Source organism: Mauremys reevesii, linkage group 23 (assembly GCF_016161935.1).
Source record: "Mauremys reevesii isolate NIE-2019 linkage group 23, ASM1616193v1, whole genome shotgun sequence".
In the NCBI taxonomy this organism is placed as follows: domain Eukaryota; kingdom Metazoa; phylum Chordata; order Testudines; family Geoemydidae; genus Mauremys; species Mauremys reevesii.
In genome coordinates, this window is record NC_052645.1 from 13312132 (window position 1) to 13451572 (window position 139441).

Genomic DNA, 139441 nt, shown 5'->3' on the forward strand with positions numbered 1-139441 from the left:
CAAAATGTGCTTCAGGTGTTACGGCAGCACAAGGGAGGAAAGGTGGTATCTCAGGTAGCTTAGAGGCCCAAATCAAGATCGGGCCCCATTGCACTAGGGGCTGTTCATGGTAACAGTCACTCCTGGTCCCCCAAAGCCTACAATCTATAAATAGACCAGAGAAAGGGCAAGTGGCTTGTCTGAAGTCAAACAGCAGAGTTAACATTTGAAGCCAGGGAGTGTGGGTCTCAAACACTGCTCTGCAATAGTCTTTAGCACTAGCAGGCTCCAACCTACCATCCTGAGCTGGGCTAAGGGCTGTCAGAATAAGGAGCTGATCTCAGACAGCAGACCCCCAGTCCTGGGAGCTGATTGGCAAAATTCTGGGGGCCTTGATTGGTCCACGGCCCCTATTTAAACCCAGCACAGGAAGAGGAAGCTGTCTATGGCAGTGGGATTCACTTTGCCTTGGACTGTGTGTTCCCTGCTCCTCTGGCTTGACTTCCTGGCATCCTGGCCTGATGCTGGTTATTAATCTGTGGTTCTGCTCTTGAGTTTGTCTCCTGGTCACCTGAGCCTTCCTGCCTCCTGACACTCGAGTCTGGCTTGGACTCTGACCTCCTGGTATCTGACCTGGCCTGACTCCTGCTTTGACCACTAGGTCAGACTGCCCATGTCCCCTCGTGACACCAGGTCTCTTGACTCCCAGTGCAGCGGTCTCTCTGTTAGACCGCACCGCCTCTCCATAAGGCAAGGGACCATGTAGAGCAAATGACCCTCTTCAGGTTAGCTCTGCTCTCAGCAGGATCCGTGGGAGATGGCAGACTTCTCCAGAGCATGGCCAGGGCTTTGGGAAGGCCTGGTGCAGACGCAGTGCGGTGCTCAGATACCGCGGTGATGGACCCATCGGAAACCCAGCTACATTCGGTAACAGTGTGAGCTATATCGAGGGTGAGCATTGTACAGTACGGGCTGGGCCCTTCAGGAGATGGCTGGGGGGAGGCACAGCCAGCTAATTGGCCATGACCGGGCTAGGCGTGGCGACGCACTGTCCCTGGCATAGGCTGCGCACACAGAGCTGTCCTGGGAAATCTGGGTCCTTGGCAAATCCATACAAGTGCCACCCCGTTGCTGCAAGGCCCAAAGTTTAGTCTATAACCCCACCTGGGCCCCGCTGCCCCGCCCTGCCCCCTGTGGGAGAGGCCCATCCCCACTGGAGGGGGAGAGAACACGGGGAGGGGGCGCCCGATAGCCCAGACACCCCACAAGGCGGCATTTCTATGTGTCCCTGCTGGGGTGGGAGCCCCATGAGCCAAGGGCCTCCTGCAGCTGCCGCTTTGGCAGCATTCCTGGATCCAGGGCCCAGTGGGGTCTGGACAGAGATGGATGGGGACAATAGGGTCCAGGCATGGTGTGGGCAATATATGCTATTGGGCTATGAAATTATGGCCCGGACCATCCTGGCTTTGCCTGGTCACCATCTAGCCTGGATGTGGGAGAGCATGGAGCTGGGTAAGCCCATGGATGGGTTGGGTTTGGGCACATGGGTGGGCGCAGAATGGACATGCAGGGCATGGGAGCATCTGGGCACATGGCACAGGCATGGAATGGATCCGCAGGGCACGGGAGGGTTTGGGCACATGGCCCGGGCGTGGCATGGATCTGCAGGGCACGGGAGCGTTTGGGCAGGTGGCCCGGGCATGGCATGGATCCACAGGGCATGGGTGGGTTTGGGCACGTGGCCTGGGCGTGGCATGGATCTGCAGGGCATGGGAGGGTTTGGGCACATGGCCCGGGTGTGGCATGGATCCGCAGGGCACGGGAGCATTTGGGCACGTGGCCCGGGCGTGGCATGGATCTGCAGGGCACGGGAGCATTTGGGCACGTGGCCCGGGCATGGCATGAATCCACAGGGCACGGGTGGGTTTGGGCACGTGGCCAGGGTGCAGTATGGCGCTGGACACGCAGGGCACGGACCCCATGGCGGGCTTTGGGCCCAGCATGGTGGGCACAGGGAAGTTTGGGCACGTGGCCCGGGCGTGGCATGGATTCACAGGGCACGGGTGGGTTTGGGCACGTGGCCCGGGCGTGGCATGGATCCGCAGGGCACGGGTGGGTTTGGGCACGTGGCCTGGGCGTGGCACGGACCCCACGGCTGGCTTGGGGCCCAGCGCGGCGGGCACGGGGGAGTTTGGGCAGTGTCCGAGCAGGTCCGGTCCGGGTCCCGGAGCTCGCCGCGGGCTCCGGCGGAGGCAGGGTCGCGGCGGGGCCTGGGATCCCGAGCCCAGGAATGCAGCCGCCGGGCGGGGAGCGGGGGCTGCGCTGCCCCTCCCCAGCCGCCCCTCCTCCGGGGCCGGTCCCGGCCGGGGCTGCAGGTGGAGGAGCCGGCGGCTGCGGCGGGAGCCATGGGAGGTGGCTCGGCTCTGCGGCTGCTGCTGCTGGGCTGCTGGGTGCTGAGCCTGGGGCAGATCCTGCTGCGCTGCGGCCGCCCGGGCGACGGGCCGGGGCCCTTCACCATCATCACCATCCGCGGGGGGCCCGCCCCGGGCAGCGCCGCCCCCCGCCACGAGGGGACGGGAGCCCCGGCCCGGGGGCGCAGCCCGGGCTCCCTGCAGCGCTACCAGGACGAGAACGAGAACCTCGGCCAGCCCGTAAGGAACCGGAGCCCCCCCTGCCCCGCTTCCCCCCTGCGCTCTGCCCGGCAGCCCCTCTCCGGGGTGCCCGGCTCCCTCCCCAGCCAAGTACCGAACTCCGGCTAACCACCCCCTGGTAGAACTCCGGGCTCCCCTCCCCTCCCTCGCTGGCTTTTCCTTCCTCCCTCCCTTCCCTTGATCGCAACGAGCCCTTCTCCTCCCTTCCCCTCCCCGGCACCCTCTGCACTGGGCCCCCTTGAGGAGGTGGGGGGGGGAGACTGCCTGGTTTGGGGGTCGGGGGGTTGCCCTTTCCCCACTAAATCTCCTTCTCTTCTCTCCCTTTGCCTGCTGCTTCTGATGAACGGGATTCAGGGAGACTCGGGCCGAAGGGGCACGTAAGGAACCCGGGGAAGTGGCTGCATTGATGTCTGGAAGGGCCCAAGTAGGGAGACCCGATGTCCCGATTGTATAGGGACAGGCCCAATTTTTGGATCTTTTTCTTATATAGGCTCCTATTACCCCCCACCCCACCCCTGTCTGGTCACCCTAGGCCCAAGCCAAAAGGAGTCAGAGGGCGATGAACGTCCAGCCCCAGGGAGGAGGTTTGTCCAGGGCTGGGCACTGCTCCAGTGACCCTATGGGTTGGCAGCCTTTGCTACTGGTTAATGAGCAGTCGTGAGATTAACCAGCCCAGCCTGGATTCCATACGCCAGTGATCTACTGGCATCTCCCTGGGGATTGCGGGGGGGCCCTGCCCCTCTGTATTATGGCTTTTTTCCCCTCTACTTGGGAGGTGGGTTTAACATGGGGGCAGCCCCCTACTCGTGCAAAGAAGGGTTTGCATGTTCGCCATCAGACTCCTTCCCGAAAAGTGCTGCTCGTTCAGTAAGGTTTGCTGGATGGGAGCCAGGGTGGAGCTTTGCCCATGCGCTGAAATCTTGGCTGGCATTGCAGCCTGCAGGAGCGAACCTCCAGGGTGGAGAGACGTGTTCGGTGCTGTTGTAGTTGCCTTCATGAGGGGTGTCTGTGAACTGTCCTGGTTTGTTGCAATGCCTCCGTCTGCTGAGATTAGGAGCTTTGCTTCCTATTGTAACGTGCAGCTTCTTTATAAGGAGGCTTGTCAGGTTTGCTGCTGGGATTCTGGCTGGGGGGTGGGTAGAGCCAGAGGGGTGACTGCAGGTTTTCCATGAGTCTAACTTTTCGATTCCCTTGGGAACGAAGAAGGAATTTGCCTCCCCCCTGCTTCTCCAGGAATCCCACCCCCTCCACCCTAGAGTGACCAGCCTGATCCCTGTACAGCGGGGAAGGCTGAGAAAAGTTACAGAAGCCCACAAATTGCCCCTAAGGGGAGAAGGGCTCTGAAAGAGGAGTTCCAGCGGGCTCATCAGGGTGGAAATTCACGGGATCACTGCAGGGAGGGCAGAGTTGAAGCGACACAGCTGTCCTGACGCATCCCCCGTCCGCCTGGTCCATGCACCGATCCGCAGGCATCATGTACGCGCACACACAACCTCACAGTGAGTGACGCCTTGCAGCTCTGTTCCTCACATCCAGGAAACCTCTCCCGGAGACCCAGGCAGCGCTGTTCCACGCAGGACAGACGTGCTGTCACAATCCTCTGTTGAAGAGAGTGAGACAGCACTGTTATTACACACACACACACACGAGTCTCGATCAATCACAGTCCCCTATTAAGGGCCCCTGGGCAGCCAGTCTTCTTACACGCAGGGTCCCCCGTTAACAGGGCTAGTCATGGCAGCTATACACACACATAGGCAGCCACTGGTGGCAGGGGCCCCGGTGGGAGCAGAGGGATGAACAGGGAGGTTGCTGTGACTGGAAGGTTGGGGGAGGCTTTTTGTGTGGGTTTTGCAGCCTCTCCATCTGACTGTTCTTGTCTGCGTCATCCAGACATCTAAAACCACCAGCCGTGTCTGTACCAGTGCAGGCGGAGAGCTTCAGGCTAAGTATCCGCGGGTTCAGACTGGTACTGTGTCAACTGCGGCAGAAAGGGGATGGATGGGTTTCCGCTGGTGAAGTGACTGCCTCACCCCACAGCCCCGGCACTAGATGTGATGCCAGTTGAAGGCTTTTATTAAAGATTCCGGTTAAACAAAGCAAGGGAGATTAGACATAAAACCGCATTAAAGCTGCAGACGAGGGCCGACTTCTGCATCAGGGAAGGAATTTAGCATGGAGGCTGCTGTGCCCTAAGAGACACTGCTGTGCCTAGGTGTTACAACCTGTCTGAACATGCTCTTCTGAGACGTTGCACACCCTGGGTACAGGAGAGTGAGTGATAGATACACAAATCCACAATCCCGTAGGACTTTGCAGCTGTCTCTGTGCCACACCTGGGCAACTCAGCACTTTTCAGCAACAGTGGGGATAGAATTCAACTCCTCCTGCTCCTAAAGCCCACTATGATTGGTTCTAAAGGAGAATCTTCATTAGTTGTTACCAGTATAGAGTCCATGACACCCGATGCGTGTTTCTAATTTCAGCCAGAAGAGGGCAGTGAGGAACAAACATGATAGCCAGTTCGTTATGTGTAATCCTAATAGATGCTGGCTGAGATTTTCAAAGCTGCCTCGGAGTTCTGGCCACCCGATTCTCATTAAAATTACTGGCTTTGAAAATCACAGTCATTACTCCTACCTAGCCATCCTTTGAAGTTACCACGTATAATCACCTGGCATGTGCTAGATCAGACCTGTGATCCACCAGATCTGGCACCTTGATTCAACAGCAGATGTGGCCTGAAAGGTTTTGAGATTTTCCTTCCCTTCTCACTGATTTCACTGGGAGTGTTGCCTGAGTGAGGTCAAAGTAGGAAGTTAGCGATGGATTTCAGGATCGGCTCATTCTCCAGAGCTTTCCAGCTGAGGATCAAAATGCCCTGTGCCAACAGCCTGGAGAATTCCCATTCCTGTTTTATGGATGGGGAAACTGAGGCACAGAGAGGGAGTGGGGAAATACCTGGTCCACAGATGGGCATTGACTGAATCTCCTGACAGCCAGACCACTGCTTGTAGCCATGACACCATCCGGCCCCTGTTACTAGCCATAAAGCTGTCCTCCTTGTGCACCCCCCTCTGAAGTCTTTGACTCTGTCACCCCCTGTGGCAGCGCTTCCTGTGGGCTGAGTGTGTGTTGCTAGCGGAAGCCTTTCCCTTTGTTTGTTTTTAAATCTCCCAACCAGAATGGCTTCCCAGCGAGATTTTCAGAGAGGAGGAAGTGTCCCGGTATCTGGGAGGGAGTTCCTGAGAGATGGCGCGATGTCGTGACCTCTCCTGAGCCTTCTGACTGATAGGCTAGGGGCCATGTGCACACGGGGGTGCATGCGCCTCTGTAAATTACACGGGGACAACATCAGGTTTTTCCAACCCTCGTGCTGCGCGCAGCACCCTTCCCACATTGCAAGGGGGAGAATTGTCCCTGCAGCTGCAATGCCAAACCTCCCCTGCTTTTCCCAGGGGTTCACCCATCCCCAGCAGCACACGCTTCTCACTAATGCCAGAGTGCCACACCCAGGAGCCCCAAAACCTTGGCCTCAGGACTGGAGGCTGGCAGCCAGGCCTCCCAGCTCTGATTGAGGGGGGCGTGGGAGGGTGTTAGGAGGTACCTGCTTCCCCCGTAGAAACTGGGCTAAGGCCCAGCAAACTCATTTCACGTACCAGTGAAGAGGACAGTGACATTCACTCACTACTGCCTTTGGCTGGAATTGAACCAGCAACTTCCATGGCCTATTACTGTTCCTCTGAGCCATTTAAGCCCCTTCCTGCTCTGACTTTGACGGGATATTAAGCAATCACAGCCCGGTGCCCTTTGAACGAATGGGGGCCGAATTGCCAAAGCCCTGCCTCGCTTTGTAAACGCGCAAGCACCCTTTGCCTGCGTGTGCACCCTGGGCATCTGGTTTGCAAGAGCAGATGAGCATGTGTGCCAAGGTAGTGATGGTGGTGGAGGGAGGAGCGGGTTGCAGTCGCTCTGATGCTGCATTTGGCACTGCTCATCCTTTGTGTGGGGCTTCAGAAACGTGGCCCTCGCTGTCATGTTTTGAGCATGTGGGGGAGGGAAACCAAAAGCCGACCCAGCTAGGGGCAGCTTGCAAAGGTCTCCACTCTCCAGTAATTTTGAAAGCTGTTTTGGAGACGGGAGGAGCTGAGATCAGCAAAGCATGGGGAAAGGAGAGCCAGAGAATCAAAGCAAAGGTTGTTTTATGTAGGGGGCAGGGGGTGGGATTTACTTGCTGTGTGTGTTGCTCAGTGTTGTCCACAACAACTGTCTAAAACAAAATCCAGGCACTAGAACTGATAGGGAGGGAAGCAGTCAGGACACCTGGGTTCTATTCCTGGCTTTAGGCAGGAGTGTGATTTGGAGATTCGAGTAGGGGAGTGGTGGGAGTCGGGTTCCTGAGTTTTTGTCCTGGCTCTGGGAGGGAGCGTGATGTAGTGAGGAGATGAGCGGACTGGCATTCTGTTCTTCTTGGCTCTGGGGCGGATGGGACCCAAAGGGGCTTCGAATCAGGGCTTGTGTGTGTAGCAGAGGGGCCTGCGTGTGTTGCTGCGTGGTGGCGCCCGGCCGGGCTGACTCCAGGGTACGGCCCTGCCAGGCTGTAGGCAGTGACTCCCGCTGAACTGAACGCCACGCAGCCTGTCTCGCCAGCAGAAGCCAGGGACATCTGGGAGCGGGTAGGCGAAAGTGACATGTCAGTGGGCAGTCAGGGCCCTGCCACGGTACTGGTAAATATCCTCCTGGCTTTGATTCCAGGCAGCCTTGGCAGGACCTAGCCCGAGGTAGGAAGGAGTGAAGAATGCGTGGGTGATGGAGGGGCTGGGGGGTGAGTGGGGAGAGGGGCCTCAGTGAATCCTCAGAGAGGGGAGAGCAGAGCTCTTCAGCTGGGGGGCACTCATTCATTTTCCATGGGCCCAGATTGCCGGAGTTATCAGCGGTGGCAGAAGCTCTGCGCTTCCTGGCTCTGCGCGGAATGCAGGCTCCTAGGGGAAGGGATTAAGGGGATTATATTATTATTTGTTATCGCGGAGGGGGGAGAAAAAAGAAGAAACCTCCCTCGCTGGGAATTCGGCCTAATCAGAGTGGAGATTAGCCTCTCCCCCCCGCCCAGTTCATTTGGCAGCCTGGGTCGGCTCCAGCGGGCAGCGCGGGCTGTCCAGCCTCCAGCACCCTCCTTCTGGCTGGAAGGGAGAGGTTCCAGCAGGCGTGATGGGTCCCCACTCGCTCGCCCTCGCATCTCCTGCTCTTTGATCCCACACGCTGCTGATCTTGGCTGGGCCCAGCCCCTTTGTGTCTAGGATAATTAAGAGGAGATATTAGCACCATGAATCACAGCCCCCTCCCCTCCCAATAGGGGACCCGGGTCCCATCCTGCCCCTCATGCCTGTGAACTGCACGGGACGCAGGGAGCTCGCAGGCTTCAGCTGGGTCCAGAAGTAGCTGCGGTTCCAGGCCAGATCTCTGCTGCTGCTCCCTCCCCTCATCAGTCCCCCAAGCGGTGCCCCCACCTCCACCTCCGCTACCTCCCCCCATCAGCCCCCAGTGGTGTCCCCACCTCTCCTCTGCTACCCCCCCCATCAGCCCTCAGCAGTGCTCCCATTCCCCCACCACCTCCCCCCATCAGCCCCCTGCGGTGCCCCCACCCCCACCTCTGCTACCTCCCCATCAGCCGCCAGCGGTGCCCCCACCTCTCCTCTGCTATCTCCCCACATCAACCCCCACCTCACCTCCGCTACCTTCCCCATCAGCCCCAGTGGTGCCCCCATCCCCACCTCCACTACCTCCCCAGCAGAGCCCCCACCCACCAACTCTCCTCCATCACCTCCCCCCATCAGCCCCACCAGTTCCCCTCACCTCTCCACTCTCTTACCCCTGAGCATTCAGCCTCTCCTCCACCACCCCACCAGTACCCACCTCTCTCCCAGTCCCTCCCCACCAGTACCCCACCCCCTATCCCCCGCACCTTGCCACCTCACACCTCCTTACCACCACCAGCCCCTCACCACCGCTCCCCCCAGGCCTCTCCATACATGCCACCCCCCACCATTCACCACCTCCCTTGTTCCCGCCTCTGTCTCCATGGCCCCCAAGGGGTAGGGTCTGCAGATTGGTGTCACCCCTAAGCATTGGGGAACATGTGGGTGATGAGGCCAAGAATGTGGCAGCTCCAGGAGGGGAGGCAGGGTCGCCCGGGGGGGGCAAGTGGGTCAATTTTCCCCGGGCCCCACAGGGGCCCCGCGAGCCCTGGCCTGGCAGTGGTCTGGGTCTTCAGTGGCATTTCGGCGGCAGGAGGCCCTTCAGTGCTGCCGAAGACGCAGAGCGACTGAAGGGCCCCCCGCCGCCGAAGACCCAGACCGCCGCCGGGGGAGTACAAGCGCTGCAGCTCCCCCGCTTTGCCCTAGGCCCCCTGAATCCTCTGGGCGGCCCTGAGGGGAGGACCTTGGGCTAGGCTGGGGTAGTTTAGCTAGGATACATATGTGCTGGTCCAGTGTCCCCTGTGCCTCATGGCAGCGGGCCGCAGTGCAGGAGGGGTTTGGCTCGCCCTGGATTTAAAGGTTTCAGGTGTTAGTCTGTATCAGCAAAAACAACGAGGAGCCCTCGGGGCACCTTAGAGACTAACAAATGTAAAGCTTATGCCCAAATGAATGTGTTCGTCTCTAAGGTGCCGCAAGGACTCCTCATTGTTTCCCCTGGATTTAAAGGCATCTGTGCAAGCCCTGGGAGGCCTGGCTGGGTCGGGTGTTGTGTAGGTGCACAGGGAGCAGGCAGTGAAAACCCAGCCATGGGCTCTGAGTGTGAGGAGGACGCCGGCCCCCGTGTGAGGCGGGCCAGGGAGGCGGTTGTCACAGAGCCATCGTGAAGACCAGCTTTTCGTTTCATAAAGCCCTGACCTGCTGAGGCTCCACCACTTTGTCTCCCCGCTCTGAGCTCTGATCCTGCTGCGGGAACGGGGCCCGGCAGGGAGCTGGCTCTGCTGATCCTAGCTGTGCAGAGGGAGGCTGGGCCAGCCTGTGAGCTGGAGGAAGCTTCCCTGGGACGTGGGGCCCTAGATGGTCATTAGTTTGCTTATGCTTAAGGCTGGCTCTGGCCATAATTAACGACCTGCCGGTCCAGGAGCTGCAGCAGGAGGCTCTGGGCTGTTTGCAGGCCTATTGCTGATCGTGGTGATAAGGCAGAGCAGATACAGAGCCATTTTCCTGCTGTAGCTGACTTTCCCTTTGTACTCAAAGCCTCCTGCCTGCGCCAAGGGGCCTTTGTCTCCCACGTTGCCCCTTCTCCACCCATGCTGGAAGGGAGGGAGTTTCTGTTTCCTCCTCCTGATCCACATTACTGGGAACTGTCCGTGTAGTGTCTCGTTCAGGAGACAGCATTCCCTAGGAGTTAGAACACAGGGTCAAGCGCTGGGACTACTGGGGTCTGTGCTGGGATCTGCCACTGACTTGCAAAGTGGCCTTGGACAAGTTACTCCCCCTCTCTGTGCCTCAGTTTCTCCACTTGGAAAATGGTGATAATGGGACCTCGCTGGCGCTGGGGGTGGGGGGGGAGCGAGTTGTGAGACATGGTTAAGTAGTGTTTGTAAAGAGCATGGCACCCCTCAGGTGAGAGGCACTAGAAATGCAAAGTCTCCTGCATTAGCTGGTCAGCCCTTCAGCCCCTTTTTGCCTCAGCAGCTCTGGGGAGACAGAGCCGACAGGAGCTCACCAGTGCAGTGGGGGACCCTGGTCAGCGGCAGCAATGCTTCCTGACACTCCACCCCCCTCCTCTTCTCCAGTGTGGATCGGTTCCTGATGGTGCTGGTACTGCTGTTAACTCCACAGCTGAAACTGCAGGGAGAATTTTAGGCAGGCAAAGTGCAATTACCTGCGTTGGAATATGGCCAGGACACTGGGCTTAGCACCCCTACTCTGTGAAATGTGTCGGAAGAGCTTATAGTGGCTAGGAGCGATCAGGGCCTCAGGTTCACACCTCAGTCAAAAGAAATTTCCACTCCAGCAGCACAGTGCCGGGTCATTGGGTTCAGGCCTGACTCAGAGGAGAAAGCACCCCCTAATGCTTTACCTACTCATTGCGCCCTGCAGCATGGCGCCCCCTAGCACTGCGCTGGGGCATTGGGGTCAGGCCTGACTCAGAGGAGAGAGCGCCCCCTAATGCATTACCTACCCATTGCTCCCTGCAGCACGGCGCCCCCTAGCACTCCGCCGGGGCATTGGGGTCAGGCCTGACTCAGAGGAGAGAGCGCCCCCTAATGCTTTACCTACCCATTGCTCCCTGCAGCACGGCGCCCCCTAGCACTGCGCTGGGGCATTGGGGTCAGGCCTGACTCAGAGGAGAGAGCGCCCCCTAATGCTTTACCTACCCATTGCTCCCTGCAGCACGGCGCCCCCTAGCACTGCGCTGGGGCATTGGGGCCAGCAGTGGCTGGGAGGAGAGGAGCACTGAGGCACACGGCTCCCTGCAGCACCTGCGCTGTCCTTAGAAGTTTCCCATCCAAGTGCTGCCCAGCCCCGCGGAGCTGATAAAAGCACAGCCTGGAGCGCTAGCACTGCAGCCAAGGACGTCCCCTGGCTGTTCAGGCACTGGGGTGCTGCCATGCTGAGCCTGTGTTTCTGGGTTATTAAACCCTTCAGTGCCTTGGCAGGTTCCTCCGCCACGTCAGAATCCTTTTAGACACTCAGGGGCCGAGGCTGGTTCATTTCCCAGCGTGCCCCAGCGCTCCCAGCGCTTGACTCACTGCGCATTTTATCTCCGTGACCTTAGAAAACCCAGCAGGAGGTGGCCCTGCAGCCCTGGGCCGATGGCAGCAAGTCCCTCCAAAGTGAAGCCGAGCGGTTCCTTACGTACATCAGCACCCCCCAGGTAGGTCACACAGCATGGCTCCCCCTCCCCACGCCAGCCCCCAGCTACACAACATGGCCCAGAGGTGGGTATAAGAGCTCTGGGGGGCACCCCGCCTGGGAGGGAGCCTGGATTCCAGCTGGATAAGACTTGCCTGGAGAGGCAGTGACCTTCATTTGGGGTTCTGCCTCTCCCCTGATTACTCCCCCACCCATCCTCCGGTGGCTGCTCTGCTCTCTCCTCTTCTGCCCTCATTGCTGGCACCCACCTCTCGCATATCAGAGGAGCGGCCTGGTGGTTTGCAGAAGGGCAGGATCTGGGGGTGATAAAATCCCAGTCCCTGACCAGTGCTGTAGAAAGCTCCTTGGGGTCTGTGGTGGAGACGAGACAGCCACGCAGAGTCCCATCCCTTGGGGGCCATGATGGCATGGGGAGGTCTCTAGATAGGAAGGAGGCCCAGGGCAGGGGGAAAGGGGACATTTCTGTGGGGCCATTAGGGATCGGGAGGGCAAGGGGCATTGGTGGACCTGGGCTGGAGGATCCTGAGCTGAAGTGAGCTCTCCTGGAGAGGGATGGTGCTGGCTTGTTGACATGGAAGCGAAGAGCCATATGGTGCAGGAGGAGAACTGCCTCGTACACTGGCTGATGAGAACTGGCCACCACTGGGCTCAGGCAGGGGATGGCTGCTGAGCCGTGATGCAAACAGAGCTTCCAAGGGCCAAGCACCTCCCAAGCCCCGGGTTATGAACCCAATCCAGTCCCCAGCTAAAGGGCTGATTTGGTTCTCCCTTCTCCTTCAGCTGCCCTGCTCCCGAGCTCTGAGCCAGGCTGGGCTCCAGGATTTCACAGCCAGCACTGCCGGGGCATGGCGAGTTTGCCTAGATCACATGCCCACTGGGTCGCTGAAGCTGCAGCAGGAGAGGTGCCTGGTTTATACCTTCAGGTGAGCACCGTGGACGGGCACCCGAAATTTGGAGGGACAGAGGCAGGGAGAGCTGCTGAGGAAGGATGGATTCGGGGGATCGGGACTGATACTTACTCGACAGGAGGGCTGTCATTGTCTTTTGGATTTTGATTTTTTCAATGACATTTTTCATGGAAAATTCAAATTTCATCCAGACAAAACTCTTTGTTTTTTTCCAGCCGACACTTTTCACTGTTTGAAAACTGTCATCCAAGTTCTGAAAAAAACAGTAAAAAATGTTCAGAATGGGTTCTCGGGGGTTTGGGGCTGCTTTTTCCAACCAGTTCTGCTGTGTGACCTCATGTCCTTCCATCAGGTATAATCCTGGGACCTTCAGGACGGAGGCCTCCTGAGCAAACCTTCCGTCTTAGGGTGTGTTTTCTAGACTGAAGTGCTGGTTAAAAGCAATAGTTTTATGAGCCCTAGCCAGCACAGGTCCCTGGCATCACAGAACAGGGACAGCACAGCTGGCAGTCAGGCCAGCTCCCCCGTACATGCTACCCACCAATGTGCTCACCCCAGCTCTGGATGGACTCTTCTCTAGGGGTGGGAGAGTCATTGGGTCTCGTTGGCCAGCTCAGCCCCAGCCTGCAGACAGCCAGCAGAAGGGCTGATGGTGGGGGGGATTTTGTGTGTGCTGGAAACTTGCCCATTAGGATTTGCCAGGCCAGATTGGACCGATGGTCACCTAATCCAGCATCCCATCTCCAGTAGTGGCCAGAACCAGAGACATCAGAGGAATGTGCAACTCCCACGATACACACCAAAAAGGATCAGCATCCCATTTCACACAGGCCACCACCTGGCCTGCAGACAGTGACTTTTCAGTTGCTAGTGACATGGGACTGGCCACCAAGAGGTTAATATCGCCACGTCCCATCACCAGTCCTGGGAGCCATCCACTTCCCTGTCTGCGAGTCTGTTACACACGCGTGAGTCAGCTGCTGCGGTGAACACCATCCACTCTTGGGTACATTCTGGCAGCCTGAGTCATGACTAGCCACAGTGACTGGAGCCAAAACCGTGCCCCAAAGGCCTGTGTGAAACTCCGGGCCTCTAACCAGGCTTCGTTCTTGTACTTGCTCAGCTCGGACTGGTTGCAGGTGCAGATGGAGAAGAAGCCGCTCTTAATCCATGTGACAGCTGCTGGCTTGGAGATTCCAGGCCTGCTGGGATCCCTTTTGAGCTGGTCTCTGAGCCTGTGGACTCCAGAACAGAGGTTCTGCACCAGCAGCACACAGACCAGTGTCATGATAGTCGGTGCTCCGGGCTTCCCTTCCCTCCCTTAACTGGGCCCGGGTATAAGCTCTGATATAACCGGTTTTTCCTTTCTCTTGCTCTCCAGTCTGCCCCGATGCTTGGGCTGTAAACCTGGGGCTCAGGGCCGCCAGACCTCCAAGGCACGTTCGAGGTGCGTCACTGCGATATGTGCAGACCAGGGCGGGAGCTGCAGAGAGTCCATATGATCTGATGTCTCCAGCGAATCCCTTTGCTTCTTCAGATCTGTCCCCCTGGCAGTCCCTTTAGCTGCCCTGTTATCAGTGGGCTTCGCAGGGACAGGTTGCATCTGAAAAGCAACCTGAAGGGTAAAGAAAACGTGCCTGCTTGGAACCTCAGCTGCAGGGCTGGATCAAAGTCAGCCAGGGTGTCTTTGCCTCAGTTTGCATAACATTACCCATCACGCTTTGCCTTGCACCCGCATATTCTGCAGGTCAGCCTAACTTTGCAGAGCCTGAAAGTGCCTCTCTCCCTTTCTTCATTTGTAGCATGGTCAAAAGGGGTTTTGAGTTCAGCCAGCGGATGAGCGAAATGCAGTGCCAGGTGCACAGCTTTGGCCTGACCCCCTACAAGCAGACCGACCTCTGGCAGAAAGGACAGGTGCAGCACCATGCGCTGTGGCTGGACTGGCACGAGCGACGCCCAGTCACCTCCTTGCAGAGACGGAGGAGCCCTTCCAAGAGGCTAAATCAGATCATGCAGGACTTTGGCCACAAGAAGGTAATGGCATCTGATAACATCGTCCCCCCTGCCCCATCACTATCCACCCGTTAGATGTCATAGACAGAGAAGCCTAAAGTCCAGTTCCCTCTCTGCATCTCAGGCGGCTAGTTCACGTCTTCCTTGTTGTAAATTCAACCACAAACCAATCTGAGGAAGACACCAAAACTGGAAGGGCAGCGAATATGCGAGAGGACAGAACTGATGTGCAAGGTGACCTGGAGAGGTCAGAGCTAGAATTTTCAAAGGTGTCTAAGAATCCGGCACCCAACTCCCATTGGATTTTAATGGGGTTTGGGAACCCAGCTCCTTTGAAAATTCCATCCTAGAGCAACAGGGCTGCTTCCGTGGATTTCAGTGGAAGTTAGGAGCCTAAATACCTTTGTGGATCTGGGCCTTTGTTCCCAATAAATGCCCCGGCCTGATCCCAGAGAGCGGAAATCCACAGCACAGGGACGAAATAGGGGGAATGCAACCAAAAAGCCCACCCCTGCCACATTTAGCTGAGTTTACTTCCATCTCATCCTCTTGCTACCCACGGGGGTTCCTGGGCTCTCTGGCTGCCATCAGGAAAGCGAAGGGTCCACATGGGAGGCTGTGAGGAGAGGTGCCTACAAGTAGAACTTGCTTTTAAGGGTCATGTGAAGCAGACTGAGCCCCTCTGGTCTAATCCATCCCTCGGCCAGTCCCCAGCTGGAGGGCATCTCCGCTATTGCGAACAGAACTGCACGCGGGGGCTGAGCCGAAGCCAATGGGAGCTTTTCCATTGACTTCACTAGACTTTGGATCAGGCTGCAAACATCAATGGACAGCTCCCGTTCTGCTAACTCCTCGGCTCTCAGAAACAGCCTTAAACAAGGATGTTGGCGGAGCTTGGCTAAGAGCAGTAGGGATCATTTTTTCCCCACTCCCAGGTGTCTCATTTTCAGACTTCTCTTGGCCTGCTGCAGCCTAGTCCCCCTCCCGTGATGGCGCCAGTCCCTGGGCAGCGCAGACTAGAGGAGCTGAGTTTGCTTGTTCTTTCTCCCTGGGATAGATCGACGTGTTGGAGGCAGACTTGGCCAGCGCCGAGTGGAAGATTTTGGAGAGTATCCTTGTGGATGGCACCGTGGCTGCAGTGCACCAGCTGATCCTCGCCATCCACCTCCACTGGCCCGGCTTTGAGGTCAGTGGGAGCGAGGCAGCCGTGGTGCGGTACTGGTACAGCCTGCTGAAGGCACTAGAGGCCAGAGGGTTTCGCCTGTTCCATAGCTTCAAAGACCTGCAGAAGCCACAGCTCTTCCTGCACAAAGAACTCTTCAATGCCAGCAGCTCCTACACCCTGAGCTGGGTCAACACCTACTGGATGTACTGAAAGGGGGCACACCATGGGCATTTGTGAGGGTGGGGCTGGGTATTTTCAAACCTGGCTCCTGGCTGAGCTCGGAATGGGTGTGCTTGTTAGGTCCCGGCTGGCCACAACGCACCACGGGCGGAATTTGTATTTCTGCTGCATTCCAGGGACGGGTGAGGCAGCCAAAGGGGTTCTGGAGATGAATCCAGGAAACGCTGACAGAGGTCTAAGGCCTGTGACTCTGACAGCAAAAGCCACTCAGATGGACGCTTCAACGGGGACTGAAAACCAGCTTAAGAGACTCAAAGGTGCCGAGGTTCCAAATACCTCCTCCCACAAGACCATCTAACCACTGCTCTGGCCTTGAGCACATGTAAGAGCCTGAGTGTCCAGCTCACGTCCTTCCTGATGACGCAAGGAGCGTGCCGGGGCACCGAGACCTGGCAGCCCAGACGATAAGAAGCCGAGCTGATGGCTCGTGGGAGAAGGTACAGCAATGCTTCTGGCTGCTGTTTGCATTGGCCCCCCACTTCCAAAAGCCACCGAAACGGCCACAGCAGACCTGGGAAGGAAGTTGCCAGTGCTCTGTTGTTGGGGGAGCCATTCTAACCGGGATGCATCAACGAGTGCGTTTGCCAAATGGAAGCAATAGTTGCGGGGACCGGCAGCCTGTTGGCCTGATGCTGTTAAGATCAGCTGAGATTTTCAGAGGAGGCTAAAGGAGGCTGGTGCCCAGTTCACACTTGGATTCAGTTAGACCTGGACACCTAACTCCTGTTGGCACCTTTCAGACTTCCAGCCAACGTCTATATTGAACGACACAGATTGTTCCACGAAGGCTCATCTGACCCTGGGAGCACTGCTGCACCCACATGCTGTCTACAAAGTGGGCTGGAGATCCCACGAGAGCTGGCTCTCTCTTCAGACACCAGCTCCTACCACTTGGGTTAGGCTGTCCTGACGCCTTGCCCGTCTCATTGTATTTCAACTCATCTATTTCTGTCCAGAACCAGGGAGTGCAAATTTGTAAATGACTTTTAAAAACAAGGTTGGGAAAAGGCCATTCACATTTTTGGAATCGCCAAAGTAAAGTTCAAGTTTGAATTTTGGGCGAAGGTTTGGGTCCATTTGCGTCCAATTATTTTGCTTCACCCCTCCCGAGGCTCCGACCACTAGCACCGAATGGTGCTATCAAATGTCATTAGAGCTGGTTCTGCCCACATCCTTTCTTGGTGGACAGCACTATTTTCTTTAGTCTTCTATTTACACTCTATTGCTCTTGGGGTTTTTTTTGCAACTGCAAACTCTGCTGGAGTGCACAAAACCCTTTAGATCTCGGCTGGCAGTAGAGATATGCCTAATCATAGTCATTATCTGGTAGCAGGTAATGGGCATCTTTCCCATGTTAATTTCAGAACAGAATGGATGAGAGCAGGGCACTTCTGGGAAGGGAGCATGCTCCTGGCCTCCCCTGCGGTGGGAATTCACTGCATTTGTCCCAGGAAGTTGTGTACAGCTTTGTGCTCTGACTTTCCTGCTGCCCTAGCAGGCCCCGCAGTCATGTCAGTATTAAATACATGAGGATTTTTTTGAGTATGTGCGACTATAACTTCAGGAAACCCAGGCGTCTGGGTCACCATAACCTATCGGGCTGCTCGGCTGATTTCGTCGGCACCAACCCCGAAATCTGCTGTTAAATAATCAAGCCCGGGTGACCCTCAGGGCTGGATGATTGTGTGTGTCAGCTGCAGGAAGGAGGAGGGAACGACATCCACCAGAGAGCCATGAACGGCACAAATTTTGCCCTGCCTAGCAATGTAGAACCCTGCCAAGGACACCATTGTACGCTATGGACAGAGACCCTTATCACTGCTGTCTAGGGTGACCAGACAGCAAGTGTGAAAAATCGGGACGGGCGTGGGGGGTAATAGGAGCCTATATAAGAAAAAGACCCAAAAATCAGGACTGTCCCTATAAAACTGGGACATCTGGTCACCCTATGATACAAAAAAAAAAAACCCTTGAATATGTTTTCTTGGTGGGTCTTTGGAGAATAAGATGATCTCTCCATCCATAAAACTGTTGTAAGGCTCCATCATAACTTGCAGGACTATCCCCCCACCTATATCACACAAGCAGGGCCAAATTCTGCTTGCCTCTTTATTAGCAATGCAAACAGGGACACCTTCCTCCCCAGCTTCGGAAACAAATTGTCCTGCAGGAAAGAGACAGGTTTTCCTGCAGTGGACAAGTTCCCATTTCCTCCAGGTGTGCGGGAGAGGGCATTGGGAGGAAGGGTGGCGTCTGTTCCCAGATACCATTAACTAGTGAGCAAAGGTTGCAGTGTCTCCATGGAGACAAGACAGCGAGCGAGACTGTGTGTGTGTGGATCTCAGGTTAGAGCTGATTAGTAAATGTCAGCTGCACCACTGCGTTCCTGTAACTGCCCTCCACCAGCACCGGCTCGGTCCCCGTTGGGAGAAAAAACACAGCCAGCCGTGGGGGGAGGGGACAGGAAGAAATACAAAGAAAGGGCTGCTCCAGAGCTTAGTGCTTAAGGTGTTAGCAAGTTTTCTCTTTAATTCTTAACTGTGAGGTCGTTATTGCTCCTCCGTACTCTTAGGTGTCCAGGTCAGGTCTTAAGACCCAGGGATCTTCATGGATTTCATCTGAACCTTGATTCAATGGAAGCGCCAGCCGGTTCACACCCATACTCTTACAGGAACAGGGTGGAATGACTTGTTGACATTCAGAGGGCCTGCTCCTTTGCTTTGAGCACTGGGATGTTGCCAGAACCTCCCTCCCCTCCTGCTTAGTCTGTACTGTAATAACAACACTCTACCCTTCTAAGATATTTAGGCTCTTAACTTCCATTCAGTGGAAGTCAGGAGCCTAAATACCTGTGAGGATCTGGGACTCAGTGCTGGAATAAACTCCAGGTCCTCTTGGTTGCCAGGTCCATGCCTTAATCATGAGCAGATCCTTCCTCCTGGCAAGTATCGCTGAGTATCCTGCAAGAATCAGCCCCTGGGCTTAGCCCATTTTAAAGGCTGAACAATGTTCATTGTCTGAGAGTGCTCCCAGCGACACTAGCACGCTCCTTAGAAACATGCCCTGCAATTGAGAACAAGAAACAGAAGCAGAATCCTTCCAGGCACTCTGCACAAGTGTACCCCCAAATCCAAGCTCTCTAAGCTTTGTTCTTTGTAATGTTTCCTATTTTCCCCCCGCCCCCCAAAACCCACAGAGTGCTGAACCACTGCTCTTTCTTCACGGACAAGGTCAACCTACTTGTTGGCTGGGGTTACTTGACACTGTGGCCATATCCCTTCAGTTTTGTTCCAGGTCAGCACTGTGTCTGGGATCTTTTTCTCCTTGCCAGGAGCATTAATAATTCACCAATGCAAGCATCAGCCTGCATGTAAGAGAGGCGTGAACCCATGATATCAGTAGTTGCAGAACCAAACCACAGTTGCAAGGTATCTCGGCTCTGAGCTCAGCCGTGTGGGTTCACGCCTGGGTTCAGGTTCCTTTGACAGTGTGGGGCAGAGACCGTGTCTTACTCTGTTCTGTACAGTTCAACCACGTAGTCAGTGCTTCACAAATATAGTGGCAGAGGGCGTTTTAATGGTGCAGTGAGTTAGTGCACTAGCGTTCTCTTGCCGAGACCTGAGTTAGGTCACAAGGGATGATGTGTCCTGGTTTCATCCAAGCTCTGTTAGTCCAAGGATCTTAGTGGACAGAAGACACCATTTGGACAAGGGTCCCCTAGTCCCCTTCAATGGTTCCCAAAGACATTAGCAGACACAACACACGGGTTTAATGTAGCATGATAGTCTGTGCTCAGGAAGGGTCAAGGTGTGCAATAAAAAGGGCCCTACAAGTCAGTCTGAAGCTCATCCATAGACGGCCTGTTGTGGAAAAGCCTGTAATACATCTTCCCATGGCATCGGCTGGCGTTCTCAGCCTCTTGTATGAGCATTAGATCCCCTCATTGTAAAAAAAGACGGCACAAGCAAAATAGCTGAAAAGATGCCTGGTCACAGCTCCGGCTGGCGTGGGCAGGGCTGTTCTTCTGGTCACGTTGGCCGTCTGTATGGCAGTTGAGCCAGAGAATGATTTACATTCAGAAAATACAGGAAGGCAATTGGCAGGCGACCACATCTCTTATAGAGAAACAAGTGTCGGGGGGTATCAGTCACTTTTGGTTTGGATATTGCAGTTCAGGAGATATTATTCTGGGGTTATAAAAAAGAGACTCTCTTAGGCAGCCCAGCAATCAAGGTTGCAGGGCAGTTACCGATTACAGGATTCCCTTGGGGCTGTGATGACACCTATCAATGGAGGCAAATCCTCTTCAAGGGAATGGCTGACAGGCAGCATAGAAAACCTGGAGGTGATAACCCTCCAATGCCTTCCTATAGGAGATGGGGCCGAGGTCCATGCCGTAGAGCTGTGCAAGCTTGTTACCACAGGAGAGAGGTGGAGGGGTGTTGGCAAGGGGTGGAGCGTGCCTAATGATTTCAAGGGTGGTTTCTCCAGGAGAGGGGTGGAGCTGTTTGAACAGTCAAAGAGGGAGGAAGGGGTGGAGCCAGGTTGCAAGGGTTGACTATTTAAAGGCATAGGAAAGTGGGTTCCGTGCAGGCCCAGGGGTGCTAGCTATGGGGGTCAGGTGGCACTGGTGCAGCATTCAGTATCAGGCGCTGATGGCGACAGGTGAGATCTTGAGTGATGAGAACGCTTGTCTGTTTGCCCCAGTTGCTGCAGCATTCAGCCACTGATCGATCCACTGTTGGCCTTTGCTGCTGCTGGCTTGTCTTTCCAAGGTGCTGCACACTAGGAGGGGAAGAATGGACAGGATGGGCGAGAAATGCATAGAAATATTAATGTATCATACATGTCCTATGTGCCATGGGTCCATATAGAAACAAGGGGCGAGGGGGCAACAGGGTACATTCTCTCTCCAGCTACATACCCTTTTCAGGGCCGGCTTTATGAATGGCAGGGCCCGATTTGAATACCCAGCGGCGGTCTGGGGCTTCGGTGGCACTTCGGCGGTGGGGGGTCCACTCCAGGTCTCCCACGGCACCAAAGGACCCCCTGCCACCGAAATGGCTCCGAAGCCCCGGAGCGGACCGCCCCCCCACCCTCCCCGCCGCCGCCAAAATGCTGCTGAAGCCCCAGAGCGGACCCCCCCTGCCACCGGGTGAGTAAAAAAAAAAAAATTAAAAAGACACCTAAGGCGCGGGGCCCGATTCTGGGGAATTGGGGGAATTGGCTTAAAGCCAGCCCTGACCCTTTGTACTGCTCCTACAGTGCAAAGGGAATGGAGATTGGCTGCATCCCCCTAGCTTGGTATGGAGGAGTCCCAAGTGGGTGCAGAGCCGGCACAATCAGCTCCAATGCTATCCTCCCTGCAGGGGCAAGGAAGAGCATGTAGGAACAGGGGCTGGACTGTGATCACTCCAGCTACTCTGAACTAGTGAATGGTTTCTTGCCAAGCTAGCACTAGTTAGAGCACTCCCCAGGTTGCTCTAACCTGCACCAGGGCCAACAGAGAATCAGGAAATGCACCCAGTTTGCAAAGCATAATCTCTGCAAACCAGAAAATCTGGCCCAAGGACGGCACTTGCACTCAGTAACGACTGCACTGATGTCAGCATGTTGTACTGTGTTATCAATAACATTTTGCAAATGATACAAATCAGCACCAAAGCAACACTAAACTGAAAAAAACCCCAATCAGGAAGCTAGAGGATAGCGTTTAGTGATTTGGTACCTGTAGTTTATTTTAAAATCTGATCACTTTATTAACTCTGAATGGATGAGTATGCACGTCTTATTCACTGTTAATTGGGTGCATCTGTCCATTACTCCTTCCAGCTAGTTGTGTATTTTAAGTGTAAACCTTGAGTCTACAAGCAGTCAGTGAAGAAAATAAAATTGTACGCCAGGAAAAAAATTGCAACGAGTGAATGGGCAGAAGAGTTAAGTACCGTACTATGGTGCATCTATTGTGTATATTTTAAATTCTGATCCAACTATTCACACTTGCAGTTTGTGACATGGCTGGAAGCTGTTGGTTCCCATTTCTTCTCTGCCCTTTGAGGATGCCATATCTGAACGGAGAAGGGGATATCCGTGTTTCAAGTAGCGATGCACATCTTCACGCACTATTACTGCCTCCTTCAAAAAGTGCTTTGCCAACGCTCCTCCAAAGTGCTTTGCCAACGCCATCAGTATCGTTGTCCTTATTGGACAGATGTGGGGGTGGGGAGGGGGAGGCACAGGGAGAAGCAGTGACTTGCTCAAGGCCTCCCAACAGGCCAGTGGCAGCATGGGAATAGAATCCCAGGCCTCCTGCATCCCAGTCCGGTGGTTCCTCCACTCAGACCTCGATTCTTCAATGACTTATGCCCATTGGTTCTACTGGGACTGCTCATGTGTGAAAAGATGACCATGCGTAAGTCTTTGCAGGGTTGGGGCCCGTGAACATATCTGCTTCTGTAAGGTTTACAGTTTACTTATGTTTTCTACTTCCTTTCCGTTCTTATATTAGTAACACTTTACTGTATAAATTGTTTTATTCCCAACCCCCAGATTATATTATAATCAGGTGATTCATTTAGTTCTTTCCAGAGGATGCCAAACTTGACATTGCTGCCTCTGCCACTAGCGGAGTATTACAAATGAATTCCTGGGCCTTAGTGGAGAGAGAAAATCTCCTGACACCAATGAAATAGAAACTGCTAGAAGCTGAGACTAAGCCCCCAATCCTGCTATCAGATGCACACAGACAGACCTCTGTGCCTGCAAGCAAATTGGCTTGAAGTCAACATGGCTTCATCCACATGGATCAGCCTGCAGGACCGGGGCCAAAAGCTGGACTAGATCACATATTTCACGTTTCTTAGCACAATCCAAATACTACAGGATTTGGGTCTGTCAAGCTGGGGTCTCCAAACTGGTTTAACCAAAAGTCTTGCCTTGCACCCCAAAAAGAAATGCCAATAATTCAGCATTGAGAGAGCTCCCCAAACACCTGGTCGCTGTGAATACGGGATGCACCATGCCACCCGGATACAAGGATGTCATTTTAAAAATGGCTTCCTTCCCTCTACAAAATATTTCTATTTCCTGACATTTTTTCTGTTTAGTAGCAACACAACCTAAACTCTCTCTAACTCCATATCCCTGCTCTCCCACAGCACAGCCCCATGGGAGGGAGCTGGAGCAAGCTCCCCTGGGGGAGGGTGATGGAGGAGGCAGATGGCCACCAAACTAAAGCTGTCACCTCCTTCCCAGCCTTCCCCGTGACTATCTCAGCTCTCCCAAAATCCTGCAGGCTCCTCTCTATCTTTGCCATGGCCTGTCCCATCATCACCAGGCCTCCTCCTTTATGGCATTCCCTGCATTCCCCCTTCCACCAGGGTTCCCTCTAATTCTTGTAACTCCTTCCCTGCCACCCCCTAGGGTGACCAGATGTCCTGATTTTATAGGGACAGTCCCGATTTTTGGGTCTTTTTCTTATATAGGCTCCTATTACCCCCCACCTCCATCCTGATTTTTCACATTTGCTGTCTGGTCACCCTACCACCCCCACACTCCCTGGAGGGCCATCTCCATTTGTGCCAGAGGCAAGCTCCTTTCCCTCTCTTGTATGGCCATCCCTATTACCGCCACATCTGTCTTCTCCTAAACCCTCTCTAGCTCCCGCAGGTCCTCCTCCATTGTTTGGAGGGCCTGCCCCCCAACGCTTCCTGCTTCCTCGCCACCTATTGCAGGGCCCTCCCCATCTCTGCCACGGCCACCTCCTGATCCATCATCTCTGCCAGCCCCTTCCCCATTGCTACTTCTGCCCAGGATCTCCTCATCACGACAGTCTCCCTTCTCCTCCCCATCTCCGACTGGGCCCTATCTCAGCCCGGGCCTTCGCTCTCTCCATCTGCAGGGCCCTCACCAGGCCGTGGGCAGAAGGGAGGCTCCCACACAGGACAGCAGCCATTCCCAGCCTTTGCCATCCTCCGTCTGTCCCTGTCCTCCCCATCGGTGGTGCAGTGTGAAAAAAATGAAGTGGGTAAACTAACCTAACCTAAATATTCCCCCAATGAGACGCGGCCTCAGTTTACCCACTGCTACACTCCTGCCCTCCCCCTCCAACCCTCCCTCCTCTGCCCTCTCTAAGTTCCTGCCCCTGCTGGAATCTCCTACTGCCCCCCCCCCTTTCTATTTCTCAAATGGGCTAGTCATGCTGGTGTGACACCCCCCCCGCCGGTGGAACCTTCCTTGGAGGGCCTCACACCATAGAGAAGAAGGGCAAAGACCAAGTGCAGTCATAGGAGGAGGAGTCCAGGAAGGGGAGGGCCAAGCGTTTCGCACAATGATCCGGAAGCCCAGTCATTTCCGACCGCTCTTAATCACCGTGAAATATCTTTAAAGTATCGTATTCATTCAAAACATTTGATTGACCTTCAGGAAATCTTGTTCAGTTTAAATCCAATGATGTGTGTGTCCCCCCCCCCAGCGCTCATATGGCACGTTCCACCTTGTTGACTCTCTTTGCGGGGCTTGCTTGGGTGGGGTCCTTCTACTGCGTTGGGAGCGTACGCAAATTGCGTAGCATGTTTGACGGGCGCGGCGGGAGAACCAATCAGCTGCCGGAGGGCCGGGGTGGGGAGCCAATTGGGCCGCGGACCGGCGGTTGGGGAGGCGGGGCGAGTTTCAGTCAGGGCCTGGGGGGGGAGTTGTGGAATGGCGGACGGACGGTAGGGGCGGCCCGCCCCGGTGGTGCTGAGTGGAAGGAGCCGGCGAAGAAAGCGAGGCCGCCTAGCGGGGTGAGTGAGCGGGCGCGTAGGCAGCGACGACCATCTCCCCAGCTGGCCCTTTTGCCTGGGGGCAGCAGCCAGGCCCCTGCCAAATAGGGAGCCGCGCGGGTGGGGCGGCCCCTGCTTCCTGCCACATAGTGAGCCCCGGGTGCCGCTGCCCAGCCGGAGCCTCCCCAGGGCCCCTTCTCCCCCCCCCCACCCCTCGGCCTGGGCTGGGGGTGCGGGCGCGGCCTGCCCGCTCCGAGGGGGGAGCCTGGCTGCCCCCCCCCCGCCTTGGGGCGACACTTTCACAGAGTCTCCCTGAGAGGGGCTGCCACTCATGGGCGCCTATGGGGGGCCGCCCTGTGCTGGGGGGGCGGCGCCCAGCTGCCAAACTTTTAAAGGGCTTTGCTGTCTTCCCCTATAACCAGGGAAGGGCACAGAGTAGAAGCCCCCATGAAGCCCATTAGGGTCCCTGCTATGTAGATCTGATTTGCATGGGAAGTGCCTAGATAATGAGGTGGTGGGTTTTACGTAGCACCGTAAAGTAGATAGAAGGTCTGGGAACGGATTTGGGGTTTTGTTTTCATGGCTTGGGTGGAAGTTTTTTTTTCTTTCTTTTCTTTACAGGGTTGTGCTGTGCTTTGCTGCTGGGTTTTCAAAGAGCCCCCTTAAAGGTGCTCGCAAAATTTGTGAATGTGCCTGCTTGCTTGTGTGAAAAGTTTGCCTGTTTGTGCAAATGGCTGTTTTTGTTGGTGCGAGTTTTTTGTGAGTGGAATTGTGGAGCATTGGTATGAAACTATCTGCCTGATTTGCTGCCTTCTCACCCCAGAGGTGGCTGCATTTTGGTGGTGGAAGAATTGATTCTTCTCCCCTCTTTCCCTATCACCCACACATGCGTGGGTGTGAGACTGTGTACAAATATACTCCCAATTAGTGGTGTACTGTGTGATATACACCTACTGCTTGAAACAGATTGGGGTGTGACCCTGTGTTTGCTGCAATGCATGTTGGAAAATGTCTTCAATACTGATTCCTCAGGGCCCCTATGAGAGGAGACTTAGGAGGATGTAGCTGACTAGCTGTAACCTCTGTACAGTTTAGTTCCCCTTTCCAGGGGAACAGAGTGCCTGGGGATATTCTTCAGGTCGTTCTGAATTAGCATGTAGGCCTGCACTAAAGCTGCTGCTTCAGGATATGAACAGTATTTTACCTTTTGGAGCATGGCAATTGCAACAGTTCCCCATACTAGTCACAATTTGGCCTAAAGGCCCTGTCTAAAATAGGGACATTTTCTAAAAGTTTTCATGGGTGCCAACACTGATTCAATTCCCCTCTGCGTTAGCAACACTGGAAGTCCTAGCACAGATGGGGCAATCGGCATTCTTAATATCATGTTGTATAATTGTAAGAGCAGGTCTGATCAATGTGGTGTTAAAAATGTTGCCAGCCTGTCTACTTTAAAAAACAACAAAAAACAAACAAACAAAAAACACGAGGAGTCTTTGTGGCACCTTAGAGACTAACAAATTTATTTGAGCATAAGCTTTCGTGGGCTAGAACCCACTTCATCAGATGTACATAAGACAACGAAAACTTATATCCAAATAAATTTGTTAGCCTCTAAGGTGCCACAAGGACTCTTTTTGTGTTTTTGTTGTTGTTGTTTTTTGCTGGTACAGACTAACATGGCTAGCACTGAAACCTGTCTACTTTATGGCATCCAACACTGCAAACATGAGTGGAGCAGAACTGATACTGTCAATGGTGGGGAACTCTTAGAAAACATGCCTGGTGTAGATGGTGCTGTAGTTTTTAAATCCCCTGTGATCCTTATATTTGTAAAGCACCTGGAAGAGTGGGCAGTTCTGTGAGAAGAAAAAGTTGAAAGTGAAAAAGATGGGAGTCCAGCAGAAAATGAGGGTGGCACGTTGCAGTAGAACTGAGACAAGCTGTGTTGCTTTATGGGGAACAGAGTGCACCCACATGCAAACCAATTGTCTAATGAGGAAGGTAAAAAAATAGTCATGGATTTCTTGCACCAGCTCTACATGGTTGCAGAGCTGGTTGCTATTAAAAGCCACTGGAAGGAAAATGCCCATTGTTGTGACTTACTTTCAGTAGAATTTCTGTATCAATTTCTTTTATTTTGACTCTTGTGTGGGTTTTTGTCTTATATTTTGGTTAAACTTTATATCATGCCTCTTGTAAAAATGTATTGCTAAAATCTTTTACAGACTTACATAATATTTACAAATTTTAAAAATAGACAATAATAGCATGACTTTGAAAATCCATTCACTGACTCATGAGTAAGTGCAAAGCTGTATGTGGCTGGTGAAGGTAGGTCAGACACAGCTGCAGAATTGATGCTTTTACATTTTTTTTAAGTTAAAAATATAAAACCCTGATTTGGGGAAGCTCCTCCCAAGCTTTACAAGAAGTTCACCCAGTTCAAATCCTCATGCAAACCATCACTTGCAATGCCACTCCCCTGGGTGGGTTGTCAGCAGCAGGGATTGACCTCTGGATCTTAAAACGTGAGCCTCTACTACTTGAGCTAAAAGACCCTCTAAGCCAAAGCTGTAGCAGGATCATCAGCCTCAATATGTAGCCCAGCCAGCGCTTGATGGGGACAGAGTGCCACACTGAATGGAGGTGAGTTCCAAGAAGATAACCTTCCAAGGATGAACTGAGTGTCAACGTTTTTATTGTCCACTTCCTGAGTTTGCAAACAGATGGTTCTAGTACAGGGATAGGCAATCTGACACGTGTGTCAAAGGCGGCACGCGAGCTGATTTTCAGTGGTATTCACGCTGCCCCGGGTCCTGGCCACTGGTCCGGGGGGACTCTGCATTTTAATTTAATTTTAAATGAAGCTTCTTAAACATTTTAAAAACCTTATTTACTTTATATACAACAATAGTTTAATTATATATTATAGACTTGTAAAAAGAGACCTTCTAAAAATGTTAAAATGTATTACTGGCACGCGAAACCTTAAATTAGAGTGAATAAATGAAGACTCAGCACACCACTTCTGAAAGATTGCCGACCTCTGTTCTAGTACTTCTTAACAAGACCATGGTTGGTTTCACTATTTTTCTTTAGAATCCTGTGAGCAGCAGTGAAACCTACAACTCAGCTGTTGTTTGGGAAATCTGTGTTGTCCATTTACCAGCCTGGTGGATCTCCACCAGCCTTTCATTTTGGTTTTGCCTAGTAGATTTCTCGTGAATTTTTCAAGCCCTGATTTCTAGGTGTGTATAATACAACCCATAATAACGGAAAGAGATGAGAGAATAAGAATTAAAGACAGCTGGAATAAGGCAGGGTATGGGCCAGGGGTGGGCAAACTTTTTGGCCCAAGGGCCACATCTGAATATGGAATTGTATGGCGGGCCATGAATGCTTACAAAATTGGGGGTTGGGGTGTGGGAGGGGGTGAGGGCTCCAGCTGGCAGTGTGGGAGGGGGCTTTGGAGTGGGGCAGGAGGTTGGGACATGGGAGGGGGTCAGGGGTGCAGGCTCCGGATGCACTTACCTCAAGAAGCTCCCAGAAGCAGCAGATGTGCCCTCTCCGTCTCCTATGTGGAGGCATGGCCAAGTGGCTCTGTGCGCTGCCCTGTCCGCAGGCGCCGCCCCTGCAGCTCCGGCCAATGGGAGCTGCGGAGGTGGTGCTTGGGGCAGGGGCAGTGTGCAGAGCCCCCTGGCTGCCCCTACATGTAGGAGCAGGAGGGGGGACATGCCGCTGCTTCCGGAAGCTGTGTGGGGTCACAAGCCCTGGAGCTCACTCCTCGCTGGGAGCTCAAGGGCCATACTAAAACGTCTGAAGGGCCGGATGTGGCCCCTGGGCCGTAGTTTGCCCACCTCTGCTATAGGCAGTAGAATTAATACAAAATGCGCTACTTTATCTGGAATGCCACATTTAAAAATAAAACAAACTAGTGACTGCCGAGTTGTATTATGGGATAGCTACCCACAGTGCACTGCTCTCTACAGTGATGCAATCGCTGCTAGTGAGGACGCACTCCACTGTCACAAGGAGCATGTGGACATGCACAACCGACTTAATTACTATGGGGGCTGTATGTTGACTTTACACTACAAACTTAAGTCAATTTAAGTTTGTAGTGTAGACTTGTCCTTAGTAAGGGAAAGAGACATGGAACTGTCAAGAGATGCAGAGCTGTCACTATTGGAGACTGTAGAAATGAGTTACTGATAACATTCTGTTAAGCAGAATGTTATACCAACTTCACTAGGAATTGTATTGCATACCAAATAGATAAACAGTGTAGTTTTAAGCTTACAGTTCAGAACACTTCTTGTGATCAATGATTCATTTGTTGACAAATATCATTTAAAAAAAATCTTATGTATAAATACTAAACCAGGTTTCTGGCATATTTTAAATGTGACTGATTCTTCAGGGCTTGGTTTAGATGGAATTCATCCATTCATTCAAAGCTTAGGTAGATGTGTGGTGTGAGTCAGTGAGTAGGTTAAGTCGTCTGAAGTTTGCACTGTTTAAATCCAGTTATGTCGGTGAGTCCAGCTCTGTTGACCCCTCACCCAAATCCCAGGGAGAAAAACAGGGGAAATCCATTGGAGTTAGTCCTGCCACAAAAGTTAGGTAAGGTTTTGATTGACAGCTTCTTGTACAGTAGGCAGATTTACAACATAAAAGGTTTGACTTTAATCATTCTACTACCCTTTTCAAATAGGCCTTTTGGACTCAGTTTCGTATCTTATTCTTTCAAACTAAGGTTTCTGTTGTGTTTTTAATTAGACGTAACACAGGTACTGAGGACTGGGCAAAATACAGTGGAACACTAGGTAAGGAACAGTCCTTCACAGACCAGAAAGTGAATGGACTAGAAAGATCTTATAAGTGTTTTCCTGTCTCTTGTTTGCATGGTTCAGGTTAAAGTTTTTACACTTTCTGGTGTCTCTGTATGTAAGAGTGCTAAAAGTGAAGGTATTTTCTTGAGGGCTAAAACTGGCCAAAGATATGCTCTGGCCAAAGGCTCAGCATTTATTTTGTGTCTTGTGTAGTGCCTGTAAGAATGCTCTAGGTGTGCAAAACACACAATAGAAAAACTAGAGGTAAAATCTGTAGCTTGTCCCTCAAATAGCAAGTCTGAGAACTACACCTAACTTTTTTTGGGGATGGGGGTAGGGGGGGAGAATAGCATGACACACCAAAGGCCTAATATTGTTGCCCTTTGCATGTAACATCTGTAAAAGTCTTTGGCCCCTTCATTGCCTTAAATCTTTAGTTATACGGACAAAATGCAACTGTTCTCCAGGAGAGTAGGTGCTTAGGGCATGGTACTTACTACTTTGAGCAATACCCTTTTTTTAAGTAGTGCTTAGTACTGTGAGCAATACCATGCCTAATAATAAATATTTGCAGGATCAGTGTCTTAGACACCACAGCATGCACTTTATAAGTGCCTAGATAGATATTTTGGTGAAAACTGAATAGTAAAAGTTCTGTGTAGGAGCTGTTGATGGTTCATAAGCAAATGAGTGCTCAGAACAGAACTACCCTAGTGAAGTTCACTTCCTCTCACTGCAACTCCGTGTGATTAAAAAAAAAAATATTGCATACTGTATTTTCTCTTTTTTGGGAGTGGCTATATCGAGTCTCCTACGTATGATAGCATATGGGGAGACTCATAAGGGCTTTGTCTAGATGTTTACAGGATGGTGGCCTCACCCAGATTTAGACAAGATTTTTATTTCTTTGGGAACTTTATAGTTTTTTCATTGGCGGGCGGAGTAGAGAGTGAAAGAGTACTCTCCCTTTTTTCTCCTCCCAGAAAAGCTGAAATATGAGCTTGGGCTGTGTTTTGTTCAGATGCACAGTCCATAGGCTGCACATAGTGTTAATCACACGCAAATGCAAAACTCACATTGTAGTAATAAAGCTAAAAAATAGTTCCAAGGTCCCACCTCTAATTCTTGAAATTGTAGTGAAGCCCATTGATTGAGGCATTGGAGCACAGACTTTTCCCGTGCATGTCCTAACTGAGGAATTTGCTGAGGGGGTTTTCTGTAAGAGACTCTGGAGTCTTTGCTAATATTAGGGTAGGTAACAGAAACTGGTATTTGCAGATATGCAAGATGAACCTAATAACACCTAGTTCTTTGTATATAGTGCTTTTCATCAGTAGATCTCGAAGTGCTTTACAAAGGAGATCATTATCATAATTGCCTTTTTTACAAATGGAGAAACTGAGGCACAGGGCAGCGGAGTGACTTTCCCAGGTTCATCCAGCATGTCAGTGCAAAATCCAGGAATAGATCCCAGGTCTCCTGAGCCCAATCCAGTATTCTCTACACTAGGCCACACTTCCCACACCTAGACTCCTCCTGGTCTGGAAGGTACTTCTAACTTGGCTTTGACATCTGCGAGTGTCCTGGAATTTCCCTCCCTGATCGATAGCATCTCGCCCATTTTCAGAGGAGGCCTGGTGCATACCCTTACAGGAAGAGGATGCTTTGGGGTTGGATGCAGTGAGTCCTGGAGGACAGAGAGAGCAGACAACAGACATTGACTCACAAAATCTTTTGCTCTTCTTGACATTTTTTTTCTTGTGCTTGGTAGTCTGTTATCCCTGCTTTCTGATTGGCTGTGGTTGAGCATATTCAATGACATCACATCTCTTACATAGGGGATTTAGATCCAAGTGATTTGTTAACTCTCCACTCGGGTGGCCTGGGTGGTTCTGTGCTACACCCTCCGTCTCCACTTGCATTGCTGCTTCTGCAAATAAGATGGGGTGTAACCTATACCATTCCTCTCAGGAATTCTGTGCAGTCCTTCCTGCTATTCTGTGCAGTCTTATTTTTAACCCAAAATCCTTGAACCTGTGTTCAAGATTAGTAGTGACTTACATAGCCTTGTAAAGCTCTTGGAGATAAACAGATAAAAGGTGCTTATAAATGATTGCTTCATTATTGAAGGCCTACATTGTTCTGCCCCTTCTGTATGTGAGATCTGCCCAGAGGCCACCTACTAGACTGTTGCTCTGAGATCATGTGTGACCTGTTATTTTGAAGGTTATCCACTATCGCTCTTCGAGATAGCACACAATAGAGAATGGGATGGAACATGTATAAAGGAGTTTCTTGCTAAAGTGAATCAATTCTTAAAGTTGCTGTAAGAATATAAATGAGCTCTGGTTTATTTGATTTTCATTGGAAAACATTTAGCTATAGCTGCTCTTTTCCTTCTATTTTATGCTGTTTGATATAGATAGATACTTTTCTTGAAAAGGCCTGTTTTAGTGTGGGAATACATGTTATTTCCCTGCTGGATTGCAGTGTATCTGTTTGAACAATTCCTTCATGAAATGAAGACCTTCCTTTTTTTTCCAGTACAAATTGACTTGTGGTGGAAAGGTGCTTATTTCAGGACAGATGGCTAGGGCATAGGCCTGGAACCAAGGTTCTGTGTGCCGCTCAGCCACTAACACTCCATATGATTCAGACAAGTCATGTAACTGTTCTGCGCCCCAGTTTCCCCTTCTGTAGAGGTGGACGAATGGTTCTTACCTTCCTTTTTGTAAAGCAAGATGAGAAAGATTGTTATGGGAAGGATGAGCTGTGCCTCTTTGTGATGCCTAAAAAAGCTCCATTGGTGAAGGTGACTTAGGTGAGCATGCTCCGAGTACCTAGATAGAAGGCATGGGCTGGAGGGAGAACAGTATTCCCTGCCCCCATCCTATCCTGCTAAGATACTGTGTAGTGGAAAAACACAATAGTATTTTGGTCCTGACTCCTCCATGACTGGACTGTTTAGAATTTCTAATAGGAATATGTGACAGCAAGTGGGTTGATGTCACTTTTTTTCACAGCAGGTTTGCATTATTTGTTCACATGCAGTATAGTTTTGCTAAGCATTTGTTGGCCTATTATATTACCAGAACAGGACAGAGTGTGTTTCATTTCTCCTGTTTCCTCTTTCAGAGCCTTCCTTTTTTCTTCTTTTTTTAGAGTCTTGCTTCAGTCTCTGTGTAGCGAAGTTCTTTTCTTTTGCTTGGAGGAATGAGTGATGCTTTGCTTTCAACCAGGTCTTCACCGGGAGGCTTTAAGTGGCATTCAGAGGAGGCTATCAGCCACAATGTCTGATGGATTGGTATTGCTGCAATTCATGCATGGAGTGCAAAAAATAGGACTTAATTGGTAGGGAGGGGAAATGGCAACCCGGGTTGAATGAATGGGTGAAAGTTCCACGACTACCCCTAGATGAGCAAATAGTGTTGTGAGTTGCTGGCGCTGCCAGAGCAGAAGTGAGTCCCCTTTGCATGCACCCTGCTTTTGTGCACAGTAAAGGGAAAACCCACATTCTTTATGCCTTTGGTCTTACAGCTGCAAATAGAAGAGAGAACTACACCCCTGCCTCCCAAATCCTGTCCTTTCAATACCAGCAGCATCTGGTCTGAGCCTCTGCTGGAGGAAGACACTGTAACTATAAATACAGCTTTATCTTCTGTCTCGGACATCATAAAAGAACTGACCACTTCCCCTTTAGAGGCTAAATGATAAAACATGTAATCAACCGATTTGTACAAAGTCGTATTTTGGTCTCTATTGAGAATTCAGTCTTGTGTCAAGGATGTTGCTTCTAGGGTCTGGCTTTACACGAGAGGTTTTCATAAAGGAGCTTTAAATGCTGGAACATGTGGTGAGCCGTGAGCATCTTGTATCTAAAGACTTGGATCAGTAATAGCCCGAATACAATCTATTCTCTCTTCCTCATGAAAATATCAGTTCTGTGAAATCATGGTTTCAAACACTTTACCCCTTAAGAGTCCGAACTATTTTTTGAATGGTGCAGAACTCAGGGCCGAGGGCTGCGCTTTATTTAAATATCTTAAGTGTCCAAGTTGACAGTTTCAGCACATGCAGAAATTAAATTACAGTTAAAACAAACAAAAAATTGCCCCATTGCCTGCAGACGATTCCACAGTCATCTACCACTGAATCCTAATCAACACTTGCCCATCTTCCCAAATCAAGAAAGCCTGGTTAAAACAACTGGGGTCTTGCTAGCATGCTCTAAATTCCATTAAATCTGGCCTCTGGAAGGCCAAGGGAGAAAATGAATTCCGGACTCAAGGTCTCTCTTCATTGAGAATACCCTGCCAGCAGCTTAACCAGGGGACTGCTCTCTCCTGCTTCAGGCCTTGCCTTCCCTACAGAAAAAGGTGTGCTCTTAACTCAAGGGAAGACAAACCAGTTCGTAGTTGGTGAGGTTGAATTAGAGACTACTCAACTTGACTTGCAAAATCATGTGAAAACTACAAACTGCTTTGCCTTGGATTTTGACTTGAGTGAACTTTTTAATGTAATGAGAATAAGGCCTCAGTCTGGCTGCTGCTGAATCGTACAAAGTCTGTAGGCACTGTTGTCCAGTGGAGAAGGGGTTAAATCCTGGTTTCTTCTAGCATTCTCTTCTGGCTGCTAAAGAGATTAGGCTCTTTACAAAAAGAGTAAAGAAACCTTTACCCTGGTATCCTGCCCAGCATCCCATCACTGCCTTTCACAATAAGCAGTTCTGATGTCCAGGCTTGAGAGTGAGATTACTGAGCACATTATGGTTGCTGCACTGTCACTAGGCTTGGGAAGATTAGATTTTTATTGGTGAATGTCAATCAATATCAGTTTCACCATACACAAACGCATGAAGAAATATTTCCATGGATGATCATCGAAATTTGCAGATAGGCAAAGTAAGAAAAATGCTGCCTGATGACTTATTAGAGGCTGATTTAAGGATATTTACTTGACATGTGATGTTATAAAACTTTTACATTCCAATGGCCACTGTCACTAAATAACTCTGACCTCCAATTTCCTGCAACTGTAAAAATTTAAATGGATACATTTAAAAATGCTTAAAAATAAACATAGGTATCTGTCAAAATTAAAAATTGAATTCTGCCAAACCTATTACTAATTTATTGCTTTCTAAATCTCTTTGGGTTGTCTGAATATGAAAGTCTCCTTATAATTGTGATCTAATCTAAATGTGCCCAGTGTATTTGAGAGACAAGGTGAGTGAGGTAATAACTTTTATTGGACCAACTTCTGTTGGTGAGAGAGACGAGCTTTTGACCTTAAGGAGCTCTTCTACAGTGCATTTCATTATTTTAAACTAGCTGTCACTGGTGGGTGACTAACTCCACTTCTCCCCCCATTCTGAAGATACTGTTCTAATATATAAATCAGTGAGGTTGATAACTACTTAGCCCTCCTATAGATGAGGAAAGAACAAAACAAAGCTTGACCAGGTATTAAGGATTGAGCATCTGAAAAGTGTGAACGCCAAGGTGAGGGAAGAATGGTCTGGCATGGTGCAGTGGGTAGGAGTAGGAATGAGAATAAACAAAGGACAGGTTGGGCTGGGTGCTGGTACAAAACGTAAGCTAGAACTCCCTGCTGGGGGAGATTTTCACTTAGAGAATAGTCTCCAAGGGTGGTGATGGTACCCCTGTTATTTACTGGCCTGGTTCAAGTTGTAAACTCACCCAGTTAGAGTCCCTTACCCCGTGTGTACTGTTAGCCTGGAGAAAGATTCAGTGGGACTCCTTGCATTAGTAAACATAAGCAGGTGCATGTTTTCAGGATCGGGGCCCTACTGCAGAGTAACAAAATGCTGGGTTTTTGAATGGCTCCCTTTACAGTTCTTTTCCATCTGACTTTTGACTTCTCTGAGGCAATAAAACACGTTTTATTGCCTCAAACACCATATCCTGTTCCTTTTGTAATTGCAAGGGGATCTACATCTTATTTTGACTCTATGTAGAAATCATTAGCTCTTTCCTCTAAAATTGCTTATGACTGAAATCCCCACAGATATTCATAAAATAACATTTAAGACATCAACTCCCTCACATTTTCTAATGTCAAAGGTTAACTTAAAATATTAATGCTGGAAAGATTAATTTAAGATATTAAATCATTTCAGGCAAGAATACATGTACATATTGTAATGACTTCCTTTTCTTACAATTAAAGTAATTGGATTATATTTAATGAGCTATTTACATTTAATAATTAAGAAAAGACTTATCTTTCTAGTATTCCCCAAGTGTGGCAGAAGGGTGGAGGCACTCTCTGCTGTGATACAGTTATCTAGGCATGAGTTGAAACTGAAAGAGCAGCTAAGCTGTTCAGAAAAGGGTTAGAGCGGCTTCTTTGTTTCACTAATAAAATATAGTTTAGGAACTCTGCTAGAAAGCGTAATGTATATTTAAGGATAGGTGGGAAGGTTTATTGGGCTCAGTTGCAAGTGAGGTATAACAGTTGACAGAAAAAGAGGCTCAAAACGTGCTCCGACTTCAGGAATAAGTCATTTCAAAAACTGCTTACACCCATTACAATGTTCTGCTATATGATGAAAATATACCAGTGTGAGATTTGAGGCTTCATAAGAGCCCGGTGAATGTTTTATTATGGTAGCAAACACACGCCCCCTCTGGTGGCTAGCGGAGGGTAGCATGAGGGAGGGGAAGAAAACATGCTATTCCTGTTAGCCTCAATTTTGGAATGAGGTAGCGAATGGTGCCTGCCTTAGCAGACGTGCACCATTTGCAGAAATTGGCTTGTAGCTTTGGGGAGGCATTCATGGAGCAATGCCGTGAGCCTTGGATGCATATTTTTGGTAATATATGACACAGCTAGGAATGCAGCAGTTATTCAGAAAGCCAATTGAAAATGTGTTGACTGGAAAACATGTATTTTAAGTCAATTTAGTGATGTTAGAAAGTGCTAGATTAAGAGCCCTGGAGGCATCTTGCATTTTATCCATAACTCTGGTTCTTCATGGAAAATGACAGAGCAAGCTTCCTCCACGCTGCCGTGATGCCCAGGTAATGCATCTAAATCCCGATCTGGAGAGGCCTGCTCTTGGGCTCAAAGAGGAATTGTCTCCCTGGCCCATTCAGTCACTGGTCTGTCTCCTGAGATTGCCAAGGATGCTGAATGACGTGGTAATTGTGCTGTGGACTCTCATCTACTGGGAAAGGATTGAGAGCTACTCATTTAACAACTTTCAGATGCTAATGATCTAAGATCCAGATCTGGGCCAAATGGGAATCAAAGACCTAAAGATGAAAGATTGTATCTTGTTACCAGTCCCCTTATCCATCCTTTCCCCATGTGTAATTGTAATATCTGAGAATCCAAGATGATACTTCTGGATTATTTGAATAATCTAAACTTTACCTGCATATATGAAGCTAGCAGCTCTGTGCAGCAGAGTCACTAGTAACCTTGGGTCCTTGCCAAAATTAGTGAACCTTAAAAGCAAAAGTCAAGAGCTCAAGTGAATGTTTCACTGCTTCTAATCCACCTATTTCCCCTGCAGCTGCAACAGCAAAGAGCTTCCAGTATTTAAGTAGCGGATCTCTTTTTTGGTGTACCTCTACATACCAAGAACCTGAAACTTTCTACTGTTGAGCTTTATTTTCTGCAGATAGTGTCAGTAGTTCAGTATTCTGAGACTTAAACATCTGTGACAATTGTTTTAATTGTACTATATTGACTTTATTTTGTCACTACTATTCTAAAATTTTATTTAAATATGTGAGTTCTGTATGTATGCTTAGTCAAGGACCAATAAAGTCTCATACAGATGACCATTTTTGTTTAAAACCTGTTTTTCAGTTAAAACAAATGAAAACATTAGAGTTTTTCTCTAAAAGTGGCTGTGTAGAAAGGCCAGCTTTTCACTCAACCGATTTTCCTGTTTGTATTGGGTCATATCAGCTTGCTTTTAGTTCACTTCCGCACAATTCGATTCCCATTAGCCCTGTAGTGCCAACCCAGCTATGGGAGAACGAGCTGGATTCTTTTCTGGTTTGCTCATCGTCATCAGAACTGATAACTAAGTCCCAAATGAAGATCCAAATTCTGACTCACACCTGTGCAATCCCCTTGAAAGCAGTGAGTGGTGGTGTAGTGATGCATGAACCAGAAAAAAGAACAGCTTGGCTTTCAGATTCCATGATGGGTTTGCAGGGCAGGCAGCTTTAAAAAAAGAAAAACTCGCTTGTAAACTGAGCAAACTAGATAGGGAGTCCTTGAGAGACAATCAGCACAATGCTACTTCTGGACTCACTTTTCTGTTAGAACTGCATTTAAGTTTCTAGGAGCAGATCAATATTTCTAGGGTCTCCAAGGTGTATTCTTACCCCATGTTTTCCTAGACCTACTCCTTCAGCACTGCCTCCCTTTCATAATGCTTCAGGATCCCTCTTATCAACATCCAGATTTGGTGATTGAGGTGGGCCCCAGTGTTTATTGATGTTCGCACATCTTCAGGGCAGTTACCTGATTGGGCAAACCTTCAAATGAGTGTGGATCCAGCTTCAGGGAAGTTTTTTGTGCGATGGCAGGCAAAGGGGAGGACTGGACTGACCTTTCAGTACCTAATGAGCTCTAAGAGATGTTAGGGAATGTTTTTTCCTATGCATGTGGGTTTTAACCACACAAATCCTCTGACTTGTGGGGAGAATAGACCCCTGTGAAAGAAAGTAGTCCGGAACTGCCTTCCACTGCTGACTCTCGTTCAGCTGCTGGCAGGCTTGGAAGCTAATGACAGATGAGCATCTGACATGTTTTTGGGACTGAATACTTGTTACAGCTGGCGGAGTGGAATAGTTTGTGGCATCACATGGCAGTTTGCTCTATAATTTCACTCCCCATTGCTCAGATGCAGTACTGATTGCTAGGTAGGTCTCCTCTCTTGGGGTAGCATGTAACAGCAGCATCTCTGATTACTGCATGCCACTTCTCTGTGGCCACATTGTGCACTTGGATATTGCCATGAGTTCTCAGCAGAACCTTCTGCTGACTTTTCTGTTTTTTTTCCCCCTGTTCTCCCTGTGTGTCTGGCTGCTCTGTCCTCTTTCCCTCCCACTACCCTTTTGAGATTATGCAAAAGCCAGTTTCTCTGGCCATTACAGCTTGATGAGGGAGCAGTTACTGCTGAGAGAAGCTTGAAATTTAAAGCAGAGTTGTCATAGACACTAGAATAAATGGTCAGTCTGCATTGGCAGGCCATTACGTCCCATTTCATACCGATGGGAAATTCATATCTGATTATCTCTTAACTCTCTCATTCGCAAACCTGCTGGTGTGTCTAATACTCCCAGAGACTGCTCTCTGAGGAGCTTAGCTGGAGACCAGTTCCTCTTTGCTATGCTCTTTGTGTTTGGGAGGATTATTTGTAGCAATCAATACTGCAGAAACGTTAATTTGATTGCTGGGGAAGGGTTATCAGTGACCTGAACACACTTGAAAATGCAGATATAAAAAAATATGCTATGTCCATCTCAGGTGCTGTTTCACCAGACATTGTGGCAGATATTACTTCTGGTGATAAAATTTACTCACAGACTGTTTCTAATGTAAGAAGTCACTTCTTGCACTAACTGTAGGGAATTATATTGGTAATTCCCTTTAATGCACTGCTAGTCATTCAAATACCAGTGAGAAAATAGCTCCCAAAATCTTGTAAGCAAAGTTGGTGAAGCATGTGACCTTTGTTTTTAGACTCTCTTCTTTCTCCTCACCACCATGATGACCGTGGTACCTGAGCACTTTACAAGAAAAGAAAACAAATAATTGGTTGCCAGTTGGTGGTTTTCTTCCCCACCCCAACTCCGCAATAGGGAAGCTTCTGGTCTTAATTTCAGTGATTTCTTCTCATTGACAGAATTCATGTAGGAAAGCAGATAGTCTTTGTCAAGTATAAAGAAGCAACACAGTGACGTCCCAGGATTAACTATCTCCCTTATTATTCATAGCAGTGGTTTCGTCTCATGGGGTTTGCTGTTCCAGCCATGTTTTTCAGAATGGTGAATACAGGTGCAGCTCTGTCCAGACGGCTTGTAGACTGGCAAGAGCTGTTTCAAATAAACCAATTCTACTTGAATTCAATCCAGAACTCTGATTCCTGTAGGCTCCACTGTAGCAGTGCCCAGTTTGCGGGATTTGAGTACCATAGTCAACTAATCCAATATAGTTGTAATATCCAACTGACCAGAAGCCTTAGTGGTGGGATGTTCCCCGCAAGTTAAACTTTGTTCCATGTGGTGGATAAGCAGAGACCAGCATTAGGAGTTGCATTTCTCCATGTACAGTCTTCTGTCCTATTAATTAGTTAATTTACCTTATCTTTTTGTAGTATCCTCGATGCAAGTTTTGGGTTGAATAATTTTGTGCTAAAGAGAGAAACAGATTCAAGGAGAAGTCCTGATTGCTTAGGGTTTAGAGTTCTAGATAGGCCTGTCTCCATGAGCAACAGGGAGGCACCTCTCCAGCTGTGGAGAAACAGGAGGCTGTTAAGACCAGAGGGTGTGGAGTAAGAAAACAAGGGGGAGGTAACATGAGGGATAATCTGGAGCAAGTGCATAGTGAGTTTTGAAAATGAGAGGGTGCTGCTGGGTGGAAGACTGCTAGGAATCTAGGAGTGGTGGTATGAGCTTCCCGGAGATGAGCACTCAGAAAAGCATAAATAGACATGTCAGCAAGGAGTAAGAAAATGACACATTCTGGCAATGTTTGGTTGGAAGTGATAGAACTTACAGCTATGGGAGAGGCAGGAGGAGAGCAGGCTGGCCATTGGGCAGTTCAGCCTGTAGTCTCCTCAGAGTTTGGGGTGAGGAGGAGAGACTTCTATTGTTAATTCTGAAATTGTGTTTCCAAGTTATCCCAGTCATGTGGCCTCTTCCAGGGCTTGAAAATAATACAGTTGTCAAGTGGGAAGTTCTCGTGAAAGGGACTAAGTCATCAGTTTCTAAAGAATCTCAGTTTTCATATGAAAAAGTTGTTAATTGTGGTTGTGAAGATAACCCTGAAACTGATAGTGTTGTCTGCCTGAGTCTGCAGAGAAATAGCTCCAGTGCTTCTGCTTACAGATTTCCCAACCAAGCAGCCGTGTGAAACTGCCAAGTCATGCTGTTGCTTGGGTCAGCAATGAGTAGCAGCTTGGGCACTGGCCTTTGGGTCCTTGACCTGGGTGGTACTGTCCTTCTGTGTGGTTTGTCTTTCCCTATCCAGTATTCTGTATCAGTCTCTGACTTGAAAGTGTTGCCTCTCTGTGGAGGTGACAGGCCACCCTTTGAATGCTTAGCCACACCCCATGTCACAACAGGAAGTGTGTGGGTGCATTAGATCCATAAAGTATTCTTATGGTGGTATACAGTACTGTATATACTGACAACTGCAGCGTTTAAACATAGCCAAGCCTAAACTTTCAACAACAAATCCATATGACTGCTCTCCAAGGATGCTATCACATCTCCGCTTCACAACTCATTTGATTTGATTTGAGAGGAAATATCTAAATCCATATATCACACACAGCTTGAAACATGTACCTGAGACCTACTAGTCTGATGACTAGTGGTACTAGCCAGGTTGGAAAATAGTTGTTCTGTCATGTTCCTACAACTTAAAAGAATAAAGTAGTTGTATACTGTCCTTTGTGTCCTGTATTTATTTGTAGCATATTGTGAATCAGCTCTCTTTAATAAATTTTTTTAAAGAATAAAACTTACTAGCAGGCTCCTACTTTTACTAGACCTTTTCCTTCCTGACTTCACTGACTACTTTTCTTTTTTCTCCTAGATCATGGTGCATTTGTCCTTGTGTTGTCTAAGTATGGCTACACTGCTCTGCACTTTGAACTATGGGCGCACAAAGAGCAATGCTCACCGAAGTGCTGCGCTGTAACTCTCCTGTGTGGAGCTGTGGGGAGTTAAAGAGGACTACGTTAAGCAAACTGGGCACCTTTTAGTTCACGCCCACAGCGTTCACAGGGGGATGTTACAGAGCGTCACTTAGGTGCGTGCTGCTGTTCACGCTTGCATTGTCTGAACTACTCTAATGTCTAGTTTCTTTCTTCCTTTCTCAGCATTGTTTTCTGTCTCCTTCCCCTCATCTTTTCTCTCTCTGCTTATATGTCCCCCAAAATCTCTTTCAAATTCAGGACACTGTTCTTTGTGTCTAATCAGTTGCATGATTCTCGTCTTTCCATCCACTTATTCATAGGGCTTGGAAATGTTACAAGATATGTAATAAGTGGAGGGATAAACCTCCTACCCAGAGACTGATCTTACAAGATGTCGGGGGCCTTGATGTCCAAATGCAGTGGCCTGTGGAGAAGCCACCCCACCCCAACAGCTGCTGGGAAAAGGGAGAGGGCTCAGCCATTACTAAAAGCTACTGTCAGTGGACCCTACTCAGAAGCCCCAAGTATCATGTCTGCCTTGTCTCTGGCTAGTAATTTTCTGATACAGCTGAAGCCCTGAATCCTCTGTCCCTGCTGAAAGGGAGAAGGAGAATTCTTCTTTAACTGCCTCCCTCCCCAGAACCTTCCAGCTACTGCGAGGGCAGTTGGGTGGCTCTCCGCCACATCCCCTGTGCTCTGACCCTTGGGTGCCCCAACATGACACCTGGGGCCTGTGAGTGACAGCTGTACCCTCTCCCTTTTCCCAGCCCTCCAGCATAGGTGGACTGCACCAGTGTAAACAGTGACTTTTGCCAGATGTTTGCTGTTTGCCTTAGTTTCAAACAAAGCAGTGTAAGCAACACCGTGTAGACACGTCCTTATTTCCTGGGGGCCATAGCCAACATAGTTCTAAGCCAGTGGTTCCTAAGAGGAGTGTGCCCTCCCCCCCACATTAGATTGGCAGTAGTGTGCCCCCGCCCCCCCATGTCCCTCCTGTGTCATAACTAGAGTCCTACCAAATTCAAGGTCCATTTTGGTCAATTTCACAGTCATAGGATTTTTAAAATAATAAATATCATTATTTCAGCTATTTGGGGGGTGGGGTGGGGGGCTTTCATTTTCTTTCCTGTCCTCTTTGGTCTCCTTTTCAGTATCTTTCCCATGTTTTTAATTTTTTCTTTCTCTCCAATGGCTTCCCCACTCCCCAGAAGGTTACTCCCTGCTCTAGGTTGGTGGTGTGATGGGTTGGATCACAGAAACCCCCTGGGAGCTGCCACCTGATGTGTCAAGACTACTTCTGCCCCCTGCTTTCCCTGCCAACTCAGGACTCCAGCACCCTGTCTTGCTGAGCCAGACACTCCCATCTGCTCCAACAAAGACCCAGGGTCTGAATTACTTGCCCCAAAGCTGCAGGTTTACCTGAAAACCGCTCACAGAAGTGTGCTTGTCTTTAACACCCAACTCCCAATGGGGTCTAAACCCAAATGCAGGGTAAACTGATGGAGAGAGATGCCCAGTTGTTTGCTCCCCCAGGTATTAATACATACTCTGAGTTAATTAATAAGTAAAAAGTGATTTTATTAAATACAGAAAGTCGGATTTAAGTGGTTCCAAGTAGTAACAGACAGAACAAAGTAAGTCACCAAGCAAAATAAAATAAAATGCGCAAATCTATGTCTAATCAAACTGAAGACAGATAATCTCACCCTCAGAGATGCCTCAGTAAGTTTTTTCCTCAGACTGGACCCCTTCCAGGCCTGGGCACAATTCTTTCCCCTGGTACAGCTCTTGTGCCAGCTCGGGTGGTAGCTAGGGGATTCCTCATGATGGCTCCTCTCCTCTCTCCCCTTTGTTCCGTTCCACCCCTCAATATATCTTTTGCGTAGGGCAGGAATCCTTTTTCCCTTCTCGGGTTCCCACCCCCTCCTCCTCAATGGAAAGACACCAGGTTAAAGATGGTTTCCAGTTCAGGTGACATGATCACATGACATAAATTCACATGACAAGATTTCATTGCCCACTTGCCAGCACACACCTATACAGGAAGACTTACTGGTAAAACACACCCATCTGCAGACAATTGTCCTGGCTAATGGGAGTCATCAAGATTCCAGACCACCATTAATGGCCCACACTTTGCGTAATTACAATAGGCCCTCAGAGTTATAGTTCATATTTCTAGTTTCAGATACAAGAGTGGTACATTTATACACATAGGATGATCACACTCAGTAGATTATAAGCTTTGTAATGACACCTTACAAGAGACCTGCATGAAGCATATTCCAGTTACGTTATATTCGCTCATTAGCATATTTTTATAAAACCATATAGACCTCGGTGTCACAGGTGGGATGCCCACAGATAGTTCTGTGGGGCCAAGCAACATATGCTTGTATGAGTCAGTGCCAGAGAACCAGGAGAAGCCTGAGCAAGTTAGCTACTACCTAAGCTTACAGCCCCATATATGTGAGCTGCGGGTGTGGCTGGTGTTATGGGGTGCTGCCAGGAGAAGCAGGGAAACACTGGCTTAGCTAAAGCACAAAAACCTAACATGACAAAAGAATTTAGAAGGGTTTGACTTTAGTCCATAAAATGCAGGGAATTTAGAATTAATGGTGGAAGTCCTTCCTTAGCTCACTTTGTCCTTAGCTGTCTGATGGGCTTTACACCAGTGGTTCTCAAAGCCGGTCCGCCGCTTGTTCAGGGAAAGCCCCTGGCGGGCTGGGCCGGTTTATTTACCTGCTGCGTCCGCAGGTTCGGCTGATCGCGGCTTACGCTGGCCACGGTTCGCCGCGCCAGGCCAATGGGGGCTGCGGGAAGGGCGGCCAGCACATCCTTTGCCCTGCGCCGCTTTCCACAGCCCCCATTGGCCTGGAGCGGCAAACTGCGGCCAGTGGGAGCCGCGATCGGCCGAACCTGCGGACGCGGCAGGTGAACAAACTGGCCCAGCCCGCCGGGGGCTTTCCCTGAAAAAGCAGCAGACCGGCTTTGAGAACCACTGCTTTACACTACCCAGCCACAGTGAGGTCCAAGGGAGAGATTTCAGCCCTGTTAGATTTTCCTGCTTTTCTTGGTTTTTAGATTTGGCTCATCAACATGGCTTTAATTAGGTTTTTTGGTCTTTTGGAACCTTCTGTTTCACAGTGACAAGTGAACTAAATGACTGGTTTATAATGGAGTTTGGTGGCAATGTAACATAGCATCCTTATACCTGGCATACCCTGCAGTGCTCCAGACCTTCAACTCCTCTGCATAACCAAATTTGGAAATTCAGAATCTGTTTTGTGAGGTAATTGGTGAGATAATACCCACTCCTTCTTTTTAACATCCTGGTAAAAAAGCATCCAGGAAGGACTCCTGGACCTCAAAGATAAGCTGCCAGCTGCCCGGACTATCAAAGGGTGGCTCAGAGTCAAGTGCAAACAGCTGATTTTTTTGATTTTTTTTTTTTATGGTTCTTGGTTTGTTGCTGTGGGTGACAGGAAGCGATGTTCCCCAAGCTGTTAGCTTCCTGTTTTATTTTTACACCCATCCTGAGCAGATCAGCTCGTCCATCGCAAGGGGAGGCGTCTGTTTCTATAGCATTGTTTCTCATCCGACCTACAAGAGACTGTTTTCCTTCTTAAATTAATCAAGAAGTTGGGATATATTTGCTGTCGTGTTAGAAATTTTGGAGATGTATCGAACTGCTTGTGCTGTGCTCCATTATTCAGGAGTTGAAGTTTTGTTTCTCTTTTGCAGGTAGGTGGTATAAGAGAATTAATTGGTTTCTTCAACAGTTAGGCATGTTAGCAGTGGAGATTTTGCTGTTATAAAGTACTGGGCAGGAAACAGACACACATGCAACCATTTTCTGAAGAATAACTTTCAGAAGCTTTTGTGTTCCGTAAATTTTAGAAGAACTGGAAGTTGGGGTTGGAAGTTCCATCTCGCTGCGTGTAGTAAAATCAATTTTGATGTCTTTCAGCATTGGGCTCTACCCCCCCCCCCCAAATCCTTATAAAGCTACCAATGTGATAAACTATTAACTCTAAAACAATGGATCCGTAGAAACTAGACCACGTGGGAATTTCCCTCAAGGGAAGGGCACAGCCTGCAGGATGAGAAACAGTCACCAGAAAGTTTCCTGGTCAGCTGCAAGAACTTCCTGTTCTCATGTGAGCCCTCTCTGTCTGTGCTGTTGGTGAGGAGGGCTGGAGTGTACATGTCCGTGTGTCAGACATAACAGACGTGCTAACTTCATGGTTAGAAAATGGACATGTTAAAATGTTCCTATGGAAAGGTTCACAGTAGCTGTCGTTAGATGTTCTGCAATATTTGGTGAAGGAATGAGACTGTTCAGTGCAGATGCATCAGAGGGAAGGGTGGTGCAGGAACAGCAGTAATGTAAACAGTCCCTTGCTCAGCTAAGATGGGTAGTTTTCCTTTGCTGCCTGTACACCTGAGCCAACAGGTTGTCTTCTCCACTGCAAGCTGTAGAACAGTAGGATCTTTATTTTCAAAGAACCAGTTTTATAAGGGTGTGGAGGGAAAAAGATGCCTTATACATAAAGCTGTTTCAGAGCAGGAAAATGACCATCGGGGCTCTGGTGTGCCTGGAATTTGTGGGTGAGTAATCCTTTCCTGTTTCTTTTTTGGGTTGTTTTTCATCTTTCAGAACACTGCCTGAAGCAGGTCCACCATGCCGTTAGTAACGAGGAACATTGAGCCAAGGCACCTGTGCCGTCAGACGTTGCCTAGCGTTAGAAGTGAGCTGGAATGCATGACCAACATCACCCTGGCAAATGTCATTCGACAGCTGGGCAGCCTGAGTGAGTACCACTGCGAGCCTGCATGCTGCCCTCAGGAGTCGTTAGTGCTCTTTATTTAGCTCCCTTTCTGTTCTTGTATTCCTATTTCTCCCCCATCTGCCTTCCCTGGGTAATGCTAAAATATTTTCCCAAAGAAATCTCTAATGCTCATTTCCTGTCCTCCTTCTCCCACCTCCTCCTCAACAAAAAGAAAATTGGAGAGGAGGGGAATGGAAGAGCTGCAGCAAAATTGTAGATGGAAGGATGCAGCATAATTCAGGGCTGTAAAATGGGAGGCTCGCAGAGTGGCCAGTACCTTGTCAGAGAAAGCACCTGCAATTGCATGCACTATTAATTGTAGCTCAACTGTGTTTAAATCTACGAGTGATAATTTTTAAGGAAAGGTAATCAGAATGCACACACAGATTCTGGCCTGTTTGCCCCCGCTACATTTATTGCATTGCAAGCCTGAAAGTCCCCAATTCAGGCTAAAAATTGCCTCTGGGATATTGGAGTTTGCAGGCTGCATGCTGGTACAGCGGCACAAATGGTTACCACTGGTGGTTCGGCTCTCCAGTGAATTGGCAGACAGCGTTATGAGGGGCAAAGTGAAAACATGGGCCCAAGCTTTATAACAAGAATAAATGGTAAGAATTGCCCTTTTTTCTCCATTAAAATGTTCTGGATTCAGATTAACCCCCTTTGCTCATTGGCCTTGAAATGACCTGCAAATGCTTTGATAAATGGATTCATACTTATAGGTCCTAGAGTGAAATTAAACAATGTATCTCTGTTTCCTTCACAAGATAGACCCTTTCTCTTGTGCAGTGTGAACATGGGTGAGAGGATTCCAGGCACAATTTTTCCTGTTTCTCCAGTAGTGAAAGCACATTGCTGTCACTAACACCCCTTTGCTGCCTCCAGGTTCTCATCTGATACCAACAAGCCTTGCATTAAGTCTGTTGCTAAAAATATCAATGTGCAGTAATGGATAAGACCAGTCTACCCATCCATTGTCAATTGCCCCTCTCGGTTCCATAGTTAGATGTGATTCCTGAGATGGTCACATAGCATAAGGGTTCTCTTAAAATCCATCCTGTGTGCATGAAATGAGGACGGTAAAGCTCTTTAAATCCCGAATACAGCGAGTAAGCTGATCCAGATCCAAAAGGCATGCTGTGGGTTAGTGTGGCAGAGCACCAGCAATATCCCTCAGGCTTAGACCTTCTTTGTGCATTTCACTATATTCAAAGCACCTCTGCTTATCCCTCAGAACAGAGAGTGAAGTGCTGGAAGCCAAATCCCAGCCTGGTTCCTTTATCAGGAGGGTACCAAGGGAGCCTCGCTCTGGGGTGTGAGGAGGACCAATCACAGACACAACCAGGAGTGCTATTGGGGAAGCTCATGTGAGACAGATTGTTCGTATTGACACTCATGCGCATCACTGTGCATTTGAGGGTAATGGGGAGGGAGGGAAATAAAATTGAGCATCTTCTCCTGTTTGCATCCCCAAGGTTGAAGACAGAATTGTAAGTGCTATGGTCTTTGGGCTAATTACTGCAGAATGTTGAGATCCAAATTAAATGACCAAACTCCTCTCCTAGTTGTCTGTACGTTATTTTGAAAATGGGAATAATGCTATTTCTTCATGTGCTGAATACTGTAGTAATCTGAAGAGAGTTCAGTAAGTGACAGCAGACCTGTCAAGTGAATAATCAGCCATGCCTAGTATACCACAACCTCTTTACAAAGACACAAACATAAAACTTGTGCAGCATTCATATTCCAGTGAGTTTGCCCTTTGTTACTATGACAGCCGGTAGCACTTTGGAGAGGCAGTCTGTGCATTTCTGTTAATTCTGTGGAATCAGAGAAGCTAGAAATGGAAAAGACCTATTAAATCATTCAGTCTGTCTTCCTGCCAGTGCATGATAAAGATAATTTTGATTGTAATTTTTGCTCTTGAAGTAAAATCAATCAAGCAGCTAAATCCCTGAAAACTAATCTCTGCCCCCATCCAAAAATGTGCATGAAATACAAAAGCATATGCTGGATCCTATACAGTAACCATGTGTTGACACGGTTATGCAATTAGAGGAATAAATATACACCCAAACACACAGACCAGTGCACATAACCGTGTTTGTATATTTAAAGTGTACTGCTCAACAACTGTTCAGCTTTTCCCAACATCTGTAGTCTTTTCCTTGTGAAATGCAGAAATGGAAACACATAACAACCTTGTTGTATGAGGTTATTGCTGTGAGGTCTGTCAAATTACATTATAGATGAACCTTCTCCCTCCTTTCATTGTGGCATCCTTTGTAAAATGTGTGAGTTGCTCTTATGGGGAGGTAGAACAGAGAGGATGCTTCATGAAAGCTGGTTACAATGAGATCTGTCTGACTCCTGTGTCTGAGGGAATGAATATCTTCTGATGAGTTAACACAGGGAAGCTGACAAGACGTGTCAGCAGGGCAAAGGTAGTGTCCCTGTATTAAAACCCCATATACCAAGGGAGGCAGAGGGGAGGAGAATCACACTGTGTGCAACCTGCATAGAAAACATAGCCACGGGGCTAGGTTCTAGGACTCAGACACAGAGATTTAGCACCCTGGTATAAAATGACTGCAGGGATAAGGGCTTGAGCTTGGTATTGCTTCAAAGTGCAGACTCTTTACTCATGTTCGTAGATGTCATGGAGACAGCTGCCCTTGAATGATAGCCTAACTTAGATGTTTTTTCCCCTCCTTCCTTCTGGAATCAGCTGTTGGAAATGCAATTTCCATTTTACCCATATGACTTGTGCTAAAAGCCAAGGTTTAAAAAAAAAAAAAAAGACTCTAAAGTTACATCTTTATTTAGGCTCCTGTCTGACTGGGATTTTTCAAAAGTGCCCAGCACTTGACAGCCCCCACTGACTTCAAGGGGAGCTATTGGCTACTTGGTGCTCTTGAAAATCAGGCCACTTATTAGAAGCTTAACTTCAGGTTTCTGTTTTTGACAGTCTTGGCCATAAATGTTTAGATAGGCAGGATTCTGCACAAGACAGCGTAAGGGCAGATTCTGGTGGAGGAATAGTTAGGCGACTGGTATAGTGAGACTGCTGCCTGTTATGGCCAATATTGTCTCATTGTTTCCTTGCGCTCCCCACCTGTCTGAATCCACTTAGATTGCAAGTTCTTCGGGGCAGGATAATCGTTTTATGTTTTTACAATGCCCGGCACAATGATCCATGAGTGGAGGCTCATCGGTGCTACCGCAGTGCAAAGAATTAATAGTAACATCATTTGTCTTGGTGGTTCACCGAGCAGTCTGAGGTTTTACAGAGGGATCATCACATTTAAGAAACTCCAGTGAAAGTAGCAATCGCTATTTATTTATATTTTTGATCTAGATAATCTTGAAAGCATCAGTCTTTCAGGTGCTGCCCTATCTGAAGGAACTCGCAAGTCAGTACCCTTGTCTATGAATGTGGCTATGGCTTTAGGGTCAAGACTGGAATATACCATATAGTTCTAGAATACAATGAACTCTAAAATAGGTGCCAGTTACCCTTGGGGAGGCCTTACTGCAAGGCAGTATAATTTGGGAGCCTTTTGAGGTGCCATACAGCTATAAAATCTAGTTATGTTTGGTTGTTGATAAACAGAACATCATGTAACCCTAAAGGGACTGCAAGCCAATCAGACGTAGACTAATACAGCATGCTGTCAACTTGGCTGGTGTCGACCCGTGTTCGTTACTTTATTCAAGACTTAAGAAGTATGCTTCAATTGTGTTTCATTGTTGTTTAAAGATCCCTTAGAAGAGTGTCATTTAGCTGGAGTGGTGCATCAACTCACCCTCTATGCTAATATCTTGGATGGTATCAACACTGCCAAACTTGAAAATAACAAATCTTGCTTTTGTAAAGGCTAATAAATAGCTTGCTGATGCTAATGTGGAAGAAGCAGCGCGGGGGGCGGGGGGGGGGAGAGATCTGGAGAACTCAAGTATTAAGGGCTGGGTGTGGAAAGTATAATACAGCTCAAAGAGTAATACAGCCCCTTGAATATTCCAGGTAAATTTGCAGAGGACATTTTTGGAGAGCTGTTTACTCAGGCCAACACCTTTGCCTTTCGGGTGAGCTCTCTAGTCGAGAGGGTCGACCGCTTGCAAGTCAAGGTCACTCAGCTGGATCCCAAAGAGGAAGAAGGTAATGGAGTGGAGCACAGCACTTGCAGAACAAGCATCTAAAGAGCCCCATCAAACCAGCAGAGCTCATGGCCTTGAAATGAGTTTGAAGCTGTGTTTCCCCTTCCACTAACAGGGACTCTTTCCCCTAAGGCCTTGAAAAACACTTTGCTAGTGACGTGTGGAGTGGTTCCAAACAAGTCTGTTTCTGCTGGAGTTGGTCACTAGCAAGTCTCCATGTCCAGTAAATAGATTGGCAGCATGATTTTCACACTGTGTTTACGCTGAAATTTGAAACAACCTTAGCACTTTTCTTGAGAGCCATATTGAAACGGTTTCAGATCTCAGTGTAGACAGGGTTGGAGTTTCTTTACTCTTCTCAAGAGCATTGTGGGGAAAAAGGAACCCAGTCATAGAAAGTGCTGAGCATGCTTAGAATGGTAACTGAAATCAAATGTGGCTACTTGGCCGTGTGTCTCAATCACCTGGGTCAAACTGTCCTTCACTTTCTCTTTCCATCGCTTCCCTCCTTCTTAGTGTCCCTACAAGGCATTAATACAAGGAAGGCCTTCAAAAGCTCCACCACTCAGGACCAGAAGCTCTTTGACAGAGACTCTCTCCCGGTGCCTGTCCTTGAAACATACGGCATCTGCAATACTCCACCACCTCTCAACATTCTCTCCCCTTACAGGTAATGCTGTAGCATCTCTTTAGCTCCTTTTTTCCCTTGTTCGGAACGTCTCCTCCACAGTTAACTGAGAGAGGTCCTCACCCAATGGCCAGGGTCACAAATCACTTAATCAAGAAGCACTAGTCCCTAAGGAGAACGGAGTAACCTAATTAGAGTCCCTCGGGCATTCTCTGTTCTTTAGCTGGATTATTTGTAGATTTGCTTCTGGGGTTGCACAAATGAAGGTAGCTGAAAAATTACAGTTATGTTATTGCTTTTGTGATGGTGCCTTAGGGAGACAAGTCTTGAATGGCACTGCATAACATTGCTAGGTGTTTTGTATATGATGTATTTTCTCATGCTTTTCTGTGTGATCTCATGGCCACTTGCCAAGAGCCTTCTTGGAAACTGCAGGACAGAAATTTGCATGTGGCATTGACCCAAATGGGTGCAGCAGACTCCTTTCGATTTTGAGCATTATCTGGTCTATTCCTGGTCAGGTGACTAACTCAGCTTAGACCCTGGCTGTTTAACCAGCATAAAGCCCTTCTCCTTAATGGTCTAGCCATGTTATGTCATCCTGTAGATCAGTGATATTCGGACTGAGGCTCGGGAGCCACAGTTGGCTCTTCAAGTTGTTTCCTACGGCTTTTTCCAGCACATGATATTGGAACACTGTGAGATTTAATTATTAACCAATCAGGATGCTTTTACTATGTTGTTAACCAACTGTAGTTGATAAAATAATAATACGTGGTCAGTCATTTTGCTGTGAGAATACTATATATAAAAACAACTAACTATTTCCTCATCATGCTGTTTAAATATGAATATGTAGCACTATAGTAAATGAAACTATTAATTCACACAACTGTGGCTCTTTTGGGTAGCTCCTGAACCACTGAGCTCTGAGTGTCACTGCTGTCGATAGTTGTAGAGCAGGGGGTCGGAGTATGAATATTTTTTAGCCCACATCCGTAAATGTCTTTTGAACAGGTGAAAAGTAATTACAGATAGCTGGAGGCAGCTGTCTTCTGTGAGATGCAGCGGCACTGCAAAGTAGGAGGGTGTGCGTGTGAATGCACACTCCTGAGTTTCAAGGATGCTGCTGCTCTGACTTGGGGTTCCTGAAGTGGAGAATATTTTTCTGAAAAGACGGGTGGGTGGGGAGGGAAGGAACTTGCCGAAAAGCCCCAGTACATAATTGTGTAATATGTCTTGGAGGAAGTAGCAGGAGCCCGATCTGGTGGGTGGGGGTGGGCAGGATGGGGATTATCGCTGACAAGATCTCTGCTCAGCATTCGGAGGTGCGGGCACTCAAGCCTGTATCCATTGACGTTACTGTGGAGCAGGCTATCTGGAAAAGACAGATGGGGAGAGGAAGGATGGGAAGAGGCATGTGTGGAACGAGAGAGAGGGTGTGTTTGAGAAGAGGGTGCGGGGACAGACATCTGCTGCTGCCTCTGTAATTGTTAGAGTGGCTGCTCAGTGGAGTTCTTGCACCATACTTAAGATACAGAAATCAAAACTATAGATCACCAAACCAGAGGAGAATCGTGGTGCAAGGCTTTGCAAGAGGAGTGGTCAGAGTTCCCCGGAGCCATGGCTCATCAGGCTGATGCAGTTAGGGCACATCAGTGTCATAGCCAGTGGTACACAAGGGAGTGATGTGGCCAGCATCACATCTGACTGCCCTAACCCAATGCATCAGGTACCCATTTTGTAGCTGGGTGAACTGGAGGTGGCCTTTGAGCGTGAGATCAAGTGAGACAGAAACCCGCAACCTTCAAAATTGTAATCAAGCACTTTAACTATGCAGCCACAGCTGAGAAGCGGTGGTGACTTCAAATTAGGTGAGGTGTGGTGATGGTTTTGAATGAGCAGGTGGAGTGGGTGGCTCCTCAAGGGCAGAGAGGCCTCTATTGGAAGGGGACGGAGAAAGAGTACAAAATGTTTGGCCTCTTGTTTCAGATCGATAGATATTGACACCTGGTGGGTGTCTGAAATCTTTGGGCATCAGACAAGCATCTGACTGGCTCCTTGTGTGTGTTTCTATTCCAGGGATGATGGCAAAGAGGCACTCAAATTCTACACAGACCCTTCATACTTCTTTGACCTTTGGAAAGAGAAAATGCTCCAGGACACCAAGGATATCATGAAAGAAAAGCGGAAGCACAGGGTGAGGGGATGGGGCATCGCTGCTACATGCTAGCAAAGAAACTGTAGATAAGACAAGGTAGGAGGAAAAGCCAGAGACTCACAGGAGACAGTTTCTCTTCAAAATCCAAGTTGTCACTTTCACTTGGGTTCTTTAGAGGGGATATGGTCCAGTTTAAAATTATACTTTAAAAAAAAAAATCCTTGTTGCCTGTTACTATTATCCTTGCTTGTTAAAACAGAGAGATTTTAAAAATCTGTTCTTCTGAATTTCACGCAGTTCGAATGGTGACACTAGTTCATTTTGTAGCTTTGTACCATCTGTTTCCTGGCGCTCGATGCATTAGCACAGTAAATGCTGTGTTTTGGGTGACAAGGGCAACCGTAGACCCTCTTCAGTGCTCTTGCAGTATCTTGCAGGCATCTCTGCTCAGTATTAAAGCACCTTTGGTACGCTTTGATGTAACCGGAAGATCATCACCAGTCGCTTTGAAGGAAACAAGGGATTAAGTTTAAAAATCCAGTTACACTTTAACATATGGAAGTGTTTAAGCCATGTAAACTACAAAAACAAAAAACCCCACCACCACACTGGCCCAATTGCTGCACTTGAGTGTCCTTTTAACATTAGTGAATTACAAGGCAAATTGCATTATAAAAAGATTCATTTACTATACCTGCAAGGTTTAGTTTGGGGAAATCTGACTTACATTTTAAATGATTGTAACATCAAATCTCAAAGTAGATCATGACCTTCCAGTCAGAGTATAAGAGAGTTTTGGCCTATTGGAATCTTTGGAATGGGGTTGGTTTTAGCCCAGTTCGTTGTGGCCAGGTTTCCGCCTAACAAAAACCCTACTTACCACTTGCTATTAAATGGCTTCCTTTTGGAAGGAAACAAAGACCAAAGACGCAATAGAGGCTTGTCGACATTGTAAGTTGCTGTGCAGCAAGCCAGGGTGTGACTCGTGCTGCGCAGTAATGTCCCATGTTGATAGTGTGGCACTCCAGGACTTTCATTGCCCTGTAGCATTTTCCACATGGGGCATTACTACAGATGCACACCTTGGCTTGGTGCACAGTAATGTGCCGTTTAGGCAAGCCCTAGGCTTGGGAAACTGGTCTGGCCTTCCGCTCCAGAAGATCTTTCATGGTCATAATTGAGGCACACTGATTGGAGCACAGGGGGGAAGGAGTTCATACCTGTGCTACTACCTGTGCAGTAGCTGTTCTGTAGAGAGAGGCCGTTAGTATCTCAGTCTGAGGGCTTGTCTAGATGAATAGTTAGTGCACCAGTACTAAATTCACTCTATTGCAGCCTCAAAGAATCCCAGGATTTTTTAATCTCTTTAAATGTTAGTTCACCTTATCTCTACTCCTCCCCTCCCAGTGAGCTGAAATAAGGACAGACTAATTCCAAACAAGTTTGAAGTTCTAATGGGTCTTTCTTTCCTTTTCTTCTCTAGAAAGAGAAGAAGGATAATCCCAACCGAGGGAATGTGAATCCGCGGAAAATCAAAACCCGAAAAGAGGAGTGGGAGAAATTGAAAATGGGACAGGAGTTTGTTGAGTTAAAAGACAGACAAGGACCTGCTGGGTAAGTGAATCTGGCTATTTATTCAGCTCTCCATGAAGGGGAAGCAGTCTGGCATTGTTGGTGGTAATGCAATTCACCCTGCTCTGCAGTTTCTCCAGTGCAGTGTGGATCGAAATCACCGCTAATCAGATTCCCTAAAGTAAATCTGTCTGTTGATTTAAAACTTGCAAAATAAATCAAGAATCTAAACAGTTTAAACAAGGTGGCGCAAGTGGTCTCGGAAGCAAATCTACTTCTGCTCTTGGCTCCCCTATCGCACAGATGCAGAAATGTCATGGACTTAGTCCCTTTACCCCATCATCACTCATCCCTTTGCAGCTGGGTCACCAGTTTGTCTGGCCCAGAACAGTATGAGCAAGGGCCAGAAGCAGGGCATTTGAGCACGGGGATATGGTATGGAAGGAGTGCAGACTCCGTGGCGTGCTTCCAAACCCACAGAAGCTCTTCTGAGAATGCTTCATAGGCACCAGGCTTTCCTGGGGTTCAGGGAGGGTTGGCTGCTATCTGCAGAGAGGGGTGTTCCCCACCACGAGAAATCAGCAGGTAGGGTGATGCTGACCCTTCTCTCCCAAGTTTTCACAGCAGCACTCAAGGCGTTAGTGACATAATTTTAGTAGCCTTTGTCTCCTTGTAGTTATGGGCTGAATTAATATAGTAGCCTCTCGTGGTGAGAAAAGCCGGTGAGTAGGGCAGGCAGATGTTCCCAATGTTGCTTTATGTGTCTATTTCTTTTCACACAAGGGCTCTCTTAACCTTTGGTGGCGGGGCACCGTTTCTATTACTGCTTTTTCATAAGCCACGCTTCGTGTTTCAAAATTTAGGATTTTTCTCCTCCAATCCAAGTTTTTTCAGCTACAGATCTCTCTTCAGTGCTTCCTATTCAGGATTTAATTTATCTTTTGACACCTGTCTGGCGGGAAGCAAACTGAATTCCCAAAATGCACTTCCCAGTATGCTCTTCTCTTGCCATTTGTGGCTCTTTTCACTTAAGAAAATCTTTATTTTTTAATCACACATTTTATATTTAAAAGTAAAACCTGCTTTTCTTTTAATAGCCAAGTCAGTTGACTTGAGACCAGGCAGGAGGAATCTGACTGCAGGACAGCAGCTTTTCCTTGCTTTCACTATTTCCCCTACAAATTCTCACATGAATTTTAGTTCGCTGTAGATTCTGATATGATGATTGAACAGTGTTTGTTTTTGTTTCACTGCTTTGGGTGATCTTACTCTACTGTCAAACTTGGGGATGGCCCAAACAAAACACTGCATGTTTCAGCTTTGAATACTTTGAACTTCGCTTATGACTGCATCCACAACGTGCTAGGTGCTTTCCAGACATGCAGGAGGTGATAGCCTTTGCCCTAATGAGCACATGGTTACATTAGGACTTTTATGCTGCCATGGAGAGTATGCGATGTAAATGAGACTTGACAAGTCTGTTTTTTGCCCATAATCCAGCTTTAAGAGCAAGCTTTTACCAACCCTAAAACTAACAGAAATATTTGTTTTGTTTTAAAAAAACACAAATATTTTCTTGCAGTGTTGGCAACCCACGCACTGAATTACTGTGCTGACCCGTAAAAACCTGAAAATAAACTTGTCTAGATACTAGCAATAAACCAAAGTGAGAATAACTAGTCAACTTCCATTGTCCGGACTGAGAGAGACAGAGAATAAACAGCCGTAATGAGTGAAAGTGAATTTTAAATGTCTAAAAATCTAAACAGTTTCTAGTAATCTAAAATGCTTCAAGAAACATAGATCAGGAAACATTTTATGTACAAATCATGATTTGGAGCCACATGGTGTCCCTTTTAAAATTAATGGTTTGTATTACTCTAGCGTATAGAGGCGCAAATTGTGACTAGGGGTCCATTATGCTGGGCTTTTAACAGAATATGAGACGTTCCTGCTAGAAGAGCTTACAGTCTGAATTTTGGAGTGAGGCATTTCAGCGTGAGTCTAATAACTAGGCTATTTGTGATAGAGCAGCCTGCATGGCTGTATTCCTGTTTTTGTTTCCCTGGCACTCCGTGCTGGAAGTGCTCTTTTTGGAGGTGAGGAGGAAATTGGGTATCACTATTCCATTGTTGTTTTTAATTTTAGCTATCCCTCTAATGTGGTGTATCAGAATGGCAGCATTGGCTCAGACGAGAGCATGGAAATGAACTACTATCCACCACCACCGCAGTCAGATTCTATCTCACCACCATCTCCATCCTACCCAGAGGACAGCCTGCCTCCACCACCCTTGGATTTTAGGTAATCCTCCAGGAACCATTCAGCCACAGAGAAATAGTAGGTGGTACAAAGCAATGGAGTTCGCTGGTCTAGTGCGAACATAAATGCTGTATTGAGACCCGAGTGAACCTGTCTGTCAGTAAAGTGTACAAAGCTTGTGACCCCTCCTTAATGTTTAGATTCCGTTAACGTAGTCATAGTGAGAGAACACCCATCAGTATAGAGTTTAAGGCTGGAAGGGACCACCAGATCATCTAGTCTTACCTTGTGTACAATGCAGGCCACTAACACCATCCAGCACTCACACACACAACCCAATAACCAAAACTAAATCCAAGTATTACAGCTCACAGGAGACAACACTCTTACATGCCACAGGCAGAGAATAGGAAGGACCAAGATGCACCAGTGCCCAAGGGCCCCCACCCCCCAACAGCAGGGAATTGATTAAGTGAGCTATACCAAATGATCCTGGCAGCGTGTGTGTGTGGGTTGCTGCAGATGAAGGCAAACCTCCCCCGAAGGTCACTACCAATTTGACCTGAGGGAAAATTCCTTCCCAGTCCCACATATGGTGATCAGTTAGACCCTGAGCATGTGAGTAAGAACCAGCCAGCCAAATACCTTAGAGCGAGAACGCTCACTGCCACCTCAGAACCCTGGCCTTTCCTGTCCAACAACTCATCTCTAGCCATGGCCGTACCTGATGCTTCAGAGGAAGGAGATTAAAAAACACCCCAGAACATGTTTTGGAAGGGGAGGGGAATCCCTTCCTGAACACTGCAGGTGACTGGCTGAAACCCTGAACCATGAGCTTTTAGGAACGTAAGACATAAACTGGAAGCGAGCTCCAGGGCTGTTAAACCCTGCCCCTTACTATCACAAGCAACCCCATCATACAATCACACTCTTAAATTTGTCCAGCTCTCTTAAAATTAATTATGTTAAAGCCCCAAACTTCCCATAATACCCTGTATAACAGGAGAGCATTATCCCACTTTTCTTACTCTGCCATATGTACACTTACTATGCTGAAGCACCCCTCCTCGTAGAATCAGGGTTCCATTAGACAGTCTTGGCCCAGTTTTGGATGCCCAATTGATCTTTCTCCCTCTTCAAATACAAATGCTTGAGAGCATGTGGTCCTGCATCCCCAACAGCACTCTGCACAGAAACAGTCCCTGTTACTGGGTTCTTACGCTATCACCACTTTCCCCTCTGATCTTTGCAAGTGCAAGGTGTAGGTGCTCTGAGACCTCAGAGTTCAAGTTTTTGGGGTCCTATCGTCTCATACACGGTCTAGATCCTCGTATCCCAGAGACATCAATGTTCTGCAGGATCAGGTCCATTACACACCAGTTCCCGAATGGTCTGATATTGGCTCAAGTCACAAAGGTCTAAACTAGAGTATCTTTTAAATAGAGGAACCAGAAAAGTACGGCAAAAGTAAATATATAGAGGGAATAGGTGACTGACAAATGCTATACTACTAGCTTGATTAAACCATATCAAAAGGCAACCTAGCTTGTGAGTCTGAGTTTCCAATACAATCTGTCAGCCTGAGACAGGCACTCCATCCTGCAGCAGCTCTCTAGGTGACAGTGGAGATGGGTGCTTCAGTTAAAACTTGTCCTGGTTTATGCAGTTACTTAAAGGCCTGGCTGCCCCCTGAATCTCTAATTTGAGAAAAAGGGTGGAGGTAAATCGGCCCTTCATTATAAAATGACCAATAGTCTCTATGATGTATCAGATGAACACCATAGGGTGCATGTTACATCTGCTAGGTTTTGAGGTGAAAGCATTCTGTTTGCTAGCATTCAATGTAAGCTTCTTTTTACCAATATGTAAGCTAGTAACACAGCATTTTCTTGGCACCATTGTTTCCTGCCAATGGAAAGTTTATTCAGTCATTTATGAATCCATATTTCCCTTCAGTGTGTATTGGATCCCATTACCCTTTTTTCCCCTAGACAAGAGGTGACAAATCATCACCAGTGCTCCAGTAAAGAACCAGTGAATGGGTCTATACCAGTATGTGTTAATAGCATATGAACTTGCATAGCACAGAAAACAAGAACTAAAGGTTAGCTCGATAGACATCCCTGCTTAGCAGCTGAATGGATACAGAATGACTGGCGTTGCTCTAGAAGGTTCTGAGCTGAGAGGGCAGTCTGGCCTCTGGCAGAGAGAGATTTGGTGGTTGGCTCGTACAGTGTACTGTTACTGTGCTGGCTGATGGGATGTCTGATGGCATTTCTCTCAGCTGCATTGTCAGCTGTCAGTTCTGTTCTCCTAGCCAAGGGTAATGCAGCAGGATAGTCAGCACTAGGACCCTGGAGAACTTCAGTAAAAACTGGGAGTTGGAGGGGATAGCTGGACAAAATCCTCTCTAATCTGACTCAAAGCTAATGGCGTTCTTTCTCTCTCTGCCCCCACCCCCAATATTACTCTTTTCTCCTGCAACAGCTACCCAGTAGACAACCAAAGAGGTTCTGGTTCTGGAGGACAAAAAAGATCCAGCCTGGTCAGTCCAAGCCATCCTCCACCAGCTCCTCCGATTGGATCCCCATCCAGTGCCAGGCCAGGCTTTGCTCCGCCTCCTGCTCCTCCCCCACCACCACCAATGTCAGGAATTCCCCCGCCACCTCCTCCTATAGGATTTCCAAATTCAGGGATGCCGTCGCCACCATCTCCATCCTCCTTCCCTCCTCACCCCGACTTTTCTGCCCCTCCTCCTCCATCACCTCCAGCAGCAGAATACTTCGCTGTGCCTCCACCGCCATCACCTCAGCCAGTAGATGGTGCTCCTCCCCCTCCTCCCCCTCCTCCTCCTCCTGGTCCCCCACCTGTGCCTTCCAGTGGCATGGATGGTGCACCAGCTCCACTTCTGCCTCCAGACTCCTCGGCCTCCAAGCCAAAATCTTCCTTGCCTCCTGTTACTGATGCCAGAAGTGACTTGCTGTCAGCTATCCGTCAAGGTAAGCCCTGGCTGGGATTTTTATGTATCCTCTTTCCCATAAGCCTAGCTATTGCCTCTTCTGAGGGAGGTTCCAGGGCGCGGGAGCCCGGGATCCATCCCATGGGCAGCACTGCTGCTGCCTTGCTCCTTGTGACACACCCCTCCTGTGGATGATCTAACCCAAAGAAAGTCTCAGCACCCCGTTTCACCCCAATGAGGGTGCCCCACAAGAATCAATGCAGCTCCCAAGCTGCAGTCAAACTGCCTTTAGAGCAGCAACACACAGCGCTTGGGCGGAGTGTGGGAAGCCAGCTCCTCCGGCTTCCTCCAGTCACCCGTGCTCCAAACCTATCCAGGCTGGGTCAGTGGTTTGACCTGTATGCCCCCTTCTGTGCAGTCGTCGTGCCAGGCTGGCCCAGTGCAATCCAGGGCTATTCAGAGCACAGCATTGGAGCAACAGTTCTCTGTAGACCCCATGAAATCTCCAGCCGTTGAGTGACCACCTCTCTGCCTTCTTCCCCTTGCCAGGCTTCCAGCTCCGCAAGGTGGAGGAACAGCGGGAACAGGAGAAGCGGGACGTTGGGGGCAATGACGTGGCAACGATCCTTTCTCGCCGCATCGCTGTGGAATACAGCGACTCTGAGGATGATTCTTCGGAGTTTGGCGACGACTGGTCTGATTAACCGTGGTCCTGCTCCCCAGACTCCTCACTAGCCTGACCCCTTTCTTAAAGAGCCAAGTACTTCCTAGGTTGCCAAAGCCTTTTAGCTTTTCCTGTCTCCTCCAGTAACCGAAGATGTACCAAGGGGGTTCAGCAAATCACCATTGGCTTTGGCAAGACTTGCACTCGCCTTTCCAAAAGGTCTCCTGCAAGATGCTGTGGGTTGCAATGTTGTTTTCCAGCAGGAGGGGGAGTGGTGCTTGCTCATTAAAGGAAACTTAAACCACCAGATTTGCAATGCCACAGAACAAAGCACGGTTAAAGATCCTTTGGGATGTGTTTTTTTTTTTTTTTAAGTTAAAAATCGGTGACCCTATTGCAGCCATAGGGCTCTTCAGAAGGGCATTTTCAGCCGGTTTTCTCATTGCAGCAGCATATAGGATATAGTGGACATAACTCTCTCTTCCTCTCCAGTTAATATTGGGAGTAGTGCTAGAAAATTGGCTTAAAATGTCTCTTCTAGGCTACATCCCATTATTAAATAACCCTTGGAACAATCCATTTTTTTTGGTGATGGAAGCATCATTTTTCCAGCATTTCAAAACTAACCTGCCTAAAAAGCTCTCTCAAGCTGTGGGGCGGCAGGGTGCACTACATGGAAACCTGGGGGTTAGGTTTTCTTTAAAAGCTGCCTCTACCCCCTCCAATAGCCTGGTTTGTGCCTCCACCACTGCTGAAGGAGGCTGAACTAAGAGACACCACCTTAGCAAAAGGCTAACCTGGCTGGCTGCCCACTCCGGGGGGTGCAGGGGCATTACCAGGTCAGGACGTTTCCCTGCTGCTACTAGTGTGCTGAGGGAACTAAGCAGTGACAGCTGGGGCTTGCTAGGTTCTGCTGTGCTGGGAAGGTTTTCATCTGTTACCTAGTGAGCTCAGCAGTGTCTCTAGAGCAGGAGATGTAACCAGCGGTATTGGGTGGGAAGAGGCGAGCTCTGAGCACCAAATAGGCCCATTTGGCGTTCAGTGTCTCTACAATTAACTTACCAGCCAGGGCAAGGAGGTGAAGCATCAGTGTCTCATTTGGCCTATTCAGGGCAGCACTTTGGTCAGTTTGAATTCAGGTGCTTTTCATTGAGGTTGATGGTGCACTTTATGCAGGGAATTGAGCAGCAGAAAATGCCAGTATTTAGCCTATGCTGCTGTCTCCTATCCTGGGGGAGAGGGTTACATGTTGCAGGGTCTCTCTGTGGACTGAGTCAGCCATCGGTAACATTATATCTAGCCCATATTAGTGGTTTTCCACTACTTCACATCCACAGTCCAGTAGTTAATTCTCAGAAAAGATTGTATTATCTCCTTTAGCAGACTAAATTTACAAATTCCTGATCTGCTCCCAGGAGATGCATTACAGGTAGGGGTGGAAATGGGGATTTTAGATTAGCTAACTTAGGTTTCATTGTTTTTATTACCTTTTTAAGTTGAGTGCAAGCACCTCCAACCAGATAGATAACAAAGACCTCTGTGTAGCAGGTGCTTGTTTAATATCTTATCTGGGCTTGACTGTCCAAGTCTCAGTCAGTGTGACATCAAAGAGCAACTCCTAAGTTTTTCACAGAGATCACAGCCCATGTGATTCCAACTGGGGGGGAGGGACAATGCAGCTCTGCCTTTACTTTTCTAAAGTATTTTGCCAACATGTGCCTCTCCTTCCCTTCCCTCTATGACTTGCCTTATTACTGCTTTTGTATATCTAAACAAAGATGTCACCAATACATGGGACACCAGATACAGTCAGAGGTTGCCATATTGCCAGAAAAAAAAAAAAAAACCTCTTGGGTTTATTTGGTTTTTTTAGTGTTTAAATTCTCACTTTTCTGGATTCTTGCTATTTTCTTGAATACCTTTCCCTTTGCTAACATTTGAAAGAGACTAAATGAAGTGGCCGAGATCTTCGGTTTCTCTAGAGGTTAGGGGACCACGTTTTTGGGTGCAGGTGTTGTCATGTTCCAGTCTGACTGTAAAGCACCAGTGAAGTTAATTTATTAAACCTCTGCACTGCTATATTTGGCAGCAAGCCAAGTATGTAAGGTAGACTCCTAAGAGGGCATAGGGCTGGTCTTCGTTATGGGGAGATTGATGCTGCAGCAGTCGATGCAGCAGGGGTGGATTTAGCGGGTCTAGTGAAGACCATAAAGATGCTAAATTGACGGCAGAGCACTCTGCAGTTGACCCTGGTACTCCAGGTCTCCGAGAAGAGGAAGGGAAGTCGACCGGAGAGTGTCTCCTGTCGCTGCAGCACAGTGAAGACACCAGGGTAAGTTGACCTAAGCTATGTTGACCTAAGCTTCGTTATTCACATAGCTGGAGTAGCGTAACTTAGATTGATTTTACCCCCATAGTGAAAGACAAGCCCATAGGCAGTGAAACTGACACTGCTTTCTGATGGGACAAGAACATGTGAGCAATGTTAGTTCCAATCCTCCAGCGCCGATAAGCCATAATGTACTACAGGGCACTGGAAATTAGGAACACAAAAATGCCAAACTTGGCTTGTTTTAAAATTGCTTTGGCTCCACCTGGCTCCATTTCATGAGGAGGAAGCTAGTACTCCTTTCATTCAAAGCTTTGAAAGGTGCGATATCCCTTGTGACCTTAAATGGATAATCCATCTGTGTGCAAGCCACCAGTTGGATTGTGGAGAAATAGGGTTGGTGCCAGATGGTTCTGTGACCAGTCTCGTGGCTCTGCCCAGTGTTCTTAACATCTATGCAATAAAGCCTGTCCCTTTGTACTGGGTGGCCATAAAGAAGCAATGCCCACTTATGCTGATCAGCCATTCCATCAATAGAAGGAAAAAAAAATTCTTTATTCAAGTCTAGTTTAAAAACAGTTCTGCTTTTAAAGTCATTGGGGTCCTTAGGAGTGGATCTGAAACATCGGTTCTCAACCTGGGGGGAATAGGAGGCGGGGAAGAAAATAGGCGCCAAGAACAACCTCTCTGCAAGATGGTTGTACCCAAATGGCTCTAACTGTAGGGCTGTGACCCATTCATGCAAGGGGCACGTGCTTGGCTGGACACCTGGCCACTTTGTTGGTTTAACGTGTTCTTAGCCTATTTAGTGTGACCGTAGGTACATTCCAGACAGCACAGTGGAGGGAGCTTCCAGCGTTTAACAAATCTGGGGATGAGAATAAGAGGCTGCTTTTTTGTTTTTTTAATAGGTGTTCAGGCACGCCTTTGTATTTCTGTCCAGTCTAACCCAGGTTACGGGTTATGCAAATCCAGTGCAGCCATCTAGCCAGTGCTTATAGTGGGAGTCATTTGCCATTGGATCTGCTTACTCGCGCTGTCACTTCACAGAGCATGTTTGGACAGGTCGGGTTGTCTTTCCTTTCTGAGCCTGGTTAAGTATTCTCTCTCTCTCTTCTCAGCTGTAGTGCCTGGCTGCTTCTCTCAGCATTCTCCCCTCTCTTCCTCCTCCCCCACCCCCCATGCACACAGAGTATGCCTACTACAGGTTTCCAGGGCTCAGCCTGGGGGCTCATCTGCAGTCAGTGACCTTCATTGGTTCTCCTCTCCTTATCAGTCACAGTGCAGCAGACCAGATCCGGGGAAGAGGCTCTAGGAAGTCCCAAATGGCCAAGGAACTGCGTGTGAAGTATAACTTCGTGCGAGAGAGAATTGCAGTCCATGGACTTCTTAAACATGCCTGCTTTAAAAGTACCTGTCCTGGATGGGTCAAGCCCATCTCATAGTTGCCCTGGGTCAAGTTTTCTGTGTCTCTCTTGTTCTTTTACAAAGCCTTGAAGTGGGATGTGGATCAGATTTTATTACTGTATTAACGTTATTCCTTTTGATTCATTTTAGAAACTAACCAATTTTTTTCCTGTCTAGAATGATGTAGAACTAGAAAAGCCATAATGCTTCGGAAGTGCCTTATTTCCTATATGATATAAATATATTTATAAGAGTAATTATTCCATTTGTAACCTGGGGGTCTACTCTGTGCAAAGGTTGTGTTGGTGGGGAAGAGATGCACCATGTCTTATAAGGAGCCAAATGAGTCTTATGGTGTGAAAGGAAAAGGGGTGTGGGAAAGGATTCTCTGGGTTGTGAGCAGTGGGGATTACTCCCTTTCAGACCAAAGGAACGCAGAGAAGTATCAAAAACGAAACCCTGTTAAAGTCTCACCAGCAAAACACTGTACGTCTTTGGCATCGAGGTTAACAACTTGTTTTACCCCACAGAGTGAACATTGACAGCCGGATTCTGGTTTGTTATGCCAGTGTAAATCAGGAGTAACACCGCTGGCTTCAGTGGAGTAGTTCTGCCTTTACACCGATGTATCTGAATCCAGAATCTGGCCGCCTCTGTTTTTCCTAGTAGTGCCTATTTTCTATTTTCCTCTGTCAGGTGCTGTTTAGCCAAGCTTTCATACTGCTTCTTTATAGTCTGCTTGGTCTCTCCCCCCCCCCTCCCCCGATGAAGATCCTTATCTGCAATTTTTGTAATGTACCTGTAAAAATCTTCCTTTTTTAAAAATGTAAACTTTAAGAAAAATCTTGATAAAACCTTTCTATCCAATCAATACCTGTGTTCATGTCACTTTGGAGAGGTTGGGAATGATGCCTCTGGGTGATAGAGGGTAAAGATCCGACCCTTCCGTTATGGCCTTGAGGATGGCGGTCCCATGAGAGACCGGTTTTGAGAAGCTCTTATTGTGACTGTTTGAGAGGACTTGGGAGTTACCAACAAACTGGCAAAACAAAACTGTGACTACAATTGCCACCAATACTCAGCTGCCGTGACTTGTTTATCTTTACCTAGAAGTTCCCCAGCCCCGGAATAGAACAGGAGTATCAGAACAGGAGTATGAGTGATGCCACGTTAACGCCTCAGGTCTGTATAGCCAAAGTGTCCTGCGATGTGTCCCTTTAAGGCCATTGTATTGTAACCTGAGGAGCCCAGCAGTGCTGGAGCTCTGAGTCTGGAGCCAACTGTGAGAGCTGTGCCAATAAGAGCATTAAACCTGTCTCTGGGTTTACCATCACAAGAGTGTACAGATTCCAGAGCCCTTTGCAAACACTATACGTGCAGAAATCTCTTCCTCCTCCACTGAAATGCAGCCACCTCTGGGGTGGAAAAGTGCCATCTCTGCAGCCAACCTAGTGCTTGCCATGCTGCGTAAGTGTCAGGAAGGGAAATGGCATCCAGGGAGTCAGGCAAACCTCTGCACAGACATAGAGGAATCGGTGGCATTTCTTGCAAGAGCTGAGTTACACAGGGTTTGCTTTTTTTAAAAATGCTGCTGAAAAGGCCCACTTAAAATAAACTCTGTGGTGCACAACTCAGCTAGCACGGATGGAGGACTTGCAGCCTCGCCTCATTGGGTTTGGGATGCTCCCTCATGGACTGTCTTGCAAACGACTTGCTGAGTAAGCCTATTGCATGAATATGTTTGTTGCAGATTGCATGGGAGCAAAAAAAAGCCTGTGTCTCAAACACTGTCCCACTTCTACCACAGACTCCAGGCCTGAATTGCTAGTATGTAGATTTCCCATCGACTTCTGTGTTTACATGCACATGCTGCAGCGTAGTGCCTTTTCCATGCTTTGCGGCTGATACAGTCCCTGCTGCAAATGCTTGTTAGACTAATTTGTGGGTTATTCCTTCCAGCTCCAGAATGAGCTTCCGGCACAGCTACTGCAGAGCTGCTTGTGAGACACTCAAAGGGTTGGGAGAAAGAAGGAAGGGTTGTTTACGATTGGCCCCTACGTGCCAAGCCTGCTAGGCACCTTAGAAGTTCACTGGCTATCGGAAAAGTCCATCTTGGACATAAAAGGTGCAATCTTAGCTATGCCAGCTTGTCCTAGAAGTGGAATCTCAGTGTGCCTCTGGTTTGTCATTAGCAACCAAGGCCAGAGTTAATGTGGTGCTCCTGTTCTCAAGGAGAGCCTGACATACAAAAATTTCATATTCTTGCAGTTTCTAATCCATTCCGAGTTAGCTTTTCATTTTCTAAAGGCTGCTGACCTGCAAACTCACTGATAGCAGCAGTCTCCCCAATCAGTTCCAAAAAATGTGTACAGCCCTGATCAGTGGAAAGCTCCTTATACCAGATTCTCCTCCCTATGGATCCCATCATCTACCCTCTTTGTAGTTGCTGTATATGTTACCTGGAAGGCTGTGTCATTCCTGAACTGGGACAGCCTGGCTACAAGGATAGGAGTCTTGCAAGCTGGATTAGACCCTGTGTATGTGGGAGGAGACGACATGATTTGCCATGTGTGGAATGGGCAGTTCTGGGCAGCTGGATCGTCAGTCTAGGGCTAGTCCTGGTTGCGTCATGCAACACTGCAGCAGAGGCTACACAGACGCGATTGAAATTGGAAGGAAGTGCACCTGCCTTCCAGGAAAACTGCCACCAATTTTTTTTATTTTTGCTAAGCAGTGCAATCAAAATGATCTCTCACCAGTTGCCCCCCATGCTGCGGGTTCAGTTCAGCCTCCCTGCAACCAGTACCGAAGCAGTAAAGGACATAGCGACAAGGTTAATTGTGCACCGGTGCTTTGCATTTCAAAGTTCTCCTTTCCATTAGCAGTGACTTCCTGAGGAGGAACTGCTCGCTGAGGCAGCTGTGAGGGTCTCTTGGGTCTGCCTGTGCCTTGCAACCCTGGCCTTGTCCAAAGCATTTGATGTGTGTATGTCTCTCTTTCCATGGAGTTCAGTGCTAAAGCGCAGCTGGCTGGGATGCTGCTTCACAGGAGCCCTGGTCTCCAAAGACCCATTTAATTTTCTCCTTCAAGGTGGTGTTAGCAGCACCAGGAAGCTGCTTCTGGCTGCCTTGGACAAGTGGGATGTCGGTCCTCTCCACAGCTGACGTCATGTTCTTTCCCTTAATTCCCCCTCTGGGACCAAGGCGAGAGCAGGCACTGCCAGCTCTGATCAGTGTTAACAGCCTGCTCTCCCAATGTGTGGCAGAGCAGAGTGCTGCCAATGTCACCCCCTTTCCAAGGCCAGATTCATTATTTAAGCATCCAGGGGCGGTGGGAGAGAAGTGGAGGGGAGGATTATCTTCTTCTGCATGCGTAGTCCGTCCAAAGCACCCATTTCCTTCTCCCTGCGATCTGGGTGTGCCAGGAATGCTGGAACAGCCCTTAGCAATGGCTGGCTTCTTTTTGCTGTTGCCTATGCAGGTGGGTGGGGAAAGGAAATAAGCTTCTGAGCTGTGTATGGCTTTATCTGTAACTCTTCCATCTGCTCGCAGCAGTGCACAAATAACTACGGGGTGCCTGAGGAATTAGGTATTTGGAGCTAGTGCTTCTGCAGTCTGGCAGCACAGCAGCTCTGCGCAGGGCTCAGATGGTTTAACAAAGGCCAGCTCCTGCATGGGGAGGGCTCAAGGCAGCAGTTGTCAAGCTCGTTTTGTGGAGAGGGCCAAGTCACACTTTTAATTGCCGACTGTGGGCCAGGGCCATGCAAATTCAGCAAACCCCCAATCCTATAACGGCAGCAGCTCTCCCACTGCAACCGACAGGAGGTTGGTATTTGAGCTGGAGTGTGGAACAAGACCCACGGTTGGTACTAGAGAGCTGTTCTTTCAGCAGTGCTGATGTGGGTTCTCTGCACCTCTGAAACCAGGCCCCAGGTTTGTAGTTAGCGTCTCATTCAGCATCACCCCCCCCCCCCCCAAAAAAAAGGCAATCTCTGTTAAAGGACCACACCACTGTCTGCCCTTTGTTTATCTAGCTGTGTGGATGCAGTCACCTGATTTGTGGGCACAATTGTGGCAAGTGTTCAAGTGGAGTGCATCATTGTAACCTGTGTTTGACAATCCAGTGTGCTTAAAGCACTATCATTAGGCTTGAGAGTCAACATCCCATTGAGATGAATAGAAGTATGTCACATTTCTGAGCTGCCGGTTCTGGCTGAGGGCTCCCAACGCCGAGTGCGAATTTGCTTTGTGTCAGTTTAAGCTTTGTTCTCATGTGGAAAGCTTTCTTCACAACACTTATAACCCGCAGCAGTGTCACTCAAACCATCCTGCTGACCCCACCCCCTTCAGGTGTTGGTAATATGCTGGCAGCTGGGGGATGCCTTTTGCTCATCTCCTGCACATCCAGCTCTGCACCATGCCTAGTCTTTCAGCTCTAGGTTGCTAATTCAGATCTGACTCAGACTAGTAATGAGAGCCATTCAAGTGTCCTATGTGATATGAGCTTGTAGTGGGTGAGTTCATGTCTCAAACGAGCAGTACTGTCGGCAGCCAGGGAAGAACCAAGGATTGAACAGGGACATGGAGAATGCCCATTGCTCTCGGCCACGAAAGCTGCCCCTCCAGGAGTGGGTAGAGGTACATTGATTTGGGCGGCCAGCATGGCTGGCACTCAGGCACTCTTCACCAGAGTTTAGGGCACTTGGGGTGGAGGTAATTAAATACAGGGAAGGGGGGAGGGTTTGTGTGCATGTGTGGACACAAAACTCACTTCCTCGTGGTCCATATTGGAGCACTCCTTCTCTATGCCTGTTTTGTGTCAGGAGCAGCTCAGCTCCTGGGCACAGCAAAACCCAGCTTCAGGAGCGTCTGGGCGCCGCCTACTTTGCTGACTGGTTCGGAGCAATGAATGAATCTGCAGCAGACAGGACAGAGGTGTAAGCGTGGCTGACAACCTCCTCCATAAAGGAGGAGAAGCATGGAAAACCCTTTGTCCGTTTTCCTGCACCGGGCTTTGAAATGGTGAGGCTAGTCATTGGGTTGCTAGGGGAAGGCTCTCGCCGAGAAAAGAACAGCCATCGTTTCTCCATGGTTACTTTCAAACGATGTAATCTGCAGCCCTGCCCCTGGTGTTCGCTCCCTAAAAACACAGTGAGTGGAGAGCAGTAAATTCTATCCCTGTACCTCTGGGTGCGTCTACACTGCAGAGAAAGGGGGGGTGTTAGCTCTGGTTAGCCGTTTGAGTTCGAGCCTATAGGGGTGTGTCTACAGTGCAGCTGGGAGCAAGTCTCCCAGCCTGGGTAGACATCTCACATTAGCAGGGCTGAAGGTAGCATGTCAAAACTAGCAATGTGAATGTTCTGCCTTGGGCGGGAGCTAGGCCGACCCCTTAGGCTCGAAAGCCTAAGTTCCAACACATACCCTAGGGGAATCGGGGGTTGAATTCCAGCTGCTAACCCAAGTTAAAAGCCAAGTTGATGTATCTTCACTGATGTTTTAACCTGAGTTAGCTAACGTAAGAACATAAGAAGGGCCATACCGGGTCAGACCAAAGGTCCATCCAGCCCAGTATCCTGTCTACCACCAGTAACCAATGCCAGGTGCCCCAGAGGGAGTGAACCTAACAGGCAATGATCAAGTGATCTCTCTCCTGCCATCCATTTCCACCCTCTGACAAACAGAGGCTTAGGGACACCATTCCTTACCCAGCCTGGCTAATAGCCATCAATGGACTTAACCTCCATGAATTTATCTAGTTCTCTTTTAAACAGTTATAGTCCTAGCCTTCACAGCCTCCTCAGGCAAGGAGTTCCACAGGTTGACTGTGCGCTGTGTGAAGAAGAACTTCCTTTTATTTGTTTTAAACCTGCTGCCCATTAATTTCATTTGGTGGCCCCTAGTTCTTATATTATGGGAACAAGTAAATAACTTTTCCTTATTCACTTTCTCCACATCACACATGATTTTATAGACCTCTATCATATCCCCCCTTAGTCTCCTCTTTTCCAAGCTGAAAAGTCCCAGCCTCTTTAATCTCGCCTCATGTGGGACCCATTCCAAACCCCTAATCATTTTAGTTGCCCTTCTTTGAAACTTTTCTAATGCCTGTATAACTTTTTTGAGATGAGACCACATCGGTACACAGTATTCAAGATGTGGGCATACCATGGATTTATATAAGGGCAATAAGATTTTCTCCATCTTATTCTCTATTCCTTTTTTAATGATTCCTAACATCCTGTTTGCTTTTTTGACTGCCGCTGCACACTGCGTGGACATCTTCAGAGAACTATCCATGATGACTCCAAGATCTCTTTCCTGATTAGCTGTAGCTAAATTAGCGTGTGGGTTACCCATCCATTCAAGGTGTGGTATTGGACTCAGGAAGTCAGGGGTGGGGGCAGACATGAAGTTGGGCAGAGACACTCCACTGATGCAGCAAAGATAATGGCTCGGCTGCTAAAAGAACCAGGATAGCCCTCTCCCTTCCCCCACCCCCTTCAGGAATGGCTTTTGCAGAGCCCTTAGGATCAGGGGAACACTGGGAATCCATCTTGGAAGTTCTCCTCGCTTTAGATCCAGTTCTGCTTCCATCCCACGGGAAGCTGGTGAAGGAAAAACCCATGTACAGCTAACAAAGAAGCAGAGGAAAGATCATGGTCTGCCAGTTCCTGAATTTTCACAAGGGCTCAGCCCACCTGCTCTGAGCAGATAATCCTGCTCCGGAGGAAAGCGAGTGAACCTTGCCAACCTGGCCTCTCCCCTGAGTAACCAGTTCAGAACCCTGCAGCTGCTGTTTTGTTCATACAAAAGCCAGGAACTCTGCAGTGTTTTCTGCTGCCTACAACGATTCTCTCTTGTTTGCCTGAGGTACGTTTGGCTGTGAACCTTGTCCCTAACCGTGGGGAGTGCAAGTTCAACACTGGACTAACCATTTCCATGGCCCTGGGCCGAGACTATGAATATTGTCCTCTGCCTGCTCCACGTAAGGACAGGATATGGAAAACAAGCTGTCTTTAAACCCCCCCCCCCCCAAGCCTTCAAGGCTGGCACTGATTGGGGCAGGCAGGCAGAACTCCAAGCCTATGGAAGGGTGCACTGGGCCCTGCCCAAGTGATTGGAGAGCAGTCAGGGAGCTGTAGTAAAATGACTAGGGGAGACACACAATGAAACCAGCAGTTGTGGATCCGCTTTCTTCATGGCTGCTTGTTCCTTCTTGTTCGCCGACCCCAGGGTGCCGCCAGTCTGGCCCACCAGTCCAATCCGCCACGGAGACCCTTCAAGGGAGCTTCCCCTAAGCAACGTCTAGAATTCATACAAGCTCCAACACTGGTAGTTTAACCCAAAACAGTTGCAGTCGCGATGTTGTTTACTTAGTGCGTTTTTATTTTCACCTATAGATTCTGATCCCTTTTCCTTGAAAGGGTACAAGCTTGCCTCTGACGTGAAGGTGTTTGTCTGTGAGCCGAAGGACTGGAACGGTGCCTGGAACTACTGTGGAATTGCTTCTGGTTTGTGTCCTGTGAAAGCAAACATCAAGGCTGGGGGGGGGGGAGGGGGTCTCGGCGTCTGCTACTTCCCTGCACCGAGCTTGGCCTGATTTTCAGTTCAGGAGGGAAAGGAACGCAGCTTCAGGTAAGAATCACCTGACCCTGTAGGTCTCTCAGCTTCTAAGCGGGAGCAGTTGGGGGCTCACTAGTGCAAAACCAGGGTGAACGGGGGGCATTTCTGACTAGTTTAATAGTGACCTAATGGTATGGAGGACACGGTATTTATTATAGCACCATTAATGCCCATAGGACTTTGCCAGACACTAAGATGGCCAAGTGTTGCCTGTTCTAGCCTGATTTTCACAAGTGCTGAGCACCTGCCATTCCTAACAGCGTCAACAATTAGCATTCCTGGAACAAAATAGGTTGCTAAGTATTTGGGAGTTTTGCCGTGTGATTTGGGGTCCTGTATTCTAGCCCCAGTGGAAGTTTGGAGTATACTTAGTCCACCGTGCTCTCTAGGGATGAAAAGCTATTGACGCTGATGTGAGGCAGCACCCACCTGCCGTGGGACTGACGGAACAGGAAATTAGACGGGAATCAGCCTGGGAGCATATTGGAAATCCACGAAGAGGAGGTGAGGGAGAGTGGACAGGGATTCCTGGGGTGCTCAGTCAGAGGTGAAATTGCTAAGCAAGCTTCAGGCAGCAATTCTGTCTTTGCCAGGGGTTAGGTCATAGGCTCGGTGGTTGGGCACCTGATGGTAATGTACACAGTTAGGGAGGCTGACCGTCTCCTTTGATCTTGATGAGAATTTGGGATTGTCTCTGCCCTTCTGGAAAATTGGGACGATTGGGTATAAAATGGGAGGGAGCAGGGAGAGGAGGAGCGGGAGCTAAACATGGCTCTGGTTTGAGCTCACAAATGTGGGTGTATTGGGTTTGGGATGAGTTTCCTTTCCTGGATGTCTGAAAGCAGCAACACACCAAACTGATAACGAATGTGTGAGAACTAGCAGCCCCAGCCGGCTTCCTTTATAGGAGGTCAGGCTGGGTGATCAGAGTGGTCACTTCTGACCTTATCATGGTCATGGAACTCAGGAGACCCACGTTCTGTTCCTGGCTCTGCCACTGACCCTGCTGTGTGACCTTGGGCAAGTCCTTTTCCCTATCTGGGGCCCTGTTTCCCCTCCCTCCCTCAGTCTGCTTAGATCTGTTTCGGTTTAGGCTGTCTGTTTAGGCTGTCAGCTCTTCGGCGCAAGGACTCTCTCCCTGTGTGTCTGTGCAGCATCCAGCGCAATGGGGCCCGGATCTTGCTTGGGACCTCCAGGCATGACTGTAATACAGCTGATAACATTCTGTTTCTGCAAGAACACTTTGTATTCAGGCGTGGTAGGGCACAGCCCTCTTTGTGGAGGGGGAGGAGGTGCTGAAGGCAGGATGGTGTGTGCCCAGTGGAAATGTGTTCCAGAATATTTCTCTTTAAATTTCAGTGAAACTTTTTTTTTTTAAAGAATTAAACACTTCTCTAGGGTGCTGGAAAGCAAACTCAATAATCTTGCACTAGGTCTGAAGCTCTGGAGTGTGAAACTGATCCAAACAAAGAGAAACTGACCAGCATTTCCACACTGAGGGGGAAAGTAGGGATTTAGGGAGACCTGCGGTTGCATCTTTTCTTAATCAGTCTAATGGTTTTTATTTGGGACGGGCCAAACCTAGAGCCCTAGATCAGAACCTCTTTGAATTTCAGGAGTGCGATCCAGATCCACATCTTCAAGTCTAATTCCTCCCAATTGATTGGGTTGCACAGTGGATCTGAAATCACATGGGGACAAATGGGTCCCCGTTCCAGTTCATTCCAAGTTGGCAGAAATGTCACAAGAAGAGCTACTTGGATGGAGACATAAGCCATTTAGGGCTGAAATCTCATGAGAATAGCCTGCAAAGTTGGTGTGTTATTGAATCCATCCTGATTCATCCTCTAACCCAAACTGGATCAAAATCCAAACTGCTGCATGCTAGTTTTTATGAAATAGATGGTTACAAACTTGTTACAATACAAGAACTTGACGCTAGTCACTGTGCTGCACACCGTAGCCACAAAGGACCCCATGCTGTGAACTCTCAACACCACAATGCCACCCCTCCCACATATTTAATGCAAAAGAGAATCTCTCCCTCCGATGTTAGCAGTGTAGGGCCTATGACATGCCGTGCAGCAGTTCTGATTCCATTCAGAAGAGAGTGGTGTTACGTGATGTGCATTCCTCCTGATTCGTTTCTGCATGGGCTGGGAATAAATACCTTCATTCCCAAAACTGGGCCCTCCTACTAAGGGGAATAAGTGCACTATACCTGTCCTCTAGCTATCAAGAAGGTTTTGGTCTCAGGGCTGCCTATCATCAGCTCTGTATTGACTTAGCATCTGCTGTTCTTGGGCTTCCAGCATGGGATGCTTCTGACTCTCTCTGGAACCTTCACTCTCACCAAGGCCAGCAAGAGAAAGGAAACCACGTTGGGATCAGTGTTCTCAGCACCTGTCGCCTCTCAAGAGCAGCCTTTTAGTTTGCAGTCCCTTTTGCCTTCCCTCCTTCCTCCCCATTGAACAGCTCCAGTGCCGTGCATTGTGGGAGCTGTAGTACGAAGGCAGCTGCTGTTTTCCCTCAATCCAAGGGGGTGTCAGGCCTGTGACTTTCTCCTGGCTCTTCGCGCTCTCGTGACAGTTGCTGAGGCTCGCAGCATTCGAGTGCCAGGCATAATGCATGTAAAGACCAATGATTTATTTGTTGTGGCTGCGATGAGGACAAAGATTAGGTACCCAGAGAGAACAATGTTCCTTTCCCTCCCTCTGTGCCACCATTCCCACCCATTGTGCTTTCAGCCTGGAGTCATTTCCAGCACTAGCTGCATTTAGATTGCCGGAGCCGTTCCTGTAAAGGAAATAAACCCAAACCCACAGTTTGGGAACTGCTTTTCTTTCCCAGGCTTCAGCCACTGCGATTGGTTTCCCTGAAGCGATTTGAAACAGAAGAGTCCCTTTATATTAGAATATAGGAGCCTAAATTACAGAGGAGATGGGCAGCTGGAGCACTGATCTGCTGAACCTAGAGCACATCTGAAACTCACGGGCCCTCTGTACGATAGCCAACCCCCCCCTCCCCCCCAGGAACGTTATTGTACGTGTAGGTACTGACACGGCGCAGTAGTTGAACACCTCGTTCTCTTTAATATGTTTATTCTCACAGCCTCTCTCGGAGGCAGGGCAGGGCTATTGTGTCGCCAACTTACAGCAGGGGATTTGAGACACAGGGAGACTCTCTTGCCATGGGCCACACAAACGGCCTGTGGTGAAACGAGGAACCGAACCTGGGTTTCCCAAGTCTTGGGCCAGTGCGTCGGGCCCGAGCCGATCAGCCATTCTAGGAGCAGCATCCCCTTCCTCTGGGGGCGGCGAGCCTCCCCCAGGATTCTAAAGCCCGTTGCAAACTACAGGCCAAGTGGTGACATGCTGAGTCCTGTTTTACTCCCACCCAACTTGAGCAAAGCGCCTGAGGAAGTCACTTGGGCGCTTCTGCCTGAGTAAAAAGGAAAAATAAATGACTGTGTGGCATTTGGGCTGGTGTCCATGCAGCAGCCCGTCTGCAACGCACCTCCCTCTGGGTTGGAGGGTGGCACCCAACCTGTGCCCAGCATGCTGCATGATAGGCCTATGGAGGAAGTGCTAAATCCTCACTCCTGTGAAGGTGTCATGGCCCTACGGAGCAGGCAGGCCCTGTGTTTTTATAGCCTCATTCAAAAGGACCCCTCAAAGCAGTAAACTGCACAGAACTCAGTCAGAGAAGGATAAAGGTCCGAGTCAGCTTTACTGGGATTTGAACCTGTGACTGCAGCATTTCAAACCTGATGCTCAAACTGCTAAGCCATCCCTTGTGCATGCAAGGCCACAAACTGTCCTGTGATTGAAATGAGGGTGCCCAGAGCTCTTCAGTGTCATGCAGTTTCAGGATGCCTTGCTGTTTGCACTAGGAGAAAATCTCACACTCCAATCTGGTTCTGTTTAACCCCCGTGTTATTCAGGGGTCACAGATGTAAATGACCACCCTGTCTCTATCACCATCCTAGGGACCACGCACCAATCACAGAGAGCGCGCGGTGAATCGGTGTGCAGACTGCTTTTGCCTTCCTTTTCCCCTCTCCCCTCATCATAACTGCTCAGATGAGGGATCATTCGGCTCTCCAGCAGCATGTTTCATCTTCTGAGATACAACACGGTGTTTGCTTTGCCACTCTGGCTCCCAGGAGTTTCATCCTGGGTCCCCCAGAGGGCAGCCATCTCCATGTGTCACAGACGGAGGGGTAGCCTGGTCCCCAGATGATGAGAGCTTTGGAGATTAGAACAAGGACTCTGAATTGGACCCAGACACCCCTGAATAACCTCCTCCCTAACTGAATAAAAGCCACCTATGCTAGGAAGAACTTCCAGCTAAGTTCTCCTCACACCTTCTATGGGTCATCTCAATTATCACTTCAAAGGTTTTTTTCTCCTGCTGATGATAGCTCATCTCAATTGATTAGACTCTTCCTGTTGGTATGCATACTTCCACCTTTCCATGTTCTCTGTCTGTATAAATATCTCCTGTCTGTGTGTTCCAGTCTATGCAGCCGAAGAAGTGAGCTGTAGCTCAGGAAAGCTCATGCTGAAATAAATTTGTTAGTCTCTCAGGTGCCACAAGTCCTCCTGTTCTTTTTCCAACTAACTAGATGCGTTAGGCAACAACGGACGTGTCTCCCAGGAGGGTGGAGGGAAGCACTATTACTTGGGATTTTGTACAAGATTGGCCAAAACTCTAGAAAATGTGCCATAGCGAAGAATCCTGCGTTGGCTCCAGGGAGGTGGGCTGGGGGCTCTGACGCTTCTTTTCAGTTTCTAGAGGGTCTATGATGAAGGTGGAATTAATTGGACCCAACACTTTGTAATTTATTGAGGATGAAGTGGCCTCTTTCCAGTTACTCCCCTCACCCACAGTGATCTTCCAATATCTCCCTCCCACACACATCAAGCAGCAGCCACGTCGTATCACAAATTATCTTTATTTTTCTCTTACGATTGTAAACAAGAATCCAGTACTTTCCAAATCACATGGAACAAGAGTCTGTGCAACAATGCAGTGAGATTTCAAATGTCCAAAGTGCCTCTTACATTCGCTTCCTTTCCAGATTCATGCAACCCTGAAGAACATACAGTACACGGAATAGCTGTCCTCTGAATCTGAATTTGGCCAGTTGAACACGTGCAATCTGTCTCTACTGGGACAGAAACTTTAGTTAATTGAATAGTCTCTAGTGCAATGGTTTAGAAAGCAACTCGGATCATCTGAGCCCTTGGGTTTTTATAGGCACAGTCTAGTATTGCAGCGTTCCCTTTTTCGCTCCAGTTGTCTATATTTGATACAGTTAAAACATTCCATTACCTAATACCACCCAGGGTACTCAACATGCAAAAGGAGCCACCATTAGTTTTTGTATTAAAACATAGTGAACACTAGAGGGCAGCAAACTACAGAGTTCAGAAAAATCTATTGTCTTGAAAAAGCTGGTCATAAATAACAATAAATTAATAAATAATGCATAAATATTTTTTTTTAAAAAAGGTGATTTGGTTCTGGTCCATTGTTACAGGGGAAACAATGGATCTTTGATGTAGAAAATAATATCTGAAGAGCTGAGGTAATTAACCAGGCTGTATAAAAGCCAAAAGAACAAAAAGATATTCTCTCTTTTTAAAAAATGTACCATAAATATTGTGTCAAAGAAAATATTTATGGAGGATCTCTCGCACACTCACAAATATACATATTTATTTATTATGGATAAAAAATAAATATTTTTTCTTCCGTAAATTCTAAAAGTGGAAAAATAAAGGAAGAGAGCAGCTCATGCACACAAGGGAAGGGGAATCATAGAAGACACAGAATCTTTAAGAGCTCTCACAAAATCTCTGTGGTTGTGCAAAAAGGGGAACATTGTGTGCAAATGGGTCTTTGGACCGAGGGCTGATGAGTCAGACGTCGCTTGGAGATCTGGACCTGAAAGGCATTGTGGAAGAGAAGCACCCACAGCACACAGTCCACAGCACTTTCTGGATCTCTTGGTTCCTGAAGGCATAGATAACGGGGTTAATCATGGAGTTGTAGGTAGCAGGGAGGATGGTCATGTAGGTATAGAGGGCTGGGTAGGTGTAATCTCCCAGGAGGCAGTAAATGGCAAAGGGTAGCCAGCAAGAAGCAAAAGTCCCCAAGATGACAGCTAAGGTGGAGATGCCTTTCCTGGTGGTGACGTAGTGTGAGGTGGCCAGGAAGTGCCTCTGCACGGCGATCTGGTGGGCGTGCCTGCAAACGATCTTGCAGATCTGTACGTAGAGCTGCAACATCACCGCAAAGACCATGAAGAAGGAGATGGAGAGGATGATGAGGTTGTTCTTGGTCAGGGGCTTCACGATGCTGCAGGTGGAGACGTCTTTCAAGCAGTTCCAGCCCATGACAGGCAGCAGCCCAAAGCAGATGGAAAATCCCCAGGTCAGGATCAGCATGATGTAAGTCCTGGTGACCGTCCTTTCTGAATAGTAAGTCAGTGCGTTGTAGAGGGAAAGGTAGCGGTCTACGGTGATGGCCAGCAGGCTGGCCACGCTGGCAGTGAATGAGCTCACCAGTAGCCCCACGGTGATGAGGTTCACCACCTGCGACTGGATGCAATAGACAAAGGCAAAGTGGAATATCAGCCCCAGGCCGGCCAGGAAGTCAGCAATGGCAAGACTCCCAATGAGCAGGAACATTGGAGTCCGGAACGCAGGGGTGTAAAATATGACAGCTACCACAATCGCGTTCTCACAGGAGATGATGGTCCCAGATATGCAAAGTACCACATCCCAGGGATTCAGGACAAGAGGCTGCACCACGGAGTCCAGGTTCAAGGAGCTGCTGCTGCCGTTACTGGCTGCAAACCAGCCCTGCTGGCCTTCAGTGGAGTTGTGGGATACGTCCTTGCTCATGACGTCCAGGTGTGACCTGCGAAGGCATAGCACCAACTTCCACTTAGTGTCATTCTGGGCATACAAAGGCTCTGGCATGCAAACTGACTTGTTTTACTCCTGAGCATCTCTGAGCCCTGATCAGTGTCCAGTCTCTCAGTGGCAGATTTTGGGGGGCAGGCTCACCCACCTCGCTTCCCATGGGCTTTCCCAAAAGCTGGCTCTGATCAAGGCTTACACAGTAGGCTACAGTGCAGGTTCGATTGATTTAAGTTACTCAGGTGTGTAGCGTACTCACCATTTGCTCCTACGATGGGGATATTTCTGGTCAGTTTTGCACTTTTTCCTCTCTTTTTTTTTTGAGCAGGCAAAAAGAAAGGGGGGGTGAGGGGGCAGGAAACTCCCTCATCCAGTTGTTTCCTTGCCTGTGTTTGCTTCCACTGAGCTGCATGCAGTGCACAATTGCAGTGGATAAGTACCCCACAGCTGGAACTAAATTTTTTACCTCACAGGGGCTTTTACTAATTTAGCCCTAACTGCTGATGCTGTAAAGCTTAGAAAGCTAAAGCCTCAGTAATGGAAAGAGGAGGCTGGGCATCACGTCCCTGACCATTAGCCTAATTACATATTTTTTTTCTTTTCATGCTACATCCCTTGCTTGGGCTCGGGCAGATCGATACCTGAGAGCTGTCACCCGCCAAACAGCTGCTTTCTCAATCCTGCCATGCATCTGAATTTGCATTGGGATTGCTGAAAACACTTATTTTACTGCTCCTGGCTGTCTGCTGGGTTGGGGGTTGTTTCCCCCCCCGGTGGCCTTTGCATTTTTAATGCAGTTCTCTACCTGGAAAGCTGCACCCTCAGGTCAGTTATAAACCCAGGCTCTAGGTTAACATACGAAGCTTGTCTGCTCCGACGTGCCAGCTAGTGGAGCGAGACTTTGCTTTACATTTAGGGGGGGGGAGAATTAATGACTGTAACACCCCCCCATCCTTCTTTTAAACCTTATTTTGCTCTTCTGCAAGTTCTAACGCTCCCGGGCGTCCAGGGCGTCTGAACTGCAATGGAGGGGGACGCAAAAAAGGGCTCCCCCCCGCCCCCTGCACAGAGAGAGGCGCCTCACCTGGTGCGCTGGGGCAGGGAAGTCCGCCTGGCTCCTTTGCGGCTCCTCTGCGGATGCTCCGGTCCTGCTGGCAGGCTGCAGGCGGAGGCTCCGTTCCATGGGCGGCTGCAGAGAGACGGGGCTGGGGGAGACGCCGCGGAGTTATAGTGAAGTCGCCGCTTTTGGGGGTGACTCACTCCCCCCCCCCTTTTTTTTTTTTTTTTTTGCCGCTGCCTGAGCCTGCGGCTCCTCCTGGCTCGCTGCTGGGTGACGTCAATGAGACGCAGGAGCCAATCACCTGCGGGGCGAGGAGCGGCGCGTGCGGCGCGGCATAGTAATTGGGTTCCCACTGGAGAATTCCATTCATAAAGCGCCCCGCCCCCTCCCCGTCCCCGGGGCTCGCGGGAGCGGTCAGGTGCCCCCCCCCCCGAGTTCCGTCCTTGCAGCGCCCGCTGCTGCGGGGAAAGCGGGGGGCGGTGCGGGGAAGGGGGCGTTGCTCTGCGGTCTCCCCCCCCCATGGGGCCGGTGCCCCCCAGCAGAGGCTGTTCCCCGGAGCGGTGGGTTCCTGGCAAGCGGGGGAGGGGAGCTGCTTGCTGCAAACTTGTACTGAGTGGGGCTCGGCTTCCCGCCCGCGCAGTGGGGCAGGGACCCCCAAAGCCTTCGGGGTGAGCATGGGCGGGGGGCCGGAGCCCCACGCGGGACCGCGTGTCGCAGTGATCCATGGGGGGGCGGGGTTCGTGGGCGCATTCCCCTCGTGGGTTGAATAGCTTCCGGCTCCCACAGCGCTGGGCTTTGAAATCAAGCCTGCAATGCTGCCCCCCCCCACATCCGGGGAGGCTGGGGAGGAGGGAAGCAGCCCCCCCCAGCTTGGCCCCGTGGTCCAGGGGCAGAAGTGATCCTCTACGCCCCCCGCCCCCCCCCGGCTAGGGTTTCACAGGCGAGCGCTGAATAATTCATGGCCCGGAGAATAAGTGATGCCAGCCCAGCAGGGCTGGGAACTGGAGCTCCGGGCAGACAGCCCTTCCCGCCAGGGGCCGGGCCGTGCGTGGAGAGCCGAGAAACGCCACGCTGCTGCGGGGAAGTGCGTCTGGTGCAGGGCCCCGTTAGGTGGCTTTTATGGGGGAGGGGAGAGAAACCCTCTCCCTGTTGTGAGTGTCTTTGGGGAGGGGGAAAAGGCATCAAGCCATTAGGTGGAGTGGGGGGGGGTGTCTTTCACAGGAAGCTCCCCCACACCCCTCCCTCAGAGCACGTGTCAGAGCGGAAGCAGGCTCGAGGTGTGCAGTGTGGGAATTGCACTCCCCGGCTAAGGGGGGGGGGTCCTCCAATCGCTCTCACTGCAGGAGACCTTCACAGGCAGCAGCTGCTGCTGCATCCGCCCATGCCGGTGTCAGCTGGTTTGCTCGGGCTGAGCTACAGCTCCATGGGAACCCGGGGGGGGGGGTGCGGGGCAGGGGGATCAGGTGAATTGATTTCAAGGAGTGGGATCCTGGTTTTGCTTCGCTCTCCCCCCACATGTCATTGTTCAGTGTTCCGGGGTTGTGGCCATGGCAGAGGGCTAGGGCTACCACCAACACACAAACTGAGGCAGGATCCCGGCCTCTCCTGCACTTAAAACTTGGCTATAAAGCCCTGATCCAGAGACCAGTGAGTTTGTTGACCAGCTATGGTGATCAATCCCCACACCCCCCCGCCTCACACCTTTCTACATCCGTGGGTCCTACACACACCTATAACATGTGCTGTACCTCATTCGGTGCACCTGCTGTCCCACCAGCAGCCATGGGGTGCAACCGGACAATCACTGCACTCTCAAATGAATTCAGGCAGAAAAAGGGATAAAAGACAAAAACACCATGTCACCTGTGGGCAAACACTTTTCACCCAGCGACCCCTCCATCTCTGATCGCGTAGTCCTCCTCCTCCAAGGAAACCGGCACCACAGCTTCAAAAGATGAGTCTGAGAACTTAAATTCGTAACTCTGCTCAACACTAAAATCAGGGAGACTGATTTTATGGGCCATTACAACAATTTGTAACACATCCTGCTGCCTACTAACCCTCCATTGTCCTCCCACTTCGGAGATGTTAATTGCCTGCTTCATTTTAAGTGGTTTCCTGCAATTCCTGTGAACCCTTCTGCTTAACAATCTGTCCTGCCTTGTATTTAGCCTGGACACTCTCCAGACCTGAAGGAGAGCTCTGTGCAGCTCAAAAGCTCGTTCCTTCCATCGACATAAGTTGGTGCATTAAAAGATAACGCCTCACCCACCTCGTGTCTCTTAGGCCAGCTCTACGCTACAAATGTACATCGCTCCAGGGCGGATTAACTATGCCAGTGGAAGCGCTCCCATCTGCGTAGTAGCGTCTTCACTGACGCACATAGCTGCACTCAGGGCCGGCTCCAGGCACCAGCGAAGGAAGCAGGTGTTTGGGGTGGCCGATGGAAAGGGGCGGCACGTCCGGGTCTTCGGCGGGAATTCGGCGGCGGGTCCCTCAGTCCCTCTCTTCCTCTTTGAGCTGCCACCGAAGTCCCGCTGAAGAGGAAGAGTGGGAGTCAAGGATCCGCCACCGAACTGCCGCTGAAGAATGGAGCGGAGTGATTGAGCTGCCGCCGAAGAATGGAGCGGAGTGATTGAGCTGCCGCCGAAGAATGGAGCGACGCGACTAAGCTGCCGCCGAAGTGCTGCCGATCAACTTTCTTTTTTTTTCTGCTTCGCCGCTTGGGGTGGCAGAAGAGCTGGAGCCGGCCCTGTCTGTGCTGGTGTGGTGCTGTATGTGTAGACAAGCCCGTAGTGAGCGTTTGGTGTGACTGTTACACCGTGGGCTTTCTCAACGGTCTTTAGGCGCCTAACTCCTGTTGAAATCGATCCGTGAGATTGAAATCAATAGGCCTCACGTCTAAATACCTTAGAGGATCTGGGCTGAAGGGCCTATGTTTTTAAAAGGGACATTAATGATTTTGCTTTTTTACTGTACGTCCTGGGAAGTCGCTTTGGGTAATTTCCTGCTCACAATGGCCCTAGCTCTGAGCTCTGTCATCACTGTCTACATTTCAGCCATCTCCAGGTGCCTCCCTCCAAAGCAGCAGCAGGGCCCCCAAAGCCTTCAGGGTGCGCATGGGCAGGGTCTCCGTAGTTACATTATTTTGCTGCTAAAGGTTTTCCCCCTTGGCTGGCTCCCTCATTTGGCTTTGTAGCTCTGGCTACTAGGGGAAGGGAAGAAGGGGCCACTCCAAGGTGAAGGGGAGTCCAACCGTCTAAGGAGGCACAAGATTCAAAAGCCAAGAAAATGCCCCAATATGTTTAGCCCGGCCGATAGCGTTTGTAGAACACTTGTCTGTGAGGATCTCAAAGCACCTTACAAAGGGTAATGGAGTCTGAAGGATGTGTGCGTAGATAGGCTTGCCAGTGGCTCATTGTGTGTAAATCTGGAAATAGAACCCAGGAATCCTGGCTTCCAGGCCTCAGCACTGCTCACTAGGCTACGCCTCAGGTCATACTGCCTTTTTGTGGTACATTTCTTTTTATTCTCAGGACGGATGTTTGAATTAAATCAAAAGTTTTTATTCCCACTGCAGCGGGCGGGCGGAGAGCAGTTAAATTACAAGAATGTCACATGTGGGGTTTATTTACAGCAAACAAACCAACCAAACCCAGCGGAAATTCGTTGTCTTTTTATACAAAAGGCACTTTCCAAATGCGACGGCCACTAGCCCACTACAATGAACGAAACAGAGGATGTTTGTCCCTCCTTTACGGCTGAAGCTTTCACCAGTGGAATAGCAAGCAGCCAAAGTTATATAATAGCCCAGTGCAAGTCATAGATCTGTAATTAGATCCTAGTGGAGCAAGCAGGCACTGGAAGGAGCCTCTTTGAAGTATTTAGGGGCGAACTCTTGAGTTGCACTGGATGAATAATGGATACTTTTGTCCTGAAATAACAAAAGGGATGCAAATTTGATCCAGCTCTAGGTGCCACCTGCCGGGCTATTTCTGGGCCCAACAAAACAACCTGCTCTTGATCAGTGCTCGGCTCGCGTTACCCCAAGGGGCGTTTGAGCAAGGAGCTGTTGATGGTGCTGAAAAACTCTCTCGAACTCTTGCATTTCAGCAGGTAGAGGCTGCCCGGAGAGCTGCAGGCCCCTGGGAGTTGGGGTCTGGCTTTTCCTCCAGCAGCACTGATTAAACCTCAGCTTGTTGGTGTGGTTGAGTTGCAAATTTCCAAAGAGGCTTTTCAGTGAAAGGCAATGACATGTGGTTGAGATCTGCCCCCTCTCTCTGCGTTGTGGCACAGTCTAGCGATCAAGGCCCGCTGGTGTTCGGAGCTGTACCTTTGCACCATACTAGGCAATCTCTGCTCCCAAGATCTTACCATCTAAACATACGAGTGGTGGATCTGACAAATGAGCTGGGAGGAGAACATGGGCTCAGCGAAAAGCTCCCATGGGCTGTAATAAACAACATGGAGTATAGAAATCACAGCTGTTGATGCCTGTGATCCATACTGACCTAACACAAAGGCACGGTGTAGGGGGTTTATTGGCTAGTTTTATTTGGGAGGGCTGCTTTAGCAACAAGAGGCTATCAGCATTCTCCCTGTGTGTGTATCTTTTCAGGTTCTTATCTTGAGCCCATCACCCCGGTATCTGTGCACCTCCTAATGATGCTCGGAGCAGTGGGATTAGCATTGATGGTTCCTTCTCCTTTTGTCTCTCCACAAGAAAATTGCATGTGTGTGTTTCAGTGATGTCATCTGTGCTTTTATTAGTGAAGGCCGGGCTGAAGAATTGTGCTTCGCACTTGGAAGAACATGTGGTTTGTTTTTCATGGCCCCTGCGATCTGCACTCGGAAAAGAACCTGGTTTGTTTTTCATGGTCCCTGCTCCACGCGAGTTGTTGTGCTGGGTGCCGTTCAGCTGGGGCCACAGCTTCCTTCCCACCCCAGAGCTGGCTGCAGAGAGCTTCACACGCATGTGGTTTGTACAGGCGGAGACTCGCGAGAAGCATCTCGGGACCCACCCAAAAGACAGGCTGGCAGATCCTTAACACCATTGTCTGAAGCTGTAACTGTGCTCAGTGCCTTCTGCATGTGGTTCCCACCATCACTGCGTTACCGGTGCTGCTTTATACGGGCCCAGTGGAGTCCCTGGAGCGGGTAGGGGACCCCCCCCCCCCGTCAAACCAGCTTCTCGATTGCAGCGGAGATTTCAGGCCACGTTGTCCTCTTGATGTGCCTAGGTAACAGCATTGAATGGACATGGCAGATGTGTATGTGAAGGGCAGGGTTGGCAGCCATATGTGTGTCTCTCCCCGGGGAGACGTCAGATAACAGCGCTTAGCGCTTACGCAGCACGGCCCATTTTTCAAAGCATTATACAAAAAGGGAGGTAGCTACATCTCAACATCAATATGGACAGGAAGGTTGGTCTTTGGCAAAAGCCTTGGATTGGACTCAGGAGCTGTCGGTTCAGTTCCCAGCTGTGCCACTGACTCTTGGCCAAGTCACTTCCCCTTCCCGGGCCTCCCAGCCTTTGTCTGGCCAGTTTGGATTGTTACTGCTAAGGGGGCAGGGACTGTCTCACCCCATGTCTGTTCTGAGTTTCTCAGGCAGGAGTAAAGCTTTCCTGCCCGTCAGCATCAATCCCCTACCTGCTGCGGTGTTTTCAGGGCTAAAGGCCCTTGCGATGAGGCTTTTATCTTTCGTTTTGCATGTTCTACGTGGTTTCACAAAATCTCCCCCGGCAGTTGGATGCGCTCTGCATCAGTGTCCTAGCGCCTGGAGGCAGGTGTGTGACTCTCCTACTGCTCCTGGGGCTTGCATGCAGAGGCTGCATCCGGGAGCTGACTGGTGAGGCAGGGCCCAATCCTGGACCGAGCTGAGTGCAGTGGGGGTTCTGTGGAGGTCGAAGGGGTGGGAAATGAATCCTAACTCCTAAACTAGAGCATCCCCATGCAGCCCAACCCCCTGCGCTCAGTAGAGGGTTAGCTGGTTGGGGGTCTGTGTAGCCAGGAGTTTGCTGGCCCCCGTCTTTCCTCCGTCCCCGTCCTCAAACTTGGGCTGCTTTAAGGCAATCTGGTGTCCTAGGCATGCTCTGACCCATGCTATGACACAGCTACCCACCCTGTGACTTCACCTCTGCCCCTGCCCTTGCCAGCACCCACCACTCCAGCAGGGGCCCCCTCCCTTTGGGAGCAGTAGGGGCTCCCCCCCGCAGTAAGGGGCAGCACTTACCCAGCAGCTCACGGAGTTGTGGGTGCTCAGTACCTCTGAATATCAGGTCCAAGGTGTCTCAAGTTGGGCACCCGAGAATGGCGGCCACTTCTGAAAATCTGGGCCTACCTGACTACCCCAAGGTCCTGCAGTAAACCAGGAAGGGAACCCAAGAGTCCTGGCTCGTGGTCTTCTGCTCTGACTAGGGGATGCTCCCATATGTTAATTACCATATGGAGTGTGTGACGTTGTGCAGTCTACGTGGTTTTATAAAATTTTAATAAGGTAACTGGAATATGCTTCATGCAGAAGGTCTCTTGTAAAGTATCATTACAAAGCTTATCTACTGAGTGTGGTCATCCTATGTGTATAAAGGTACCACTCTTGTATCTGAAACTAGAAATATGAACTATAACTCTGAGGGCCTCTTGTAACTATGCAAAGTGTGGGCCATTAATGATGGTTTGGAATCTTGATGACTCCCATTAACTAGGACCATTGTCTGCAGATGGGTGTGTTTTACCAGTAAGTCTTCCTGTTTACCTGTGTGCTGGCAAGTGGGCAATGAAATCTTGTCATGTGAATTTATGTCATGTGATCATGTCACCTGAACTGGAAACCATCTTTAACCTGGTGTCTTTCCATTGAGAAGGAGGGGAGGGACCCCAGAGAGGGACAAAGGATTCCTGCCCTATGCAAAAGATATATAGAGGGGTGGAACAGAACAAAGGGGAGAGAGGAGAGGAGCCAGCATGAGGAATCCTCTAGCCACCACCTGAGCTGGAACAAGAGCTGTACCAGGGGAAAGAATTGTGCCCAGGCCTGGAAGGTTTCCAGTCTGAGGAAAAAACTTACTGAGGCATCTCTGAGGGTGAGATTATCTGTATTCAGTTTGATTAGACATAGATTTGCACATTTTATTTTATTTTGCTTGGTGACTTACTTTGTTCTGTCTGTTACTACTTGGAACCACTTAAATCCGACTTTCTGTATTTAATAAAATCACGTTTTACTTATTAATTAACTCAGAGTATGTATTAATACCTGGGGGAGCAAACAACCGTGCATCTCTCTCTATCAGTGTTATAGAGGGTGAACAATTTATGAGTTTATCCTGCATAAGCTTTATACAGGGTAAAACAGATTCATTTGGGTTTAGACCCCATTGGGAGTTGGGCATCTGAGTGCTAAAGACAGGAACACTTCTGTGAGCTGTTTTCAGGTAAATCTGCAGCTTTGGGGCAAGTAATTCAGACCCTGGGTCTTTGTTGAAGCTGACGGGAGTGTCTGGCTCAGCAAGACAGGGTGCTGGAGTCCTGAGCTGGCAGGGAAGGCAGGGGCAGAGGTAGTCTTGGCACATCAGTTGGCAGCTCCCAAGGGGGTTTCTCTGATCCAACCCGTCAGAGTATTCAGAATTATCTGCCTCTGGTGAGTAGGGGAAATGGTCCTTTGTGTATGTGAAATAAATACACCCTAGTCGGTGGGGATTGACCTCCCCTGTCATCACTAGAGGGGATCCCGGCAGGGCAGGACCAAGATGTGTGGGCAGAGCTGTGTGGGCGAAGGCAGCCCTGCCTCTGTGCTTACCAGGAGGACCTTGATCTCCAGGGCTGCCCATCCGCCGCAGCGCTGTGATCGCCCCCATGCGCGCCTGCCCCGGAGCTGTCGGCACAGGTGTGTTACCCTCTGTGGCACAGATTGGATCTTAAACCAAAGAACCGGAGTCTTATCATCCTACCTTTCGAGTCTCTCCAGGCGATTGAAATGCACTTCCCCCACTGTGGGGAAGTGGGCTGGAAAAGCCTCTGTCTGCGTGTGGGTGTACGTGAGGCATCGCACTGACTTGGGAAGCAGGATTCAATCTGATTGTATTTCTCACTCAATTACCTCAACGCCTCGCCACCCACATGTGCCTGGTGCAGAGACGGTTGGCTTGATTGGCTCTGCTGGGAATTTTGAACGACCCCAGGCTAAGGTTCGTGGCCAAATGGATTGGAAGGGGACACTGCAGTGTGTGTGGCGAGGAAGGCCTGGATCCAGATGCACACACAGAATGAGAAGCTAAACATGCGGCCCATGACAGCAGCACTGAAATGCTGTGTGATGAATCAACCTGCGTAGGATGCACCGGACTGGTGACTCACTTTGCTGCAGAGGCAATCTCCTTCCGACGTGCTTGAGAGCAGAACAGCTTCTACCCTCACAGGCCGTAGTGTTTTCTGCATGGCAGCCCCTCACCCCCACGCACCAAGGGGAGCTGGGGGAGGGGAGATAAAGGCCTCTGCCCCCTGGACAGTCTGACCAGTGGCTATTTGTCCCACCCCAAAGGCTTCAAGGTGGAGTTAGCGCAAACTCTATAGACGTGTGTCAGACATTTGTCAGGAGGGAGAAGATAATTTACAGGCATTACAAAGCAGGGAAGCCGGGACTGGGTAGACTTGAATCGAAAGTATAAGCAGGGCCGTCGCAACTCATAGCCTAGGGCGCTAACATTTGGGGGGCGGCGACCGCGGCGGCTGGGTCTTCGGCTGCCCTGGTCGTCAGCGGTATTTCGGGGGTGGGACCTTCCACCGCCTCTGTCGGGGGCGGCATTTTGGGGGCGGGACCTTCCACCGCCTCTGTCGGGGGCGACATTTCAGGGGCGGGACCTTCCACCACCTAGGGCAGCAAAAAAGCTGGCGGCGCTCCTGAGTATAAGGTATGCATAAATGAACTTTAACACCTATTTAGCCGCAGGGCTGCCCAGAGCGGGGGGCAAGTGGGGCAATTTGCCCCAGGCCCCGCAGGAGCCCTCACGAGAGTTTTTTGGGGGTCCTGGAGTGGGGTCCTTCACTCGCTCCGGGGGCTCTGGAAAACTCTCGCGGGGCCCGGGCCCCCAGAGCTTCTTCCACTCTGGGTCTTCGGCGGCGGGGGGTCCTTCCACTCTGGGACCCGCCGCCGAAGTGCTGGGTCTTTAGTGGCAATTCGGCGGCAGGTGGCCCCCACCGCCGAAGACCCCAGGCCCCCTGAATCCTCTGGGCAGCCCTGTTTAGCCGTCAGAACTCGCTGATACAAGATAATTATTGACAGAAGAAGCTGAGCAGGATTGTTTTAGAAGGGATTGGATGTTAACGTAACGAATAAGAATACCACCCAATGTGACGGTAATGCTGGGATAAACATTGGTATCGGTCCTCATGCTCCAGCCAACCACAGACTGCTAGGGTTAGGGAGAAATTTTTCAGAACTTTGTTACTGCCAGATTGTCTATTTTGGGAGTCTTAAGGCAATGCTGGCTGTGCTCAGAGGCGGGATAGCATGTTAGCTGGAGCCCGTGTTTCCAAGCCATTCACCAAGCACCCTAATACAGTATGTTCCTGCTGCTTGCACTAGCCAAAAAAAGTCCCAAATGTCATAATACAGATCCCGAGGTTCTGGTCAAATTCCAGCTGAGTCATTGCCTTCTGTCTGCCTAAAGGTTCCCCGGGCATTTCCACTGGACACAGTCATGTTTGTTTTTCACTCCCTTCCCTAAGCCATTTAGTGTTGCTTTGTGCTGTTTCCCACCTGCAGCATCCCACCCCAGAAGTGGCTGCATTTCAGTGCTGTGTGGTGCGAAGCACTTCCTGTATCATTTGTACTGGCAGTGTGGGATCTTTGGCCAGAAAGCTCTATGTCAATATTGGTCGCTAACTAACAGGTTGGGAGCATGATCTCGCTGTTAAGGCAAAGGGGTGCGGGTCAGGAGATTTTGCTAATGTGTTGTGAGGCTTTGGCCAAGTCCCTGCCCTTATTCTGACTGGATGCCATGCATTATCCCCCACCACCATGCAAAAAAAGTGGGGAATAGGATTTCTTTAAGCCTTTCTCCTGAGCAGCATGCACTGAATTACAGTCATAAGAGACTGTATTGGACTGCTACCATTAAAGTTGCATCAATCTCACCATTACAAAGTCTATCTGATTTCTCCCACAGGGCTTATAACTTGGCCATAAACATTTATTATGAGATTAATTTGGCACCAAAGGTCTCAGCCTAAAAACAGTATATAGTACCTGGCTGTCTATCTGGATTCTACTACATCTCCCTATCTTCAGAGCAATCAGGTAGGCTGGTTGGAAGCTGGATATTTGTTTGCAGGGGTTTTAAAGACCACTTCCAGGCCTGCGTTTTTCAAGGCAACCAGTGATTTTGGATGCCTCCATTTTGGGGTGCCCAGGGAGAGGCCCCTTTAAGAGGCCCTGGATTTTCAGGAAGCGCTGAGCACCTGCCTGCGGAGAATTGGAATCCCTGACCCTGGCTCAAGATGGGCCCCCAAAATCACCTGTCACTTTTGAAAACATAAGCCCCGAGGTCCCAAACAGGAATTGTCCTGAGCCTGCTGCTTTGCCTTTCTATAGCACTTTTCAGCTGAGGATCCCAAAGCACTTTACAATTATCTTTGTTAATGAGCCTTCACAGTCCTCCTGTGGGGCAGTACTCTCGCCCGTTGGAGAGGTGAAACGGTTCCCCCAAGGCATCACTGCAGTGCTGGACGGGTTAGACGTGCATAGACCAAGAGGGACGCAGAAGGCACAGTAAGTGGCTGAGAGTAGTATGATCGACAGGTGTCTTGGTTAGTTCCAAAGTTTGCCAGGGACGGGGGCGGGGAGTTATATAATTTTAGGCCTTGGGTGCCCAGCTCCTGTTGAGTTTCAATGCCATTTAGGCACCTAACTCCCTTCAGCTGCTTTGGTGCTCCCAGCCTGAATGTTTACATTGTAAAGTGAGCGCGATGAAAAGGGAAGACATAAGCCGAGGCCTGGCCCTGCACGAGCAGGAGCCCACTCAGTTTCACACTGTTTCTCCTCTGCCCTTTCCTCCTCCCTGGAGCTTTCTGCAGCATGGGCAGTTCCCTGTGTGACGGCATGCACCCTGTGTCCACACCTTATACCCTGTTGTAATAATAAGGTAGGTCTTGTGAGGTGTCATTTGAAAACTCATTAATTTACTGGTCAGTATTGTCCTGGTAAAATATGCGTGGCAACATTGTGTGTGAAGTTACAGGATTCCACTGTATGGGGTTCTTAACACATGTTCCAAACTGAGGTTGGCAGAAGGGCCTGTCTCAAACAAAGGAATGTGTGCTCGGCTTAACTTGCAGGAGAGTCATCACGCAGCGAGGGAAAGAAGATGCTCCAACAGGTGAGGAAAAGCAGCAGGGAACATCCTTCCCTATAGACACTGTCTCCTGAATCTCAGCTGGAAATGTTTTCCGGGATGAGGGACAGAAACTATAAAAAGGGGGACCTTCGTCTCTGAGCAGCTCACAGTCTTTAACACGTTTATCCTCACAGCATGTCCATTGTATGGCTGGAGCACTGAGGCCCAGAGAGACTATGTGACTGAACCAAGGTCACAGAAGAGATCTGTGGCAGAGCAGGACATAGAACCATTGAGTTCTCAAGTCCCTGGCACACATGCTAACCGCAGAACCGACCTGCGTCCCTGCCTCTGGGGATATGCCGATTAACACGGCTCCACTGTGCACAACCCTTTGGCTTGCTGTATGCTCGCTCCCCTTGCTTGCTGACGTCACGACCTCCCCATATCACTTGCTCTCAGCCTGTCTCAGAAACAAAGGCTCAGCCATCCAGTGGCTGCCATGCCCAGCACTGGTTTTCATTTGATGCAATAGGAACATGGGAATTTCCACAACGGAACATGCTGCTGTGCTCTGACACCGTGTTGGGTGCATCACGCACGTCAGTCTCATCCATCTCTACTGTCTCGGATTGGCCCTGCTCGGCCTGAAGTTTTACGCCTTTGCCTGGCTTCCTTGTAGCTGGTTTGCACTCTGCTTTGGCAGGGCATTGCTCATCCAGTCTGGGTCAGAGCCATCAATCACCTCTGCAGAGCCCCCCACCCACCCCCCGAGCCCTGAAGCTGCCTGGTTGGTGAAAGCCTCTTTGCCCAGGTCTGATGGGCTGACAAACGTATGTGAGGTCTCATAGCAACCGGGGAAATGGATTGCTGAGGCTGCGGTGTGGGCAGGAGGGGCTGTGTCTGCATCTGCTGGGGGACTCTGCAGGTTGGACTTTTCCTCCCCATGATTGATCCCGAATCCAGGTGCTCAGAGCTGCACTTGGCTGTCCTGCCTGAGCTGCCAGTTCCAATGGCTATGGAGAACTGTTATATGTTAAATACCAAGTGGATGTTAAGGCAGTTATTAAAATGTAACCACCCCCTAATAAGTCTAATTACACAGCCATTCAGCCGCCTCCAACAATGCCTGGCTTTTAATAATAATAATCATTAGGGTTTCACTTTTACACAATGGCTGCTTCCCACCCTGGTGTCTGAGTTCAGCTCTGGTGAAAGGTGCCAGATTGGCAGCTCTGGTAACCGTGGGCCTCTTTGTCTCCAGAGCCCGCCCCCTCCAGCCCTCCACAGCACCGCTGCTGCCTGTCCTGGGGGAGCACCTGTAAGGGTCAGGGGGAGTTCAGCCTCCATGGGGCCTATTCAGTCTTAGGCCTCCATGCTGAGACTGTCGTCACGGGGTGGGGGATTAGCGTCAGCTGTGATGTTGGGTTTTGACAGCACTGGACTGAGACCCAGCAAACTCATTTCACACAGACAGCAGACAGGCCTAATCAAGGGCAGTTAGGCGCCTACATTCCTGTGAGGCTCTGGGCCAAAGGAGCTGGGCGTGATCAGACAGCCTGGCTGGGCAAGGCCATTCCCAATGGCCAATGCAGCCTGGTCCCCAAGACGGATGGATGGAGCGGGAGGAACCCAGGTCACAACCGGAGATCGAGTGTGGTTCGAAGCTCCAATCGTGTCCGTCAGACGCACCATTAAATCTGACTCGAATCCCTCCCCCAGCACCAGTTCTCCCTTCAGGGCACTGACGCTGACCAGCCCATGCTAGAGATATCCAGCGGTGTGGGGTCCCGCTCTCCGGTCCAGCTCCTTTGCTCGGTGTTCACGCGGGCAGTGATCCCATGGGATTGGGGGCTCGGTAGGGACGGATCAAGGCTCGTTTGTCAGAGGTGCTGAGCTCCCAGGAAGGGCGACGGGACCTGCAGGCGCTCAGCTGCACTGAGAATGGGGACCTCAGAATCTGGCCTTTAGTGAATATGGATGTGACGAGCCAAGTGGATAGCCAGGGCCCTGTGAATGGAAGGAGAGACAGGCTGGTCTCAGTGGTCCGTCTGTTTCCTCCTGTCTGTCCTAGCTGTATATGTCCGTCCTCCCTGCAGGGAACTCTGCCGTGCTCTCAACCCCCTCCCACTCCAGTGCTGAGAGTCAAACCAGTGAACCAGTCAAGCCAGTCAAACTCACTCCCCTCAGGAGGCCGACTGAACATGGGGGGATGCGGGGAATCTAGAGTTTCATCTCCATCTCCACATGGCAGTAGCCTACGAAGTGTGAATGGAGGTGTGAGGAGTGGAGGGATGGTCCCTGTATGACATGTTTACTTGTTGTATATTATTCAGCCACTAGGTGTCCCTGTGTGCTGAATAAAATTCCAGGCAGTGGAGAGACCCTGGTAAACAAGGGAGACAAATCAGGGACTCAAGCTGTGTGGGAATCTCTTTGTATGTGTCTGTAATAGTAGCTGCTTTCTTTAATAGATGTCTCCTGTTAAAGGACAGTGGTACTGGGTAACAGCACAGCCCCTTTCCTTAGGGGGGACAGTGTCACACAGGAGGAAGAGGAGGAGGGGGAAAAACCTCACTGTCTCTTTGGAATGAACCAGGCCAGTAGGGGCCACTAATACATTGTCACAATCTGCTGTGCCAGCAGCTGCTCAAACCTGCCCTGAACAAACTGGGTTAGGTAGCAAAATGAAAGGTAAGTGAGGCCAGGATCAGGCTGGGAGAGGCTGCTGCCCCACTCAGGAAGATGAGAGGAGAGGCTTTGAGCGTTTGTCATCCCAAATCCACACACTCTGCGGCTTTTCACTGCACAGACAAAGGGGCAGCGCCTCCAGTGCTCAGACTCCACCAGGGGCCACTTGGGCTCCGAAGCAGCAGGACGTCTGTCCCATTTGGCTCCCAGATCACACCAGAAAATGGACGACACCGTAACTGGCTGAGCCAATCCTGGATGCAACAGCCTTTGCTCTCCAGCCCTGCCTCTCCTGACAGGAGTGTCACTGCCTGGGATTGCTCGGGGTGCATTATCTTATTGAGTCTGCGTGCAGGAGCTGAACAGTCGCGTGGCCTTGCAACATTCGCGCCTCTCTGTCGGGACATTGCGTCGCAGTCACGCTGTGCCCTGCCACCCCTCAGAGCCAGTGCTTATCAGTGCAGCAACCCCACGTGAAGACGCCGCACGCCGCGACGCTGCAGCGAAGCGATGCCTGTGGCCTGGCTCTTCTCACTGTCTCCGGGCTTGGAGGACAGACCCACAGACCGCAGGATTCTCCCAATCGCTGGCAGGGTGGATGCCACAGACTGGCCCCTACTGTGATTCCCCGGGGAGAGGCCCTGAAGGGTTAACAGCCCAGCCTCTGCGCTACACCCCCAAATGCGGATGCATCCGCGTGCACTTCCCTCTCCAGGAGGTGCTGAGCTTGTTAATTTCCAGAGCCCATAAAGAAGAGAGTAAAAATAAATCAATACATGGAGCTTTATTAGGATTCCGGTCACCTCCATGGAGGAGGCAGGAGACACTTGTGCTGTCTGCAGAGATCCCCGTGCAGACAGAGGAGAGCCAGGCACCAGCCAAACCCGCAGCTGACAGCTAGGGCTTCCCAGCTGTGCACCGCTGGACAGTGCAGCGCCGCCTGCTGGGAGAGGAGCCCCGCAGGGACTGAAGCAGCCGGGAGCCAGTATCTGCGGCTGGCGCTCCCCCAGCAGTGCCTGTACCCCACAGCGACTCAGGCTGGGAATGCACAAGCTGACAGCCAGTGTGCCTACGCTCGTCCCCGAAGCTCTCCCTGCTGGGAGACTCCCACACAGCTACTGCAGCCATGCTCCAAGCCCGTGCTGGACTGGAGCAACTCCCCTCGTGCAGCGCCTCCTGCTGGGAGAAGCTGGGACCAGTGAAGCTGGGAGCTGTCCGGCAACCTTAGCTACGGCGGCTTCTGTCGGGAGAGGCCGGGACTGCAGTAGCTGAGCACTTCCTAACACCAACCCTCCTGGGCCGCCCGTGCATTGAGTTCCCCAGTAACTTCCAATCATCTGTCTGCATCTCTCCCCTCCCTGCCCTGTCTCTTTACTCAGCCTCCCCAGTGCGCTGCCCCCTTGGAGGGACAGGGCTGGGATTGGTGCAGGCCCAGCCTGAGGCCAGCTCTGATTAGGATTCCGGGCAGCACCTTCCCTTCCCCTCTGATGATCTATCACAGCTGAGCTAGCCGCCAGGAAGCGTCTGTGCGAGTACCGCTGCAGCAGCGGCTCCTTTCTTCCCGGGACCAGCATCGCCAGGCACAGGTGGAGCTGCCCCTGTGCCATCAGCACTTAACTCCCGGGCTCGCCAGCTAATGGAACGGTTCTTGCTCCAGCTGCCAGCCCAGCATGGCCTGAGGGGGTGGCTGGGCCAAGCCTGCTATGCAGCGCTGTGGTGCTGCCCAGGGGTGAAGAATTCCAGTGCAGCCTGGAGATCTTGATGGAAATACAACAGGGCAGATTCTGCTCTCGGTTCCGCCAGTGTCACCTCCCCCTTGCACCCGTGCACCCCCCCGCCCCCAGCTGCAGTGGGGCCGCTCCAGATTTACAACAGACTCTGGAAGGGCAGGTGCTGCTGTCCTGTGGGATGGCGGCACATGGATCACATTCGTTTCAGCATCAACAATCAACCAAAAGAGCCAAATAAGAGGGTGACGGCTCTCCCCGCCTGAAGCGCTTGATCCCCCACAAGCCCACCCCCATGTGCCCCCCCCCGGAGAGCAGTAGGAGGTGCTCTTTTGCATTTCAGGACTGAGCCAATACCCCAGTACGCCATCGAGACCAGCAGTTCTCAACCCGCTTTGGGCTCAGGACTCGTGAAAACCTTGATGGCCTGTCGTGACCCAGGAAATAGCTTTAGTGCCAAAAACATCTGGCTCATGAAATATTTCGTACCCATGTTATGTAATGTGGACGTTAATGTAACGAGTACACGGTGCGGACCAGAGCAGCAGCTCCCGTGTGGCGCCTGTCCCCAGGGCTGGCTCCCTGCTCTGGGCACTGCCGTCTCTGGGGTCACAGTGCCACTCACGTTTGGACCGGCTCCCCTGATAGGGGGCCAGCTGGGCCAAATTTGTGAGAGTGGTGGTGTGATCTGGCGCATCGGGTCGTAGCGCCACTCCCTCAAATTTGGCCCGGCCAGGCCCCCGTCGTCATGATGGAGGGGCAGCTGGGCCAAAGCCGAGCACCGCTGCAACGCCGTGCACCAGGTCACAATGCCCGAAGGGGGAGCCGAGCCCGGCCAGCCCCCCGGCACCAGATGCAGAGGGAGCGAGGGGTGGGCTTTGCATTACACTCCCTCCCTCTGCGGCAGTGACATGGCGGAGCAGCACTGGGTGCCCAGACAGGTGCCATCAAAGGCTCCGTCTTTTGTGAGCAAGGAGCTGTGCTGCGAGGCTGAGCGGGCTCCACCTGCTGTCCATGGGAAGATGGGTGGTCCAGCATCCCCCTCCCACCTGCCCTGTGCCAGGGTTTAATGAGCCCAGCCATCAGGTGCCAGCTGGGGTGGAGCATATGCCAGCCATCTGGATGCTGGCTGAGCGCTTGCCAGGTGGAGAGGGGCCCTTAACTCCCACACAGGAGCAGCTCCCCTTGGAGGATATGCAGAGGGGCATCTGTATCTCCCAGTGCATGACCAGGCTATGGAACAAGACCAGCGCTGGGCCATAAAGGGGGAAGGCCCCAAGGCACCCACGGGGCTATTGAAATGTACAGGGCTTTGGGGGAAACCAGGGACAGCTGTGAATCCTGGGTTCCCCTCTGCCCCCCATAGCTCTGCCGGTGCCCCTCAGTCCTGGCCTGCAGCCCCCTGCTATCCCTGTTCTGGGCATCTCACGGCCACATTACGCACCAGTTCGGTGCCAGCTGCAGCCTCCAAACTGGTTTTGCTGGGAGCAAAGCAGCAGGAGGCTGGAGAGTGAGAGGCTGGGATCTCCCTGCGATGGCTGCAGGCGCAGTGGCAGGTGCTGCTGGGCGGGACAGAAGGGGACTTGGATTTGGGGGGTGCACGGGATGGGCTGCACCCTGACAACAAGGCTGTCTCCCCGGCAACCTAGCAGGAGCCAATGGAGGGGGAGCATTTGGCCCTGACTTTCAGAGTTGCTCTCAGTCTTTTGGAAGCTGCATCTCCATGGCAACCATCCTTGAGTCTGGCTCCACTCACTGCAGATGGGTTGCCAGGGGCCTTATCAGCTGATCCAGCTGCATTTCTCTCCAGCAGCCTCCAATGTGCCTGGATTACCTGAACAGGCAGCTCGGTCACAATCCCCCACCCCACCCCACCCCCCTGAAGGCAGGTCTGTGCTCCCTGAAACCACAGCCTGGGTGCTGGGCCTGAATCTGTTGTGAGCCTTGGGGAGGGAGGGGGCACTGGGGGCCCATCTCCCTGGCATCAGGGCTGCTCACGGGCAGGAAGCTGCCTCACGTGAGCATTGCGGCAATGCTGGGGTTAGTTGTCTTTGGACCAGCGTTGTACGGCGCCAGACTTAGCCGGGTCAGCTCTGTGTAAACTGGCCTCTCCTCCCCCAGCTCCGCTGAGGCCCCTCAATCCCAACCTGCAGCAACCCCTACTCCTCCAGTCCGGGGCTGCCCCATCACAGCTCGGCCAATGCCCCTCAATCCTGCCCTGCTGGGGCTCTTCTGGGGCTCCCCACACCTACCTCTGCCCAGGCACCTCAGCGCTAGCCTGCAGCCCCCCTCTGCAGCTCATTCCCGATCTGTGGCACCTTTCGCTGTTCCAGCCTTGCAAATCCCCAAGTCTCTCTTGCTCTGTTATTTATTCCAGCGCTGGGCTCTGTCACACGGCTCCGTCACTGCATCTCGGGGCATTTCTAGTGCAAACGCCTATTTTCAGTTGCTTATCACTTTCTCAAAGCATCGACTCATCAGGCTACAATGCCTCCTACTTGAGGAGTCATTTGGAATGGTTGGAGCTGTGTCAGGCCGTGATTTATTATTGTTTGTTTGTTTGTTTGAATGAGCAGAGCAAGGAAATCAGGCGTGGAGGAAATGTGTTCCGAAGGGTTTCAAAGCAAAGTGTTTGGATGACTCAAGAAAACTCTCGCTTTGCTTTCAGAAAATCAGCCTTGGCCCAGATGAGGGCCTGGCTTTGCCCCGGATGCGGGTATTTTTCACTTTGCAACACAGCTAAATGCTGAACATTTGAAAACTATTATTTATTTGTCTTGTGGTAGAGCCGAGGAGAACCAGTCCTGGACCAGAACAAAAAAACGGTCCCTCCCCAGAGAGCTCCCAGGCTGGGCCTCTGATCCGGCAGATCACGTAAGTGTCTTGCTGGGCCGGGGTCCTGCGACTGGCAGCCACCATGCAATCGCCTTCACCTCGTGGCCCATGCTGAAGGATGACGCTCACAGTACTCCCGGGGGGAGGGTGTGTCTGATTGTACAGTCCTGCTCGTGGCAGTGCTAGCAAGCAGGAGAGCCTTCAGGCCCGGATGTCTTAGGAGCGTTCAGCAGGAGAGACGCATGTGCCGCTCCTGCAGGTGTCGTGCAGAATGGGGCCTCACGAGGCTTAGGGTTCGCCCTTCATGGGCAACAGAGCATCCCATATGTGTCCACTGCGGGGTTCTCGTACCTTCTCCTGGAGGAGCTGGTGCTGGCCCCTGGTGGAGACAGGACACCAGGCTACACGGACTTGAGGTCTGGTCCTGGCCAGCAGTTCCTCTATAACCATCTAGACTCTCTAATAGGGGATGAGCAGTGATCAACACTCGCTGTTTCTCCAGCCATAATCTTGAGGGCCCGGCATCAGTCCAGGCTGACCTAGGGCGCCCCCTTGCAGGCGGGCGCGGCATCGCAGGTGAGCCCATACTTGATTTTCCCCTCACTTAGGGTATCAACTAGTCAAGACAGACCCTTAGGTGCTCAAGAGCCTCCCCCTCCCCCCCACCCCCCCGCCGGTGGAGGGTCTTGTTGATTAACAGAAAAGCCAGAGCAGAATGTAAACAAAACTTGCACCCCAACATCTCTGCTGGGTGGCCAGGTCATCCTTAGTCCATCTGTCCCCACCTGAGTCCAGTGCTCGCCTCTTCCCCAGGGGTTCTCTCGGTTCTGGGCATCTTGCCCCTACCGGAGTAAGATCCTTCTCAGGGATCTGGGGAGGTCCATCCACTGTGACCCTTCTCCAGGGACAGCGAGGGATCCTTGCTAGGTTGGGCTTCCAGCCAGTGTCAGGGGAACCCCTGGCTGAGACCAGACCCTTGTGGATGTCAGCTGCCGGCAGACCTCTGTCTAGGAGCACCTCTATTCTGGTGGGTTCCCCAGAGAATTCACCCTCTAAAGCTCCCTGCTCAGACCTCTCCTGGGAGCTCCTCTCCACAGGTGCTTCCTGCATCCCGCTGGAGTTCCCCTCTGACTGAGCTTGGGTCCAGGTGCTTGTAATCAGCTACCGGGGACAGTCAATGACGCCCAGGTGGAGCCGCCTTAAGGCAGTCACAGGCAGCCTGGGCCCTCATGAGTAACGCCCCATAAAGGGGAGCTGCCCTGTCACAAGCCCCCAACTGGATCCAGATGGGCAGACCCCAGTCTGCGGGTGCTGCTGCCCCATTGATTTTGACCGGCACAGACCCAGGTGTAGGCTCAGGGCCTGACTTTTCAACCTGCCTTCTGCACAAGAGTTCAGAGGATTTCCATGCGACTCGACTGCTTTGTCATACGGCCGGGTGGAAAGACGTTAAACTCGCGCGCAGCCACGTTAGGTGGAGCTGGGATGGCAGCCCCGGCAGGGCAGAGCTGAGCTGGTTTGAATGTGGCAGTGGCTATGGGAAGCTACGCCGGCCGAGGCCCGTAAAGTAGCACAAGCAGGCGACTGCCGAGGGGAAAACTGACCCACAACGACACACCAGCCGCTTGCTCAGATAGGACGCTTTGGGTCTGACCTCAGGCCCGTTGAAATGACTGGGAGGCTCCATGGACTCCATCGGGTTTGGATCAGACCCTGCCACAGAGTCTTCTTCAGCTTTGCCTTAGGAACCCCTGGGACGGTTTCTTGCTGGAATGGCTCTGTCCCGGGGAAGGTTAACCCTTCACGTGCCGCTCGCTTACTTGGGTGCTTTCTGATAGTCCAGTGCCCGCCGCGGGAGGTGTCATTATCCCCAGGCGCAGGCACTTGTCATCAGGGCTGGGGCGAGAGCTCAGTCGAAAGCGTCCGCTGAACTCAGTGGGGGCTTGGTGAATGGGAGCCACGTAGCGTGAGGTGGGGCGCTGGAGAACGAGGCCAGGGTTCGAAAGAAGGGACCTCGCTCTGTGACGTGAGGTCCTTGGGAATACAGGCTGCTCGCCCCCAAATGCTAGCCCCACAGCGTGTGCTGCTAGCCACTCTGCACCCTTCATAGAGATCTTTCCTACAGCTCTGCCTGCCTGCTGCGTCACATGGCTCACAAGGTCTGATCCTTGATCACCCACACAATTACCCTTTGACCGACCCTTCCCCTGGTCGCACCCCAAAGAGGAACATTTGGGGGATGGGGTGGGGGGGAATCCATTTGACTGGTGTTGAGCATCAGCCATTCCAATAAAACGAAGTGTGGCTATTGCTTGTTTCTTTGTTTTTTGTACATCCTGACGTATTCAATTGGGATTTACAAAGGGAAATTTAGCAATACCTCTCCCCTGGATTTCAGTGGCTAAATCTCTGAGCCAGCTCTGGCAAATCTCCAGCTTTCATTTTATGTTCTCCCTTTCTGTGTCTTCCGTGATCAAGAAAAGATCAAAGGGAGGGGGGGTGTCTCTGTGTGTGTCTCTGTGTGTGTGTGGTGTGTACACAGAGTGACATCTGAACTGCACAAAACTTAGAGCTTCAGAACAGAAACAGAAGTCAAATAAATTGCTTCACAGTCTTGTGATTAACCAGAGGGCTGTGATAAATTGTAGCGGGGTCAAGGCAACATTGTATCATGGAGAAGCTGCCCCCTTTTATCCGGGCAGCTCTTGAAGTCCTTCTTTGTAAATCAATTATCCTGCGTCCTATTTGCTATTTAAACGGGCCCTTGCCTAGACTCTTACGCTGCAGAGGTGGAATTTGGCATTCCCAGTATTGCCAACCGCACCCAGGCAAAAATTATGAGTCTGGCCTCCAAAAATCATGAGATTAAAAGAAAAAACACAGTGCATTTTGCATCTTTTCTTTGCCTTCTGGGTTTTCAGCCTTTAAGGGTCACATTTTTATGCTTTCCCTGCAACCAGCGGCTAGCGATTTCCCTTTTTTGTTTAACGACAGCTGAGATACTGGCCTCACCCGCAATTCCAGGAGCGGAGGCTTTCGGGAAGACACCAACAGAGGGGAGAGTTGGCAATGCTGCATTCCTGGTTTAGCATCGTGTCACATTGCAATGGGTTGCCCCTGCCCACCCGCTAGGCATGCTCTGAGAAGGGCTGAGGTTATAGAAAGCAAAAAGAAAGTGGGCTGGGGGTGGCTGCTGGTTCTAGGACACAGCCATTGCAAGAGAAGGATCTGCAGCAGAGGGTTGTCGGGGCCTTTAAAAGCCTGTGATCCCTTCTCATTCAGATTCTCCGGCCACTACCGTATAATGAAAGGCCCTATTGGCCCCCTGGGTCTGGAGAAGGGGGCAGGGTTACAGCTGATTTGGAAGCGTTAGGTAAATATTGGGCATTTAAAAAAAAAACTCACCCCTCCTGCTGCATGAAGCGGGGTGTGGGGGAGTTTGGATTGAACGACTGGCTGTAATCTCCAGCTGGCCCAGGAGGCGGCGTTCAGAGCTAAGGTTACACAGAGCCAGTCACAAGGCCCAGGATTTTCAGGGCTCAGTTTTTCCTCCTTCCCTTGTTTTAAACTTTTCTGTGCTGTTCAACAGGAAACTCTGCGCTCTGCGAAGCAGCCCCCCAGGGCCACAGAACTGTGGGGCATGTCCTATGGGTGTGTCGTGGCGACAGCGCCGTGGGCAAACGCGTGTGCCACTCAGCCCTGCCTGAGACAGAAACAGCTGGGGGGGCTTTCCTTCCATGAGTCGTTGTAAGATGGGGGAGAGGGGAGCTTTTCCATCCAACATGCAGTGGCTTCCATTGGACTTGGGTGAAGCCCTTCCGGGACTCCTGGCCATCACGGGTAGCTGCTAATTACAAACTACAAAAAGCACACCCTGGGGAAGCAGTGCTTGGAGTGATCTGAACCAAAGGACGGGTCTGTCATAACCTGGGAGCAGCAGCTTTGGCAAGACAGTGATTAAAGTGTGTGTGACCCTCCATGACCTGGGTTGATCTAAATGTTGAGGGGGGTTGGCCAGGTCTCTGAGGCCTACACACACACTCTCTCTCTCTCTCTAACTAATGGGACAGCAAACACAACTAAGGATGCCGCAGATGTTCCACTGGATCGGGTGTTGGCAAGAGCAAGGCTGAGCAAGCCTGCAGTGCTGGGGAACGGGCACCTCCCACAGAAACGTTCTGAGCGACTTTGGCATTTTCCCCGGAATGAAATGACACACATACGTCGGAGAGAGCAACTGAGCTAAATGAATCTGTCTCTGGTTCTTATCCAGCCCCCTGTTACCGTAGCATCTGAGATCCTCACAGGCTTTGGTGTATTTAGCCTCGCTACGTGAGGCAGGGCAGTGCTGTGACTCCCATTGGGCAGATGGGAAACTGAGGCACAGATAAGCTATGTGAGGTGACCAAGGTCACAGGGGAGGTCTGTGTCAGAGCTGGGAAGTGGACCAGTCTCAAAGGTCCAGGCTAGTGATTTAACCAGTGCGCCATCCTTCCTCTCATCTCCACCATGCCTGGCTGACTAGAACAGAACAGCCCATCACAAGAAGTGAGTTCTGCGGGTGGTCAGCATGGCCAGCTCTTGCAATTTTACTGGAAGTCTTGAGATATTCCAGGGTTTTCTTAGAGCCCCAGCTCCCAGAGTCAGCTGAGAATTTCAGGTTTCATGAAAAGAAATTAAGTTTCTCGCTCTCGTGGGCTGCTGAGAAAAGTGTCAAAATGCTCAAAACCAGAAGGCAAATAAAAAGAATCCAACTTTTATTGTTATTTCAAATCTTATGATTTTTAAGCAAATCTTGTGATTTGGGGGGGCTGACTCAGGATATTTCAATGGCGGGGCTTGGTTGGCAACATGGAGATGGGGAGCCTCAGTTGGGAATGCTGCTTTCTAACCTGAGCATACAAATAGCCGGCCTGTCTTCCGACAGTGGCCAATGCCAGGTGCTTCAGAGGGAACGGACAGGACAGGCAATTATCGAGTGATCCATCCCAGATGAAGATGATACAAAACTACTCAAGACTGCGAAGTCCAAAGCGGACTGCGAAGAGTTAGAAAGGGACCTCACAAAACTGGGTGACTGGGCAACAAAATGGCAGGTGAAATTCAGTGTTGATAAATGCAAAGTAATGCACATTGGAAAACAGAATCCCAACTATACGTATACATTGATGGGGTCTAAGTTTGCTGTTATCCCTCAAGAAAGAGATCTTGGAGTCACTGTGGATAGGCCTCTGAAAACATCCACTCAGTGTGCAGTGACAGTCAAAAAAGTGAACAGAATGTTGGGAATCATTAAAAAAGGGGATCGATAAGACAGAAAATATCATATTTGCCACTATAGAAATCCATGGTACGCCCACATCTTGAATACTGTGTGCAGATGTGGTTGCACCATCTCAAAAAAGGTACAGAAAAGGGCTACAAAAATGATTAGGGGTATGGAACAGCTTCCGTATGAGGAGAGATTAATAAGACTGGGACTTTTCAGCTTGGAAATGAGACGGCTAAGGGGGGATATGATAGATGTCTATAAAATCATGACTGATGTGGAGAAAGTAGATAAGGAAGTGTTATTTACTCCTCATAACACAAGAACTAGGGGGCATCCAATGAAATTAATAGGCAGCAGGTTTAAAAGAAACAAAAGGACGTATTTCTTCACACAACACACAATCAACCTGTGGAACTCCTTGCCAGAGGATGTCATGAAGGTCAAGACTATAAGAGGGTTTAAAAACAAGAACTAGATACATTCCTGGAGGGTAGATCCATCAATGGCTATTAGCCAGGATGGGCAGGGACGGTGTCCCTAGCCTCTGTTTGCCAGAAGCTGGGAATGGGCGACAGGGGATGGATCACATGATGATTCCCTGGTCTGTTCATTCCCTCTGGGGCACCTGGCATTGGCCACTGTCGGAAGACAGGATACTGGGCTAGATGGACCCTTGGTCTGGCCCAGTATGGCCGTGCTTATCCCCTGCTGCCCACTCCCAGCTTCTGGCAGTCAAAGGCTTAGGAACACCCAGAGCAGGGGGCTGCAGCCCTGACCATCTTGGTTACTTAATAGCCATTGATGGACATCTCCTCCCTGAACGTGTCTAATTCTGTTTTGAGCCCATTTGTACTTTTGGCCTTCACAACGTCCCCTGGCAACGAGTCCCACAGGCTGAGTGTGCGTTGGTGTCATTTACTCCTGTACGTGAGCTCAAATGTGCTGCTGTTCTGGTCTGGTAGCTTTACACCAGCATACAACTGCTTTGCAGGGTAGGGGAGAATTAGGACCCTCCTCTGCAGGTTTCACATAGGCTCCCCTCTGGGCGGCTGGGCAGCAGCATTTGCAAATACATTTGGATTTTTTTTTTCCAACCCTTCACCCTTCTTTGCGCACCTCAGTTCCCTGTTAGCCTCATTTTAGTGAGCGGCAAGTGGCTGACGGTTGGCGCAATAAATAGCAAACACGGAGCAAAATGCGAACAGCAGGCGGCGTTGCAAACACGTTCAAGGGAACTTTGGGAACTTCCGGAGTTAGGCCCTGTCCATCCCGGCTGCGCTGAGTGTGCGCTGCAGGGCAGCCACACCTGCAGCCGTGCGAACGAGCCTGGGCCAATGGACCAGCTTTCCAGCTGCTCCTGCTTAGGCCCTTATAGAAGAGGTGACATTTTCCCAAAGGCCTCAGCTCCCACTGGGACACTGAAGGCCAGATTCTTAAGGGAGCTCAGTTGCCGGCCAGCACCTGGCGCGCTGAGCTCTCTGCCCCGGTTCCAGGGCTGAGCCCTTTGGTCTACATGAGGAAATCCAGGAATTTAGCAAATGTCGGAGTGAATTTTTGGAACTCATAAGAATGGCCTCACTGGGTCAGACCAAAGGTCCATCTAGCCCAGTGTCCTGACTTCTGACAGTGGCCAGTGCCAGGTGCTTCACAAGAAATGAACAGAACAGAGAAACATCAAGTGATCCATCCCCTGTCACCCATTCCCAGCTTCTGGCAAACAGAGACTAGGGACACCATCCCTGCCCAGCCTGGCTCATAGCCACTGATGGACCTACCCTCCATGAACGTATCTAGTTATTTTTTTAACCCTGTTATGGTCTTGGCCTTCACAACATCCTCTGGCAAGGAGTTCCACAGGTTGACTGTGCGCTGTGTGAAGAAATACATCCTTTTGTTTGTTTTAAACCTGCTGTCTGTTAATTTCATTGGGTGACCCCTAGTTCTTGTGTTATGAGAAGGAGTAAACAACACGTCTTATCCACCTTCTCAACACCAGTCGTGATTTTATAGACCTCCTCATATCCCCCCTTAGTCGCCTCTTTCCCAAGCTGAAAAGTCCCAGTCTTATTAATCGCTCCTCCTACGGCAGCCGTTCCACACAGTTCGCTGGGGAAAGGTCACCGGGTGCTAGTCAGGGTGTAAAGTGGTCACCCACCGCTGCCCCTTGGCCAAGACCTTTGACATCCCTGCCCAAAGGGCGGGGGGGAGGTTCCTGGGGAAAGGGCTGGGGGGCTCTTTGGGGAGGAGCCCTGGAATTTAGCAGGTGGTGAAAGGGCTTGTGTGCACCTGGGGGAGCTTGTCCCGCCTCTGCCCTGGATATGGGGAGGTCGCATCTCGGGGGGTGCCCCCCTTTGGCTAAGACGGGGCCTTATCTGGAGAAGCAGCTGCGCCCCCACGGGGTGGGCCGGGGCAGCACCCGCAGGAGCCCGTGGTTTGGGTGGGGCGGGGCGGGGCGGGGCCGCACCTGGCTCTCGGGGGCGGGGCCGCACCTGGCTGTTCCCCCGCCCCCGGCCGGGACGCTGGCTGCTCGCTCCCCGCCCCTGCGCGCATGAGCTCGCTCCGCTCCGGCTGCTTCCCGGGAGCCCCGCTCGCTCCCCCGAAAGCGACAAACCGCCGGAGCCGGGGACTCGCTGCTGCCCCCCGGCCCGGAGACATGGGAGCGCCCCGCTGCTGGGCGCGGCGGGCTGCGCTCTGCTGCGCGCTGCTCTGCGCGCCCTGGCTGCCTCTCGGCTGGGCAGGTAGGTGGGGGCCCCGGGGGGGGGCAGCTTCTCCCCCTCGCCAGCGCCTCTGGGGAACGCAGCAGGACCGGGGAGCCCCCCCCGGGGTACCCCCCAGCCCGGACCCCGCTCCCAGGCTGGAGCTGCGGTCTGGGCTTGTTGGAAAGGGAACCGCCCCGCTCAGCGCACCAAGGGTCTCTGCCCCCCGCCCTGCGCAGCTTGCCAGGGCAGCGCTGAGTTTGTTTACAAACCATCCCAGGTGAGGGGGCTGAGCCCTCCTGGCTCTCCTACCGCTGGGGACGCTGCTGGCTCCTGGCTCAGGCTCCTCCCAAGTCCCGGGGTTCAGGGGAGCCCTTTGCAAGGCAGCAAATCCCTCCTGGGGCTTGTGGTCAGCTGGGCTGTCAGGCAGTCACCCCCTGGGCTGTTAGGCTGGGGCTGCGCTGGCCTGGTTCTGTGACCCGTTCCCCCACTGGCCAGTTCAGTGCCAGCGGTGGCCCACGACGGGTGCCCGCCCCTAGGCTGTGACCCTGCTCAGAGCCGATCTGTGGCTGGTGCCCAGAGCAGCCCTCGTCCAAAGCTCCTTGCTCTGGGGCAGACAATGGACAATGTTCCCAAATATGGTTATGACCTGAGATCCAAATCCGGCCCTCGGTTTGTGGGGTTCTCTCTTGTGCAGGGTCCCTTTCCTTGCTGTAACTTCCAGCTTCAACTGTGCGCCTGTGTTTTCCTGCCTCCCGGGGGACTCACATGATCCCTATGTTCTCGCCATGCAAATCCAGCACTTGTTTCATTCCCCCGAACAAAATGCCTGGGAGAGGTTTCTAGCTCTGAGGCCCACAAGAGACCTAAATAATTCCTGACCGAGTTCTCCAGCTCCGCTGATTGCCTGCCAATCGGGGACGAGCGCTTGCAGAGCCGCTCACCTTCCTGCAGCTGGGACTTTCCTGCTAAGAACTGGTGAGAGGGGGGCTTCAGCTCCTAGGGCGACACAATCTGTGTGTTGTTTTTTTCCCCCCTCCGGCTGCCCGATCCCTACGGTAAAGTACCAGAACAGGCGGCATTCAGCAAAATGTCTGATTCTGTGTCTCTGGGCCTGGCAGGATAAAAATAACTTCAATTCTAAACCTGCCTGAAACCCTGAGAACAAAGTCCTACTTCCCCATTGGTTACTTACAGGTTTCTAACTGCTAGGCAAAGACCAGTGTTAGCACCAAAACCCTGTATCCATGGCAATGTGCCGCTCAGCCTTTCGCTTATTGCAGGAAGGTAATTGCCTAATTATTTTCTTTTCCATTTTCCTGGTTTGCAAGAGCAGGAGTGGCCTGTGTGTCAGGCTCTGCCTGGCGGTTAATGGCCAGCTGGTTTGAAGGACCCTTTGTTTCAACTCAGACCCTAAGCTGCTCGTTAGCTGTCCCGAAACAATCCTTTGCACTCCCGTAATGCCTCTCAGTCCAGCTTTTCCAAGGGATGTGAAATGGTGGGTGTCCCTCCCAGTTTGCAAAGGGGTAAACTGAGGCACAGAGGTTAAGGTCCTCCAGGGCCCTAAACCTGCAGCGACTTCCATGGGTGTGCTGGGATTTACCCGAGTGGGATCAGTGCCTAGGTTTTTCCAAGGTGATTGCTAATTCTGGGTGCTCAACTTGTGGTCTGGGGCCTGATTCTTGGCAGTGCTGAGTGCCCCTAGCGCCGGCTGTTATCAGGGCAGTGAGCACTCCATCCCTCCGAACAACAGGCCCTCGAGGGCTCAGGTGGACAGCCGGAGCCAGTGGTGCCCGGAGCCCATGAACCTCTCCTGAAAACTTAGTACCAAGGCCCCAGTGCTACGAACACTGAACACACGGCCCACGTACCTCCCGCCGCACGGAGTCGCCCCCTCGGCTCCGGTGCTTTAAGTTCAGCCCAGGCCTACGTGGGCTTTGACGAGGGATCCTGCTGTCGTGACGCCAAAGGGCCTGTTCTAACCACTAGATCACGCAGCCTCCCCTCTGCCCCCTCCTTACTGGCTATTACTGCTTCCATTTCGAACAAATAACGCAGGGGCAGGAGAGTTCGCCTCCGAAAATAAAGATGAGACGCCCCTTCGATACCTGGGTGACTCACTTCATTTTCCCCCGGGCTATTTTTTTAAATTGTGGGCCATGATGAATAAATGCGGAGGACGGGCAGGCACGGTGGGATCCCACACAGGACAGTGGTTAGACTTGCTAATTCCTATCCAGGTGGGGGTGGAGAAGGCAGTGTTTGTAAGCCAGCAAGGGATGGGGAAGGGAGCAGACCCTTCTTATAAAGAAGCCTGGCCTGGTTGCGGTTCTGGGAGGCAAAGGCTGGGGACTTCTAGGGTGGGCTCTGATTTTTTTTATCTTGCACTGAAATCCAGGTTCTGGTTGTACTCCCCCCCCACCCCACCCCCTGAGCTGCTCTCTCTGGAATGGACCCCAGCTGTTAGCAAGGATCCGGCCATTAGCAAGCGAACAGGCCCAGTTTGGGGCAATAGCCGCATAGTGACCTGAACTGAGATCAGGGCTCCCTGGGGCTGGGTGCTGAGTGGACCAGTATCCGGACAGTCCCTGCCCCAAAGAGCTTACAATCTAAGTAGACAAGACAAAGGGAGGAACTAATGACCCCCATTTCACAGGTAGGGAAACTGAGGCATGGAGCTATTTCAGTGGCTTGCCCGGGGTCCCCCAGCAGCAGAGCTGGCAATAGAATCCAGCTCTCCTGAGTCCCGGTGCAATGTGTTAGCCAGGAGACCAGCCTTTCACTGTCATTGATCCACCCCAGATGTACCTAATTGAATGGCTTTTATTGGTCCAATCCTGACAAATGCCAGTCACCTCCTGGGATGTGCTGAGCATTCTCAGTCGCTGATTTCAGGATTGGGACCCACAGCTGCCGTGTATCTGTGGCTGGGCCTAGGGACATGGGGGTGGCTCTCCCGTGACCAGGCTTTGCAAGGAGCTAGGCAGGAGGCCGGAGGAAGCAGGCTGTCGCCGTAGGACAGCGGCCCCAGAATGTGGGGCTGGGTACAGCAGGAATCCTGCAAGGCCAACATGGCTCCGCCCAGAGCTGGGCGCAGGTGAGGAATGCTGCAGGGTTGTCCCAGCATCCGGAGGGAACTGCCCAGGCAGAGCACAGGGAAGTTGACCCAAATAGTTTGGGCCATTCACAAAAACAACCGGAGGTGGTGGTGATACAGCCACTGTCCCACACGCCCTCATGGCCCTTAGCCCAATGCTCCAGGCAGTCACCGGAGATTTAGGGAACCCTGGGCCAAGGCCCTGCTCTGGGACAGCCTGAAACAGGCTTCTGGAGTTCACTGAACATTCAAAAACCCCTCAGAGTTGGTTCAACCTGAAGTGAGTTTTTTCCAAAACTGCTTGGAACCAAAAAACCCAGCAATTAGCCCAGCTCTGTGTATTCGTGCTTTGAGATCTGTGATTAAAGGGGTGAGGCGTGGGTGGGGTGTGTTCTGCCTCTCTGGGGAGGGTGTACAGCATGGGACACTTATAGCTCAGGGCCGTGGCCACGTGAAAATGAATGTCCTGCTTTCCGAGATGGAGAAACTGAGGCCCAGATTTGCAAAGCCGTTTAGGTACTGAAGTGACTTGCCTGAGGCCAGAGAGGCAGTCGGTGTCGGAGAGCTCTGACTCTGTCCCGTGCTCAGACCTCCTGGGTCTAATCATTAGATTCTAATGCACCTAACTTCCAAGAGGAAGCAAGGGCGGGAATGTCTCGACTCTCCAAACGCTTGCCAGGGCCGCGGCGTGCTGGGGCTGAGAGGCAGGGTCAGCTCAGAGGCCCTGGTACTGTATTGTCCTTGGGGGATGCTGGCCAGGCTCCCAAGAAGCCCCCTGCTCAAGTGCGCTCAGGTCAGAACCGAAGGGGAGGGGGCTGGGGACTGTTCTGTGTCTGTGAAGGCTTCACTTAGCAGTTCTGAGGTGCCCTTCAACCCTGAGGCCTTACGGCTCCATGCCCCGTCCTCCAAGCAGGCTAGTTACCCGGCTGCTTGCTGGGACCTGACATCTGGCGTCCTCTGGGTTTTGGCAGGAGAGTGCAAACAGCTGGAGCCCTGTGAGAGGTGCATTGAAGGAGACGCTTCCCGGAACATCACCGGCTGTGTGTGGATGCGCTGCGGAGCCGCGGAGGAGCCAGGTACGCTGGGGGAGCCTCTAGTTCTCCTGCCTTAACCCTTTGCAGCCTGGCCTCATGGGCCCTGCCCGCCAGGAGGTATCAAGCTGTATTCAAACATCATCATAAAACCGTATCCCAAGCCCTCCGTGTGGAGCGAATCCATGGCATGGTTCTCCGCCCCTCCCTGGGCCCCGTGACCTGGGAAACGGCTGGAAACGGGCCCTAGGATTGTTCTGCTGGTGGCCTGGAAAGTACCAGTCTCCTAAGTGTTCGTGGGCCCTGTTCCTTTGAGCTAGAGTCTATACACCCACACCCGGAGGCTGGTTTTCTGAGCCCTTGTGAAACCCCCTCTGTGAGCGTCACACTGAGCGCTTGGAAAGCCTGGCCCGCTCTGCAGGTGCCTAAACAGGTGCTGAGCCCCGGCTGCGGGCACTTTTACGCTGGTCAGGCCACAGGCTGGCTCGCTCTCTCTCCCAACACAACGCCCGCGATGGGTCACACGCTGCGCCCATCACCACGATTCCACTGGCACTGGCTTCAGGACAGATTTCCCGGCTGCCTTTCCCGGCAGGGGTTTGTCCCCGGGCCGGACAGGGCGCTGTGGTTGCATTGGGCTCTGCTAGCCGGGCGGGGGGTTCGGCTGAGCGGCGCCCCTGGCTGCTTCCTCTCGCGCTGGCAGGTCAGTGGGGAGTTTGTTGCCCTTTGACAGCTGAATTCCAAGCTAAGTGACTCAGTGACGGAAGGTTTCTTCCCTGCCCACCTAGTCACGTCCTGCTTCTCTATGGAGACTGTCTCGGCGAAATCGCCCTGTCTCTGGCTGCTGGGGAACTCCCCCACCCCGGCTCAGCCCTCTAGCGGAGGTGACACCCCGGTGTGGGCAGAGCTCTCCTCCTGGCGGGGTAGACAGAGGGCATGGAGGGGCCCCGGCTGGTTCTGTGAGCTGAGGCCTGGTTTCCCTGGCTGCTAGTCAGCCGCCTCTTCCCATGCAGCGCCCTGCTCGAAAGCCAAGCTGAGGCCAGGCTCAGCAGCCTGCTGCGAAAACCTCTGTGGTGCAGCGAGGAGCCCGCCCAGAGGGAGCCGCTAAACGCAGTGGAGAGGCAACAGCTGGCCTGGTGTGCTCCGATTAAGATGGGGGACAAGTGTCTTAGTGGGGGCCCCTCCCTAGTCACATCACCCCCCCCAAAAAAAAATTACCCAGCATCCCACACACATTCACCTGCCAAAAATCCCATTTATCCTCCCACCCTGTCCTGAGCCATCGCCTCCCACGGCTCCGTGACTCACGCTCCCTGGTACCGAGTGCCACCCGCCCCCAGCTGCTTCTATTGGCGGGTGCAGCCTGCTCCCTCCGCTCCCCCATCTTAAAGGCCTCTGGCTTTAGGATTCACACCTCCAGCCCCACCACTGGCTGACAGCAGCAGCGCCCCCTGGTGGCCAGGGCAGGGCTGGCGGGTTGCTAGCTCAGTCAGCCGCGGCTGGTGATGCTTAATTTGTAGAGACAGAAGTGCCGGTAATGCTGGCATCCTCTGCACAGCATGGCCTTGCCTGCCGCCGACGGACGAGATGCTGGGCCTGAGCCCTGCCAACCCCAGGCACAAATTAAGCTCTGGTGGCCGGCAGCCCAGTTCCCCCAGTGAGCAAAGAACAAACTCTGCTCTCTGCTTTGTTGTCTACCCCGTCCCACCCAGGGCCGGCTCCAGACCCCAGCGCGCCAAGCGCGCGCTTGGGGCGGCATGTTGCTGGCAGGGTGGCAGGCGGCTCCGGCGGACCTTCCGCAGTCATGCCTGCGGGAGGTCCACCGGAGCCGCGGGACCAGCGGACCTCCCGCAGGCATGACTGCGGAAGGTCCGCCGGAGCCGCCTGCCGCCCTCCCAGTGCACCCTCCGCAGGCGCGTCTGGAAGAGGTCCCCCGGAGCTGCGGGACCGGCAGCGCCCCCCCTGCGTGCTTGGGGCGGCCGAATTCCTAGAGCCGCGCCTGGTCTCACCCTACACACGCTGTGGCCAGCAGAGTCGCTTTCCGCTCTGGCTGTCCCATTGCTCTGACTGGCGCACCCAGGGGATCAGGCCCAGCTGGGCAAGGGGAGGTGGATTGTCCCTCTCAGAGCCGAGTGAGGAAAAGTGACAGAGCGGTGACTGCGTGAGGGGCTTTCTCGGGCGTCCGTGTAATTCAGTCTCTCGCTTCGGTGTGGTGTGAGCTTTCTAAGCTGGAGGCTTTGCGAAGTCCCTGCTCTGTGACCCATGGAAGACACTAGGTCTTTGCTGGGGGAGACTCTCTCTTTCACATCTCACCCTGGTGCCTTAAAGCCCAAGGCCCAGCCAGCCCTGAACAGAACAGGACCCGGCATCTTTGTTTTCTGGGTGGGTGTTGAGTTTCCGTGTCCTGTTGCTTTGGGAGGGGCTCTGGCTGCTTCTGCTGCTACCTTCAATAACAACTGATGTCATCGGGGTTGGGGAAGCAGAGATAATGGAATTGAAAATCCTCCACTTCCCAAAGGGTGGGGCAGAGAACGGAGACAGAGGAGCATGTGGCAAGGGTAAGCCGACCCCACCGGCCCAAGCCCATGGACCTGCAGAAAACCCAGGAGCTTAATGGTACCTGCCACCTGGTTTAAACTCTTCTGGGAAGCCCCAGCTCCTTCAGTGACTTTAACTAGAGTAACCCGAGTCCATCTATTTGGAGATCACGTCACCTGCTGGTAACATGCAGCCACCTCTGGGGTGAGATGCATCAGAGTCTGCTCTGCTTGCAATTCAACCATGACCTCTTGCTCCAGAAGTGGCATCTGAATGGCTTGTCTGCGTGGTCGACAAGCCGGTAGGCTGCCTCTCACTCTCCAGGAATGGGTTTCTGATGTGCCATGCTCGGTCCAGCTGCTTGTTTGTCCAGCTATCCTCATCCAGCCGCCATGTGCCGGGGTGGGCTCCTGCCAGGTTACTGGGGTCTGCAGTGACGCTATGTAAGGGTCCGTAGCTGAAATGGTAAAATAACAACTGGCTTTCCAAAGGGGATGGAGCTAATGCAGCTGAGCTGAAACACGGGTTGTGATTTGAGTGCCACAGGATCCAATGGATCCCAGACAGGGTGGAATTTGGGGTTAGGTGTTTAATGCTGGAGAGAACCACAAAACAATGGGAGATGTGATCTCCTTGCTGTTCCTCCACCCTCTAGGAACTGAAATATCCCCAAGGGTCAGAGCCGGTCTCTGTCTCAGCCCGCGATGGGGCTCTCCCAGGACCTGGGGGAATTGTCAGCACAAAGCGTGGGCCCTAGTGGAAGCTGCATGGATTCGATGGCAGGGGAGAGGTTTGCCGCTTGTCCACGCAACACCGCCCAGGAACGCGTCCCAGCAGGAGATCGTGTTCCAAGCGCGACGCCGTCCGCACAAGCTCTGGGCGTGATGCTGGGCAGGAGCCTGGGGGAGCAGAGGCTGCTGATGCAAAGTCGGAACATGTCAAACTCAAAGCCTGGATGCTCATTTGGGGGTGTGTGGACTTCGAGTCCTTAGGTGCTGCTTCCCCGGCTTACCAGGCTGGCCACGTGGTCTTGCTTGTTGTCGCCCACTCAGAGGCCCCTTCGCGGGGGACTGGCAGGGCTTTCTAGGGGGCAGGTTTGCTCGGGGGAGTTTTGTGAAAGGTTTTTCCTGTTTCCTTCAGGGCCCGGGAGCTGCATTGGGAAGGGAGACGCCACCAAGGAGACATGCTCCATCTACAATGTCACTGCTGTGTGTCCAGGTAACTTCCCGGCGTGAACGCAGCAGCGTGAGCTCTGGGTGGAGCGCAGCGCGGGGCCTCAGGAGACCTGCACTCTACCCCTGGCTCAGAGGCTGATTTATTTTCCCATCTGTAGAATGGAGATAATATTCCCCTTTCTTTGCAAGGTGCCGTGCGAGCCGATGGTCTCGGTGTAAGTGCTAGGGGATAGTATTATTATTTATCTGCTTTCATGGAAGAGAATCCACGCTCCATTGCAGGAGCGACCGCCGTGAAACCAGTCCAGCCGCTCTCTGCAGGAGGTGCTGTGGAGAATGTGGCAGGAGCACTGGCTGTCAAGGCAGCTGCTAGCTACTCCTGTCCCAGCTGCTTCCAGGATCCCGTAATCACCTCTGACTAAACGTGTGTGGGAGCCTCTGCCTGCAGCTAACTGCATGCACAGGGAGTAAGCAGGGCTGCCTGTCCTAGGAGAAGGGGCAGTTCCATGGGCTCAGCCCATTGGGGGACTTGATATGTCTGACAGCCAGTTGATGTCCCCAGCTACACGAGACCCAGCTGCTCCCAGCAGGGGGCGCTGTAGGGAATGGGGCAGGAGTGGTGGCTGGGGGGGGGGGCTCACAGCTACTCCAGTCCCAGACCCCCCCCAGCAGGGGGCGCTGTAGGGAATGGGACAGGAGCAGTGGCTGTGGGGGGGGCTCACAGCTACTCCAGTCCCGACTCTCCCAGCAGGGGGCGCTGTAGGGAATGGGGCAGGAGCAGTGGCTGTGGGGGGGCTCACAGCTATTCCAGTCCCAGCTGCTCCCAGCAGGGGGCACTGTAGGGAATGGGGCAGGAGCAGTGGCTGTGGGGGGGCTCACAGCTACTCCAGTCCCAGACTCTCCCAGCAGGGGGTGCTGTAGGGAATGGGGCAGGAGTGGCGGCTGTGGGGGAGCTCACAGCTACTCCAGTCCCAGACTCTCCCAGCAGGGGGCACTGCAGGGAATGGGGCAGGAGTGGCGGCTGTGGGGGGGCTCACAGCTACTCCAGTCCCAGACTCTCCCAGCAGGGGGCACTGTAGGAAATGGGGCAGGCGCACTGGCTGAAGGGGGCGCTTCAGTCCCAGACATGGTGAGAGCCAGCGAGGAACTCTGGCCTCTAAGCACTTTGTCTTGTTCTTCCACCCTTGCCCCCTCAGCGCGGAGATCGCCCACCAAGGAGCCTCTGCGAGCGTCCACCAAGGCGCCTGAGATCCTCACCCCAGGCAAGTGGCACCCGTGTGGGCTGGGGAGGGAGTGGCAGGCTGGAGAAGAGGCAAGTTCTAACGTGTGGTTCTTGCACCAGGCTCAGGTCAGCGGGGAGGAGTCTGGTGGGGTTTGCTGTGCTGAGAACACGCACCCTTCCCTCCTGCGTCAGCCCGGAGCTGGCTGGGGCCGGGCAGTCGAACGTCTCTTTGTTCCAGAATTTCTCCTGCAGAAAGAGGGGAGGGAAGCGTGTGCTGTAATTCAGGCACAGGCCTGGCCCTCAGGACTCCTGGGTTCTACTGAGAGCGCTGGCTGAGAGACTTCTGGAAAGTCCTCCTATCCCTCCCCCGCTCTGTGCCTCAGTTTCCCCATCTGTACTAAAAGGGGGGAATAATGACTTTTACTTCCATCCCAGGGAGCGTTTGGACGGTTACTAGTCACTGCCTGAAGTGCTTCTAGGTAAATGTCAGGTGCTATACAAGGGCAGAGTATTCTATTAACCAAAGCCCTGTCACATAGGAAATAGCCCCATGTTGGGGACCTCCAAACATTTTGGTGGTGAAAGCCTAGCATGTACTAAGGCAGGGGTGACTGACACCTCCCTTCCAGAGCTCCCCGCGCTGTGTGCAGTGCCCTGCCTGCCTTTTGTGAAGCATCCAGTGCTACATATTATGTCTAAATGATGGGCCTGACTTTTTTTTAAAAAGTGGGGGGCTGGGAGAGCTGTGTACTAACTTATAGGCACAGTTAACTGTGATTTGTTCGTGCAAACAAGGTCATCGCTCGTGCAGAGTATCACAAGTTGATCAATTTGCACGCTCGTTTTGCACATGTATTTGGGGTCCAAATGTTTGGAAAAATCAGGCCTGGGCGCAAGTGAGAGAGAGAGAGACATCTGCTTTCACATAGAGACTCTCCCGGCATTGCTTCACTCCCCATTAAAATGCAGCCAAGCCTTGGGTGGAGCAGACCTCAGCATCTGTGAGACAGGCATAGGAAGAGAATACTGCATCCAGCTGAACCTGCCTGGGGAAATGAAGGCAGGCGGACTGTAACAGGAACAAATTCTCTTTCCACTCCCTTGCTCCTAAATGGGCTCTTGCTGCTGGGATGGGGAACCGGGAGGGAGGATGGGGAGCGGGAGGGCAGTGTTATGAGAAGGACTCGTTTTCCAGGAAGGAGAAGCAGGAATCAGAGAGCTTTCAGCTAATTAAAACGAGTAACTGTATCCCAGAGCTTTGTGAATTATTGATCCAGCCCAGGCTCCGATGGGCAGTTGCTCTCTTTAGCAGAGCAGCCAACGGCTTTTCTTCCCAGTCCTCCCATTCGGCATGCAGCTGGTTCTCTCTCTGCTCCCAAACATGCACATACAGCCTCTGCTCTGCAGTAAACTCTCTGCTACAGGAGGTGGTGTGGCCAGAGGAAAGGGCTGGCGTAGGGAGAGCACTGAAAGGGTTAAGCTCCATTCACTAAACAGTCTCCTTACAGGGACCCCTCTGGGGTCTGTAGTGTGCATGGGGGGCCTGAAGTGTCCCCCCCATCCTCTGCACTTCACTCTGTTATAGAACATGTCAGGATGCAGAGCGCTACTGCTGCTGCTCTGCAGTCTCTGCCCCTTCCTCTCACCTCTGCCTACAGATGGGTCTAGTTCTTCCTCACCCGTCAACAGGCTGCTGTGTCACCATCAGCTTCAGTGCACGACACGCCATCTGGGCTTGGGAGACTAGATTACAATAGGAAGCCCAGCATGCTGGCTGCACTGGAGTGCAGCCACCTCCGGGGAGGAGGGCAGCTGCCCACTCGTACATTGCACCACAGGGAAGGAGAGATGCTGCTGGCCAAAGAGAATGGGGGAAGTGCCATGGGATCTGGAGTGACCCTCGTCCCAAACAGCCAGGTCCTCAGCTTCATCTCTGACGGCCCAGTCCCCCTGGCACTATGCTGGGGCGTTGGCTGCGAGGGCAGTGCTCTCTCTAGGTGGAATGCCCCTCCGAGTGCCTGGAGAGCTTCAGGTGAGCCTATTCCAGAGACAGGGGCATCTCCCGTCCCTTTCCCTCCATCACTGCCCGGGGAAGCCCTGCTTAGCCGGGGCAGGAGGGGGACAGCGTACCTATTATCTGGGCTTGGGGCCCCAAGGGCCCAGAAGCCTGCTCAGGTGGCCAGTAACTAGGGAGCAGGTGGCATGCTGGGAGAGGGAGCGCGGCATCACACGGGCGTGTGCGTGGCATCAGGCCCCAGTAACGTTGTTGCTGCTTCCCCACCCCCAGGGACGACGGCCGGCCCCCCGTTGACAGCCACCCCTGAGTTCCGCCCGCCTGGCTTCGACTCGGCCAGCTTCGTGGGGGGGATCGTCCTCGTGCTGAGCGTCCAGGCCGTCTTCTACTTCATCGTCAAGTTCCTCAAGTCCAAGGACAGCACCTACCAGACGCTGTAAGCTTCCCCCGCCCCCCACACACTCTGTCTGCCTTGGCCAGGCCCGGCCCTGGGGCTGGAGAACAGCTCTGATCCCGGGAGTGGCTGGGGGCGAGCCCTGCTGTGTGTGATGGGGCGTGGAGGGAGACCCACTGGTGCCGCAGGCTCGGGATTGACCCACCCATAGCTGTACGTGGGGCAGCTGCTAGATCCAGCCCGTAGCACTGTCCGGCTCCCATCTTTCCACCTGTTTAGAATAGCGCCGACTGCAATCCGTCTACAGCCGCCGGGGGTACATTGCTCCCTTCCGTGGCTAGGCAGTCGTGAGCCTCTGGGGTCTCTGCACCTGCTCCCCAGCGCGCTGTGAGATCCTTGTGTGTCCGTCTCTGGCAGCTGCTGCACGTGGCCGCGTGTGGCGGCTCCTCTGTCTTGTTCATGGCCATGTGCTGTTGGTTCGCTCTCATGCAAACCCCGCTGTGAACCTTTCCGTGTTCTCCCTTTTCCCCTGTCCCAGCCGCACTGGGGCGTCCGCTCCACCTCTCCCTGCCCCGTGGAGGCCAGGTCTCCCAGCTCGCTCCGTGAGCAATAAACCCCAGCCCTCCCTCTGGTGGAGACGCTCCTGTGGCCTGTGTGTTTCTCATCTGGTTGTTTTTCTGCCTCCTCGTCCATCTGTTGTCGCTGGTTCATCTCTCTGGTGCCTGCCAGCTGGCTTGTCCCCTGCCCGGATCATCCCCTGTCTCCCGCCGTTCGCAGCGGAGAGACAGGGTCCGGGGACGCAGCCCCTAGGAAAGCTCGTTCTGCTGAGCCCTCCTTGTTCAAACCCCTCACGCTGATCGTGTCCAGGGCCTGGCCGGGGCAGGCGGGGATGGGACGGAGCTGGGAAGTGGCTGTTGGCGAGAGGGGAGGCTGGGCCGGAGTCACTGAAGCTGGGTGAAACGGTGGCTCGCTCACTCTTCTCCCTGCGTGTCTCCAGAGGCTCTGGGCTGGGCCCATTCAAGCCCCCCCAACACCCACACTCTCTGCTTCTCTCCACCTGCCGGCCCATCCACAGCCCCCTTCCCCTCTCCAGAATGAACACGCTTGGCCTGACGCCCCTGCCACGGTGCCGTGCCACGGTGCCGTGCCCCAGTCCTGGGCACACCCTCGCCTCCTTTCCCCTCGGGCCCTGTCTCTCTCAGCCCCAGGCCCGGCTCAGGGACCTTCTCTCTTGTGGGAGCAGGGCCCCTGCCTCCCTTCGCCCCCCCTAGGAGAGCGTGGAGGGCAGAGGCTCGGGCTGGGTGGGGAGCTGGGCCTGTGTCTAATGTCGGGGGCCGTCCCCTCTCTCTGTTTCCCTTGCACGCTGCCCGGCGCCAGGGAGGAGAACCAGTAGGTGTTGCCGCGTGGCTCTGCTTACACGTGCAAGGCGACGGGAACCGCAACAAGAGAAAACCTCGCCCTTTCTTGGGGCTGCGTGGGGGTGGGGATGGGGGGGTCTCCAGGGCAGCATGGTAGCCCAGCCTGCCCCCCTCCCTGGCTGTGTGGAGGGGACATGCAGGCCTTGGCTAGCCCGTTGGCTTGTATTCAAATGCTGCCTCCTTGCCCGGAGGCAGGGCCGAGGTGCTCCACTCGGGGTGGAGCAGGGTAATGCCCCCTAGCTATTTAACGGGACGCTACCCAGTTCCTATCCACCACCACGGCCCACTGCTGTCCCAAGCATTTTCTTGGCGGGCGTCTGGCCGTCTCTCCCCCCTACCCCAGCCTGTGCGCTACAGCAAGGCTCTCTGCTGCCATAGCAGTTCTCAAACAAGCTCCTTTGTGGACTAGAAAATCCCCCGCCCCGCCCGTCCCTAAAGCGTCCTCAGTCTGGCTCCAGCTTGGCTTGGTGCAGCCAGGCCGGGGTGAAAGCGTGTGCTTTCCCCAGCGCTCACGTGGCCCTGGTGAGGGAGAGTGGAGTGGTGGAGTTAGAGTGGGAGTGCTTGGTTCTGTTCCTGCCTGTGCCACTGTGCTCACTGCAGAACCTCTGTGCCTCAGTTTCCCTGGCTGTCCAGTAGTAACAGCTACCTGTAACACGCTGTGGGGTCCTTGGCTGGAAGACGCCAGAGACGGCGTTACAGGGGCGAAGCGGCATGTCATATGACAATGAGAAGAGCCTCTGTGTCCTGCTGGGAGCAATTCTGCATGGCCCTTCTCCCTGTAGTCCCACGTATGCTCAATGGAGCAGGCAGGGACTGTTCTCTTAGCACTGTAGTGCCTAGAAGATCTGAGTAAGATCAGGTCCCCCTGGTGGCAGGAGCTGTACAGAGGCTCAGTGAAACACAGACCCTGCCCCACAACGTTCACTGTCTTCAATAGGGAAGACACAGAGTGTGGGAAAGGAAGGATTATCCTGGTTTTACAGAGGGGGAACTGGCTCCCTGCGAGCCTGTCGGCCGTGCTTTTCCAGTGATCTCAGGCCCTCATGTGCTGGGCACTTCTGAAAATCTGGCCCGAAGTGTGTGCCACCCGGTCTCGATGGCACAACTAGAAATGGAATCCAGGTCTCCTGAATCCCAGCCCCGTGCGTTATCCCCCAGCCCATCAGCCATCCCCAACTGGGGTGAAAACCGGGTCCAGCTCAGAGCGGGTCTTGTGAGCTCTCCCTCCGGCGATTCCTGCTGCTGGGGCTAGTCAGGGAGGCAGCAAGATGCCTGCCCCTCGTGTCTGAGTCATGTCCCCTCCTCCCCCCTCCCTGAGTTCCCCCCCCCCCAGAGCAGTTTCCAAATAATCCTGTCCCTTCATTTCTCACTTGATTGCTGAATCCCCAGGAGGATTTTTGTTCTCTTCATTCCCTGTCCCCCCACGTGGCAGTGCAGGCGACACTCCGAGCAAGGCAGTGCTGGCTCGTTGTGGGGCCATCTCTAAAATACTGGGCCCTCCTGGCCACCGGCATCCCCTCCAGCCAGCGGCTGCCCGCTCTGTTTGGATGGCAGCTGCTGCCTAAGAGCGGTGTCTCTCCTACAGGCAGCTTAGCGGCAGATGGCTCTGAACCCTGGGCCAGCAGCACGGCTGCCAGTTGCGAGGGGCAGGTGGGATGGTTAAAGGGGCGTGTACCCCACCCCTCCCCGCTCCCCCCCAGCCGTCTGTGTGCTCTTGCTGTGTCGTTGTGTTGCTGTGTGGGTCCCTGGGGGGCAGCTGGGGGCATGCTGTGTGCAGTGGGCCGAAGCCTTGTGAGCGCAGAATTAAAGCTGCACAGTTTGATTTCTCCGGGGTGACTTTGTTGCTGGGTGGATCCCTGCATGGGCCGGAGGTGGGGGTGTGTGTCGAGGACAGCTCAAGGCGTGGAAATCCCTTGGCAGAGTTAGACCAGCCCGTGCAAACTGAGCTGACCCGCTGGGTGTGGGTGGGGGCTGCATTAGCAGGTGTCTGGCTCCTCTGCCCCACTGGGCTGCAAGGGGGAATGGATGTCTGTCCAGGTGTGCACCCACGCTCCATGAGAAAGGTCTCTGGGAGACCATCTCCAGCACCCGCTGCAGGCGTTAAGTCCTAAGGGGCCGGGGCACGGCTGAGAACATTTGGGTTTTCAAGGCTGGGGGCGGGGGGGTAGAACAGCCTGCCCGGGGGAAGCAAGGAGCCCTGTCCCTGTGCTTCAGGCAGCCTCTGAGAAATGGCTTTCGGGTGGGTAGGAGCAGTTGCTGCGCATAATTGGCCTGTTTCCCTGACAGCAGCCCTGTGTCTGTCTACGTCTGTCTGTCCCCCACCCCCAGTTTATTTGCCTGTCTAACTACATTACCCGCTTGGGGCCAGATCGACAGCGGGAGACTCCGCTCCGTGCCAGCCCTGGCTTAGGGACAGAGGAGGATCCTCAGCCGAGAGCTCCCTTAGGAAAGTGGGGGTGTCCTTGCAGTGTGGGAGCTGCTATGGGAATGGGGGTGGGTGTCTTTTCCTAAGGGCAGCGTGATTGCTTTGGTACGGTGCAAACTGTTGCCCCAGTGACAGTCTGGGTCCCCTTTGCCTACATCTCGCATCCGTCTCCTGGAGGGAGAGGCCTTCTCGTCCCCTGGAGCCGTGACCGGTTCACCGCGTGGCATCTCGGCCCAGATAGGCGCTAGTTTTAGACTCCTTGCTGGGCACGGCACCATCACTTCACAGTGGCCCTCGGACATTGCCTCCCTGGGCTGGGATTGAACCGGCGAGCTGGTTGTGAAGGGTTCCTGGTGCTGCCACGCCCCTGGGGCGTCCAGTCCTGTCTGGCACAGCAGCCTGCCGGGGTGTGGAACGGCTGCGGCGGGGGGCAGCGATGGCAGTAGCGCTCGGCCCCCGCTGGTGAGCTCTCTTCTCTGTCCCACCGCATTAGGATCTGACGGCTGCTGCCCGGGGCGGGGCGGTGAAGTGGTTTCCTGTGGGAGGAGGAATGGAAGACGAGGCGGCCAGTGCTCCGGCTGCCCTGCTTGCTCTCGGCCGTGCCCCTCTCCCTCCTCGCCGGGGCAGGGGATCTGGGCGCCGCGGAGCTATGCAAAGCGCTGCCAGGCTGGGTCTTCCGGGCTTGGAGCCGCGTTGTGCCCGGTAGACGCGCCACGGGGAGGGTTGGCCCCAGGGCCATGCACACGCCACCCACGGCTCAGGCCCGTCCCCAGCAAGACCTAATGTCGCTGCCTTGTTTGGGAAGCTCAGGGTGCCCTCCTGGCCCTGCTCTCTCTGGATGGACAGACCTCCCCCCACCCCCCAGGGGTGACAGGCTCAACCCACCTTCGTCCGACCCGCCACGGCGCAGCTCTGCCTCCCTGTAGCTCTGTTCCTTTCGCTCTCCCCCCGGGGGGCGCTGGTGAGCTCCCATTTCCTGCTGTAATTCCAGTGGGTGGAGGTGAGGGGGTTGAAGCTGGGTCAGCTGCTTGCCTGGGGTCAGCAATTCACTTGGCCTTCACCTTCTGTCTCCTGGGGGAACGTTTCCCCCACACACACACATGCCCTGAGCTCTCTGCCCCACCCTGGCCTGTAACTTCCCACCAGCCTTCATCTTTGTAACCCCTGCTCAGTGGGGCGGACACAAGGGCTTTCCCAGGCTATGGGAGCAGCAGAGGTCTCCCCTAGGCGCAGGGGAGCTTCCTCGTGCTGTTCCTTCCAGAGATCTCAAGGGACTCACGGCTGGTTTCCTCTTTAAAGGTGGCCTAAGGGCCCCCGCCCCCGGAGGCTCCCCAGTTAATTTCTCTGGTGCCTGCCAGCTGGCTTCTCCCCTCCCCGGGCCTGATGTGCTCTTAGAGGGGGCTGGGTGTGTTATTCCCTAGGCTGGCTCCATTTCCCTGGGGCTGGTGAGACGCTGGGCTCCGACCCCCGGCCACACAGCACGGTGGGGGGATGGAGTCATCGCACGCAGAGGAGGCAAATAAAAGCACTTTCTTTTTCTTGGCTCTTTGGTGTCTGGGTCGTGTGTGGGAGCGACAGGGGCTACGTTACACCCAGTGCCCCTGTAGCTTGACTAGCAAGTTTGCTCCATCTGGGAGCCCCCTGCTCTGGTGGTGGGGGCTGGCACGTACACCTGGGATGGGGCGGTGGGTGGTTCGTTCTCACCCTGGGCCTGCTGGCAAGGGGGGCTGTTTGGTGATGGAGGCAGGCGCATGCCTCTCCCCTGTGCCGCCGTTCTCCAGGGCCAGCGGCAGGGAGCCAGGCTGCCGAACTGCACTGCTGCCTATGGGCCTGCCCCACGGCCCCTACGCCCTGATCCCGAGCAGCAGTAAGGGCAGGGCCGGCCAGAGCGGGGGCAATTTGCCCTGGGCCCCACAAGCCCTGGCCCGTGGGCGGTCCGGGTCTTTGGCGGCGGGGGCCCATCAGTGCTGCCAAAGACGCAGAGCGACTGAAGGGCCCCCCACCGCCGAAATGCCGCCGAAGACCCGGACCGCTGCCGCCGGGTGAGTACAAGTGCCGCAGCTCCCCCACTTTGCCCCAGGCCCCTTGAACCCTCTGGGCGGCCCTGAGTAAGGCCCTGGTCACTGCAATGGGATCATCTTAACTATGCGCAATGATCAACCAGCGCCTGAGTGCAGATGGACATAGGGGTGCAGCGGGGAGGCTCCCCTGCCCCAGGGGCGATGGGTGGGAGGTGCTGCGCTTGGAGAAGCTGTGGCTGGGGCTGGGAACGTTCTGCCTAGCCCCGCTGGGAGTGAAGGACGCGGTCGGGGTTCTGCTCTCCTCCCTGTTATCCCTAGGAAGAGAAACCAAACCACTTAGGGATGTGAGCTTTGGACCCCACCGTGAGGGCGACGGTGTTATCCCCTTTTCACAGATGGGGAAACTGAGGCACGCAAAGGCGGCTGGAACAAGGCATTCGTTTCAGTGCTGGGCAGTGAGCTCACGACTGCCTGCCTCCCAGCCCTGTGCTCGGTCACACCTTGTATTTGAACACCGAAGCCTACAGCTGTCAGCCTGACCCGGTCCTCAGCACAGAGCGGGACTGCCCCAGCGAGCTCGTGTGTCTCCCCTTTGCAGGGCCTTGTTATGGCCTGTAGCCTAGGACAGGGAGACTCACAACACTCTGGCTGGTGGCTGAACTGACATTTTTTCCTGAAGTACTTAATTAACTTTAGAAAAAACAAATAAATATGTGCACGTAAACAGCCAGAGCACTGTCATTTCTATATGTAGGGTTTTTTCTGTACTCAACAATAAAAATAATGCTGTGAAAAGTGATATTGGTATGTTTGTTAATATCACTTTTCACAGCAAGTCCTGGCAAGTTAAGACCTGGATGAGCAGTGGGGGTGAGGCAGTGGGTGCCAGGGAGGATGGATGGAGGGGATGGGGAGTGAGGCAGCAGAAGCCTGGGGTGATGGATGCAGGGGGACCCGCCACCGTCTGGTCGGGGGTGTGGGTCGGTGCCCTGGGCCAGCACTCACTGGAGCCCAGGGTGGGCACCTGCAGCTGCATGGCCAGGGATCAGAGCCCAGGGTTGGCGCTTGGGGTCCGTGCCCGCTGCTGCACAGCTGGAGCTAGGAGTCAGCGTCCGTGGCCAGCACCCGCTGGAGCCTGCTGCAGCATCATCAGGACTGGAGCTCGGCATCCAGGGCCAGAGCCTGGGGTTGGCGCCTGCTGCCGTGTGACTGGGACTGGGGATCTGCACCTGGGGCTGGGGATTGCTGCCCATGGTCAGCACCTGCCGGAACCCAGGGTCGCCATCCAGGAGCAGTGCCCAGGCTCAGTGGCCAGGCCCGGGGATCGGCCACCACTGGGATTGGGGTCTCTGCCTGCTGCCACATGGCCAGGGCCAGGGATTGGGGGTTGATGCCACACAGCCAGAGCCAGGGATCGGAGCCTGCAGCCAGGAGTTGGCATCTGAAGCCCCATGGCTGAAGGCCAGGGCTGCATGGCCAGAGCTGGGGGTCAGCGCCCAGAACTCCACGGCCAGAGCTGGCAAGGACACGCTGTCCTGTGCTGGAGGAAAAGGCCCGGCCCCACCTCTCCAGAGGGTCTCTGGGGGATGGTAGTTGGGGGTGCCAAGCTTTTGTGCCTAGGAACAATGGTGGGAAGCCCGGTTTACTTCCCAGGAAAAGCTCCCCACAAGGGCATTGTTCCTGGAACGTCCCTAAACCGAGAGGCAGTTGGGGAGGGACGGGCTCGCGAGAGAACAGTGAAGATGTGGAGCTTTATTCCAGCCCTGCTTTGGCTCTGCACCTGGACGCTGGTAACCGGGGACCCAGGCACCTGCCCAGGTAGGAGACTCTCTGTTTTGGGGCTGTAAATGGGGGGCTAGGTTGAGCTCTGAGGCACCCATGTTGCCTAGTGATGGCGGGGGTTGGTGGTGTTTCTCTAGCCATTTAGCTGGGTCCAGCGCTGCAGTAGCTGAGTCAGGGCGTTGATGGCTGGGCCCTGGGTGCGGAGCCCGTTGGGTTGGCTGCGGGGATCCGTTTGGGGGCTCCAAGCAGGAGATGGGCTGGAGCTGAGCCGGGAGGAATGGAGGCTGGACCCCAGGGGAGAGCTTGGCTGGCTGATGCACCCCAACGAATCCCTGCCTCCCAGCTTAAAGCTGGTTGTAAAGGCCACGTGGCTGGGATGGGATGGGCAGCCCAGAGTGTGGGTGTGGGGGCGGGGTGGATGGAAGAATGGGGTGAAAGCTCTCCGCCCGCCCGCCCATCCACTTGGTGCCCCTGGGAAGGATTTCTTTCCGAGCGCCACACCGAGCCCAGCCCTGCACTGGGGGATGCTATGGGGTGGGCCATGGCGCAGGGACAGTGGAGTAGGAAGACGCAGGCTATCGCGGGGCCGGTGCTCGCTGAGAGCAGAGAGGCAACGTGGACATGGTGGTAGATGCCTTTTGGGTCCCTCTCCCTCACTGGGCTGTGCTAGGTCCCGTCCGGCAGCCTCGGTTCCGCAGAGCCCTCCAGAGACCGAGCCCAAGGGGCCAGCGGTAAGTATCAGAAGGGCCGGGGTAAGCGATGCTGGGAACCATCTCACCAGGTGACTCGCCGGGGCCGAGCCAGAGCAGGCGCTGGGCTCGTGCCTCCTCCCGTGTCTTTGTGTTTCCACAGAGGTGAAGGTGGTGGGTCTCTCCGGTGCTGAGAAACTCACCATACTACAGGGATGCCCCGGGACGCCAGGCGCAGCAGGAAGCCCTGGAGAAAAGGGGGCACCAGGTCAACCTGGCCTGAGAGGTAGGAGATGAGAGAGGGGCTCTCACAACAGGCGCTGCCCCCAAGCCGGAGCAGGCCCCTGTGGGGTGGTCTTGGGCCAGCTCCCAGCGGGTCTGTGGGGCAGGTGGAGAACGCAGCGGTCACAAGGAGGGGATCGGACTCTGGCAGCTACTGAGCACTATGGCTCCAATCCTCTGCTGGAGTCAGTTGGCACAGCGGCACTGACATCAATGCACCACTTACACCGGAAGAGGCTGGGGCCCAATGGCTCAGAGGTGTCACCAGGGCCGGGGAATCTCTGGCTAAGGGTGCAAACCCCAGATTGAACTGGGCACTTTGCTGGGCGGTGCCCGGTGCGACCCCGTCGCCCGTGGTTACCCTGGCTGGTGCATGGGCCAGCCGCCCCCTGAATCGGGCCCTCCGCCCCCCGGTGCCTCTTGCTGCCACACACAGGGCTCAACTGACCAGCCCCACCCCTCACCTCCTCCAGGCCCGATGGCATCGTCCACCGGGATTAGCCGGGCAGCCCCCATGAGCTGCTTCTCGTGGTTGCTATGGGAACAAGTAGTGATGGACGTTGAGCGCTTCCCTTCTTTCGCCTCTGGGTCCGTCCGTTTGTCCCCCTTTAAAAGAGCCCCCGGGGACTCTCCTCCCACCCCCGACCATGTTCTGCGCCTTGGCTGCGCTCAAGCACTTGCCTGCGTTCACTGCGTCTCTCCGTCTGCTCTGGATTTCAGGGACTGTAGGACCACCCGGGAAAGCGGGACCGAAGGGGGACCGAGGTAACTATGTAGCAATGGTCTTGGGGAGGGGCACTGAGGGTGTAGATTACACCCGATGGGGGGTTGTTATTCGAGGCAGGCAGGAGCCTTAGCATTCAGATGAGGAGCCCCCCCCGTTTCAAGAGGCGCTGGTGCCTGGGCTGGGGTCCACTCCTATCTGTTCTGCTCCAGACGGTTTAGTCCGTCCTGCCAAAATTCTCCTGTGGTTTTCAAGAGGGGCCTTCGGGGCTGCTAATAGGGCTCCCGGGCCTGATTTCCCCACCCCCACCCCGCACGTCACCACAGCCCTTCCCATCGATTGCAACGAGCACTGGGACAAGGCCTCCGAACTCGGGGTAGAATGAAGCTTTGGGACGGGTGTCCAGTGTCAGGGAGATGAGACAGTGCCCAGGATCAGACCCCTGCTTCCCCTGTGCTGGCATGAAATGGACTCTCTCTGGAGCATTTCCACCTCCTCTCACGCTGCAAGGGGCCGAGGGGGGGGGGGGGGCTCTGTGGGAGGGAGCCTTTCCACCGCCCTCAGTGGGGTTTGGTTCAGGTCCCCAGGGAGCAGGTGGCCGCGAATGTTGCACGCAGACACTAGAAGCACATGGCCGCGGTTCCTTGTACATTGCAAGGCGGGAGGGCAGTAATACACATCCCTTCCAAACAAGAGAAGCAGCTGTGACACAGCAGGAAAAACAGCTAACCAGGAACCTTCCACTCGTCATCCAACCAAGTTCTGCGGGCACCTGCTAAGCTTTGTTTTCTAACTGCGTTTTTTTTGTTTCTCGGACTGGCAGGAGATCACCCAGACCCTTCCTTCCTCTGCCAGAACGGTGAGTTTGCCTCCTCAGGCGCTTAAAAAAATGACTTACCAGTGTTTGCATTAGGGTAGCGCTTGGAGGCATCCACCCGCCGTGCATGGGGACGTGCTGACACAGAGCGGGAGACGGGCCCTGCCCCGGCGACCTTACAGTCTGGACAGCCAAGGCAGGCCAAGGGAGCAGCCCTGGCCCCATTTTACAGGGGGAGCTGGTCAGGGCCCAAGAGGGGTCGCTGGACGAAGAGGTCAGTACGCTGCAGCGCAGAGCTGTGCGGGGTACCCCCCCCCCCATCAGACTGACCCCACGGAGCTAGTGACTGGCTCAGGTCACACAGAGAGTCTATGGCAGAGCTAGAAACCCAGTTCCACAGAGTCTTCATCCAGGGCCTTAACCAAAAGCCCGTCGCTCCGGAGCGGTGAATATTCCCCTTTCAGGACCGGCCCCTACGTACTCACCGGAGCAGTTTAGTCCTGCTCTGGTGCAGTAGCCTTCACGTCAGAGGACTAAGCAGGCTGTGTGTGTTCGTCTGCTTGCTCTAGAAGGTTTCTCTCTCCTTCGGCCTGGAAAGCGCACGGGCCAGGAACGATAGCCAATAACATCGCCAAGGCTCTCAAAGCACTTAGGCGGGAAAGTATTATCAGCCCCACATGGGGAAACCGAGGCACACAGAGGGGCTGTGACCTGCCCTGGGGCACACAGGGAGTCAGTGAGGAACCCATGAATACAGACTCCCACTTCCCCCTGTTCTAACCATTAGACCACACTTCGTCCCTGAGCTGCTGCTAGGATCCAGGGATCCTGACAGGCATTCCCCCGCTTTTAAGCACTGGACCCCATTCCCTTCCCAGCTGTCCCTGTTCTAAGCACTACATGGAGATCAAACCCTCCTGAAATGACATTTAGCCTAAACCAGGTTCCTGGCACCTGCTGTGGCTGCTAACTTTGGTGGCACGGTAACCACCTATCGCTGCGAGGTGATCTCAGCATCGGCAGCCACTCAGTCCCGTCCCCTCTCTCTGGGAGAAGACGAGACTTCAGACACATTTCCCCAGGGACCAAATTCTGCCTTGATTCCAGGGCCAAAGAGCTGCAAGGAGCTTCTGAGCAAAGGGGAGTTCCTGAGCGGCTGGCACACCATCTACCTGCCGGCCTGCCGGCCGCTGAGGGTCTTCTGCGACATGGACACTGACGGCGGAGGCTGGCTGGTAAACGCAGTATCCTAGCGCCGGAGCGATGGTCACATCCAGAGCTCCCTGCTCCCAGTGCGGTGCGAGAGATTTACGCATGGGTAGCAGAATGTGGTCGTGATGTGGCTGGGGAGGGGTAGAGAGAATCATTCCTTACCCGTATGTAGCGCCTTTCACCCTGAAGGGCTTCACAACCCGTCTGCACAGGGAATCACGTCACCCATGGCTGGAATGCAGCCACCTCTGGGGAGGGATGGGGCAACTGTTTGACAGTGTGCAGTAAAGCTACAGTGCAGGGCAGGAAGCAAGGAAGATCGCTGCATCTCCCTGAACCAACAGGAGGGGTTCAGGTAGAGGAAGTTAACCCAGGTGTGGAGTTAGCTGGGGTTATCAGTCCACGAGTTAGTGGAGCAGAGAAATCGCTGGAAGGCAGATGCATCTGTCTCACCTTTCCCTGACTGCTGGCATGCCCCACAGATGTGTCTTTCTCTGCTTTGTAAGATTTCCCTTTGCTCACCCGGGCATGGTGTGAGTCCCCGGTGGCTAGCGGCGTGCAAGGCTGACACCCTGAAAGGATGACAATGGGAGGGATTTCAGAGTAGCAGCCGTGTTAGTCTGTATCCGCAAAAAGAACAGGAGTACTTGTGGCACCTTAAAGACTAACAAATTTATTGTAGCATGAGCTTTCGTGAGCTACAGCTCACTTCTTCGGATGCATAGAATGGAACACACACAGACAGGGGATATTTATACATACAGAGAACATGAAAAGGTGGAAGTATGCATACCAACAGGAAAAGTCTAATCAATTGAGATGAGCTCTTAGCAGCAGGAGGAAAAAAAACTTTTTGAAGTGATAATTAAGATGGCCAATAGAAGGTGTGAGGAGAACTTAACATAGGGAAATAGATTCAATTAGTGTAATGACCCAACCATTCCCAGTCTTTGTTTAGGCTTTGGGAGGGATGCGGACCATGGTTCTGTCTCTGATCGCTGTGCCAGAATGTCCTGCACCTGTGGGGGGAGTGGAGGGGAAGGAGGCCATGGGGCCGTCGCTCACAGGATCGCACTGGCTTGGCCGAGATTAACAGCCAGCGCTGCATGTGCTAGGGCTGGGGCCAAGCAGCAGAGTCCAGAGCCGCTCTAGCTAGGTACTTCCCCAGCACGTGGGGGGTGGGAATTGGAGCTGGTTTGCTTTGTGGATCCACCTCCAGACAGATCATTCTAGCCCAGGGGTCGGCAACCAAAGGTGGCACGTGAGCCAATTTTTGATGGTCAGCCCACTGCCGCTCTGGGGTTTCCGCTGCTGGCTCCTGCCAGCCGGGGTCCCACTGCCAGTCCCACTCAGCACCCACTGCTGGCCTGGGGGAAGGAACCCCAGGCTGGCAGCGGGCTGAGACCCCGGCTGGCAGGAGCCGGCGGCCGGAACCCCAGAGCAGCGACGGGCTGAGACGCTCAGTCGCTGCTCTGGGGTTCCGGCTGCTGGCCCCCTTGCCAGCCGGGTCCCCGCTGCAGCCCCACTCCCCTTGCTTCCGGTTGGAGTTCCAGCACAGGCCCCCTGCCAGACAGGGTCCAGCTTCCGGCCCTGCTCAGCCCTACCAGCCACCAGCTCCACTCACCTCCGCTGCTGATCTGGGGTTCCAGCCACTGACCTCCTGCCAGCCGGTTAACAACTGATTACGCAGAAGCCTGTGTGCAGCTTAAAATATCCAAATACGTGCCACCAGACATTGGAAAACTCAGCAAGGAAAAGCAAGGGCAAGGATCACACTAAACTGATAAGATCTGCATTTTAATTTAATTTTAAATAAAATTAAACATTCTGAAACATTTTGAAAACCTAGTTTGCTTTACATATAACAGTAGTTTGGTTATATAATTTATAGAGAGAGACCTTCTAAAAAAATGTTAAAATGTATGACCGGCACACAAAGCCTTAAATTAGAGTGTATAAATGAAGACTCAGCACAGCAGTTCTGAAAGGTTGCCGACCCCTGTTCTATCCTGTCTCCAGCCACAGTTACCGCTGGGGGTGGAGGGGGGAGGAAAGGCATCAAAACCCCATGATGTAGCCAACTGTGCAACATTTTACCCTAGTGGGGGAATTCCTTCCTGACCCCAGCCAGGGACAAGCTCATGCCCTGAAGCCTGAGACTGGACAGCCCAGTTGATCTTTACTTCCAGCTAGTGTCCCCATAGCTGCTCATCTGGATCCTCCATGGCCCAGCTCAGTCAGGGCTCCAGCTATTGTCTGAAGTTCGGCTGCCGGAGCATGAGAGCTGAGTCAGCGCCCAGCCCCCATTCTCGCTCCTCTCCTCCAGGTGTTCCAGAAACGCATGGACGGCTCGGTGGATTTCTACCGCACCTGGAGCGCCTACAAGAAGGGCTTCGGGAACCAGCTCTCCGAGTTCTGGTTGGGCAATGAGAACCTCCACCTGCTCACCCAGGATGGTAAGGAAGCCCAGCAGCTGTCCTGGGGGAGCTCTGGCCTGCCCTGCGGGCTGTTATGCCACAGGGCCTCTCCAGGGGGCGAAAGCGAGCAGCCATTACCCATCAGAGGCCTTTTAGATCCAGCCCTTGGATTCTGAGAGGCTGGAAATGCCCAGGTTAGGTGGGAATATCCCTTTCCCCTGATCCCCTCCTTTTCCCCGGGGGATCCCCGCTCCTCCCTCTCAGCCAGTTCCCACTGTTGGTCGTTCTGCCCTATTGCCCTGCAAAGACACGGCGTCGCTCACAGGGATGGTCACCCCTGGGTGTGCTGGCGTCGCGGTGGGCAAGCCTCCCTGCTTTGTGACTAGAAGCCCCGGCCCAGATCCCCCTCCTGGAGCTGAGAGGGAGCCAGAACGGGCCCCTGGCTAACACGGGGCTCTGTCCCTTCCCCTCAGGCGAGTTCCAGCTCCGCGTGGACCTGGTGAATTTTAATGACAGCAGCTCCTTTGCCAGCTACCGGTCCTTCAAGCTCAAGGGGGAAGAGGACAAGTACGAGCTTGTTCTGGGGACGTTCCTCGGCGGCTCTGCAGGTGAGGAGAGCGTGTCTGGCTGGCGTTCTGCGCTGCGCCACCTAGAGAGGCAGCCCGCGGGGGTGTGGGCAAAGGCACCTTTAAGCCACTTTTATGCCCTCAGGATTCAGGGCTGCTCCGAGGCTCAAATCAGAGCAACCCCAGGGATGCTCTACCAGCAAACTCCTGAGAGCTGCCCTGCAGTCCAGAGCAGCTCAGAGTCTCCATTGCACCATATACTGTGGAGACACCCCCTTCTGTCTCTGTGCCATGGGGACCTGTGGGACCTACACAGTGCCTCCTGCAGCAGGATCTGGGCCCCTGCACGCTGCGGGAGCAGCACAAAGAGGCCAAGGCGGGGGAGCGAATCTGTCCCATTGTGTGTGTGAGTGGGAGAGACACCACATGTTCCACTCCTCTTCGCTGCTCCTACAAAGAAATATGCATCCAAACTCCCAGAGCAAGGGATGGAGCGAAGCATGAAATGGGCTGAGCTTCTCCAGGGTCGCTCAGCCATTTGTAATCACATGATAATGACTGATCAGCATTAATACTTAACCCTTGGCGCGCCTCTGGTGCTGCCTCCCGGGGGCTTTCTGAGCACTTTGTGTAGGTCCATGGATTATGCCCCAAAAACCTATTGTGAGGGGGGTAAAGGATGGAGGGTGTCTGGGGAGCCCTCAGAAATGCAGCTGTTTCTGGGGAGGAGGAACGCAGCAATGCTAGCCAGCAATTTAAGGTAGGCAGAGGAACAGCACATCTGGCTCAAACTGTCACGCGGGGATTTAAGGATTGGAGGAGCCGGCCAGAGATGCAAAAGACAGATCTAGGTCTCAAACGATCACACACAGAAATACAAACGCCTATCCTGGGGCTCCCACATCTGGCAAAGAGGGATCCTTCCTTGTCTGCCTCCCTGCTGGGATCGCTGCCACAGGCCAGGCGAGGCTCAGGCAGTGGCCTCCCCCCCGCAGCCCCTGGTTCCTGGTAGAGAAGATTGCACGCGCTCAGGACACTTGGGCATCCAAAGCCCCAGGCAGCCCCACCGCAGCTGCCTGCACCCGGCATCAACCCCCTCCACCCTCCTTCTCCAGGCATTAACCCCATCGCTTCCAAGGGCGAGCGCAACTCTCCCGTGGGTGGCACCCACATTCGCTGGGGGGGTGGGAGGGGATGCAGCACGTGCCCGTGACAGCACTGAAGATTGCATCCTGTTACAAACTGATCCGTGGAGCATTGGGGTTAACAATCATCCTAAACCAGCCAAATAGGGGGGCAGCAAAGCGGTGGGGGAGGAAAGCCCACTCTGGCCCACTTTACAATGGGTCTGTCTCCTCCACCGGGGATCCTGCTGGCTCAGGGTTCCTGGGCACTAAAGTGATTAATCCCTAGGAGCCTCAGCAATCCATTTCCTTGGCCTGAATTACGCAGATGCTCCCTATCCGGCCCCGCCCACTTCCCCCGAGAGCGCTGCTGGCAGGGAAAAGCCGACCCGAACGCCACGCTCACGGATCTGAACCACTGCTCAGCTTTGCTAATAGCCCAGCTTCAAAGCACTTTACAGACTTTAGCTAATTAGCCCCCACATGGCCTGACAGCAGGCCCAGACTCAGGGAACCCTGGGGTTCAAAACCTGGTTCTGACACTCACTGCGTGACCTGGGTAGGTCACAGCGTTTGCTGTGCCCCACCACGTGATGGGGATAATGCACCACCTGGGGTGTATGAGGATTTGTTACTGTGCTATTGACACGCTAAGCATTACTACGTAGGCGTGTATTATCATTGTCCCCATTTCACAGCTGAGGAAACTGAGGCAAAGCCATGAAAGGCCCAATTTGCCACCGAGTTCAGCACATCGACAGCTCGGTGGGAAATCTGGCCCCGATTGTGGGTGCTGAGGCCTTGAAAACAGTCTAGCGCCTTGGAAAAAATGTGGCTCCCTAGCACCGTGGGCAAACCCAGGACTCCCAGATTCATAGCTAGTCAAGCCAAAAGGGACCGTGATATGCACATCGCGTCTGCTCTCTGGCATGACACAGCCATAGCATTAAACCTCAGGAGCGTGGATCCCAGTCCTAGGCTCAGACCAGACCACGAGCCCAGGCTGCCTCCAGGGCTATAGAGCCGGCAAGGGAAATGCTCCCATTTCTCTGCTGCTCAAGGTCATGCCTTGGTGCGGTTGTGGCACTGGGGTCTCGTGTGTCCCGCAGGTGACTCCCTGGGCCTCCACAACGGGCAGCCTTTCTCCACCTATGACCGTGACAACGACAGTGGGACGCAGAACTGCGCCGTCTCTGTGCATGGCGCCTGGTGGTACACGAACTGCTACCATGCCAACCTGAACGGGGGCTACGCGGTGGGGGAGCAGAAGCGGCAGAGGTACGGCATCGATTGGGTCTCTGGCCAGGGCGTTGGCAACCCCTACAAACGCACGGAAATGAAGCTCCGCTAGCCGGGGGGGGGGGGGCGTCCAACCTGTGCATCTGCGGCACGCCCGAGACAGCAGGACCGAGCTGCCTCATAGATCCTCGTGCAGCAAACCAGCTTCCTCTCCCCCTGCAGCAGCTTCAGGAGCCTCCAGTAATTACACCCCCCCCCCACCATCTCTGGAGGGATAAAAGACTCCTTCCTGGGATGATCCCCAAGGGCCCGTGAGGACAGCCCTCCTGATGCAGTCACTCCCCTCACTCCCAGAGCAACGGGGCAGATCCGTGCTCTCCTGGCCCTGCCATCTGACGTTGCCTTGAGTCGTGTTGTGTCCAGATTCTCTGGAGGCAGCTTAGCGCCATCACGTGCCCAGAGGCAAACGCATAGGCCACAGTGAGCTCAGTGCATGTCCCCACACAACGCGGCAGCATGTGATCCTCTGCAGAAACTGCTTTCCAATAGCGTTGCCCGGATCAGGACTACCGACTGATATAGACTTTGTGTGTGTACATACATGTCGTTGGGCCTGTGTATGCGTGTCAGACCCAATTACACGCATGTGGAGGGTAGCTCTGGCGTGTATTTTTCATACGATACTGCTGCACTTGCGGCTGCTGTGTTCTGTGCACCCAATAAAAGCATCACTCCCGGCCGTTGGTTTGAAATCTCGCTCATTTGAACACGCCCCACGTGCTCTGCAGCTGCTTTTTGGCAGCTCCGGCTGAGTTTGCCCAGCTGCGGCGGTGCCTTTGATCCCAGTACTCGGGAGGGCTGAAGGTTGCCACGTCCTGTTTTGTTTGTTCAAGCACATTGGCTTGTCAGTTTCATGTGACCTTGTCTACTGGCTTGAAACAACGGCAACCAGGGAAGTCGTCTGTGCACCTACAGCCGGGTCCGGAGCCCAGCGAAGTGCCTGGGAACCATCTCCCTGGCTGCAGTAGCCTCAGGCTCAGGCTGTAAGAGATCGTAGGCCCATAGGCATTGTCATCCCCAGTCAGAGGCCATCGCTTGGCCGGAGTTTTTATGCAAATTAGCCTAGTCCATCTAGTCTGGTACGATGCCACTTGTAGTGTCCAGTACCTGCTATTTGTGGGGACAGGGAAAATCCTCTCTGGACCCTATCGTATATTTGCACGTTGTGTGTTTTGCCTCGTGTGTGTGTGTGTCTGTGTGTGTCTATGCGGTTTTGTCTTTGTTCTTCTCTGTCACTTTGCCTCAGCCCAGGGTCCCCAATGCGGTGCCCGCCGGCGCCTTGGCACCCGCATGGGCATGTAAGTGCGCCCGCATACTGGCCAGCGGACGAGCATCCGCCGAAATGCCGCTGAAATTCGGCGGCATTTTGGCCGTGATGCCTCTGGATGACGCTGCTTGTTGGCGGCATTTCGGCGGATGCTCATCTGCCGCCACAGTCCTCCGTGGCTCGTCGTCTGGCGCCTGCCAGACAAAAAAGGTTGGGGACCACTGCCTCAGCCCCTTGTTCCTGATCAGAGCAATGCCCTTTCCAGCCCGTGTGCTCCACAGGTGAGGTTAGAGTTGGAGCAAGGTGCTGGATTGCTCACCCTGGGGGCTTACGGCACGAGGCAGCGACGATGTACGCACTTCCCCCCGCCCCTGCACATCACGCCCAGGCAATACATTGCTCACCCAGATCTGACCAGACCATTCGTGGAGGGGCCATGGATTTGTGGATCATTCAGTTCTTGGCTTCTCTGCAGAAGCTGCCAGCAAGGGTGACCTGTGGTATATGGAAAACTGTGTTACAAACATGTCTTGAGCTACCACTTGAAATTTCAGGCAGTTTCCTGGTCCTGCCTGCAGGCTAAGGGGCTCTGTAGGGAAGCATGTGATCTGGGTCTTCTTCAATAGTCAGTCTGCAAAGAACCAGCCTAGACCAAGCTTATGATTATCGATCTATCTATCAATCGAGCGATTTAATGCATTACATGGATCCCAAATTCTCATCGCTCTGGTAGCTCAGTGCCTCTCCAAATTATAATGTGTACATAGAAAAGATCTGTTCATCTTCTCCCACTTCCAGTCAGCATGTGCTGGACTTTGTTTAATTCATGTGTCTGAGTTTTCTCCCTCACTGTTTTTGTGAATGGGGCATTACTCTGAGAAGGCCCCTTGGCCCGAGGCCCATCACGCTATTTTCCCACATCAGGCAGTTTATGATCACAGCTGACCTGGGCGGGATTCAATCCTGCGATGAAGGCCTGGTCTACACACCTAGAACTTGGCTCAATCTAGCAACATCACTCAGGGCTGTGAAAAATGTGGAATTCTTCCATTGACCTAGCGCCTGCCTCTCGGAGAGGTGGACTGACTACATTGATGTGGTAGTAAGTGTCTATGCTGCAGTGCCTCTAGTGTAGACATACCCTAAGGCCCAGATCCTGTTCACTTCTATGCACATGCTCAGCTCTATGCACCTGGTAATCCCATTGACCCCAGTTGGCCTGTTGACACACGTCCTTAAGGGGAAATCTCGCTAGGTGCCTCGCTGCATCTTGAAGCACTTCAATCCTGAAAAATCTGACCCTCAGTGGCCTGCCCAAGGCCAGGCAGGGCGCCTGTGGCAGAGGAGGGAATTAAATCCAGGCCCTAACCACTGGGCCACCCTTCCTGTCTGAGTGCTGCAGCACTGTGGCTCAAGCAGTAGTAGCTTGTGGTCTTTAAACCATGGTATGAGGACTTTAATAACTCAGGGCTTGGCTACACTGGAGAGTTGCAGCGCTGGTGGTGGGTTTACAGTGCTGCAACTTACGCACCGTCCACACTTGCAAGGCACATACAGCGCTGCATCTCCCTGGCTGCAGCGCTGGCTGTGCTCCTGCTCTGCCTCGGGTATAACTATTGCAGTGCTGGTGATGCAGCGCTGCTCCGCCAGTGTGGCCACCCAAAGCGCTGTAATTGGCTTCCAGCAGAATTTTCCCATAATGCTTTTAACTAAAGAACTCTTTGTTTTGTTGTGAACTCGGGGCTCCCGGAGCTGCTTATCTAAAAAACAAACACAGCTCCTGTTTGCTGTGAATGAGGCAGGCAGGGGGATGAATGTCTACAGCTAGTGTTTGCTTTAGGAGAGAAACAGCACGGCGGGGGGGGGGGGAGGAGGAGTGGGGGAAAGGGAGTCCCTCGGAGCAGCTGCTTATCTGGTCTGCAGGCTGTTTGCATTTAAGAGTGAATGAGGCGTCGGGGAAATGGTCAGAATTTGCAAGGCAGGGAGCTGACACAGTGTCGGCTCCAAAAATCCCCTCTCTCTCTCTCTCTCTCTCTCTCACTCTGTCTCCCCCACGCTCCCTGTCACACTCCACCCCCCCCTCTTTTGAAAAGCACGTTGCAGCCACTTGAACGCTGGGATAGCTGCCCATAATGCACCACTCCCAACACCGCTGCAAATGCTGCAAATGTGGCCACACTGCAGCGCTGGTAGCTGTCAGTGTGGCCACACTCCAGCGCTTTCCCTACACAGCTGTACGAACACAGCTGTAACTCCCAGCGCTGCACATCTGCAAGTGTAGCCAAGCCCTCAGACATAGGTCAGGGGTTTGTTGCAGGAGTGGGTGGGTGAGATTCTGTGGCCTGCCTTGTGCAGGAGGTCAGACCAGATGATCATAATGGTCCCTTCTGACCTTAAAGTCTATGAGCTCCAGGGTTCAGTCCCGGCAGGCAGCCGACACAAACCTGGGACAGGTCCCTGATTCCCTGGGGGAAAGTATCTGCTTCTATGTTAGAACTTGGCTCAGAGGGCCATGAATGCTTTGACATACGGGGTGAGCCCATGTGTGACACTATTCCCGGAAGGGGCCCCCAGATCGCTACAGGCCCGACTGGACCCTTTACTGCTGTTGCTGAGCAGTGACTCGCAGGAACAATTTCACTGAAGTCAATGGTGCTGGTTTTGTAGGTCAGCGGCTCCAACACACTAACCACCAAGGGCCAGTTCCGGGCGATCAGTTTGGTTTTGTTTCTTAGGTTTGCAGCCAGAACTCCCTGAAGCCGAGGGAGGGCCGGAAGGGGGCCCGGCCTTCAAGCCACAGCCCATGGCATCATGAGCAGAACAGTTCCGGACGTTCCCCCTGGCCTGGGAAGCAGGAACAGCTGACTTGGCTCGGGAGCGGGGCTGCTTCCCCATGGGAACGGCTGCAGGGCGATTGGGCTGGATATAGCCAGCAGGGCAAAGGTGCATCATGAGGCGAACACTGGACCCAACTCAGAGCCCACTAAAGTCAATGCAGAGATGCCCACTTTGGATCAGGCTCATTTCGCACCTCTGGGTCATACTAATTATCCCGTGTTATTACAAACATGAATATGTCACTCAGCACCCTTCCCTCAGGGATCTCCGAGAGCTGCACAGTGAAGTCAGCAACCCCACACCCACAGGTCAGTAACTATTATGTTATTCCCTTATCCAGAGCGGGAGAACGAATCTACGGGCTAGTCCTCTCTTAGTCACAAATGGATCTGTCAGGTCCCAGGCTGGGGCAGGAGCATCCTCCATTGTCTTCAATGTATTTGTTGGGTCCTTTATAAAACATCCTCTCAGTGATGCCATCCCGACCCCCCCAGCCAAGCGTCCCGCTCCGAGCTCCCAGTCTCTTTACAGCTAGGCGAGTCGGTGCAGTTTGGAAGCTCCACACAGAGGCTTCCCTTCCTTCCCCGCCCCTCTGCCCTTTATCCCAGCGTGGGAGGAGGTGAACGGA

The 139441-nt window shown here is 52.1% G+C and overlaps 5 protein-coding genes across 9 annotated transcripts; 4 read left to right on the forward strand and 1 right to left on the reverse strand.

Moving 5' to 3' along the window:
* The first annotated feature begins 2072 nt into the window (after positions 1-2072).
* On the forward strand, positions 2073-16854 carry LOC120389386 (methyltransferase-like protein 24). Its single transcript, XM_039511918.1, has 5 exons — positions 2073-2630; positions 11388-11486; positions 12266-12408; positions 14196-14427; positions 15464-16854. The coding sequence occupies exons 1-5, from the start codon at positions 2073-2075 to the stop codon at positions 15779-15781; spliced, it is 1350 nt and encodes a 449-aa protein (XP_039367852.1). The 3' UTR covers positions 15782-16854.
* A 7617-nt stretch (positions 16855-24471) lies between these two features.
* On the forward strand, positions 24472-65162 carry WASF2 (WASP family member 2). Of its 3 annotated transcripts, none has more exons than XM_039511478.1 (9): positions 24472-24594; positions 45980-46133; positions 50176-50310; positions 50826-50979; positions 53020-53137; positions 54582-54712; positions 56819-56974; positions 59420-59931; positions 60441-65162. In XM_039511478.1, exons 2-9 carry the CDS (start codon positions 46004-46006, stop codon positions 60593-60595), a joined length of 1491 nt encoding a protein of 496 aa, XP_039367412.1. In that variant the 5' UTR covers positions 24472-24594; positions 45980-46003; the 3' UTR covers positions 60596-65162. The 3 variants fall into 3 exon arrangements, with proteins under 3 accessions (XP_039367412.1, XP_039367413.1, XP_039367414.1); XM_039511479.1 differs by lacking the exon at positions 24472-24594 and adding an exon at positions 27097-27222; XM_039511480.1 differs by lacking the exon at positions 24472-24594 and adding an exon at positions 45044-45063.
* Positions 65163-76851: 11689 nt separating this feature from the next.
* Positions 76852-80090, reverse strand: GPR3 (G protein-coupled receptor 3). Its single transcript, XM_039511564.1, has 2 exons — positions 79930-80090; positions 76852-78843 (listed from the first exon to the last, which is right to left on the reverse strand). The coding sequence occupies exon 2, from the start codon at positions 78825-78827 to the stop codon at positions 77841-77843; it is 987 nt and encodes a 328-aa protein (XP_039367498.1). The 5' UTR covers positions 78828-78843; positions 79930-80090; the 3' UTR covers positions 76852-77840.
* Positions 80091-106279: 26189 nt separating this feature from the next.
* Positions 106280-123246, forward strand: CD164L2 (CD164 molecule like 2). Of its 3 annotated transcripts, none has more exons than XM_039511124.1 (6): positions 106280-106503; positions 110530-110634; positions 114268-114345; positions 115499-115564; positions 117812-117974; positions 122269-123246. In XM_039511124.1, the coding sequence occupies exons 1-6, from the start codon at positions 106314-106316 to the stop codon at positions 122273-122275; spliced, it is 609 nt and encodes a 202-aa protein (XP_039367058.1). In that variant the 5' UTR covers positions 106280-106313; the 3' UTR covers positions 122276-123246. The 3 variants fall into 3 exon arrangements, with proteins under 3 accessions (XP_039367058.1, XP_039367057.1, XP_039367059.1); XM_039511123.1 differs by lacking the exon at positions 122269-123246 and adding an exon at positions 119310-119401; XM_039511125.1 differs by lacking the exon at positions 122269-123246 and having other exon boundaries at positions 117812-118587.
* Positions 123247-125366: 2120 nt separating this feature from the next.
* Positions 125367-135388, forward strand: FCN3 (ficolin 3). Its single transcript, XM_039511674.1, has 8 exons — positions 125367-125614; positions 126431-126553; positions 127270-127314; positions 128097-128132; positions 129198-129325; positions 131629-131758; positions 132193-132327; positions 134519-135388. Exons 1-8 carry the CDS (start codon positions 125383-125385, stop codon positions 134758-134760), a joined length of 1071 nt encoding a protein of 356 aa, XP_039367608.1. The 5' UTR covers positions 125367-125382; the 3' UTR covers positions 134761-135388.
* Positions 135389-139441: the final 4053 nt, after the last annotated feature.

Coding starts and splice junctions, on each gene's coding strand:
- LOC120389386 (XM_039511918.1), top strand. CDS start 2,073: ATGGATCCGCAGGGCACGGGTGGGTTTGGGCACGTGGCCTGGGCGTGG. Junction 2,631..11,387: donor ACGAGAACCTCGGCCAGCCC/GTAAGGAACCGG, acceptor CCGTGACCTTAG/AAAACCCAGCAGGAGGTGGC. Junction 11,487..12,265: donor CGTACATCAGCACCCCCCAG/GTAGGTCACACA, acceptor CTTCTCCTTCAG/CTGCCCTGCTCCCGAGCTCT.
- WASF2 (XM_039511478.1), top strand. CDS start 46,004: ATGCCGTTAGTAACGAGGAACATTGAGCCAAGGCACCTGTGCCGTCAG. Junction 54,713..56,818: donor GACAGACAAGGACCTGCTGG/GTAAGTGAATCT, acceptor TTTTAATTTTAG/CTATCCCTCTAATGTGGTGT. Junction 59,932..60,440: donor GCTGTCAGCTATCCGTCAAG/GTAAGCCCTGGC, acceptor TCCCCTTGCCAG/GCTTCCAGCTCCGCAAGGTG.
- GPR3 (XM_039511564.1), bottom strand. CDS start 78,827: ATGAGCAAGGACGTATCCCACAACTCCACTGAAGGCCAGCAGGGCTGG.
- CD164L2 (XM_039511123.1), top strand. CDS start 106,314: ATGAGCTCGCTCCGCTCCGGCTGCTTCCCGGGAGCCCCGCTCGCTCCC. Junction 106,504..110,529: donor GCTGCCTCTCGGCTGGGCAG/GTAGGTGGGGGC, acceptor GGGTTTTGGCAG/GAGAGTGCAAACAGCTGGAG. Junction 114,346..115,498: donor TGTCACTGCTGTGTGTCCAG/GTAACTTCCCGG, acceptor TTGCCCCCTCAG/CGCGGAGATCGCCCACCAAG.
- FCN3 (XM_039511674.1), top strand. CDS start 125,383: ATGGTAGTTGGGGGTGCCAAGCTTTTGTGCCTAGGAACAATGGTGGGA. Junction 125,615..126,430: donor GGACCCAGGCACCTGCCCAG/GTAGGAGACTCT, acceptor GTGTTTCCACAG/AGGTGAAGGTGGTGGGTCTC. Junction 132,328..134,518: donor GTTCCTCGGCGGCTCTGCAG/GTGAGGAGAGCG, acceptor TGTGTCCCGCAG/GTGACTCCCTGGGCCTCCAC.